The sequence below is a fragment of the Xenopus tropicalis genome, chromosome 3 (genome assembly GCF_000004195.4).
Source record: "Xenopus tropicalis strain Nigerian chromosome 3, UCB_Xtro_10.0, whole genome shotgun sequence".
NCBI classification, from domain to species: domain Eukaryota; kingdom Metazoa; phylum Chordata; class Amphibia; order Anura; family Pipidae; genus Xenopus; species Xenopus tropicalis.
In genome coordinates, this window is record NC_030679.2 from 58,865,628 (window position 1) to 59,009,806 (window position 144,179).

Genomic DNA, 144,179 nt, shown 5'->3' on the forward strand with positions numbered 1-144,179 from the left:
GTATCCCTTAAATGGAATGCAGATCTTTGGTATATTACAAGAAACAAAATTGACATTGAGCAGACATAATGTACACCTAATGCTTGCAATTTACTGCCTTTCTGTTAAGCAATAAAACAATCATGTTTATATCACTTTTGTTGTTTTGTAATGTTTTCTGTTATAAACTTGTTCCTACAAAAAGTTGAAAGCATTACATTTCACTTTCTAAAAATGTACAGTCAACTGTGTGTATTTTATGTATTGGAGCTGATATCATGAAAACTTGTAATTCACTCAACCTGCAGATTTTTGGCTACTCCAATCATTTGTCCCCCAGTCCTGTGTTGGGTTCAAAACAAAAGCGAGTGGTCACTATGGGATTTTCAGAACTGCTAGATAGCTATTTGGGCATTCCCCAATCAGATGTTAGCTATAGAGACCAAAATGTGGCCCAATACATAAATCAATAAGCTACTTACTGTATGGGCCCTTGATGTGCCCTATAACACAGACAAGATGTTCCCTCTAATTTCTTTTCAGCTGTATGTGCACAAAATGTATTTTGTGCAAACTTTTTAAAACTGTGTGCTTAAAAGACTGTAATGCACAGTGCAAAATGATGTGTTTCCAACAAATTGTTTTGTGCACACGACAATTTATTGTAAGCACTGGTCTCATAATTTGTGTACATGAGCATGAGTGCACAGCTTAGAGGGAACAGTGAAGATATTTTCTATAGTCACCCCTTGTCAATATGCAAGGATGTTAAGACAATCTGTGTATTAAAGCTAATAAAAAATGCCCTGGTCCCGCCAGTCCTACACACACTTTCATCTGATTCATTAAGAATTTTACTGTTTTATTATACATTTTTAACAGCAATCTGCTTTCCAAGGTTAAAACCAAGGTTATTGGTCACCACTGGGGTCACTTGACTGTAGCTGTCCACAGCTATATATGTCCACAGCCTCATTGCACTCCTGCCTAAATGTAGTGGTAGCTTTCCCTTTTTGCTATAGTTTATACAGGAGAAGTGGCCAGTTCCATGTTGTAGCTCCACAACTACAGAGAGATGACTCCAGTGATGGCCAGCTTGTACTTGACCCAAAGTTTCTGATGGCAGCCCTGTTTAATCAATCCTTTAATGTTGCTATTACCCCCCCCCCCCTACAAAAAAGAAATGCACTCTGCCTGTTCAGGCAAAACAAATGTCTGCTTCCCGTGATAGCCCCACACCTGCACCACTACCAGGACCAAACTGGCAATCTGTGAATTCTGGCTGCTGTAAGATGCTGTAGGCCAGTGCTATCCAACTGGCAGCCTGTGGTCCCCCTCCATCCTGTGTGTACCATACTCTGCCTGTAGGAAAAATATTTACACCAGCACACCCTTACCTCCTCCAGAGAATTACTACTTGGTGCACAGCCTAGAGAGTCGGCACTCTCCACACAGTCCGGTCAAAATATTTCAGCCAGCACAACAAGTAAAGTGCAAGCAGGGTACCTCCGGGTTCTGCACGCGCATTCCTGTGAGTTCCTGGGTGTGTTTCTCTTGCGTTCCTGCCGTGTTTGACCTTAGCCTGTACCTGACCTTCTCTTGTTTGCTGCCTGTATTGACCTTGCCTGTTCCTGACTATTCTTGCCTGCTGCCTGGACCGACCATTGCCTGACCGACTATTCCATTGGATCCTGACTCTGTACTGCATTGCCCGATCGTTGCTGACCCCGGCCCGTCCTGACTACTCTAAAGTGTTCCCCACCTTCCTGTCATACGATTGGTTCCCGTGCCTGCTCAGAACTCTCTCCTTGGGTCTCTCATAACAAGTCCTGGCGGCATCCGAGTTACGAAGGGCTCCTCCCGACGTGAAAGGCGGCGGTTATAGGCAGAAGCGTGAGCGTGAGCGTGGATTCTGTTCTGAGTTTTGGGATACAGATCGTGACACCTTTGCCCCCCGTGTGTGCCATACTCTGCCTGCCCTATGCCGCTTGTGTGGGCCTGTGTTAACCCGGCGGGGGTTTGTTCTGGGAGTTAGGTGGTCCCTAAGGTGTATAATTATGTGTTGGGTGTTGCTGTGCTATCCACAGGGAAGAAGGAGCCAGATGGATTTAAGACTATGACTTAATATGACTTTCAGCATTGCACTTGCCTCGGTGCAGACTCACCGATTGCATTTTTGTGCTGGAAAAACAAAATATTAGTATAATTATTAATTGTAATACTTTTACCTACCTGCCCCCCCTAGAAAGTTTCTGTGGATATCCATAGCTCTACAGTCTAACACACACACATTTTACAGTGATAACTTACATTTACACTTATGGACACATACACACAAACTTTTTGGGGATCAGGGGGTGTCACACATTTATACCACTCACACATACAAGGTACAGTTGGCAAGTGTATAGATACACACCAAACCAGTTTTATGGTATTTTTCCTTTCATGTTATTTTGCCATTGCAAATAGCATATTGGTTAATTGCACTGTGAAATATCTTTTGCACTTTATTTTGACAATTATAATTCATTTTAGGTGCTTTTGTTGCATTTTTAGCCATTTTATTGCATTTTTAAATGCAATCTGCCCCTATGCTGGCATCAGCCTTTTTTTTTTTTTTTGCTGCACCTGGAACCATTATTAGGATTGTGTCAGAATTGGTGAAGGCGCATGTGGCCGATATCAGGGAAGAAACACATTTGCATTTCAGAGCCAAAGAATAAGGCAGATGCCAGTGTAGGGGCAGATTCTTGGCCTCTGTTTTTCCACAGGCCAAGAATCAGCCCCATGTTGCAGGTTTTACTGCAACAGATGAATACTGAATATGAATATTATGTATATACCAGGTAAAGATTCTACAACTCCTGTTTGGTAGGGTAAAGAGTAAGTTCCTTTTGAAGCATATTTTCAGTGTTTTCCCTGTTTGCAGGTATATGTTATGTTGTTCTTTTTAAAGGGATTCTGTCATGATTAGTTTGGTGAATTTTTTATTTCTAAATTACTCTGTGTATGTTACAAATAATTTATTCTACCATTTTAGTCTTGAAGGCAGCAATCTCAGGTCAATGTGCCTGATTCTGAGCTTTCAAAAAAAGCCAGCACAACAATGATAGAACTGCTTTCAGATAAGCTGTTGTTTCTCCTGCTCAATGTAAATGGAGGAGTCATGAATTGGGTGAGCCAGACTTGGATTTTTAATTATGCTGAGTGCTGTTATCATATCTTTTATCATATCTGGTGGGGCTTGGGAGCATTTTTAGCAATACAGGTGTCAGGGAGCTGCTAACTTTCTACCTTCCCATTGTTCTGCTGATCAGCTGATGGAGCAGGGTGGGATATCACTCCAACTTGCAGTGCAGCAGTAAGGAGTGACTGAAGTTTATTATAGCACAAGTCATATGGCTGAGGGCACCTGGCAAACTAAAAACAAGGCCAGCCCAATGTCACATTTCAAAATTAAATATAAAAAAATCTGTTTGCTCTTTTTTTAAAGGTTGATTTTTATTATTATGTTAATACACAAATCAAGTAAACAAGGCAAACTGGTTTCCAGGTCACAGTGTTTTATAGCGGGTTTAGCAAGGTAATACAGCAAGTTTTGTACAAACTACATAGTGTAGGAGTTGGTACAGAGGAGGATAGTACATTGTTAATAAAATCCTGAATCCAACAATGTTGTCTAGATACATTCAAATTTAGTCTGGTTACCCCTAATTGTGTTGGGTTGAAAACCCCAACAGACTGTTCTTCCACTTTGGCTTCTTCTTCTTAGCGCCCCCCATTTTCTAAACGCTACTCCTCCTACAGTTTTAGGGGTACAACACCCAAACTCTCCACACTTATTCGCCCTATAGCGGAGCAGGTTGCTTGTGCTTTTCTAAGCGATCCGGCCCCCCGTCTTTTTGTGGCGCCGCTCTGAACCCCCCCAATTTTCCCATTGACTTTGACAGGGAAGATTTTCAAACTGCTGCCGCTCTTACAGCTTTGAAGCTACACCCCCTAAACTTGAATAACATAATCATGGGGTCACCCCGAATGAAACAGTGACATTTGTTGGATGACCCCAAAGTAGGAGGGGCCAACAACAGCCAATCAAATTGAACCCATTGACTTTAATGGGGAAATTGAAACTGCTGCCAATCTTACAGCTTTGAGGCTACACTCCCCAAACTTGAATCACATAGTCATGGGCTCAGCCTGAATGAAAATATGATGATTGCTGGATGCCCAAAAGTGGGCGGAGCTGTGAACAGTCAATCAGATTTTACCTATTGATTTGGCGGAAATTTAACCTGCTGCCATTCTCGCAGTAATAACACCAGAGTCCCCAAACATTTTACCCTTGGTCACTAGGGGACTGCAGTTTTAGATTTAAAAAGTGGGCGGAGCCACCAACAGCCAATCAAATTTCACCTATTGATTTTTATTGGTTTGATGCCAGCGTTCCCAAACTTTGCACTGTCAGTCACTGGGTGACTACGCATTCAAGTTTTTAAAAAAAAAAAAAAAAAACCATAAAGTGGGAGGGGCCAACAACAGCCAATCAAATTTTACCCATTGACTTTTATGGGGAAATTGAAACTGATGCCAATCTTACAGCTTTGAGGCGACACTCCCCAAACTTGAATCATACAGTCATGGGTTCAGCCTGAATGAAAATATGATGATTGTTGGATGCCCAAAAGTGGGCGGAGCTGTGAACAGCCAATCAGATTTTACCTATTACTTGCCATTCTCACAGTAATAACATAATCAGATTTTACCTATTGACTTTCAATGGGGAAATTCACCCTGCTGCCATTCTCACAGTAATAACACCAGGGGTAAGAAAAAGTAGGCAGAGCCACAAACAGCCAATCAGATTTCACCTATTGATTTTTATTGGTTTGTTGCCAGGGTTCCCAAACTTTGCATAGTCAGTCACTGGGTGACTACGCATTTAAGGTTTTTTGTATTTTTGTAAGTGGGTGGAGCCACCAACAGCCAATCAGATTGTACCTATTGACTTTAAATGGGGAAATTCAACCTGCTGCCATTCTCACAGTATTAAAGGAACAGTAACACCAAAAAATGAAAGTGTATAAAAATAATTAATATATTATATACTATTGCTCTGCACTGGTAAATGTTGTGTGTTTTCTTCATAAACACTACTACAGTTTATATAAATACCCTGCTGTGTAGCCATTTAAATTGAAAAAAGGAGAAAAGGCACAGGTTACTAAGCAGATAACAGATAATTAGCAGATTCCCATTGTATTCTACACAGTATATCTGGTATCTTCTTATGTAACCTGTGCCTTTTCTCCTTTTTTCAATTTAAATGGCTGCCCCCATGGCTACACAGCAGCTATTTCTATTAACTATAGTAGTCTTTCTGAAGCAAACACACAACTTTTACCAGTGCAGGGCAACAGTACATTATATTTTAATTATTTTAAAACATTTTTATTTTTTAGTGTTACTGTTCCTTTAACACCAGGGTCCCCAAGCTTTTCACAGTTGGTCACTAGAGGACTGCAGTTTTAGTTTTGAAAAAGTGGGCGGGGCCACCAACAGCCAATCCCATTTCTTTCATTGTTTTCAGTGGGGAAATTTTAACTGCTGCCATTCTCACATGTTTAATGTCAGGGTCCCCAAACTTTTCCCAGTTGGTCACTAGGGGGCTGCAGTGTTAGTTGGGCGGAGCCACCAACAGCCAATAAGATTTCACCTATTAAATTGTATTGGTTTGATGCCAGGGTTCCCAAACTTTGCACAGTGAGTCAGTGGGTGACTACGCATTCAAGGTTAGAAAAAGTAGGCGGGGCCTCCATAAGCCAATCACATTTCTTTCGTTGTTTTCAGTGGAGAAAATTTTAACTGCTGCCATTCTCACATGTTTAATGTCAGGGTCCCCAAACTTTCCAAGTTTGGAAAAGTGGGCAGGGCCAACAACAGCCAATCAGATTTCACCTATAGCCTTCATACTGTATGTTTAAATTTAAACTGCTGCCATTCTTTAAATATTAGTACTAAGGTCCCTAAACTTTGCAGAGCTAGTCACCAGGTAACTGTGTTTCAGAGTTGGGTGGAGCCACCAACAGCCAATCAGATTTTAACTATTGATTTTCACTGTTTGTCACTGGGTGACTTCGACTCAAGGTTAGAAAAAGTAGACACACCCACCAACCACCAATCACAATTTACCTATTAACTTTTATTGGTTTAAATTTAAACTGCTGCCATTATTTAACTATTAATCCTAGGGTCCCTAAACTTAGTCACTGGGTAACTGCAGTTCCAGGTTAGAAAAAGTGGGTGGAGCCATCAGATGTCACTCGTTGACTTTCAGTGGGGAAATTTAAATTGCTGCCATTCAGACACTATTAAAACCAAGGTCCCCAAACTTTGCACAGGGGTTTTTTCTATATAATTGTGGTCCAAGGTTAGAAAAAGTAGGCAGAGCCAACAACAGATCAGATTTCATTCAGTGACTTCACATTGTTCAACCCAACACAAAGTTTGTTCTCAAACTTCCCTTTCTAGTTTCTGATGTGTTGCTTTGTTAACCAATTGTTGCTATGACGATGCACTGGGTAGAGTTGCACCCATCCAATGCATTACTGTCTTTTCTAGCATAGAATAGCCGGGACCGGTATTGGTTACAGGCATGGTTAGTAGGGATAATGTCATCTAAGATGCCCCAGAGGCACATTTTTTGATGACTTGATATCAGGGAACTCTAGATCGTTTACCGGAATGTTGGTGTGCTCTTTTGAAAACTGGATTTCAATACGAGATTCTGCTGGAGGAGCACAATTAACTGATGTGTTTTGTGACAGAATCCCTTTAAAACTTTAATAGTTGCTTGGTTACATTGTTTGCAATGATACATTTTGCAGTTTTTGAGCACAAAACTGTGAATGGCCAATTCATCATTCACTGCTGTCTAGTACAGTGATCCCCAACCAGTGGCTCGTGAGTAACATGTTGCTTACTAACCGCTTGGATGTTGCTCCCAGTGGTCTCAAAGCAAGTGTTTATTTTTGAATTTCTGACTTGGAAGCAAGTTTTGGAAACATAAAACAAGCATACTGACAAACAAGGCCTCCTGCAGGCTGTCAGTCCACACAGGGGCTACCAAATTCCAGTCCTCTTTTGGCACATCACAGGAACTTTTTTCATGCTTGTGGTGCTCTGAATCCCTATGTATTTGAATATTTTTCAGGAAAAAAAAAAAAGCTTCGGGACCCCCAGTCTAGTACATCTGATGATGGGGTGTACCCCAAAACATTAAACAGTTTGAACTAAATAAACACACGTTTATCTTACTTGAACCAGACATGTTGTACCAGTATTTATGTTTGTTTCAGTTATCACAACAAAATGACTAACTTTTATGCATCATTAAAGGACATTTGTGACAAGCAAATACACTACTGTGACTGCTTGAGAATAATAGATGGTATAGCTATCTCTTATTTTTTGCTTTACAATAATGCCACTTGTAAAAATGGCGAAGGTGCTTTCAAGTACCCGCCCACATAATTATAGGAAGTTCGTCACCAGACAACGCTACCCGCTTACAAACAGGCGGCAGTAGTGACAAAGGGGAGGGGGTTTTGGCCGGACTGTACCATTTGTACAAGCTTATGGGTGAGGACAAATAATAGCGGGTTGTTTGTTCTTGGAGCTGGGCGACGGCTCGTTCCGGCGAAATCGCTGGTAGTCTTGGCTTTTTGCGGGGTTTCTCTTCAATGTGGGTTTGTAGCTTTCTGCAGTGAGCTGTGCGTGTTCGACTGTGAACTGCCCCGGCCCCTCCCCGGCCGCCTCCCGCTGCAATATGTTCAAGAGGATGGCTGAATTCGGCCCGGACTCAGGAGGGAGAGTGAAGGTGAAGCAAGTAGGGAATGTAGGCTTTGTGTTGGTTTAAGGAGGGCGCTTGGTATGTCGTTGGGTCCGGCTAGTGCTCTGCATAGGGCAGGTGTATTACTGGGGCTGTGTGAGTCTGTACTTGGCTGTTATACCTGAGAATTCATCTTCAGTGGAACTACCTGTGTGCGCTCTCGCCTGGATATCTATGGACGGGCCCATTTCTGGCTGAGCGAGAGGAGCGTTTTAGCGTTGGACGAGCTCAGTGACCAGAAAGGGCACTGCCGTATACTAAGTATTCTTGGTATGATTTGCCCTCCTATAAATATTTACTTGTATGAGGGCACAGCGGGCTACACATATCCCAGAAGTCTTCCTTCCATACCCAGTGCTTCAGTGCCCCCCCATTCTACAGGAGATTAACCGGATGGTAGATGGGGCATTTTGTTAAAGATGAACTACTCCTTTAACCTCATCTCAAGCATTTCTAGAAAGATATTTTATTGTTAGCTCTGATTGAGCAAACTTGCCCTATTTTACTTATCATCCCAATTGTATAAAGAGTAAGCAACTGCGCACTCCCATACATAAACCCAAGTCAGTAAAAGTGGCCACACGTGGCGATTTTTGATCTGGTCGCACGAAAGATCGTCCCAATGGGCCACTAACGTTCAGGGCTGAAACAGCAGATAAGGAGGTAGAAACAATAGGATTTCTACCTCCTTCTGCCGATTCAGCTGTTAAGGCAGATGCCTCTAGAATAAATTTGTGATCTAGCGTCTCTGCTAAGCAATTTGTTTTCATCTTTTAAGGGCGTTACTATTGTGAAGCCAATAGTGTATGGAAATGTGGCCCGTTACTTTGGCAAGAAAAGGGAAGAAGATGGCCATACCCACCAGTGGACAGTTTACGTGAAACCATATCGTAATGAGGTACTAATTCGGTGCAGATATACATGCGCTTATGTATTTGCAATTTAAAAATATGCAGACTACTTATATTACGTATGATTGGGACTAGGAAGGCTTGAGTTTTTTGCTGAAGCAGGGCCTAGAAGTACTTGCAGGTTATAGATTTTTTTTTTTTTTTAGCTGTATTAAGCATTGTAGTCTGCGGCAACCATAGCCAGCAAGATATTAGGCGGATTTACTAAAGCACAATTCACTAATTTTAAAGGAACAGTAACACCAAAAAATGAAAGAGCTTTAAAGTAATAAAAATATAATGCACTGTTGCCCTGCACTGGTAAAACTGGTGTTTGCGCTACAGTAACACTACTATAATTTATATAATAAGCTGCTGTGTAGCCCCGGGGGCAGCCATTCAAGCTGGAAAATAGGAGAAAAGGCACAGGTTACATAGCAGATAACAGATAAGCTCTGTAGAATACAATAGTGTTTTATCTGTTATCTGCTATGTGCCTGTGCCTTTTCTCCTTTGAATGGCTTCCTCCATGGCAACATAGCAGCTTATTTATATAAATTATAGTAGACTTTCTGAAGTAAACACACAACTTTTACCAGTGCAGGGCAGCAGCACATTATATTTTAGTTTTATTACTTTTATACACTTTCATTTTTTGGTGTTACTGTTCCTTTAAGTAAAATGCAAAATTCTTTCTAAGAACTCCAGTAAAATTCAGCAGGTTTTGCACCAGATACTGGAGGCACAGAGATTTGTATTGGTTAGTAAAGGGACACCTAGTTATCTCCAGTGAGACCTATAGACATATAAAAGTTATATAAACTCTGTAAATATTCCCTTTATAAGGAATGTCTAAAGGACAATTGTGGCTTTTGCAGAAGTTTTTATCATTAAGATAAACTCCTTAAGGATCTGTTCTGCCTGCCTGTTCAGTACATCAATATGATGTACAGGTATAGGACCCATTATTCAGAATGCTCGGAACCAAGGGTATTCCGGATAAGGGGTCATTCTGTAATTTGGATCTCTATACCTTAAGTCTAAAAAATCAATAAAACATTTAAATAAACCCAATAGGATTGTTTTGCATCCAATAAGGATTAATTATATCTTAGTTGGGATCAGTTACCAGGTACTGTTTTATTATTAGAGAGAAATAGGAAATCAGTTTTAAAATTCTGAATCATTTGAATAAAAGAGTCTATGGGAGATGGGATTTCCATAATTTGGAGCTTTCTGGATAACAGATCCCATAACTGTATTGCACATTTTTAAAAATTATGAGTGAAGTACACTATATGACCAAAAGTATGTGGGTGCTAAAGTGGAATGTCTTTAGTTGGAACAGCACAGTAAGTATTGAATATGACATTGTGTGTTACTTCCATTATCTCATAACATTATTCAAATAAAGGCTGCTTGGGTTCAGAACAATGGCTAGGTAGATGTAGCTTGTGAATTTAGCAGTTTGAATATTTAATGGACTTTCTGAATATTTAGGACATGTCTGCATATGTGAAGAAAATCCAATTTAAGTTGCATGAAAGCTATGGAAATCCATTAAGAGGTAACTATTAAGCTCTTTTATGTAAATTGCCATATAAAGGCCCTTATGGGTTGTCTCAATGTGCATGTTCTGATTGCTTTACAGTTGTTACCAAGCCACCTTATGAAATTACCGAAACAGGATGGGGTGAATTTGAGATCATCATAAAAATCTTTTTTATTGATCCAAATGAAAGACCAGTAAGTATTTTGTGCATCAGCGTGCATTTTTGAAAACCACTCTAGTTATGTTTAGAAAGAGTGGCAAACTAATTGGAATCATAATAGGTCTCGGGATTCTGAATTTAATAAATGGGTTTTTACTGAATGATGCAAATACATATTCCAGAGGGTACATCAATTCTGTACCACAATTTGCAGTAGTTAGACTTAAGCCTTGTACGTGTGGGAAAATAAGATGATTGTATGAAGTAAGGGAAAGAGGCATTATTTGCGGTGGTCTATTTGAAAACAATGGTAATGTGCTTATTACATTAGTAGATAGATCTGCAATTTTGCTTTTAGTGCTTTCCCCCCAGCATAATCATTTCTGGTTATAGGAAAACTATACCCCCAGAATGAATACTTAACCAACAGATAGTTTATATTATGTTAAGAGACCTGTTAAAGAATCTCACCAAACTGGAATATGTTTATCAGTAAAATTTCCCTTTTACAACCTTTTCCTTGATCCACTATTTAGTGATGGGCTGTGTGCTCCCTCAGAGATCACATGACCAGAAATAATGCAGCTCTAACTGTAACAGGAAGAAATGTGGCAGCAAGAGACAGAACTCTGTCCATTAATTGGCTGATGGGGCCTAGCATGTATGTGTGCCTTGGCTTGTTTGTGTGTACTGTGAATCCTATGATCCCAGGAGGCGGCCCTTAATCCGTAAAATGGCAATTTTCTATTTAGGATTACCCAATAGCACATACTACTAAAAAAAAAAGTGTATTTTATATTATGAAAATGTTTATTTAATATTTTTTTTTAGAGACCTACATTGTTTGGGGGTATAGTTTTCCTTTAATCCCAATATCTGCTTGTATTTTTTAGTCCAATAGTGTTTTCCAAATTTGGTCTGAAAGTTGTATTTGTTTGCTTTCAGGTTACACTCTACCATTTGTTGAAGTTATTTCAGTCTGACACAAATGCAATGTTAGGAAAGAAGACAGTGGTGTCTGAGTTTTATGATGAAATGGTAAGAAAATTGTTGCTAAGTATGTAAAATAAGCCCTTGTTTACAAACTCTGCTGTGGTTTAGATACAGTTCCGCAACACAGCCAAAAAATACTTACTTTCACCAAACTGCTCTAGACCAGACACACATTTTCAGCATATGCCTGATATTTAGCTAATGCTGAGTGTACATGTATATTTCTGGTGTTATGATGATGACTAGATTTTGTTTGCATTGTTCTGCATTCTTTAGCTTTGTCTCCAAGCCACAGCCTATGGTGTTGCAAGAGGTTAAGGGTAGTATATGTGTAGGGTAGTATTAGATCATTAACATAGATGCAAAAGTGTACAAGAGCAGTTACCAGTAGCAGCCAATCAGAATTTACCTTTGTATGGTGTACTGCAAGGTAGAAAATGAAGCCAAGGCATGATTGGTTGATATGTATAACTGCAATGTTGCAGTTTAGCACCTATGTTCTTAAATCAGCTGGGGCTGCAGAGGAGTGTGGCTCACAGTAAGTAGTGAGCAGTAACTATTCAATGATATCTATAGTAAGACGTCAGATCAACTGGATTTGCTGTGTTTTTCTTGAAGTTGTTTCTCTAGTCATCAGATTGCCAAACATTGTGACATTAGCCAGTCAGTTTGCTGTGTAAGAATGGTATGATTTCAGAAAATGGATCATTCGTCTCTGCTAGCAAAGCTTTAATATATTTTTATTTTCCTTTCTAGATATTCCAGGATCCTACAGCTATGATGCAGCAGCTTCTAACAACATCACGGCAGTTAACACTTGGTGCATATAAACATGAAACAGAATGTAAGTATTAGGTTTCCTTTTCAAAAACTAAATGTGTGAAAGGTCTTTTCTTCCATGGCTCAGAAGACTTTTGGATGGCAGGTGTAAAAGTATGTGACACAGCTACAGAAACTGGATTTATCATTGTTCATTTATAGGCATTTTGATACTTTTACTCCTCTAGCCAGGGTATATTCATAATACAGCCAAAAGTAACAGTATTACTAGTCACTGGTTCCAGATTAGAAGCTGGTCTCTAAATAAGAATAGGTTCTTTTGTTGACTACGTAAAGGAAGCAAGCGTTTTTGGGTAAATATTAATCTGACTGTGAAATAGGATTAAGTAGGCCTTACTTCTCAATTCTTAGAGGCTTAGGCACTGGTCACACAGAGCTTTGGCTCCACTTCTTGCAGCCTGCGTGTTGTAATCAAAAAGAAACAGATCCGCTTTCTTTTGCAGCCCGGTATACATGCACTAATAGGCACAGCTTCAGCCTGAGTGCAGGTACACTGAGCGTAGAGCAACCTTTAACACAAAGGAAGGCATTTTCTGGACCCTCTGCTCCATGTACCTGCACTCGGGCAGAATCTATGCCTCTCCCTGCATCTGTGCAGGGCTGTAAAAGAGTGGATCCACTTCTCTCTGCCTGCCTAGAAAAGCCAATGTTCTGTGTGAGCAGGGCCTTAAAGTACAAGTGAACCCAAAATATAATTGTGCCTAATAAAATCTTAATTCTAAGCAACATTGCAATATACATTCATTACAAATTTGCAATTTTTTTGACTTATTTGTAGATATAATTGCTACTAGCAGCAGTGTTTGTCTGTCCTTTTCTATTCTATGCCCTGGTGGCTCTGGCGTTTGAAACAATGTAACACAAACCAGTAGACTAACAGACCTGCCTTGCTAGAGGAGACTGACCTTTGCAACATTGTTTAAAAAGTAACAACCAGGAGTTCCGCAAATGCTGCTTTTTATATTAACACAACTTTTAAAGCACTAAAAATTCAATACATTCACATTGGAAAGATGCTTGAAATCATGATTTCTTTTATTAGGCAAAATTTTTGGAATTGACATGTCCTTTAAGGTAAAATGGTACTTTCAAGGGATCACAGGAAGTTTGTCAAGCATGATAGCCACTGAGTCCTTAAAGGACCAGTAACAAATATTTTACATTAAACACAAATTTATCATACAGAAATATTATCATAAGTAACCTTACCAAGTATTGATGGCTCAGGCAGCAGCTTCTCTTGTGACAAACTTCAGTTGGCTTCCCTCTCCCTCTCCTGTACAATCTCAGCAGCCTACTCGCTCCCACAGAAATCAAAACAGAGCAGGAGCTAAAACAGCATTCCTTGCCCACCCCTCTACCTGAACTGGCATGAGAAAAAGCTATTGATCACCTTCAAAGCATTCGCCTCAATGATCGCTAGAGAATGCAGGAAACTAACTTCCAGAACTATCAGTCGCCATATCACTGTTTTTTACTGTGCCCTATGTATACATGGTAGTGTCATTTATTCATTAACAACTTAGGATATTGCCATTTTTCTATGTTATATGTTAATCAAAGTGTTATAAAGCTAAATTTGCATCTTGAAAATTTAGTGTTACTTTTCCTTTAAATGACTGCTGCCTGGGGAGTATTGTTAATGCTGTTCACTTTAAGGAATGGCTTTTGATCTGTGAACACTGATTAGCTTCTCACTTACTTTCTAGTTTCAGAGTTGGAAGCAAAGACCAAAGAGAAGATGGAAAGTGCAAAGAAGAAAACAAGCTTTGAAATATCTGAACTGAAGGAGAGGTTAAAAGCAAGCCGAGAAACAATAAACTGTTTAAAAAATGAAATTAAGAAACTTGAAGAAGATGATCAGACTAAAGACATTTAACTTTTTTCCCTGTTATGTTTTGTATAGCATTCTCCTGGTACTGTTTTTGGTCCATTTTTTTCTGCAGTTATGTAAAAATGAATTTTTATAAATGTTGTAATTCAGTGTTAGTTTGTTTTTATTGTGTGACCCCACCACACTTATTTATACTTGGCAGTGACCCATTAATTGTATTATTAAATTAAAAAAAAAAGGAATTTTTTCTTCTCCCTCCCTTGCCCTTAAAATAATCAAGTGTCTATGCTGGTAGGTACATAGAAATCCTTCCTAGGCCCGATTTTGAAGAGGGTTGATAAGACACAATGAAAATATGTGGGCTCAAGTGGAGCATGGTGAATTAAATCTGACCATCAAACCTGGTATATGAGAAATAATCAGCCTACTTCATATCAATTGGACAGCACTGCTCTAAGCAGTAAGAGATAGCCTAGAATGAGAAGCAATAATCCAAATTACACTTCTGTGTTAAGATAATCAGGCTCTGTTTGTAGCTATAGAATAGTCTTGAGTTTAACAGCAAATTATTTTGTTAATGTATTTAAATTGTAGACTACAATAACACATTTCTATTAACACAGCTTTGAATATAATCTTACCTCCATATCTTCTGCAGTTTTTGGTGATGCTTTTGTAGTCTGAATACCAGACAATGCATAACCATAGAGCTTAGCAAAACTGGGTTAAGATGACTGTGGTTGTATAGAGACAGCATTCTGAAAGGGACCATGCACCGCCCAATCAACTATGGCAGTGTCTAACATTTTCCATATATAGAGCTATTGTAATAAAATTGTGATGTAATCCATAGAGTTCTTAAGCAGTCTTGAGGCCATAAATCTCTTAGATGGCCACAGCCAGTATGTGGGCCTTGAGTTGGACAACTGCTCTATGATGTCCGACCAACTGGTCTTTAGTTCGTTCAGGATGTTGATCAGAACTGCAGAAACTGAAATAGGGCTGCATCCTCATCTGCTAAAGCACTAGCCAACGCAGTGCATCAGCAGATGAAACTTTCAATCTATGATGCCCACATATGTCCAGATAGTCTTGCCATGTATAAGCTGCTTAACTGACATGCCCACAGCAAATGATCTTCTGTATCCACACCCAGTTAGTAAATCTAACTTTCAAATGTTGAACCCCAAAGCTGAATATATGACTGGCCAAATCTTTTGTTGAGAATTAATTGTTTCAATTCAATATTTTTTAGTAAAATATACTGTGCAACAACTGTAACCAACATGCAGCCTTTTTGAGCAGTGAGGAGCCACACAGGAAGCCCCAAATTATGTAGGCATGCTGGTGCCTACATAATAAAGTTGCTGACTTCCAGTTCAAGAAGATTTGTTCTAATTCTTAGAGGAACAATAACATCAAAAAATTAAAGTGTTTTAAAGTAATTAAAATATAATGTACTGTTGCACTGGTGTTCTTGCTACAGAAAAGCTACTATATAAATAAGCTGCTGTGTAGCCATGGGGGCAGCCATTCAAGCTGGAAAAAGGCACAGGTTACATAGCAGATAACTAGTAGATAAGCCCCATATAATGGGGGTTTATCTGTTATCTGCTAAGTAACCTGTGCCTTTTCTCCTTTGAATGGCTGCCCCCATGGCTACACAGCAGCTAACTTAAATAAACTATAGTAGTATTTCTGAGGCAAACACACCAGTTGTTGCAATGCAGGGCAACAGTACATTATATTGTTATTACTTTTATACACTTTAATTTTTTTGTGTTACTATTCCTTTAATATACATAAGAGCTAGGAAACAATTAGGTGTAATTATGAGTGAAGCAGTTTAAGAAAAACAAAGGGGCAAGAGTTATTTGTACAGCAGCTTAGAGCTGGTTAGGTACCAGAAGATTTTGCTGTATCTGTAATAAAATCAGACACTACAAACTTTAGGCTTTCAATCAACAAAAATGGCCTTCTCTAAGCAAATGAGGATCTAAGAAGATCTAAATGATATCTATAAAAAGATTGGAAATTGTAAGCTGAAAGCTTTTTGCAATCTGTAATATCAAAAAATAGCAGTTATGGGGAACTATAGAAGTCAAGGCAACATCTGTAAGAGCTTGTATGCTGGCCAAAAAGGCAAAACTTCCACATTACTGAATATCTTTGGGCAAATCTTAAACATGTAAAATGGTTCAAGATGATCTTGTAATGAGAAGTGATCTACAACGAAGAACGTGAAATAATGACTCTGGATACAAGAGGCACTTACAAGCCATAGGGGGTGTTTTTCAAAAACTGATTTAGGTTGATGGCAAACAGGGAGACTTGGGGCCCACAGTTAAATTTGCACTACTGTGGGCAATTTCTACTGAAAATGGCTTGCCATTGAATAGCATTCTGATCGCCACAAGGATGAATTTTGCACTTGCAGCGATGTGGCTTAATTGTGGAAAACTGCAAAGAGAGCCATGTTCCTGCATTTAGGCCAGACCGTCACCTGTTTATTTGCAGTCATTTTTGGGATATTTGTTACCTGCGGTAGCGCATAGTGCCATAGTCCTGACTAGGGTGTCCAAATGTTTGCACATGCTACAATTACTATTTTCTTTGTTCCTATGTTTCAAAGTTTGTGAAATAAAATGTAACCATAAGTTACAAAGAGCATATTTGGAAAAGTTAGTGCAGATTCTTGCGTTAGTTGTTTTCACTAACAATTGAATGTTATTTTGCATCCAAATGTATATGTATGTATAAGTATAAAAGCATCTATGCAACCTTAAGTGACTTAGCCCCTTTTAAGTAAAATAAACTTGCTCTATTTTATCAGTCTACCCATAATGCATTGCATGTACCTACCATTCCATGTTGATATAATGGGCATTATTAGCAGTGTAAAATGTGTGAGTTTGCTAATGACGCAAACCTATGTATAACTACTTTGAGCAAGGAAACTAATTTGTAGAATGGAGTGTAGAGAAAAACACAACAAGGGATATTTTGAAAGAACTGCATTTTATTAGAAAAACTGTAAACATAAAAAAAGGGGGGGGGGGAACAAACATAAAAAAAAGACCTATTTACCTGCAGTCATGGCATAAGTTACAAAGTAGGCAAGGCAACAGGTGTTAGTCTTGCATTTGAAAAGCATAAAACAGTTACAAAACATATTAAAAAAAAAAAAAAAAAAAGACCATCAAAAGACAAGAGGCAAAAAATCAAGTGTAAAATCCACTTTTATCTGCTAACTCTACGTCTAGGGCACCAGCCCTTTGTTAACTATTAGGTAGTCTCTATGCACACTATCAGCTTACAGGGGGGCTTTATTTAGTAGTAAATCTTGTTTTTATTCAACCAAAACTTGCCAGCAAGTTGGGAATTCAAAAATAACTACCTGGTTTGGGGGGACTGAGAGAAGGGGTTGGTGAGCAACATGTTGGGGTCAGTCAGTCACACATTCACTCTTTAGAAATGCCAAAGGGTGAGTTTAATGAAAAAAACAAAACAGTATAGAATTTTTTTTATGGTACAGGTATGGTATCATATCCATATAATCTGGAATGCTTGAGACCTGGAGTTTTCTGAATTAGGGGCTTTCCTGAAAGTTGGATTATCATGTTAAAGCTACAAGAAGAATGTTTAATAACCCTAAAAGAACCATTGACACCAATATGGATTTATGCAGCTAAGCAAGGATAATGCACATTACTAAAGAAAAAAAGTAATGTATCTAATAACGTTTATCTAATATAAAACATTTCTTTGTTCTGCGGTCATTATTAATGGCTACTTAATTAATGGCTGAAACAAGTTGCGCAGGCTCGTGCTCTACCCTGAACAGGTTTAAGCTGTCTAACACAGAATCCCATGTCTACATAATAGAAGCAAGAGAATGCAATACAGTATTTCTTTTTACGGAGGACTCAGAGCAGCAGTTCTGTAAGGCTAATGTCCCATGGGGAGTTGCTGCGATTTTTAAAAAGTGAGTTCCAGCGACAAGTCACTCGTTTTGTCTTTACATAGAGAATATAAATCGCCAGTACCTAAACAGAAGATACTACTTCGAATTGCTTATTGCTGCCAAACACTATGAGACCCTTTTACGAGTTATTTTACAAAGAAATCATTGCAATTCAAAACTATTGTAATTGCTGAAAGTAAAACCCACTAAGCAGGAAGTTGCTGAGATTTCCCCATTGCACTGAATGTCATTTCTAATTGTGGGTGGGAAATAGGACACCTGGATTTGTGGGAAACAGAATCGCTCCTTTGTTAAAATCTCTAGTAATCGCTTGTTAGGAAAAGATAAGATAATTGTCGCAGGAACTAGCTTTTTAAAACTCGCAGGGACTAAATCTCCCTGTGGGACATTAGCCTTAGTGCTTATGGCTGTATTTACATACTGTAGACCTTTCTGATAAAGCTTAATTAGTTTTAACCTTTCCTTTTCCTTAAACTGAAATAAGTTAATTTCTACACAAACAAAAGTGTTTAATTTAAAAAGTGGCTGAGAATGTAAAATTAACGTCACTTTTGAGGTTTAAATATAACAAATGCCCCTGGGGAAAAAAAGTTTATTGGATTAAACTAGGCAGATGAATGCTCACCGTTTTTAAAGGTGGCCATACAGATGGCGGTTTTCGATCTTTTCTGCAACCATCGGTCGCATGAAAGATCGTTCCCACCCTCCACAGATGTTCAGGGCTGAATTGTCAGATATGGAGGTAGAAACAATAGGATTTCTATCTCCTTCTGCCAATTCAGCCCTGAAGGTAGATTTTGGTCATGTGGCTTCTATGGCGCCCAATCAAAATCTTTTAATCCGCCCGATTGGCGAGTCGACTGATATCCACAGCATTCTGTGGTATTGGTCGCCCTGTCGAGTCGCCATACACGCACCGAATATCGTACAAAATCATCGGTGCGTGTATGGCCAGCTTTAATTTAAATTCTGATAAAATTTATAAGAATCTGCTTAAAATAAAAACGATTCTAATCAGACTAGATGAAAGATCTATTCAGCCTGTAACAGATTTACTATCATCAGCATTAGGCTGTTGTCCCATGTAGAGATTAAGTCACCCGCAGTAGCAGAGCTCTATAGTGGGTGACTAATCTCTCCAAAATGCCTTTCCACCGGCAACAATACGAATCGCTGTTGGAAAGGCCTATGAGTCACTTCGATTTTCCAAAGTTGCGCTAAGTTTCCCCCTGCAGGCAACTTTAAGCAATATCTGAAAACTGTAGTGATGCGTAGGCCTTTCCACCAGCGATTCGTATTGTTGCCGGTGGAAAAGCATTTTGGAGAGATTAGTCTCCTGCGTTAGCAGAGATCTATTGCGGGCGACTAAACCTCTCCAAGGCACATCAGCATAATGGTGGCCATACAGGTTACATTTATGATCTTTTGGTCACAGGAAAGATCACTCCTATCCTCCACAAACGTTCAGAGCTAAACGGTCAGATATGGAGATAGAAACAATAGAAATTCTACCCCTCTCCGATGATTCAGCTCTAAACACTACCCTTTACTCAGACGCCTTCAATTATTTCTGTCCCACACGATCGAAGAGACTACCAATATCAAAGGCTTTTTGCCATATTGATTGCCTCGTCAATCCACCATACACTGAATATATATCAGTGTGTGTATGGCCATCTTAAAGGATGAACAACTGATCCATTCCTTTGAACAAGCCAGAATGGGTTGATCAATTGTTACAGTAAGCAAACAAGCTACTTATAAGCCAATCATCCAGCTTTAAGCTGAGTAAATATGGGCAGAGAACTTTAGAGAATTTTCAAAGTAGGCGACATATCCAGACAACCTGAATTCTGGTCATAATGTATTTGAAATTGTGCAGGTACTAGTCCAACAACCTGTTGGATTAGGGGCAAAAGAATGCATAGCCATTGGGGACGCCTTAAACTGATCATGAAAAAGGTTGGCCCATAACCCAGGCGTTGAGTTGTGAGTACACCTGTAAGTACTGTTCTAATGAACAGGGGTTTCACATAGCAATTTCTCCCCTAAAATAAAAAACACACTAAGGGGCACATTTACTAATCCACGAACGTCCAAATGCATTTTTTTCGTAATGATCTGTATTTTGCGACTTTTTCGCGAATTTTCGAGCACTCAATACGAAAAAGTCGTAATGGCTATGCAAAAGTCGTGACAATTCACGAAAGTCATAATGGCTATGCAAAAGTCGCGACAATTCACGAAAGTCGTAATGGCTATGCAAAAGTCGTGACAATTCACAAAAGTCATAATGGCTATGCAAAAGTTGCGACAATTCACGAAAGTCATAATGGCTATGCAAAAGTTGCGACAATTCACGAAAGTCATAATGGCTATGCAAAAGTTGCGACAATTCACGAAAGTCATAATGGCTATGCAAAAGTTGCGACAATTCACGAAAGTCATAATGGCTATGCAAAAGTTGCGACAATTCACGAAAGTCATAATGGCTATGCAAAAGTTGCGACAATTCACGAAAGTCATAATGGCTATGAAAAAGTCGCGACGGTGACGAAAAAAACATGAAAAAGTCGCAAAATGTTCGTTTCCAAACTGATTTTTTCCCCATTCGGATTCGTAGATAGTAAATCAGCCCCTAAGCCTTACAATCTGCTAATATTTATAAAAATAAAAAATGTACTAATGTAAACATTGTATAAGACAAAGAACAAAATAGGACATTCAGGCATGCTATAAGACAGATGTGTGTGTGTGTATATATATATATATATATATATATATATATATATATATATATATATATATATATATATATAAGGAGTTTTGGTATATATGGTGCTAAGTATGATACAGTGGTTATCACATATAGCAACCAATCAGCAAGTAGCATTTATTGGTCGCCTATTAAAAAGCAAATATCTCATCTGCTATTGGTTACTGTACCTGGCCAAACATTTATTTTTTTATCAGGGATAGTGCTTTTCTTACATAAGTGCCTTTAATCACTCTACTAATAAATGGCTCAGAATTCTAAAATGATAGAGTCTCAGACAACATTACTTTGGAAATCTAATATATTAATAATATATAATATCAAAAATATTATCTAGAACAGCAGCCATAAAGAGATGATTTGATCTCAATGCTACAATGCTGAAATCTTCTCCAGCCTATAGGAAACCTGCTTTTGGAAGGGGATCTGGGAAATTATTGCATTTACTGTACAAGGTAATTGAGGCTAATGGCACATAGGGCTGTTATGGGACAGTATTTCAGCTGGCAGATAAATGCCTGAAGCCACCCTGAAATATTGGGAGACAGTATAGGCAGTTTTGCCTATGTATTCACTCTTAGAGTTTGCATGGTCCGTCTGTGTATGTGTGTAACGATTGCCATGCAGAGCTCTATAGGGTATTTGACTTGTTTACAATTTAATTGCTGTGGGTTACTAAAACTGGCCATACATTCACCACTAGCATTTAACTGCCAAATAGATGCTCAAAATATGCCATCTACCAGTAGCCATTTTGAATTTAGGAGAAAGAAGAAATTTGCTGCCATTATGACTGTTATCTGCTGTTGTCTGTCTTTTGACAGTGACAACAGAATACACTGGTTTTTAGCACTAAAGTAGTGTTATACAGGACTTAAATGTCAGTCCTCACTCTTTATTCTGCTCCAAAAATAATACTGCCATAAGCACTAAAAAAAAAATATTGCCATATGCACAAGATCTTTGCTTTTGTTTTTGTAGGTGACCATTCAAATCCAACTGCTGATTGGTTGCTATGGCCAACATCACTGGTGATCTTGGCTTACACACTATAATAAATATGCCCCTAAGTATTTAGTTTTAAATTATAGCATATAAAACAGAAAGCACGACATTTCTTGCCAAATTCAGACAATTTCAAAGAGATACCACATTCCATTGTATATTTCTACACGTTATGTTTGAGCATTCATCAATACTGTGGATAAAGCTATAATCACCAACCTAATAACCCTAATTCTTTTCCATGGGGGCTCTAACAGTTCAGTCTGGCTTGTAAAACCAACTCAAGAAGTATCTTCATAGTTTTCAGCAATGTTTTTATTATTCAGAAACATTAACAGCTCAATGAAGGATGAACAGTTAGTTAAACAAGCATTTAAAAAGTTTCATTGCAAACACCCAAAGACTTACCTATAAAAAAATGGCTCACAAGTCACAGCTAGCAAACAAGCTAATTAGAAATAACACTTGCACACTACACTTTACAGGTCACACATCTGGTAATAGGGTACCAAATTAACATTTATATGAAAAATCTTGTGTGTGGAATCTGCCACATGCAGGCAATATTTACACAGGAGACGGATGTAATCATTTTGTTATTATACAACTAGTTTTAAAAAGTTAGTATTCTGACCACAATCAGATGTCATTCTGCCCGCACAGGATTGCTTATAATGGAAAATTAATAAAATGCTGCAAAAAGGAATACAACATTTTTCCTTTATTTCTGTATGCAGAATTGAAGTATGACCATGCATTTAAATGGGATCATTGTGAGCGATGTGAATGCTGGGCCGTATTAGCTACAAGCAATTGGGATCATTTTTACAGACGTTCATTACAAAACAAACTTTTATGTACATTAACAATACAGCTGCCCAGTTAAGCAGTACTGGGAGTATTTAATCTATCAAAATTAGCTGACAGTTAAGGATACATTACTTACCTGGTTATGCAATAGTTTATCTACAATAGCTGTTCATACTACATTTGCAAGGTAACCAGTCTTGAAGGAAAAGGACCATGGCTATTTATTTGTAAAACATATGTTGTACTCTCCCCCTCACATCATATTCATGTACATAAAAAAATCATTAATATAGCAGGCGTGAAATAGTTACGATTCATAAAAGCAGTGAAATTATACTTAATCAACCACAAGGCTGGCTGCAGAAAAACTGTCACAAAACTCTAATATGGTGTGGGGAACGATAAAACAAAATTTTCAATTAAAATTCAGAACTTATAAAGAGTAAAATGTAGTTTTTGGTTACTCTCTCTCCCTGTTGATCAGGGCCCCACCGCCCATTTAACAGATTTACAAAATGAACCATTGTCATTGCTAGATGACCAGACATTCTTACCAGAATGAAGTTGGCAGGAAGAAATCTGAATCAAGTTTTATGTGACACCCAAACTGACAGACAGCAAATCTACATTTAACTTTTATAGGTTTAGAACTTTTATGCAAATCAAATCATTTTTTAACATTGTCATTAAAATTGTTTTTATGATCATTCCCATTAAAGGGTGCCAGAGGCTTATGTACAATCATACACCAACTGAGAACACTAAAATGACTCAAATCTTTGGAGATTAGAACAAGCTTGAGGATGTGAACCATGGCCATATGCATTAACCCATTAAAGAGAAAATAAGACCCTGTTTTAAAGGACAGCTTTAAATCCAGTGATTTACCCTATGTAAAAGAAAAAACATCAGGGTATAACTTGCTGTACTGAACATTCCTTCATTGCATATTTACATTTATAAACTGCTGTGACAGCCTTGGCAGTAATTACAGCTTTTATTAATATTATGAGAATATGCAAAGCCTGGGTTCTGCACATACAGCAACTATGCCCTCATGCTTTACTATTTAAGGGTAAACAAATGAAATGTGCCCAGTTCTTAAAAACAGGGTCAAGTTTTTGTATTAGTCAAACTTTACATTTTAGAAAATAAGCCACAATTTACATTGTCTTTCACAGAAAGAAAATAAGTGTGTGCTAAAAAGGTAAACAGTCACACAAACAGTTCAGAACAAAATTAGCACTGCTTTAAGTATTTTAGAAAAGTTGAGTCAAAATTACTGAGTAGGGAAGACTTGGGGGAAAAACAGTTCTACTTACAGGGTCATAAAATACAGAAACATGAAATGTGAACAAGCAGTAAGTGGAGCATGTCTGCCATGGCTTTACCAGCTAACTAGATCTTTACTATTACAGTTTAGGGACAAGAAATATGCCAAGTCTCCATGAAAACATTCAGAAAAGCAGTGTAATAAAACAGTTAACAATGGAGTTTAACTAAAAACAAAACAAGCAATTGTGAATACAATGCACACCTTAAAAAAAAAAAAAAAGCTGTGCAATTTGTGGTATAAATTTTTTTTTTCTTTGTATTATTTGTAAAAATATTGCTACTGCAAGACTTTCCCTGAGGTGTAAACACCAAATAACTTGAACAGTTTTACACATCAGCCCCGTTTAACAGTTTATTCCAACACTACATCTATTGTAATCAGGATGGTGACATTTACAGACATTATCTGAACATGAACATTTTAACAAGAACAAACTACTATAAAAACAAGAAAGAACTGGACTTTCCATTTGCTTGCACATTATAAATTGCCAAAATGTATTTTATAACCAGTCAAAGTAGCAAAAGCTATTAATGTTTAAGTCACACAGGTTTCATTGAAATAAAACATTTAAGCAATGTAAAAAATAAAAGATCTACTGGTTACCATGTTTGCAGATTTGCTTTATTCACATCTATCTCTGCTCATAATATCCATGAATTCTGAGAAGGTGAATCATAAGAAGCAAAGAGACGGGCAAGCATCCTCCTCTTTATGATGAGAACTTCTGCTCTTTCAAGGCGTTCCTCTTCTTTCAGCTGTAATGTGTTAAAATTTTGTGATGTAGATTTCTGCTACAATTCGCAACCAACAACTTTAATTACAATAATAATGCATTATTGTAACTACAATACTTTGCAGTAAATTCCCACATACAAAAATCTGAATTGTTATGCAATTTACAAATGAATTCATCTAAACACTATACACCTAGCATGGCCAAGTGGCCATTTGACTTGGCTTTATGAAATGCAATAGGTGTAACATACATTTGGTGACCATTTTATCGGTGCCCATTTAGAAAAACAAAAAAAAAAAACACAAATTCCATTTTAAAAGATAATAAGTAACATGCACATTCCCTCACTGCTGGGACTTGACACTGAGAATGAGGCAGGTTCACCTTCCAAGAACTATGGGTTAAAACTCTGAAGTTAATGGGATCATAAACACATTTACTTTTTTGATCACCATACTGTGGCTGCTTTATTTAGTTAATAGGGTAGCCTACCGATTAAACAAAAAAAAATTATGTCCTGCACAGTTCACCCATGCAGTGGACTTGCATCCACTGTGGCCTCCCTCATTTGCTGATGAAGGTTAAATAAAACATATTATTAGATTTTTATTACATTAGCAATTTTTACACTGCTAAGATCATACATGTTTATCTGGGTTCTACTCGAGCCAGACAGAATGACAAACAATTTAGTGAAGCAGGAAAAGTGCCCTAACTGCTTTATTTAAATTTAGCAATCACACCGAGTGACATAAGTGAGCAGCACAAAAAACACTTTGTTTAATTATATAAAGCTTTTGCCGTTTTGCATGGACCTCAACCTGGCCACTATGTTACTATGAAAAAACTGCAACTGTGCTTAGATACCAAACATGTTTTAGATGGAACGGTATATGTCCCTTATAACAACCTTATTTTTGACTATAAGTTTTCTTTAGACCATGCCAATCATTAAATCGGGTCTAAAACTTGATACAAAAATTAAGGTGATTTTTTAAATCCAGTCATTGCATCTTTTGTGTGAACCCATATCGTACACAATTCCTATTGTCTGGGACCTGGCCCATCTTTGCCCACCACAATATGATGAAATTAAATACGGTAAGTAGACCCTCTAAGAAAATTTAGCCTAAATCGATATTTGCATGTTAGCTGCAGCTTTTTAAAACACGGTCTTGCTCATAAACCAGGTTGGGCATAACAGGAAACATATGACTCATATTAAAACATCTCAAAACTTTGAAAAAGTATGACCAGGCATGTTTTACATTTGTCAAATATATACAGAAAAACTAACAATGCAGTAATGAACCAACATTTCCCCCACAACCATTTATTTAAAACATGTATTACAGAGTATATACAGTTTAATTCATAAACTCCAACAAACCAGGTTTTAAACGCACACATGCAGAAAAGAGAATAGAAGGTTATTATCTGATGTAACTTTGTAATTTAACAAATGTTCTATCAGAAAAGTATATTTTATAAAAGACCCTTTACAGCTGTGTATTAAACAGGAAAACATACTCCTATTCCAAACAGGAAGAAGATAACAGAACAGCAATATTGAAATAGCTACAGGCAATTTTATAACCATAAGAGGGGTTTAGGTTTTCCACTAGCAGCTTGAAGTTTATCTTATAGAATAATAATTCAGGAGACTAGCAAGTGTACATTACATTTGATTCAAGTGATTGTAAAAACTCAAGCTTTACCTAATGAAAAAATAATTAGAAGCAATTTTCCATTAATAACACTGTTGGTACTAACTAGTAAAACAATGCAGCAAAAGTTTGAGGGTTGAAAGATATGTAAAGAAGCATGCAAGGTATTGTGGGACATGGAATCTTGGCTAGAGGAGAACTTGACTTATTTGCCTGTGGGCAGTAACCCATGGCAACCAATCAAATTGTTGCATTCATTGTTCTACCTGCTGCTGGCTGAGAAAAGCCAATCACTGATAGGTTGCTTTGGTTTACCACCCATGGGCAAATTTGCCCAGTATTGATAAATTACCCCCAGAGTTAGAACCAATAGTGTAGAAAGGGGCACTCAACTAAAATCATATTTATATATAACTGAAAGTTATTATTACAGAATGCATTGCTTAGAATCACATTTTCAATAGGCAACATTTTTTTTGGGGGGGAGGGGTACATCTCCTTCAACTGCTGTTGCTATGCTTTATAGATAATATGTATCAACATAGTTGATGAGCAGATATAGCTATACTGGAAATGGGAAAAAATATAATTTTATTATGCTTTAATAAAACAAAAACTCAGAAATCTGTACAGAATCTGCAGAGTCCAGTGCAGGAAAAAAATATGATACAAGGCTTGCTTATCTTTTAAGGTTTTTAACCTTGCTGTGAGTTGATCTATTGTGCTCTATATCACTGCTGTATCAAAATAATTATATTTTATACTTGCTTATTAGAAATGGTAAATTGAAACAAGTTTTTGGCATGCATGGAATACCCTTCTCCACCAGAGGTGCCATACAGGTTACCCCGTGTGCATACACAGCTATACACTAGCTCTAAAATAAGCATGTGTGATAGTTATAAAAGTGTATCTGAAACAAAAAAAGGCACTTTACGGAGCCTACTACAAGCACTCAAAAAAAAAAAAAACAGTACTTCTCTGCAATAGTCTAATAAATCTGTTGTTGGTACTATTGCACTCTTGCCACATGTGGCTATTCAATGGATGTTTAAACACTCAGCCAGCCCAAGTATCCAGAGACCTCATTTTATCCCATAATGCCTTATATACATCAGACACAAACAGGACAAACCATAGCCAAATCAAACCAAGAATATCATGCTCAAGGCAAGTAATAAGCAAGGGCTTATGCAGAACATTCTTTTTGCTTATTTTAATCACACAAAAAAATCTAGGATTTGTGTTATTTGTTTTGTTAAACAGGACAAGCAGAAATTGATGCTATCCTCAAATAAAGATTAAAAGTCCTGCTGTAGCTTCCAGTGTTCTCAGTGGGTACTCATCAATAGGTAACAGGCCCTGTGCTGGCTGTACACATTCCAAATTCAAGTACAAATAACCCGGAGAGTACACATGTTCTCAGTAAAACAGTGTAATTTATTGAGACATCACAGCACTGTGAATAAATTACACTGTTCCACTGAGAACATGTGTACTCTCCAGGTTATTCGTACTTGAATTTAGAAATTGAAGCTACTCCATGTTTGGTCCTAGCAAGGGAGGGTGATTTAATCAAACACTAGCATATTCAATTTTTTATGAATGTGATGCATGCTATGCTACCAGGAAAAAAATTGCACCCAGCAAAGTGTCAATGCATACATTCCACCCCCATAATATTTGGCTTTGTTTAGGTAACAGCATGATACAGCAAGAAAACATTCTGCACATCACACATTAATGATTTTACCAGATAAATTTACACTTAGTACAGCTGTAAATATGGATAAAGATTGCACAGAAAATAATCCCAGTGAGTTAACAGTTATTCGGAAATGTGAATGCAACAGTATTTGCCTTTCCCTTTTTCATTGCTGATTCTGACTTTTGAAACAATGTGTACTAGAAAAAGTATTCCTTGAAACAGGACTCAGTTCCCAGGGAATGCATTCCATGCTTTCTTACATGCCGCAATGATTCAACAGTCAGAATGAATGCATATGAAAGTGTATATTAGTTTTATTACAACCCCTTTTAATCTACATAAATTTGCTATTATTACAACAATGTCTCTTTATCTTCCACTTTCCTTTTTAGTGCTACTGTCTCTTTATAAGCATGTTATCTACTTTACAATTACACTATAACAAAATAGGCATGGCAGATTTATTTTGCCATTAACAATGGTAAATTATTAAAAACAAACTGCAGTGGGAATATTTTCAATAACAAGGAAAGTTTGCAGCATTTTCAGACATTTAATATGCATAAAATGTATACAATAACATAGGAAACTCTGCATATTTTTTTATTGACAAAGTGCTATTATTTGTTAGCCCAGATTCAAAAACACAAATGTTATTAGAAAGGGGAAACCAGAATTCAAAAATGTATATAATAAACTCTCCAGAACAAAGTGCTGAAGTTATCCAAAGTAACAAAACATAAAATCATTCTACATAATTTATACCCATAGATATCAAGATCCTAAAGAACCATAGAGGATTTATGGAGCTACTGTTCATTGATACAGAATTCCCTATAGTGTGCTCTTTTAAAAACTGTGTGTGCAGTACAAAATTATATGTTTTCACACAAAATTCTTTGCGCGCACCATAATTTATTGTGTTCACTAGTCTCAAAATGTGTGTGCACGCACGAGTGAACAGCCGAGAGGGAACATTGGTTCTCCCTCTCATTTACTATAACCCATATAAAGTAAATAGGTGGCCAATCACCTCTGCATTAATGTAAGAAGACAACTAAAGTTAATTGGTGCTCGTTTTCTAGAAGCAGCACACTGGACAGAACAAAAACTTTGAAAACATAATGTGAGGCAAAGAGTATGCCCATTTACTATGTAGAATATCCACATTTCCTACCAAGCTTTCTTTACCCCCATTTAACCCTAACAGAAAATAATAAAAAAAAAATATAAGACAAATCTGAAACGTTGCTAATAATAGGACATTAGGACACACAAAAAAGAATGGACTTACCTAGGCAGCAAAAATAAGAAACCCATCAGCTAAATCTTTCTTATCTGTATTTTTCACCACAGACTCCATTAGAATATGCAGTTATTTTTAAGGAAGTGCATTTCTGAAGGTGAATTGGGGTTTATTTTAATTTCAAGGTCCAACATTTTAAAGGCACAGTATACACAATTTTTCAATAGGGCTAGTTCTGAATGTATATTTTGCCTATTGTTTTAATTATGATATCTATGATGTATGTTCAGACTGAAACACATGTAGCAGAACCGATCTAGCCAAAATGTAAATTCTCTCAATGCTTTGTACATTTCTAAAATTCTCCTTCACAAGTCTGTTAATCAAAAAGTGCAAGGTGTCACGACAACTGCAGTCTTGTGAGGGTGATTTACAAATAGTCCTTGTGACATGCACATTACACAAATCATTCATGAAAGAAACTGCTCTTATAAATAACTTAGAGATGTAATAATTTACAAACCATGCTTACTGGTGTCATTAAGAATAAAATATACCCTAATTTAAAATATTAATAACTAGTCAGTAGTCCTGTAACCTGTATGAAAGCACTTTGCCTGTAACAAGGAGGACATTATGCCCTATATAAAGAACTAGAGAGGGTTAAAATTTTGCAAATGTATCAGTTCTGTTATTTTGTATAAATTATACATTTTATAAATATATATTGTATACTATATTATATACCTGTACATCTAAATTCATGGCATCTTTATTAAACTATTGTATAATACAAAAACACAAAACAGATGATTAATTAAAGACAATTACATTTCCAAGAATGTGTGCTGGACAGCATTTAAATAAGAACATATAAACCTCTGGTGAGGAAAAAAAAAAAAAAAAAAGATCAGTGAAAAATACAACCATTTATTTAATCTTAAATGTTTGTTTTTTCTAACCCTTGGAGACAAAAATACCCTCCCTACAGTTATCAGACACATGGGAAACAGTAAACAGTACAGTAGAATAAAAACCAGGAACAACATGTTAGCAATATCACAATTATTATTGGCATACAATTCAAACTGCACAACTGACTTCAAAACAGAATGTATTTGAAATCATCTAGTATTACATGATGTTTATTTAGTGGGTAATAGAGGAGCAAAAGCATTTACTAATGTAGGAAGACTTCTGAAAAGTATAAACTATTTTGTCTTAAAGGATTTTTTTTATACCATTAAACAGATACAAAATCCTAATTCACCACTAGCAGTAGATAAAAGAAAAAAAAAAAACATGGATGCCCGCTATTTTGAATGTATATATTTTATTTCCCCAATATCAAAACTTTGAAATGTAAGTTTACAAAATATTGTGTTATAAAAACATGCATTTTAATGTTTCTTTTTCTAAGTAATCGAAAATTTTAACTTTCAGTAAGTTTAATAAACAAGTTGTCAAAGAAGAAACAAAAAAGGCAAATGAGTAAACAGATCCATACTCCTGTACAAAGTTTGTTTTTTTTTCTTTTTAAACAAGATAAATACAGAAATATAATAAAACAAAACCAAAAACATCACTTACAACACTTCCAAGGTAACAATGCAGCAAAAATGTATTTTTATAATACTTGCCAAAACAAATCAGATAAAATCAAGCTGCAGAACTTGAAACACCAAAACATTTTGGGGTACCATATACCATTAGATTCGGCTTGTGTACCATTCATTTAGAAGGCAAGTCATTTTAAGATGTACATTAATACATAATGCGGATTATGAAAAGATTAGAAAATGGAATTTTATGTTTTACTTAGCATGCCTCTACACACACACACATCAACAGGCCCCAAGAGGTGGCTTATCAGCCTGCATATAAGCTTATATACAGCATGTGTATAAGCCTGCTACGTGGGGCCTTTTTGAAATTATATATAATGTAAAGCTTTTCAGTGAGGTTTTTTTTTTTCTTATCTGTATTCTCTTGACAGACACCTCTGGGGCTCACTCAGAACTGCATATATTGACTGCCACAGCCTTTCGGCCTATAGCAGGGGTGGGCAAACTACGGCCCGCGGGCCACATCCGGCCCCTTGGCCTTTTTAATCCGGCCCGCCGACGACGCCAAGTCTCATCACGCGAGACTTGGTGTCATTGGCGGGCCGGAATTAAACAGACGAAGGGGGCGTAACGCTGGCCTGGCCCTGCCCGCCCGCCCGCCCTGGCCCGGGGGTAAGTAAATGTGGCCCGTGAGCCAAAAAGTTTGCCCACCCCTGGCCTATAGCCTCTTGTCACCTGTATTACTAGACACTGGTTCGGTCAGGAGGGAATCACTTGACATACAGCACTAGCATCAATCACAGGAATTGTTTTAAAGGCACAGTAACACCAAGAAATAAGTGTTTTAAAGTAATTTAAATATAATGTACTGTTGCCCTGAAATGGTAAAGCTAGTGTGTTTGCTTCAGGACACTACTAAAATTTGTATAAATAAGCTGCTGTGTAGCCATAGGGGCAGCCATTTAGTCTGAAAAATGAACAGGTAACATATCAGATAAGCTTTTGTGAATCCCAGTGTACACTACAGAACATATTTGCTATCTTTTATGTAATCTGTGCCTTTTCCTCTTTTTTCAGCTTTGAATGGCTGGTCCCATGGCTACACAGCAGCTCGTTTATATAAAACTATAGCAGTCTTTCTAAAGCAAAACACATAAGGTTTACTAGTGCAGGGCAACAGTACGTTATATTTTATGTACTTAAAAACATTTTCATCTATTGGTGTTACCGTTTCTTTTAACTTAAAGGGATACATTCGTGGGCAGAAAGGGTGTTCTGAGCACTAACAGAAGGCCTTGGCAGTCAAAATGCCAAATTCATGGAAACAAACAAAAATGGAAGCGGAGCACCAGGTTGTCTCAGTAAAAGCACTTCTTTATTAATATCCTTAAAATCATGACAGAGAGCACAGCTTAACGCGTTTCATGGCTACATGCCACTTCTTCAGAAGTTAAAAATGCTATTCATGCCATTGGCCGGATGTGTATTGGGAAAGTGTATTAGGAAAATCTGCTCTGAGGTTATAGTAGACTAAGTAAAGAGAAAGCTGGAAGTGTTAGTTTCACTGATGTTCAGTGATGTAGAGCCATTTCCCAAATAACTTTAGCGCACATTCTCACAGCTGCTACACCTAGTGGGAGAAAATCATTTTTTTTTTTAAAGAGTAATTTAAAAAATAGAATAAAAAAGGCCTTTACTTGGCACATTTTGAAAGGCCATTATTTATAGTTTTTTAACCAGTGTTTACATATTTTAACAAATACTTTACTGACTGAGCTTCCAATTAATTAAGGATGTGTCCCAATTAAACATGTATCATGTCATAAGAATTGCTTTGTATCTCAATTATATTTACATTTCTGTGTGTTAATTATTCCTCATACAGGCTAATTCATTTATAATCTCTGCATTTCATTTGGCACTGTAATATCCTAACTAAAATAGTGCATATAGTATTGGCTACAGTAAATTTACTTAGAATGTTTATACAACATGGGTTTATATGGACCCACCACACTTCAGATTTACACTGTAATTTGGGAGAAATGCACCAGTGCAATCAAAGCTAAATAATAACAGGTTACTAAACCAGGACAAAAGTGCACCATGTTGATAAAGACAGACTGATGCCACACTAGGGCTGATCACGGATTGTGAAACAGCACAGGATGAGAATTAGCCCCAGCTTTCTTCTGTGCCTTCCCCTGGAACCATTGTGCCAGCCTGGCTACAGGCAAATAAAGGCCGTTATGGCTATGTGGTAGTCCCTATGTGGACTGGCAGCCTGCAGGAGGCTCTGTTTGGCGGTATTCCTTGGTTTTCATGCAAACAAAACTTGCCTTCAAGCCAGGAATTTAAAAATATACACCTGTACTGTTGGTCACTGGGAGCGACATCTAAGGGCCATAACAGACGGGGAGATTAGTTATTTTTTTTTAAGTGCAATTTTGCTAAAATAGTAAAATTTAAAAACCAATATGTTTTTTGACAGAAAAATAATACCTATTAAGATGTATTACTGTATTATATTGACCCGGGTATAGATACTATAAATGTTATATAATCTATATGAATGTATTATATTTAAGCAAGGTAAAATTGTACGAATAGGAGTCAATGGGTTAATAATATGGGAAACTTTGGGACCATGGACATAGGAAACTGTGCATAGTCATGTATTGTTTTTAAATTTTACTATTTTAGCAAAATTGCACTTTATATGGTTCACATAACGTTCACATAATATACAATGTTGCACGAGTATTTATAGATGTGGGGGCAATTTTATACACATGTATGCTGTTTAATATCGTTATGGTATATGCTATTAATGGTCACTATGGGGTTAATATGCATATGATGTCACTGGCCCTCCCTGGATTCATGGGAGGAGGCTATTTAAACATGAGTTGCTGTATGTATTTGCACCTTGAAAAAGGTCCCAAAAGGGACCGAAACGTCGGTTGTACATGCAATTATAATACACAAGAGACTTTTTCAAACACAAAGACCCTTGGTACTGGCTGCTTTATTTTGAGATATATATATATATATATATATATATATATTAATTTATTTAATTCCTGGGCACTGATTCACCTAGTATATGGGGGAGGGAATGGTGCACTTAATTGGAGTCTATTAAAATCACCTGAATGGTGTTCTTCTCTTTTCTGCATATATAGGTTTCTAACTATCGCTGTGCAAACGTGGGGAAGCACATAAAATAAATAAATTATTTACAGATTTCTATACTGCATGTACCTAATAACCATTCTACTTTAATGTAACACAGTGTTCATTTTAACATTATGAATCAATGTTCTGGCAGGGAACTTTTTTCTTGCAAAAGCCTTCAAACATAATAATAGTAGTAGAGGGTGTTTGGCTGCATTCTCTTAATTGACGCCTCTGGGGTTCGCTCAGAACTGCACATATAGGTTGCCACAGCCCTCTCCTGAGGTTCGCTCCCTTTAGCCTATAGCCTCGTCACTTGTATTACTGGACACTGGTGCTGTCAGGAGGGAATCACTTGTCTTGCAGCACTAGCATCTATCACAGGAACTGTATTAAGGGCTCAGTACACCAAGAAATTAAATTGGTTTAAAGTACTTAAAATATAATGTACTGTTGCCCTGAATTGGTAAAGCTAGTGTGTTTGCTTCAGAAACACTGCACCTGAAACCATAGTGTTGGCCTGGGCGCAGGCACATGCGGTGGATATCTACCACTTAGTTGGATTCAAAATACACAGCGGCTGAAGTAGACTATAATGTCAATTTTTTTTGTGCACCTTCTGCCATTGGGTCCAGGGGATAACATTGGTAATATTATTCTTACACTTAGTGATTTGTAGCTACCCGCTGAAGAGGAAAAGGAATCCCAGTACTACATTTTCAACTATGGAATAGTTTCAACACCTACCTGGACTGCCATTTTGAAGTCGTCTTGCTGATGTGCTTTTTAAGTAATATTTGTACTCCATTAAGTATAGTTTATTTAAATTCAATGAACTCACTTCCACGTCTTCTTGGTTTTAGAATACTATACTCAACATTTTATATATAAACTCCTTTGGCAAATGTAGGTGTTTTACTTTTATCACTGTGTATTTTGTTAGTCCATCTCTGTACAGCAACATTTGCTACATGTTTGACAGCTAAGACAAGACATACAGGAACAGACGAAACAAGGTTAGTTCTGCATTTAATTAAAAACTCTTTGCCCTTTGTCTTGCAATGTTAAATTTAAATGCATAGTACCTCATGTGTAATGTATGATTTGTTGGGTAAAAGTTAACTATACTAATTTATTTAAAAAACAATAAAACAAAAGTTATATATTGCCCAGTTAGAGAGAAAGAGAGAGAACACTAAGGGGCATATTTATTGTAGTGTATAAGCCATCATCACAAGTAATGTTGCCCATAGCAACAAACCAGATCTTTTTGTTTTCTAATTTGTAGGTGACCATTCAAATCCAATTGCCAATTGGTTGCTATGGGCATGATCACCCATGACGCTGTCTTACACACTACAATAAATATGCCCCTAGGTGTATGTTCAAAGTTTGCAACATCAAATGGGCTGTTCACCTTAAAACTAAAATTTTAGTATGATGTAGAGATTGATATTCTGAGTCAATTTGCATTTGGTCTTCACTTTTTGTTTTAAGTTTTTAAAAAAAAAAATTTTTTTTTAATTTGCAAGTTACCCAATCAACCAGGCAGTGGTTTGAATGAGAAACAAGAATATGAATAGAAGAGGACCGGAAAAGATAGATAAGGAATAAGAAGTAACAATAACAATGAAATTGTAGCCTCAGGGAGCAACAATTTTTGAATGTCGGGGTCAGTGACCCCCATTTAAAAGCTGGAAAGTGTCAGAAGGAGGCAAATTATTCAAAAACTATAAGAAATTAAAAAAGAAAAACAACTGAAAAGTTGCTTAGAATTGATAACATACTAAAAGTTAACTAAGGTGAACTACCCTTTTAATACTTGTGCATTGTAGGTCTCTACCAAACAAGTTATATTTATCAATCAAAATGAAATGTAGAATATACAATCTGGCTCTTGAGTGTAAACATCCTAGATTCTACCATTTTTAGCACTAGAAGTATTAAATGGCTTGTAAATGCAAATATAAAATTCTGCATACTTTCAAATTAAACATTCTGTGACTAACAGAATTGTCTTTGTGGAAGTGGTACATTGGCATGGAAGCTGACTACTCTATTTTCTGTCATTATTTATAAACCTGCACCCAACCTGCCCATCTCTGACGTTACAACAGAGGGCAGGCAGACGAGAGTATATGAGAATATGTCCTGAAGGAAACAGAAAACTGTTCTGGAGTTCTTTTGCTCAGAAAAGACACAAGAAAGGTCATCTGAAGTCTCTGATCTCTTTTTGTAGAAGAGCAACATCAGACCAGTTCTCTGTTTTTCTTAATCTAGATTGTACAAAAAAACCAACCAGCAGCTTGTGCTGTTACAAAACTCATTATACTGGCAATTTATAAATGACTTCATAGCTTTAAAACAAAACAAAAAGAAATAATGTTAATTGCAGAAAGGCTTTGAAAGTTTACATATCCTTTAAAGGGGTTGTTTATCTTTGTACAACATTCACAAATCGAAAAGTTCACGTTAATAGAAAAAAACTTTTCCATACACAGTTAACAAAAAAATGTGCAGCTGAAGAGATATTCACTTCAGAATCATCCCTCTGCTGACACTTTTTTTTTTCAATTTCCTCATATAAAGTCACGCATAATACGTGCAGCAGACTTGACTCCTATTGGTGGAGTCTGTCTATGCCATTGCAAGAAAGATAAAAGTAGGAAGTTCTCAATGTGTCAGGTTCAAAATAGGCCACTCCCATCCCTTCAGAAAACTAATCAGAGCAGTGGTTCTCAACCTTCCTAATGCCACAACCATTTAACACAGTTCCGCATGTTGTGGTGACCCCCAACCATAAAATTATTCCTAAGACCAATGGAAATGTGTTTTCAGACTCCTGTGAAAAGGACGTTGACCCCCAAAGGGGGCCCGACCCACAGAAGGACTGATTTAACAGGTATAAAATGTGTCTTTTACAGTGGCCTTTTTACTTTTTTTAACTTAAAAAACAGCGTTGTTGTTATAATAAGATTTGGACACTGAAGGTGAACAACCCCTTTAATGTATATTGAAAAGTTGCTTAGACATTGCTTTTATTGTATACATTTCATATTCGAGTGTACGTATGATGAAAGGGAACAGTATTAATATGTGACATTTTCAAGCAAGTGCTTATGCAAAAACTCAGGATAACATACTTTTTTCTGTAAACATTTGGCTTACATCTAACTTCCTTTCTTACTCTAAAAAAGGGTGCTTTACACTGAATAATCACTAATACTGTCCAGTGCATGTGTGTAAAATAATGGTACACATGGCATGCTTTGTGACAAGTTACAGAATAAATCAACTGCCACTTGTTTAAAGGTGTAGTTCGACTTTAAATTAACTGTTAGTATGATGTAGAGACTGATATTCTGAGAGAATTTACAACTGGTCTTAATTTCTTTGTTTTGTGGTATTTATATAAGAGCCTGGAACATGCATAGAAGAGGGACTGAATAGAAAGATAAATACGAAAAAGTAACAATTATAATAAAATTGTAAGATCACAGAGCAGTAGTTTTTGGCTGCTGGGGCCAGTGACCTTATTTGAAAGTTGGAAAGATGTAGAAGTGGAAGGGAAATAATTAAGAAACTATAATAAAATAATGAAGACCAATTATACATTTTGCTAAGAATAGGACATTCAAGGACAGTGGTTCTCAACCTTCCTAATGCCGCGACCCTTTAATACAGTTCCTCATGTTGTGGTGACCATAAAATTATACTTAAGACCATTGGAAATGTGTTTTCCGATGGTCTTAGGTGACCCCTTTAAAAGGGTCGTTCGATAAGGCTATTCTAAGCACTCAGACCATATGTATCGTTAGAGTGAACAAAACAAGAAAAATTCTCATTGTGCCTCATAATGTGATGTATATATGCTGAAACTGCTGTAAAATCTTCTCAATAAACTTGCCTGAATTAAAAAAAAAAAAAAAAAGAAGAAAAATTCTCATCATGGCAATTTTCCCACTCAAGAAACTGAAGCAATCAAAATGCTATCACCCCTGTGTGATTGTGACTCCAATGTGACAGCACATTTAAAAGACCAAATACTGAGTCAACTTAGGTATGAAGGTACAAAATGTATGTTTAGCACACCCACCCCACAACAGAAATCAAAGAAATTATCGTGTTCCAATTTAAGACCCATTGTAGGCTCCAGTCCTCAAAAAAGATATTAATGAGCTGGAGAGAGTGCAGAGACGTGCAACTAAACTGGTAAAGGGGTGGAAGATTTAAACTATGAGGTCAGACTGTCGAGGTTGGGGTGGTTTTCTCTGGAAAAAAGGTGCTTGCAAGGAGACATGATTACTCTGTACAAATACATTAGAGGGGATTATAGGCAGATAGGTGATGTTCTTTTTCCCATAAAAACGATCAATGCACCAGAGGTCACCCCTTTAGATTAGAGGAACGGAGCTTCCATTTGAAGCAGCGTAGGTGGTTTTTCACGGTGAGGGCACAGTGAGGTTGGGGAATGCCCTCCTAATGATGTTGTGATGGCAGATTCAGTTAATGTCTTTAAGAGGGGCTTGGATGAGTTCTTGAACAAACATAGTATCCAAGGCTATTGTGATACTAATATCTACAGTTAGTATTAATGTTGGTATGTATAGTTTATGAATGTGGGTGTACAGATATGTAGATATAGGTTTGTGTGTGCTGGGTTTACTTGGAAGGGCTGAACTTGACAGACCTTTTTCAACCCTATGTAACTATGTGTGATTTGTTCAACTGGTTTTTAATCCCCAAGACACCATTTTATTTATTTATATGCAGGGTACATGCAGTAAAGCAACTTCTTTTAAGTTAAAGTACATGCTAAAAGCTGCAGGAGACATTTTTTCCCATGCAGCATTTTTTCAGAGAGGCATCCTCCTGGAGCCTCATACTAACTGCTCAACCTACTGCAATGTACTTGTAGCGATAATGCAAGGATGCTTTTCACAAGACATTTTTCTGCAGTGCACTCATCATAAGTTGTCAACATGTAATTTATCAGTAATAGTTAAGTTACAAATGAATCTATATAAACAGCTAGGGCACTTAATTGTCGTTGCTGAAATACAAAAAATGTAAGTAAATCAAACATAAAGGGGCTCTAACAGTTACTTTAACACTAAACACAGTTACTCTGCTGAACTACAGATCACAGCATACTTTACATATTGTCTTGGGTGCTGCATGCTAGGAGCTGTAGTTCATAAACAATGGTTTTTAAAAAGTGCAAATAAATTCTTGAATGACAATTCTACCTCTCTTATGTAACTCTGGCTTTAAGTTCTTTGTTCTTGCAAACATAACTGGAAGCTTTTAACAGGTTTTACAAAACAATAAAGCATTAGTATTTTCGCCCAATATCACCAAGCCAATAGTACATACCTCTGTATGTAAGAGCAAAAAAATATAACTGGAAGTGCTGGTAACCAGCTTCTAAAAATGTGACCCATAATTACTAACCACTTTTGATTCTTTTGATTCTGTGAAGTGTTGAAAAACGTATGTAGTAAGCACAGAAGGATAATTTAGCTTGCTCCACAAATTCCTATTTACCATTCTTATATATACCCACCTGTTAACGATGACGATACTCTCTCTCTCTGTCCCGTTCCCTGTCTCGGTCCCGCTCTCTATCCCGGTGTCTCTCTCTCTCCCGACTTCTTTCCCGATAATAATCATCATGGCGATCTCTACTACGGGATTTATGCCGCCTGCTCTTTTCTCTTGACCTACTGTGGTCCCTTTCCCTTGAACGCTCACGTCTTCTAAAGGAAATCACTTGATTAATTCCTCCTCAAAATCAATACAGTAACCACAACACAGAAGGACTTTTACCCTCTTTACAAACAAAACAAAAAGTCATCGTGCACAAATGGGGGAAAAAAAAACCAAAACGTCTTCACTAAAGGGATGAGGCTGCTAACACGTGAAAAGTCACAGCAGATCTTCAAGATTAAGTAGACTCTGAGTTGTTATTGGCCATTAACGGCTTTCCTCCTCATGAATGAAATTGGCTCAAACAACCAACTTCTCACTAGATGAAGTTATTTTACAGTCATTTGTGAAGATTTTTCGCTAAGCACTCTTAGGAAGACAGACACTAGGAGAGAAGAAAACCTTTCTTAATGGCCAGTTAGGGTGAGCTGAAATATTTCTGCAATGTTAAAGAATATAAATGTAAGGGTTTTAATTTAAAATACTGAAACCTACATGATAATAGGTTTTTATGATTTAACAATGTACTCACAAAGGGAAAAATATATATGAAAATGATTGTATAGCTACTATATTACTGTGCCAAATCCAGTTAAATAAAAAACAAACACATTACCTAGACCCTGAACCATAAGACTTTGATTCAATCCCATGGAGGCAATCCTGCAAGGAACTTATCAGAACTTTGCAACGATCATCTGCTGAAACTTTAGACTGCTTTATCAAAGAAATTGCGGTGACCAAAGTTTCAATAGCACTTCCATAGTCACCTAAAAATAAACATATATGCATATAAATATTTATAGACAGATATATATGAGCATTCAAAACAAGTATTTTCCTCAATAGATTAGCGATTGTAAGCCAGGGATCCCCAACCTTTTATAACCATGAGCCACATTTAAATGGAAAAAGCTTCGGAAAGCAACACAAGCATGAAAAAGGTTCCTGGGGGTGCTAGTAAGAGCTATAATTGGCTATTTAATTGCCCCTATATTGACTGGAAGCAATTACACTGGGTTTTTATGGACCAAAACTTGCCCCTAACCAGAAATTCAAAAATAAGCACCTGCTTTGAGGGAGCAATATCCAAGAGGTTGAGGAGAAACATGTTGCTCCCAAGCCACTGGTTAGGGATCACTGTTGTAAGCTTTCTATGACAGGGAATTCTTTAGCTCTTGAATCATCTGTTTTCTCATCTATTTAATTTAATCTTTAATTTTACTATATTTTGTACGAATCTCCAAATTAGAAAAAAAAACAAATATACTATTCCTGTTGCCCATCTTGTGCTTTAAGCTTAACTTCAATGGCTGATTGTTTATGGTGCAATTAATATTACATCTTTAACTTATATGATTAACAGCTGACATTTAGAGTTTGTAATTATGTTGCCAAATTTTAGGATTTTGATTCTTGGAGGGGGGCACATAGAGTTTGCGTTAATAGTGAATGATCTCCAAAGGAAAAAAAAAAACTAAATTTTGAAATTTTTTTTTTTTTTGCCGATAAGAGTCAGAAAGCTTCCATTATTATATACAAAGTATATAATATACTGTAGGTATACTCTGTATATACAGAGTATACATGTTAAACTAACCAAAAATAATCATATGTTTACTAATTCATACACCTTTATATTTAAACATTTTTCAAATATGCCAATTCAGCATCATCTCATAAAAACAAATATTAACCAACCAGCACTGGCATCAGAGACTGCTCTTGAAATTGCACTGCTTGAAATTGCTCTGTTTCTATTCATTATTTCTTCAAACTCTGCCTCACTTAAAGGTGCTCGGACAACATCCATATCCCTGAAAAACAACGGGAGTCTTAAGTAACAATGACAGCACTGGATTAGGAGAAGTCAGTTCTAATTAGTATAATGTCTAACCTTCCTGGTGGGCCATAGTCTCCTCTTTCATACGGAGGTGGACGACCATATGGATCAGACGGGGGAGGGCCCCGACTATCTGAAGAAGGCATGCCAGCATTACCGGGTGGGGGAAAGAAGTTTGGATTCACATGTGGAGCTGGTGGTGGTCCACCTGGAGGCGGTCCTGGTAAGTGAGGAGGAGGGCCAAGTGCCATTGGTGGACCTGGAGGACGCGGAGGGAAAGGACCAGGAGGTGGGGGTGGGCCTTGCTGTGGAGGAGGTGGACCAGGAGGCGGGCCATAAACAGGAGGCGGTGGACCAGGTGGGAGTGGGACTATGGGAGGTTGACCATATGGCTGGCCAGGAAACATAACAGGAGGAGGAGGGCGGTCACCACGATTTGGAGGTCCAGGCAAAGGAGGGGGAAGAGGCTGTCCAGGTGGAGGCGGGCCAGGGGGTCCTGGTGGACCTGGAGGGCACATAGGAGGTCTTGGTGGGGTCATCCCTGCTGAAAAACAGTAGTGAAAAATTTTTAACTAGTTGTTCCTAAATGCATTTTAAAATGTTCTTTAAATGACCAGTTTGACGCATTCTGTAAATCCAACAAATACCCCAAAGAGTAAAATTTACTTGCTGGGCTACATGGCTGCATAATTGTTGCTAAAGAGTCTAAACTATAATTTCTTGTCTAAAGGGATAGCTATGCAATGGGCATTATTTGAGGCCAAAGTCCACAAAAGAAATCCTAAGCCATATATTTTGTATTGGGAAAAAAACAAACTGCAAGCGGTTTCTTCACAAAATATTATAAGTCACAAATGTAAATAATTTCATAAATTACCAAATATTTCTTATCATTTCTTGTAATGAGGGGGCCAATTTAAGTAGAACAGTCCCAAATCATAGTTCCCTTAAGAGATGTGGTATTTTCTCTAAAGTGTGCAATTCAGGGTGTCCCCAAATAAGGGGTTGGTCTAATTGTCCCTCTTTTAATGGGGGAACTCTATAGAAAATGTTTACAACATAACAGAAAATTTAATTTTAAGCAAAAGTATGAAATATTGATTACATATTTCAATGGTTTATATTTACTTGTACAGGTATGGGATCAGTTTACCCAGAAAGCTCAGAAATGCAGTAAAGCCATCTTTCCATTATAATCAAATAATTTTCCTTTTCTCTGTAATAACAGTACCTTCTGCTTGATCCTAACTAAGCTGCATGAATCCATATTGGTGGCAAAATGATCCTATTGGGTATAGTTAATCTTCGATTTATCTTCAATTAATCTAGCAGACTAATGGTGGCCATACACAGGGAAATTTAAGATGCTAATTGAGCGTCTTTCAGACCAATTCGGCAGCTTATCTGCCCATGTACGGTGTCTCCGACAGGTCGCCCCAACCAATATCTGACCAAAAATCAGCTAGGCTTGATTTTTCTGTTACACTGCAGAACGCATTTATGAATCGATGCAGTCCTTAAGCAGACACAAAAATCAATCCTGCCTGATCAATATCTGGGCCAAGCTGTTGCATTAAAAGATTCACACGTTTGGCAATTTCACCAAACAAGCAAATATCCCAGTGTATGGCCACCTTTAAAGATATGGAGAAAAAAATTGTGGAAAATTCCTTTATATGAAAATCCCTAGGTCCAATGCTACTGAATGCAGTATGTCTGTCCATTTCTATACAGTACTACTGTTCCAATGTAATAAAAGGGAATTGGAGTCTTGGCTGGAGCAGAGATGGGTTCTGCTTTGTGTGAAGAGTCAGAACCAGTCATGGAGAAAGCAAAAAATACTGCTCCCAATTGTACATGGATGAATAATAAAAAAAAAAAAAACTGTTCTCTTTAAAATTTAGCTAAAGCTTGCACTTCTAAAAAATAATGCATAAGCTGTGTTGGTAGGTTGGACTAACAGTGGGTGTGAAAAAAAAACATGTTTAAACATGTAACGTATATCAGATTCAGCAAAGCAGCTGGTAACTCACTACAGAAGATAGCACTGAAACCAAATGCAAAAAAATACATCCCGACTTGCTTTGATAACGGCACTAAGAGCTATGTGCCATGTTTAGAGAGTTCTAATGGCTCTCTAATGTTTCTCTGTATCCTCCAGACATTTGCACTAAATACTGCATTGCTGTGAATGTATTTCTAAATTTCAGTTGCAGTATACCATAAATATATGTAAACTTTTATTATATAGTGCCACATATGCACTCAATTCTATACAGCAGATAAATGCCTCACTGCCAAAAATGAAAGATGGTACATATAGAAATTACCATTTCCATAAACTGAATTTTAATGCCTGAGATGGCAACTATTAGCAGTTAGAAACATTAGGTACATTTTACCTATACTTGAATAATGCATGTTTAGGGTATATTGTAATATCATAGTTAACAGTCAAATATACAGGCAATAATACATTTTTATAATGTTATTTCTAATCAAATTCAGAGTTCGAAAAGATTTTTTCACAAATTGCCTCAAAACAACTTGATGACTATCAAAAAAAGCAAAAACGAAGCAATGATAAGGAAAGCAAAAAAAAAAAAAAAAAAGGATTAAAGGGAACATATGCCATCCTTTTTGTCATGAGATTTTCCAGTTCAGCATAAACGATATCCAAACTTCCATAAAAATGTGACGTTGAATGAGTGCAACAGAGGAATATTAAGTCAAAGAATGCATCACTTTAAAATAGGAATTGAATAAAAGGGTGCTGCATTACATTATGAGCCTATGGGTGTGGGGGGCGGGAGAACTGGTTCCAAAGAGCACAGTTCCAGCTTTGTGTGTAATACAAAACAAAAGCTTTTTTTTTTTTTTGGAAGTTCAGATAATGTTTATGCTACCTATGCCTATACTTTTCTTTAGCCTTAAATTTAATCTGGTTGCTTGGGTAACTGACACAGATAACATATTAACCCAGATAAGGTTTTTTGTTATTAATATTAATCAGTTATCTTTGTTTTTAAGCCCACTCCACAATTTACAATCTGTCCCTTTAAACCCCTGTCACCAGGGGCGTGTGCGTGTCTCTAGCAACCAGATAGTTTAAAAACCAAACTGAAAAGCTGCAGAACAAAATTTGAAAATGTAAGTCACAAATATAAAAAAAATCTGCAAAATCTGCAAATTGTCTAAAACACAACTGTCTACATCATACTAAAGTTGATTTCGGTCAAAACCTCATTCTCTTATACAACTGCACTTTTCATAATCAGAACTTCGAACATGACTGCAAATTTAAGCAAAGGAGGCTTAAAGTGCCAATGCTATGTAGTGAATGGCTGGTCATAATGTATGTATGTATATATGTATGTATGTATGAGCAAGTACAACATTCTCCTTTACACTTTTTTTTTTACTTCTAACAGTCTAAAATGTAGTATAACATACCAAAATATTTAATTTGTGTGTGTATATTATTAATTTCCTGTGTGAAAAAAAAAAAAAAAAAAAAAAACAGAAAACATGTTGCTTCTCTGAATGTAAACGCCAGTAAATATTTCTGCACTAAAAATCTCTACCTGCAAAAGGTGGTGGAGGCCCTCCAGGTCCAGCAGGCCCAGGGAACCTGTCACCACCAGGACCTGAAGTTGGGAAGCGGCCCCTCCCTCTGCCACCCGGTGGAAATGGTAAACGAGCATTGACGCCAGGGGGACCAGCTTTTCCTTCTCCAGACATTTGGCCAGCCTGTGTAGCTGCAACAATAAAAATACAACAAAAAGTATCTACATCTCTACAAAACCTACTCTGCTTTCTCATTTGCTTTATGGCTAAAAAACTGGCTAATATTCAGTCAGTTTACAAACAACAAGAAGTTACTTTGAATTAAGCTGCACAAAACATACCTACAATCTGCACAAATGCAATAGAAATAATTGAGCCCTGTTTAAGTTGCAACTATCGCTTCTGTGTGGAAAGCAATTTGCATAAATTTCAGAGAAGGGTAGGCAACAATACCCCATCCAATGACAAGTACACTTATAAATACTTATAAAATATGCAGCGTACTTTGATACTATATAAAAGAAAAAATAAACTACCTTGAACAATTTTTTAATACAGGTATGGGACCTGTTATCCAGAATGCTCGGGACCTGGGGTTTTTCAGATAAGGGATCTTTCCGTAAATTGGTTCTCCATAACTTAAGTCTGCTAAAAATCATTTAAATATTGAATAAACCCCAATAAGTTTGTTTTGCTTCCAATAAGGATTAATTATATCTTAGTTGACATCAAGAACAAGGTACTGTTTTATAACTACAGAGAAAAAGGAAATCCTTTTTAAAAATTAGAATTATTTGCTTATAATGGAGTATATGGGAGATGGCCTTTCTGTAATTCGGAACTTTCTGGATAATGGGTTTCTGGATAAGGGATCCCATACCTGTACTGAATTTACAGATTTTAATTTACAAAAGCTTTATTCTGTGTATGTTTATTTCAAAACAAAGTCAATGTCTTTCTTATTGTGACAGTTAAAACAATCTGCAAAAAAAATTGTTTGTGTTATAGAAGCAGAGGTGAAAAACTGCTTTCATAAGAACACAAATGACTTAAGGCGGCCATACATTTCCTCGATCCATCAGGAAAATCAAACCAGCCCAATCTCGGCCCAGATATCGACGCATCAGAGCATTTATCCACATGATCAGGGCAGCAGTGGCCAGCCCTTTATATTAGAGGAACGGAGCCTTCATTTGAAGCAGCATAAGAGGTTTTTCACGGGCAGTGAGGCTGTGGAATGCCCTTCCTAGTGATGTTGTAATGGCAGATTTTGTTTATGCCTTTGAGAGGGGTTTCTTGAACAAGCATAATATCCAAGGCTATTGTGATACTAAAATCTACAGTTAGTATTGATGTTGGTATATATGGTTTATGTATGTGAGTGTATAGATAGGTCTGTGTGTGCTGGGTTTACTTTGAAGGGTTGAACCTGATAGACTCTGGTCTTTTTGCAACCCTATGTAACTATGTATGTATGGCCACCTTTACACTTTAACTGTACCACTGAATCTTTAAATTAACTGCCACCGTTTCTAGATAAAAACCCTCACATTAAAAGGAACAGTTCAGTGTAAAAATTTAACTGGGTAAAATAGATAGACTGCACAAAATAAAAAATATTTGTAGTATATATAGGTAGTTAACCAAGAAATGAAATCTATAAAGGCTGGAGTGAGCACATGTCTAACATAATGGCGAGAACACTACTTCCTGCTTTTAGCTCTCTAAGCCGTTAGCAGTCAGTAACCAGTGACTTAAGGTGGGGGGAAGCCATATGGGACATAACTTATCAGTTAGCCTAAAGTCTAGCCTAGAAAGCTGAAAGCAGGAAGTAAAGTTCTGACTATAATGTTAGACATCTTCCCACTCCAGCCTTTATAGATGACATTTTTGCCAAACCATATTTTTTTTTGCGCAGTCAATTTTACCCAGTTTCATTTTTACACTGAACTGTTCCTTTAAGGAAAATGCTCAATACATAAGTGTTTGGATGCCCCAGTAGATACTGTTGGATAACTTATCAAAATGTGCCAACTATATCAAATCATCTAGACAAAAAAAACCCTTTGCAACTTGTTACAACAGTTAAAATGGATGGCGAAAAATAAAGGTAAGTACAACAGTATGCTAAAAATCAGGTTATTTGGAAAAAGTCCATCTTTCAGCAGGACAACAATCTCAAACACAAGGCCAAAGTTACACTGCAGTGGTTCAAGAACAAAAAAAGTAAATGCCCTACAATGGGCCAGTGACCACCCTAATCTCAACCAAACTGATAATCTGAGGCTATGTCAAAACAGAGGTGCACAAGTGTCAAACTATTGAGGAGCAAACATATTTGTATAATTGGACCTAAAACCCTCGAACTGTGTGCAAAGCTAGCACATACTAAGTCCAAAAGACTTAATATTTGTTTATATACTTATACAATGATATTAATTTTTTTTCCTCTCAAAATTAGTTTTTAAAGGGGAAGGAAAGGCTAAGTCACTTGGGGGTGCTAAAATGTTAAGCTCCCCCAAGTGACTTGAATCGCTTACCTCGTACCCCGGGCTGGTACCCCTGTTAGGAGAAAACCGCACCAGCCCGGGGCACCTGGGGCGATGCGCTTCCTCCTTCGTTTCGCTGCGAGTCAGGCGCATGCACAGTAGAGTGAAAAAGCCGACTTCTCTGTTAAAGTTCGGCTTTTCACTTTACTGCACATGCGCGTGCAGCGAAGAAGGAATTGTAAATTCTCCCACCTACAGTCTTCTAACATTGTTCAAAAAGAAGTACCGTATATACTCGAGTATAAGCCGATCCGAATATAAGCCGAGGTACCTAATTTTACCTAAGAAAACTGGAAAAACTTATTGACTCGAGTATAAGCCTAGGGTGGGAAATGCAGCAGCTACTGCCAAGTTTTAATAATCAAAATAAATACCAATAAAATTACATTAATTGAGGCATCAGTGGGGTATATGTTTTTCAATATTTATTTCAAAGAAAAACAGTAAACTAGCTCTGTCAGCGGAGAAGAGGGTCAACAAAAACAATATAAGTACTACCCCACGCTCGTTGCACATTGGCAAACTGGCAGCAGACCCAGTCCTGGAGGAGATGTAAGGGGAAATAAGTATTGCTAGTGGGAGCCTAGGCCAGGGCACTGGAGGGTCTGGTTGCGGGGGGCCTAATTTGCACACAAAGGAGAGAGGGTGTTAGTCTAGAGGGACCCATTGCACCCGACTCGAGTATAAGCCGAGGGTGACTTTTTTCAGCACATTTTGGGTGCTGAAAAACTAGGCTTATACTGGAGTATATACAGTATGCATGTATTCTGCTGAATTTTTTGTCCGTATATGTGACAATTAGTGTGAAAATTTGTGTTTTCGCCAGTGGAAAAAAAAACATCAGTTAGGCGGGATGTGGTGGAGCAGTCAGTGGGGGGGGGGGGGGGGGGGGGGGGGGGGGAACATTCACCACTGTTCTGGACAAAATAGAACAAATGGAATATTAATATGCTAAAAGTATTTTGAGTTTCCCTAGTAGCTGCCTGACACTGAACAAACCTTTCTTAAAGGTGTTGTTCACCTTTGAATTAACCTTTATTATGACGCAGAAAGTAATATTTTGATGATTTCTGCAACTGGTCTTCATTTTTATTATTTGCGGTTTTTGAACAATTTAGCTTTTTGTTCAGAAGCTCTCCAATTTGAAATTCCAGCAGCTCTCTAGTTGCTAGGATCCAAATTACTCAAGCAACTAGGCATTGATTTGAACGAGAGACTTGAATATGAACAGGAGAAGGCCTGAATACAAATAGAAGCAATAAAAAATAACTTTGTAGCCCCACAGGGCAACAGTTTATGCACTTCCAGGGTCACCTCCATTCAAAAGTGAGAAAGACCAGGCAAATAACTATACCAAATAAAAAATTAAGACTAATTGAAGTGGCAAAGAATTGGCCATTCTATAACATAGTAAAAGTTAACTTGACAGTGAACCACCCCTTTAAGACATCATTTTAACCCTTGCCAAAGACCAATTTTTTTCTCTACTGAAAAAACTGTAATGGGTGAGGCTAAGTCAATAAAGGGCACCAAAAATGGAAAAAAAAAAAAAAAAAAAAAACACACTTTGCAAAGCATGGGCACAATTTCTCGACGGGTACGCACTCCAGACATGGGTGAGGGTGGTTTAAGAAATAGCTTTATTCCCATTTGTCCTGACGTGTTTCGTGTTGAAAAAGACTAAACGTGTCAGGACAAATGTGAATAAAGATATTTCTTTAAACCACCTTCACCCGTGTCTGGAGTGCATACCCATCGAGAAATTGTGTTTGTGACTGCTGGGTCTCCCTTTGCTACGGGTCTGGGGCGCTGCACCCCAACCACCAGATCAGTGGGGTGAGTGTCCATGAAAAACTGTGATTTACATGATAATTTAGAAGAAATAGCCGTGAAAATAATTTTCCATGGGTGAAGGGTCAGGGGCACGGCACCCGGACTAACTTTGTGAAGCGAATGCTAATTGAATGCTAATTGAGACTGGGTGTTTGAAATTTTAAATTAGACTTGATGTGCTGAGTGACTTAGAGCAAATTTTTGTGTTGTTGTGTTTAATTAAAGCATCAGGATGAACAAGGTTTTTTCATAGTGATATAATAAAACCATATAGTGTTAACAAAACATATAAAAAAATTTAGAGTTCAGTGGCCTTCTAAACAGGTGTATAAAGGCAAAAAAATGTGCTACACAAAACAACAGAGGATATAAACAGCAAGTACCTGTAGAGTATAGTTGCTACTATATAACACCCCATTATACCCAGTCTGATCACTACAAAGGAAAATGGATCAAATAGGAATTGTTTCTGCTATACTGAACATGAGCTTTTTTCCCCTCATGGATAACAGTACTGCTTTAAGATTTATAGACGAAAATGAACATACAAAACTTTAAAATACTTTCTAATGCAAAGGTAATCACAGGATGAGAAAAAAATACCACAACTGAGAAGTTGACCATACAATTAGACTTTTAGTATGATGTAGACAATAAAATTTACAGTTGCAAAATGTTAAATATTTGTAAAATTATTTTTTAGAATTTGTTTTACAGCACTCCACCTTTAATAATTTAAAAATATCTAATCTAGGTTGAACTACATATTTTTTCTAAATGCAGAATTACTAGGAGAGTGCCTGAACAAAAATAGAAATGATATAAGTATCCCCATATTTAATATGCTTTTTTGTTGCCAGATTCACTGTGTAGTGTAGTATGAGATTCTAAAATAAAAAAAATAAGGATTGCAGAATTGCTTAGACAGCTTTTATCAGCAACATACTAAAAGTTCATTAACAAGTGTACTTCCCTTTAAATTGAAATGGTACCAGATACCTGAAGGACTTGCTGCAACTACGCCACACCTCCCACAATCTTAGATCAAATGGATCCGATAATCTGACCACCCCCAGAGTTCAACTGAAAACCTTTGGATCCAGAGCTTTCTGTCATGCTGCCCCTACCCTGTGGAACGCCTTGCCAAACGGGATCAAGACAGCTCCAACCTTGGACACGTTTAAATCAAAACTGAAAAGCCACCTGTTTAGCCTGGCATTTATGGCCACATAACTTATCTGAGACAAGCTTATGCGCTTTGGGTCCCACGGGAGAAAAGCGCTTTACAAATGTTTGTTGTTGTTGTACCAAATATAGTTTTGTGCTTAACAAAAATTTTAAGAAGCACATAATGGTACCAGACTTCTTGCGTACGGGTCACTGACAGATTTAGGAACTAACAATATACTACTAACTAAAATCTTGGTAAGTGTTGATATTTTTAATACTGGGAACATTTCAGAACAATTCAAGTAAACTTTACCTGATATACCTAAGATACATTCCCACTGTAAAGTAAATATATATATATATATATATATATATATAATCAAAGATAAATCGGCACTCACCGTTTCACAAGCACTCGCCGGGTGCTAACCAAAAAGGTAAACAGTGGATGTGTAGAAAGCACTCACAGCATATAAAAGTAAAACAAAAAGTTTGTTTGTTTATTAGCTCATCGCATCTACGCGTTTCGATCCTAATAGGATCGTCATCAGGATGACGATCCTATTAGGATCGAAACGCGTAGATGCGATGAGCTAATAAACAAACAAACTTTTTGTTTTACTTTTATATGCTGTGAGTGCTTTCTACACATCCTATATATATATATATATATATATATATATACAGTGGTGTGAAAAACTATTTGCCCCCTTCCTGATTTCTTATTCTTTTGCATGTTTGTCACACAAAATGTTTCTGATCATCAAACACATTTAACTATTAGTCAAAGATAACACAAGTAAACACAAAATGCAGTTTTTAAATGAGGGTTTTTATTATTTAGGGAGAAAAAAAATCCAAACCTACATGGCCCTGTGTGAAAAAGTAATTGCCCCCTGAACCTAATAACTGGTTGGGCCACCCTTAGCAGCAATAACTGCAATCAAGCGTTTGCGATAACTAGCAATGAATCTTTTACAGCGCTCTGGAGGAATTTTGGCCCACTCATCTTTGCAGAATTGTTGTAATTCAGCTTTATTTGAGGGTTTTCTAGCATGAACCGCCTTTTTAAGGTCATGCCACAACATCTCAATAGGATTCAGGTCAGGACTTTGACTAGGCCACTCCAAAGTCTTCATTTTGTTTTTCTTTAGCCATTCAGAGGTGGATTTGCTGGTGTGTTTTGGGTCATTGTCCTGCTGCAGCACCCAAGATCGCTTCAGCTTGAGTTGATGAACAGATGGCCGGACATTCTCCTTCAGGATTTTTTGGTAGACAGTAGAATTCATGGTTCCATCTATCACAGCAAGCCTTCCAGGTCCTGAAGCAGCAAAACAACCCCAGACCATCACACTACCACTACCATATTTTACTGTTGGTATGATGTTCTTTTTCTGAAATGCTGTGTTACTTTTATGCCAGATGTAACGGGACACGCACCTTCCAAAAAGTTCAACTTTTGTCTCGTCGGTCCACAAGGTATTTTCCCAAAAGTCTTGGCAATCATTGAGATGTTTTTTAGCAAAATTGAGACGAGCCTTAATGTTCTTTTTGCTTAAAAGTGGTTTGCGCCTTGGAAATCTACCATGCAGGCCGTTTTTGCCCAGTCTCTTTCTTATGGTGGAGTCTAATTGAGGCAAGTGAGGCCTGCAGTTCTTTAGATGTTGTCCTGGGGTCTTTTGTGGCCTCTCGGATGAGTTGTCTCTGCGCTCTTGGGGTAATTTTGGTCGGCCGGCCACTCCTGGGAAGGTTCACCACTGTTCCATGTTTTTGCCATTTGTGGATAATGGCTCTCACTGTGGTTCGCTGGAGTCCCAAAGCTTTAGAAAGGGCTTTATAACCTTTACCAGACTGATAGATCTCAATTACTTTTGTTCTCATTTGTTCCTGAATTTCTTTGGATCTTGGCATGATGTCTAGCTTTTGAGGTGCTTTTGGTCTACTTCTCTGTGTCAGGTAGCTCCTATTTAAGTGATTTCTTGATTGAAACAGGTGTGGCAGTAATCAGGCCTGGGGGTGACTACAGAAATTGAACTCAGGTGTGATAAACCACAGTTAAGTTATTTTTTAACAAGGGGGGCAATCACTTTTTCACACAGGGTCATGTAGATTTGGAGTTTTTTTTTTCCCTTAATAATGTAAACCTTCATTTAAAAACTGCATTTTGTGTTCAATTATGTTATCTTTGACTAATAGTTAACGGTTTTTGATGAGCAGAAACATTTAAGTGTGACAAACATGCAAAAGAATAAGAAATCAGGAAGGGGGCAAATAGTTTTTCACACCACTGTATATATATATATTTTTTATTTTTTTTTTAATAGAAACTGGATTTTCCAGTGTTCCACTAGTGTTTTCACTACATAAATGGAGATCAACACTGAACAGAGAAATTAATTGAATGTGTTCAATTCTCCTGTGCTCAGCATTGATGTACACTCATAGAAACAGTGCAGATTGGAATAAAATAGCAATTGCCTCACTGTGCAGTTAAATGTATAAAGCTGGCCATACACGCACTGATAATATCGTACAGCAGGAGGCTGCTGATATCGATCGACTCGCCGATCGGGTGGGTTAAAAGATTTTGATCGGGCTGAGCAAAATCTGCCTTCAGAGCTGAATCGGCAGAAGGAGGTAGAAATCCTATTGTTTCTACCTCCATATCTGCCGTTTCAGCCCTGAACGTTAGTGGCCGATTGGAACGATCTTTCGTGAGGACGATGGTCACACGAAAGATCGAAAATCGCCACGTGTGTGGCCAGCTTAAGAATCTACCACATATCAAAAAGCAGGCACCTGTGGGTTTGTACCTTAAGTATTATACTACACTTAATTCTCATGTTACGCTGCAAAACATAAATCATATTTCTATAATGCAGTGTTGGAGTGGATTTCCTACAGGTACGGAGGTCTCCTCCCACAGGTCTAAAACATATAGGCAGGTCTGTGCGTATGAATATGATGTAGACTTAAGACTGGAAAGTTCCAGACTGTAAATGATGTATAATTTCTTTAAAGTGCTGTGAATATGCCACACTATATAAAAATAATCATACATTTAAAAACTAACATAATACTTACTTTTCCTTGACTGCATTTCAAATTGACTAAGGAACTGCTTGTTGCAAGGTGTAACAATCGGCTTCTGGCCATGCATCTCTCTTTTTGGCAAAAGATCCATAAGCTTCTTTGATGAGGATTCAGAACTAACGCATATAAGTGCAAACCTTTAAAACAAAAAAGGATGTATTTTTAATATATTTATATACAGATATCCAATTTATTCATGTTCTTTAATTTCATACTACAGGTATCGGACCCCTTATCCGGAAACCCATTATCCAGAAAGTTCCGAATTACTGAAAGCCCATCTCCCATAGACCCCATTTTAATCAAATAGTTCACATTTTTAAAAATGATTTCCTTTCTCTGTAATAATAAAACAGTACCTTGTACTTGATTCCAACTAAGATATAATGAATCCTTATTAGGGGCAAAACAATGCTATTGGGTTTAATTACTGTTTAAATATTGTTTTTAGCGGACTTTAGGTAGGAGAACCGAACTACGGAAAGACCCCTTATTTGGAAAACCCCAGGTCCCAAGCATTCTGGATATTGTGTCTCATACCTGTACTAACATTCCACAAGAGAAAGCCAAAGTAAACAAAAGCAGCAGAGGGGTTAAGATAATTTAGGGAAATGATCTCCAACCAATGTACCCTGCTGTTTTAAAACACAGAAGATGTGCTTGCAAAACAGGGTAAAACATCTAGCACGTGAAATACCAAGCAACTGAGATATTACATTTGTATACCCAAGCAATTATATTGCACACCAACAAAGGATTAAAGCTACAGTGAAACATCACGGCAAATTGATTTCATGTATCTATATCAGTGCTGTCCAACTTCTGTGGTACCGAGGACCAAAAATTTTCTGGCCTACATGGTGGAGGGCTGATAATGGAAGCCAGTTTTGACCACTACCCTTTTTTTAAACTGCACCCACTTTACACCACACCCATGTAATCACAAGAGCTTTTAAGACCATACCCACATTAATGGTGGTAGCACAGCAAAAACCCAGACTTGTTGGTGCTCACTGTAGGGATATTTCCCTTCATCTGAAAGAATTATATTATGTCTAATTAAGACACGCTCTTATATCCACATGCCCCAGCATATAATTACACACCTTAGGGACCATATAATGATTATTTCCAAATGCTTACAAACTCTCAGAACAAACCACTGCCAGGTTCACCTCCCACAGGCAGTGTATTGCACACACAAGCAACATAGGGCAGGCAAATTATAGCACATATACAGGGAACATAGAGCAAGCAGAGTACTGCCTGTGTGTGCCATACTTTGCCTGTCCTACCCTGCCTGCCCTATACTCACTGTGTGCCATACTCTGCCTGCCCTGTGCTGCCTGTCTGTGCCATGCTCTCTGCCTGCCAGAGAATAAAACAACCTGCCTTGACGGTCTAAGAACTTATCATTAAATGCAATTACCAGCGCAGGTAAAAGAACATTTAGATCTTTGCATTTATTTACAAGTATATTAAAATGTGTCCAAAAAAAACCCTTCTGGTATTACTCACCCCCTATAAACCTTCTTGAAACCTTATCCTGACTCAAGACACTGCTATTAACAATGTAATATGGCTGCTGTTACTTAAAGGCAGAACCTTTGTCAAACTTAACATCCAAACCATTAAACCTAAGTAAAACAATTAGCAGAAAATCCAGAAAAGCATCCAATCTTACCCCTTTGACTGGCCATTGGCCCGATTTTCAAAAAATTTTATTTCCAAAATATCATTAACACCCAAAGAATGAACAGCATCTGTCAAGTCTTCATCAGTTGTCCACTGCACAAAGAAAGGAAAATGATGAGACACATTACACCTACAGAAATAAACCATTCTATGCAAAATCATTTATAGAATAGAAATAAATCATGCATAAAAATGCAGCTACTGTATATGCAGAAATGTCAAAAACCACACAAGATAAAATTTAACAATTGTACTTTTCTCACATTTTCCAAGATAAGAAATAATGATGTTCTATAAAGAATACGGAATTTTTTAAAGTGTGCAGGCAGATTTTGCCCCAAACACTTGAGTTCATATATTAATGTAGTTTATATGAAACTGTCAATCAGATTCAACAAAGATATAGGACACACTGTTGAAGTGTAGATAAAGGCAGATATATGCCTTTCACAGGAATAAAATAAATGCAGACAGCATATTTTTAGTGGTGGTTGTTTTCTTGTGCAGTGGTCAAAACACCTTGTGCAGCATGAAATCAACATAAACTACACAATAGGAGCAGAAAAATGTTATTGTTATGCCTTTACTTACCCATGTTAGATTTCCAATGTAGAGTGCTATTCGTTTACCAGTATAGGTATACACAATATTAGGAACAGATCCTTTCACTACATCATCTCCAACAGAAGTTGCTAGATTATCCATATAGTCGCGGTCCTCAGGAGCATCTCCATTGTTTGCAGATGGTGAGATGACATCCTCATAGAGTTCAATTTGCTCATGTGCACCATATTCTGCTTCCTTTAATACAAACAAAAAATATGAATGTTCATACCTCTTCAAGCAGCTGCCTGTTGCCTGGATCAGGGCCTTAATTATTATTATTAATTTACAAATTTTAACATATTGATGCATTCTCCACTTTATTATACATGTCAATTTTTAAAGAATACATTGTTCACCTAATGATTCTTTCAAAGGCAAATCAATTACTGGTTTTAGATAAATATGTATGGACTAGGAATGCACTTACAAGCAAAGATGTTTTGCTGTGTTGTTCAGATAAACACAACAATTCTTAATGGAACATTTGGTTTTTTGCCTGAAAAAAAGGACATTGGCAATGCGAGTGATCTCCATAATTTGCACCTTTGGATATTTGTGACTATAGCAATGGGGACAAAAACATAAAATCCCCCCTCAACAACTAAAGTGTAAAGGAAACTTTGTTGTATAATAATCGGCACATGCATGGTGGGAGACACAGCAACCAATATCAGTAAATGCCTTAAGATATTGGTTGCCTTGTCAATCGCGCAGGACTGAAAATTTTGATTGGGTGCCTTATCATCGGAACTTTAAAGGGACAGTAACACCAAAAAATGAAAGTGTATAAAAGTAATTACTATATAATGTAATGCTGTTCAATCAGCCATTAACCGTTCAGGGCTGAAACAGCAAATAAGGCTGCCGATTCAGCCCTGAAGGCAGATTTTGCTCAGGCGCCTTCTATGGCGCTCGATCAAAATCTTTTAACCTGGCCGATCGGCGCGTCGACCAATATCAGCAGCCTCCTGCGATATCGGTCGACTCGCTGACTTACCATACACGCACCGAATATCGTACAAAACGAGGTTTCGTACGATATTATCGGTGCATGTATGGCCAGCTTTAGAGGCTACCAGATTAGCCATTTACTGCCCATATTTGGCACCCCCAGAAACCTTTTTATGCTTGTGTTGCTCCCTGACATTTTACATTTGAATGTGGCTCACGGGTAAAAAAGGTTGGGGACCCCTGTTCTACAGCATTTAAAATATTTTCTGATGCTTTGACAGTCACAAGAGGCAGTTCCATGTGTAACACAGTTCTGTATATGCCTCTGCACTAACACCCCAACATTGCAAAAATCCAAGGAGGTTTGGAAGTCTACAAAGATAAGAAAACAACAGCTACATTATTTCTGACAGCTTATTTTACAAGCATCTGAATATTGTTTCAGTCCTCAACCAAAAAAAAGGGGAACACATTTTAATTTAAGAAATTGATATTTGATTATTTCCTCCACCAGCCCCCCCCCCCTGTATAACAAGAATCTTTCAATACCTTGCTGCTCTAAAAAAGAAACAAATGTTGATTTTATCCCTGTGGTACAGAAAATGTGTTTTAATGAATAATATAGAACATAACTAGGGTAAATTTCCATGAAAAATAAAAGCATTAGATCTAATATAAATAGTAATGGATTTGCCAATACTTTTTTGTGCTTTAAATAGTCAATTAGCTGAAATTCACTTCTAATTTAAATATGGAGAAAGTCTGACGTATATCAGCAATGGGGCCACTACTGCCTATACCAGATATTGACATCCTGCATTCATTTGCTAATCTAGAGATGGTGTATTTATAGCTGAAGGATATTAAAGATACCAGTATAAACCTGTTATTAAAGGTTGAACAAACCACATTTTCAGTTTTTTTTCCCTTCAACCATTGGCATTTAATTTTTTATCCATTATGTGAAACTGCAACTGTATAGTTCTACATTTACAAGTAAATGATTGCTGTGCTGTCTCTCTCAATTCAAGACAGATAGGAAAAGTACACCGTTTTATGATATTAGAAAAGTGTACATTTTTCTATAAAGAATAGTTTGGAAAATGACAGCAGATGCATTTTATTACATTATGTATGGTACCTATTTTCTTGTACCCCCCAAAATAAAGACAGTGGTACCTAGCAGCTGCCGGCGAGATGCTCCAGGGCCCCATGTATGTTACAGCCTATTATATTCTCTATTTCGACCAATGGATAAGTAGATTTATTTGGGGGGGGGGGGGGAAGCAATTATGATAACAGTTGTGAAGGTTTTTCATTAGTCTTTCCAAACAACCCTAGTAGCTTAGAACAATTTTTTAAAATAGAGTGGTATTTGAAGGGGTGAACAATTGTTGTAGTCCGTAAAAGCTCGTCTTCCCACAGTCTCTAAGAAAAAGAAAATCCCAACAACTACTGTTTTAGTCTAGAGCCCCCGTAACCCACACATAACTAATCCAGCAGGGCTCTGGGCAATGGCACTAGACTGAAGTTCCGTGGAACTCAAGGCCCCGGCACACGCGGCCTACACAAAGAAAGTGCAGAAGGCTGTGTGGCCGGGTTCGGCTTGCCCGCCTCTGTACAAATTTTGCGAATCTCCAGGGTAAAAGAAATGCTTTAAAGACTTGATAGCATACATAGGCCTACAAATAATAACAAAACAAACAGGCGCTTCTTTTATCTGCGAGAAGTCGGGAGGCGGCCCAAGCACACACAGACGACTCGCACCAGCATGACAACCACTTGCTGCACCCATATTTCCCACTCGCGATACCTGATTAAATTCCTCGCCCACATCTGCGTAGATATCGATATGATCCACTCCGTCCGCCATCTTCCGCCTGGAGCGGCAGCGCTAGGCAGTCACGGAGGCGGTGCGAGCTGGGAGGAGTGGGTCGGGAGGGGGAAGGCGGGAACGGGCGCGTCACTTCCTCTACTGGATACTGAACCAGCTAGTTGCGCGCGTTTTTTTTCACATAGTATAATTTGTATTGTACAAACTCGTTGGAACGCGAACAATGAGCAGCAGCATTAGAAAGATATGGCTGAAGGTGAATAGAAACTTGCCCCAAGTCAAATTCATATTCTCGTCAGAACACCGTGTTATGAAGATATATGAAAAACATTTTTTAAAGGTTTTTATTATTTTCTTTACAAACAGAAACATAAAACCAGCACAATAGCATATACAATAATTAGTGCTATGACCATGGAGAAAGTATACAGTAGCAGGGTCAGCTAGATACAGTCGGTGTGGCCTAAGTAGTTTGGATAAGGCCTGTGATTTGGGGGAGACCTTTGGTGTAAAAGTCTCAGGGTTATACTGTGGGACTCGCTTCTGGTTGAGCTTCTTACAGTTTTTGAGAGGATTGTCTAGTTCAAAAGGTCTCTCTAGAAATCCAGTTGCATCTAAGTGATGCCATAACCTTGCTTTGGTGTCATAATCCCACTGACATAATTGTGCCCACTTCTGATGTCATCATGCCCATGTCAAACATCACTGCCCCGCCCCCTTTGTTGAGGTTTAGCCTCTGACAAAGGTGGCAACCTTAGTAGGCATTGTCTGTATAGACGCCATATTCTCTAGAATTTGCTAGGGCAACCCCTGGCAAGGTATGTTAGTTTAATAAGTGGGAGTCTAGTGTTAACAAGTTGTTTCCATTGCTGGAGGTCAGGGGGGTGGGGGCTCATCCATTTCATTGCCAACTTTAAAACAAATGGACAGATACAGCAAATGGTGTCTATACAGACAATGCCTACTAAGGTTGCCACCTTTGTCAGAGGCTAAACTGCAACAAAGGGGGTGGGGCAGTGATGTTGGACATGGGCATGATGACATCAGAAGTGGGCAAAATTATGTCAGTGGGATTATGACACCAAAGCAAGGTTATGGCATCACTTAGATGCAATTGGATTTCTAGAAAGACCTTTTGAACTAGACAGCCCTCTCAAAAACTGTTCAAAACCACATGGAAGGCAACCCTAACTATATTCTGCCCAATGAGTAAATTCAATCCTAATAATAAAATACTAATTCATTTATTTGTTTGTTTCTGTAATAATAAATTAAAAGAGAAGAAAAGGTAAAAACTAAGTAAGCTTTATCAGGTAGGTCTATGTAAATACAGCCATAAGCACTCACGGAAACGCTGCACTGAGTCCTCTATAAAAAGATACAGGATTTCTTGTCTCTTTGATTTCCTGTGCCACAGACACGCAGCTCTCTCCTCTCTCCCCTCTCCTGCTCCCCCCTCCCTCAAGAATGCTAAGAACTCCCTCCCCCCCTTAGGAATGTGTGATCTGAGCCAATCAGCAGAAAGCTTCCTCATAGTCTTACACACTGCATATGTACACCGGTCTTGGTCTTGGTGCAGGAGCGAGGCATTATGGGAATCTTCTTTGTTTAAATTTAAAATGCTGCTATTCTTATACTATCCGTACAAGTGTCCCCTTGTACAGTTAAAAACCGTGGGATTAATATTCAAGATTAGAAAAAGTGAAAGGAGCCACCAACAGCCAATCAGATGTGTCCGAATGTGTTTTTTCGTAATGATCGTTATTTTTGCAACAATTTTTTTTGCAACAAATTCGTATGGTCACGTCGAGTACGAAAGTTTCGGATTCATTCAAGCTTCGGTATCGTGACTTTCCTTGGGCCATGTTGGAGCTGCAGAGTGCCATTGAGTCCTATGGGAGGCTTCCAAAATCATGCACAGAAGGATTAAAGTCGGAAAGGTTTTCCCGCCGTTTACAATCGTTCAATACGAAAAAGTCGACAATGGCGGCGGAAAATTCTCGATCTTCAGAAATTATCGTATCCAATCCGAATTTTTCCCATTCGGGATTTGAACTCGTGTTTTAATGAATCGGCCCCACAGTGTGTTGTAAATTTCTGGGGCTACATGAAAATGCTTGGGGTCACTGCGATATATATGCTAGGGTCACTGTGCCTTAAATGGCTGCAGTCACGCTGTTTCATGAAATGTTGTACCATTCTGTGTCATTAGTCCACACAATGTCATAAAATATTGGGCACTTTGTGTCATGAAATGTTTGGACTACTTTGGTCTTAAGTTTCTGGAATAAAAGTTTTATTAATTGCTGGGGCCACAACTAGAGATGTTAGAACCACAGTGTCCTATATATGCTAGGCCATTGTCACGTGTATTGCTGGGCTATGGTGTCATAAAATTCTAGGTTCACCATGTATTATATTGCTAGGGCCACTATATCATGAAACAGGGGCCACTCTGTCATGGGTTGTTGGGGCTACTGTGTTATGATATGATGGGGTCACTGTGTCATGAAATAATGGGATTATATCATCAGTCTAATGTTCCATATAAAAAATATATTTATATATTTAAAGTATAGGTGCAATAGTGGTTTGATGGGCTAGTTCCTTATCACTGTGGGAGGCGTTTACATTCTTGGCTCCTTAATTTTTGATATGCAGGGTTGGTTCTTATGTTACAAGTTGTATTATTTGCTCTGGTTGTGCTGCCTGCGGTGCTTTTTGGTTTGGTTTCCCTGAAAAAATGTTTTAGGTTGGTTAAGAACAAGGAGGAGTCTAATGCAGGTTGGCGAGTGCAGGTTAGGCAAATAAATGTCATCATATATAAGAAAGAATCAAGAGTATAGCAAGGCCTCTAAAATTATGTTATCAGCATAACCCTTGACCCTCTTTGTCCGCCTACCTTTTTTAAAATATGAAAAAGAAAAATAGAATATAAGGACACATAACCATATATGTTATACTCTCAGTGCTGTCCAACTGGTGGCCCGTGTGGCCCCCCCACCTGTCTGGCTGATAGCATACCTTTGTGTAAGCTTTAAATGGTATCAGTATCAGTACTGGCCCCCTGCATGGTTCTCACCTCAGATTCTGTATTGTTTAAAAATGTAATCCCCTGTGTTGTTCACACCTTTTAATCCCTGCATTGTTCACCCTTTGCATTGTTCACACCTCAGGCTCAGACTGTAATCACCCACATTGTTCACCTCTTCACACCTCAGACAGCAGTAAAAACCCACAAATAAACCCTGCACACTATAAAAAGAACATATACTAAGATGGTACTGCAATGTCAGATGGGAAAAGTTTTTTAATATATAGTTATTATGCAGACTGTAGGAGCAGTGTCACTGTATGCTGCCTGTGTGTGCCATATTCTGCCTGCCTTATGCTCTCTGTGTGTGACATACACACAGGCAGCATAGGACAGGCAGGGTAGGGCAGACAGAGTATGGCACACACAGGCAGCATAGGACAGGCAGAGTATGGCACACACAGGCAGCATAGGGCAGGCACAATATGACACACAGGCACCATAGGGCAGGCAGAGTATGGCACACAGAGTATGGCACACACAGGTAGGTTAGGGCAGGCAGAGTATGGCACACACAGGGAGGGTAGGGCAGGCAGAGTATGGCACACATAGGCAGGGTAGGGCAGGCAGAGTATGGCAGGTTTTTGCTGTACTGCCATCATTAATATGGGTATGGTAATGCAATAACATGGGTGTTGCTTCAAGTGGGTGTGGTTAAAAAAGGGGAGTGGTCAACTGGCTTCCATTATGGCCCTCCACCACGTAGTCCAGAAAAATTCCGGCCCTCAGTACCACAGAAGTTGGACAGCACTGCTCTAGACCCCTGTCAACCCAGTGCTTGATCTGTGAGCATCTGAGTGAAGGGAAACTGACCCTTTTGTAATGAAGCTTCTTCTGTTTCATGTACAGTAGGATCAACTGTAATCCTCTAAACCAGCTCAACCCTACCCTCTAAATAAAGCCATTCACCAGATAGTATAAATTAGCTTTTAGTTCTATGTGGTGTGGAGAGCACTGTATAATTATCTGTAATATGTGTGTTTTTCATATAATAATAATAATAGCTTATACATGTTTTTATATGGCATTATTTTGGTATTACTGTTGGATTCATTTTTTACTGCGTGTATTTACATTGTTGTGCACTAGGGGTCAGACATAAACTGTTCTGAAACTACTGCTCTGTGTCCATCATTTGTGCTTTATTAAAAAAAACCAAAAGAATTGTTATGCACATGCTGTGGCACAATTTTCAGTGCCACAACATGGATGTTCATACCAGGAGCTCCCTTACTAGCGTTTGGGGTGGGCATTGTTTGGTAAGGGTGAAGGAAACAATTTTTTTATCGATAGTTGGCCTTTAAAAACATAGAATTTGCAGGACCACCTTTCCTTAAACCATCTCGCCTTCTTTATCAAGAATCCTCAAGGAATACACCCAATTTAGTAAAATTTATATATATAGTGTGCTAACACAGTTTAATTAGACAATTTATAAAAGAGATCAAAGTTAAAGACAAAAATCTTTACCTAAAACAGGTGTTGAGCTGGGTGTATATACCCCAGGTCCCTCACCAAATATTTCAAATGCTAGTATACATGCAGTGAAGATCACATAAATATACACACACTCACTGATGCCACAATTTGGTTCGGGTGCTTGGAGCCCCGAACCCGTAGCCCAAGGGAGCAAACTCAAATCTCTGAAGAAAGCAGCTCGCAAAGCACCATGGTCAGCCAGAAAATGGATAAAACTCGAACTTTATTTACATTCTTAAAAACCCAGAACGCCTGAAGCGTTTCGTATGTACCCGCACTTAATCATAGGCATGCATTCTGAGACAGTAACATGCTATATAAAGCCTATCAATTAATGACATCACATTTTTTTTTTCCTTCTTCTCTTTATGTGTATAAAAATGAAACAGAACGAAATAAAGAAAGATAGACTAACATGACATATACAATTCTCTGGCAACATCACTTTGAGGGAACATAACAATTAATATTAAATATAGAACATATGTGGTTGGCGTATGTAAATATCCATTTTACTTCCCTCTGCAAAAGTTTTGTCCACCTCGTTCATCTGGAAACACCCTGTCAATTACCTGAATCTGCAGCAAAGCAACATTGCAACAGTTGATAAAGTGCCTAGAAACTGGACTGTTACTTTTTTTTGCAACAATATGTGCAATATGTTCCCGCATCCTATGTTTAAGTGGACGGATAGTACAGCCCACATACTGAAGGGAACAATTCATACAAGTCAACAAATAAACCACATGGTGTGTGTTGCAATTAGCATAAAAGCGCATATCAAAAGAACACTTGGTCACAGTGCTTTCAAAAGTAATGAAATGCTTGACATATGTGCATGTAATACATCTTCGCACACCACAATGATATGTCCCCTTAATATCAAGCCATGTTGCTTTAGCTTTCACTGATTTCAGAACTGTTGGAGAGAAATAATTGCCCAAAGTGGGGGCTCTACGTGAAACAAATTTACAACCATCTGCTACCACAGGGGCTAACTGGGGGTCATTGAGGAGAACTGGTAACAAATTTTGAATGATCTTTTTGATTCTATAAAATTGCCTACTATATGTAGTCACAAAGATGGGAACATCTTTTTTGCCCTCCATCATAAAGGGTCCCCCCCGAACTCCACTGGCCATTTCCCCGGATCTTTTATGCAACAGAAGCTGCCTGTCCATATTAAGCGTTCTCTCAAAGGCTGGTAAAAGGTGTTTCATAGTGTAACTCTGATTTAGAAAACGACCCCTTATCTGACAGGATTGCTTAAAGAAACTGGCCTCAGTACTGCAATTCCTCCTTAATCGACAAAACTGTCCTAAGGGAATCCCTTTGAACAAATGTCCTGGATGACAAGAGTCCGCCCTCAAAAGGGAATTCCCTGCACAAGGCTTCCTATAGACATCAGTTTCAACAGACCCGCCGTGACACCTTAATTCAAGGTCCAAAAAAGTGATCCGGGTTTTACCATACTCGCTTGTGAATTTTAAATTTAAATCATTCATATTCAAAAATTCCACAAATTGTGAAAAAGCAAATTCAGTGCCCCTCCATACAAAAAGGAGGTCAACCTCCTACAGTATATAACACCACGTGCTGTAATAAAGGTGCCTCACCACCAAAGATGCGGGATTCCTCCCACCAACCCATGTACAGGTTGGCATAGGTGGACAACTGGCTTCCAGCTGGTATGCTCTTTAGATAACTACTAGTGTAATCCTACCATTAAATATAGCACCAGAAAAGCCAAAATATTATTAGAAGAAAAAAAATTCAAACATAAGCAGCATTTCTGAAGTCATGCAAAGTTTCTTCCTGCAGGCAACTTTGCTCGACTTCGGAAAATCGAAGCGATGCAAAGGCCTTTCCAGTTGCAATTAATACTATTGCCGGTGGAAAGGCAGTTCAGAGCGGTTAGATAGATCTCTCGTGGCATGGGACATCAGCCTTAGCTTTGTTCATCCCAATTTATACTAGAATTGATGTTTATCTAGACCAGGGGTGTGTTAATCACATAAGGGGGCCAAAATTTAAAACATAGGCTAAATGTGCGGCCAAATTTTTTATTAAGATACTGTACGGTCAGGCACGGTCACAGTGCAGTCAGGCGATTGGTGCTGCACAGTCACCAGGGGCCACATAAAATAGCCAGATGGGCCGCATTCGGCTTGTGGGCCTTGTGTTTGACACGTGACCTAGACTGAACAAATGGCTGGCAGACTGGCTGCTAATTAAACTTGTACTTAATAAATTGCATGTTTTCTAAAGCATTAATTGCTGTTCAGGAATACTAGAGGAAGTGGGGAATTTTTTAATGAGGTCTCATGTTCTTCTTGGTAAAGGAAATAAAATCACCCCTTGATTGTTTAAACTCACATACTTATAATCACAAAGGGATACAAAAAATGCACCAGCTGATAAATAGTCTAAGGTGGCACCACGTTAAGTTTAAACTTGCATGCAATGAATGCAATATGAATGGCAATTAGTGTCTATTTGTGTCATTTGGAAGTTGTAATGCATGCAATTTCATATGTATTTGTATTAGAAGGGCACAATTTTTGGAGGGCAATGTTAACAGCATTAGCATCCAATTTGCTTGATGTGTGTCAATAGTGCCTATTAACAAAGCTCACTAGTGGAACCTTGGAACTCCTACCACATCCAAGCTAGTGGTAATTAAACATTTTATAAATAAATGTTAATAATAATAATAATAATCTTGTAGATTGTAAGCTCTTTTGGGCAGGGCCCTCTTCACCTCTTGTATCGGTTATTGATTGCTTTATATGTTACTCTGTATGTCCAATGTATGTAACCCACTTATTGTACAGCGCTGCAGAATATGTTGGCGCTTTATAAATAAATGTTAATGTAATGTAAAATGTACTTGTATCTATTCATGCACTTCCATTGAAAGGATAATTGGATGTGAGCTTCCCTCCCTCCAGGACATCTATAGGAAGCGGTGCCTGAGGAAAGCGGAGAGGATCATCAAAGGCTATCACCCCCCCCCATTTCTTCGGAAGTTGCCCGAATTTAGTAGCTATCCCCTGTTCTCCCATCCCCCCTGAATTTCGGGCATGCATGTGAAGTAAGCATTTGGTGACGTCATTTGATGCACATGCACAGGTAGAAATTTTTGACTTCAGCTGCGATTTTGCATATACGCGTGCTGTCACTTTCAGAAGTGTGTGTGACACGCATGATGTCACTTCCGTGTTTTGCCAAAAAATTTCGGCAGTGTGCTGACGCACACCGCATTTCCCCCCGGGTAGCAGTGTTGGCATGTTGACAGTTCTGGCAATGTATGAAAATCACTATTGGTTCGATGTTTTATTTTGTCAAAACTTGCACATTGTGCCAAAACTTAGCATACATATGCTATAAAAGGGCTTTAAAATATAGATGAGATCTGAAGATAAGCCTTGGCAATAATTTACCAAAATGTACACAAACTTTCTCCTATACGCTTAGCAATCATATAGGTAATTAAGTATCTCAAAAATCCACTTATTTTTCAGAGTGCCAGATCATCTAAATACCATGGTGATGCTGTTTATTGTAGATAAACTAAAAATCATTATTAATGTTCATAAACAAATATCTAGCAATCCTTATGTGCAGACTTTTCAATTAAATTGTCATTGGAGTACTAAAGCCTAACTAACGAAGAATGCTACAAATGTTGCCCATTATGTTTGGGGCTCCTGTACTAGCCCCAGGCACCCACAGCCCTTTAGCAGGGGAGATCTGTGCCCCCAAAGGTGCCCCCAGCAGCCCCCCATCTTCTTTTCTGCTGATTTCCTGCACATGCTATGTGCTGCTGTCACTTACTGAGCTTAGGGGCCGATGCAGAATATACTATATATACATACCTTCCAACATTTTATTGAGAGAAAGAGGGACAAAAATATGTGACGCGAGTAGTACGGCAAAAATGTTTTGGCCACGCCTGCTTTGTGACCATGCCCCCACATGCCACACCCACTTTACATGCCCCAGATGTGCCAGTATAATCACTAAATAAAAAGAATAAAGGACATATTAACTTCAAACGTGCCAGTATGACTACATTAAATTGATAAAGGCATATTAACCCCAGACATGCCAGTAAAATTACTAAATGAAACTGATAAAGGGCATATCAACTTCAGACATGCCAACAGTTCTGTGCATTTTCCAAAGTTATAAACAGGGCCAATTCCAGTGGTACATAAATCTATGTTATTTCCTTCCATTATTAATCAGTTGAAAGAAAACAATATTAACGTACCACTAGAATTTCTAGCCATATTAACAAGGCCAGCCTAAGGTTCCCAAACTTATAAGGGCCCCTTTTAAATGTCTGCTAGATTTTATGAACAGATCAGCGATACCTCTGTCTTTTCCTGCATGCTATGCTCTGCCAGAAATTCCCAGGAGTGAGAGATATATGTTAGGGGTGGAAAGGTGAAACTGCCCAGCACACTCTTCTGCCTGATAAAAGACAGAGCGCACCCTCAGCCCCTGACCTGGGTGAGCAAGACCAAGGAGAGGAATGCGAGCCAAGATTTAAGGGGAGCAGAGCAGGCTCAGCAATCAATTAAATGGCAATGCTGAGAAGCAGGACATCTAACAATGAATCCGGGACAGCAAGAAGTGCTATAAATATCGGGACTGTCCCGCTGAAAGCGGGACGGTTGGGAGGTATGAATATAGGGTATATACTGTATGTCACTATATAAGGCTAATTGGTAATTAATACAGGTAATTACTACATGGCAGCACAGAAACCAGTGCAATTAGCATCAGAAATTAACAATCAAACCGGTAACTTCACTCTCTATGACAGGTTAGCCTCATTTTCTGCTTGATAATTAGAGACAACCTGAACATTGCTGTTATTGTGATGCTGAAACTTTAGGTTGGTGCAGCAAGTTTTTACACATATTCATTTTTAGGTTTTAGTTCTCCTTTAATCAGTCTTCAATTGCTACATAACTCTGCAGCCTCTGTTAGAAATCTTAATAAACATTACAATAAATTATCTCCTGATGCTACAAATTGTGACCACTTTTTCAGTGTCTATTGTATGCCACTTACACCAAATCACACTTATTTGGATTTACTCCATTCAAACTGGCTGCTAGTTTTTTATATATTCATACTCCCACAGAACTCACTGTTCAAAAGTATTAACTCTTCAGGCCTGGAAAACATTGCAAAAGAGCAAACTGTAGGGAGCACCACATGCACTTAGAATGTGCAAAAACTGACAGGTTGTGCTTTCTTCTTAGACTTATGACCATGCCAGAATATAACAGTAAAGTCATAGCACTCACCACTTCTTTGTTGTGCAATTAGGGCCACCATCAGTTAACTTTGGGGGCCCATACAAGTTATTTATATGGGCCTCCCATGAACACAAGTGGGCAGTGCTAACATTTTCTTTTTTTTTTTTTCAAATAACTTTTTATTAATTTTCAGGTTTTTGGGGGTACAGAAAGAAAAGGAGGGTTAGGGTAAAGGTAAGTATTACAGTTTAAAGACATATAGATAACATGACATAACACAGTGATTTTGCATTCTCATGATATTACTGTTATTGCAATTGGATTTAGAGACAATTTTTCACAGTAAATAGTATATTACTCAGACATAAAAAAGATGTTTCTTATATAACACTGTATATCTCTACTATATTTTGATTTTCTTTGGAGTTGCAACTCATAGATTGGAATAACATACGTTCTTTAACTGTTTTCTATGTATTCAGTCCATAATCTCCAATTTTGAAAATGTTTCAGTATATTTCCGTGTCTGTACGCAATAGATTCTTCCATGTTTTTAGACTCTTCAAGTAGGTGCGACCATTCAGCTATTGTCGGTGGTTCTGTATCCTTCCATTTTCTTGGAATAATTGCTTTAGCTATAGTAATAATATACTTAATCAAAGGATTGGAGATTATGTCCTTTTTTTTTGAATCATACAATAAGAGAATTGATATAGAGTTAAGTTCTAATTCTTTTGGGAAGATTTTTTCAATAATCTTTTGAATAGAATCCCAGTATTGTTCTAGTTTTTTACATTTGTACCATAGATGTTCGTAAGTCCCTATTTCTGAGTTGCATCTCCAGCATATATCAGTTTCGTCAAACATTTTTTTTAATTTAACTGGGGTCATATACCACCTGGATAGTAGTTTGTAATTAAATTCTTGTATCTTAGTTGATGTGAATATTCTAGAGTTATTATGACATATTTTTTCCCAATTTTCTGCTGTTAAGTTAATGTTGAGGTCTTTTTCCCATTTTTCCGCAAATGGTGGTTTAATATCGTGTTTGGCTATCAGTTTTTTATAGAAAAATGATAAAGATCTCGGAAGATGGGTATTCTTACTAATCAGATTCTCAAACCAGGTAAGTTCTCTTTCTAATTTTGTTATTTGCAATGTCTGAATATATTCTTTTATTTGTTCATATAAATATATTGAGAGGTTAGATTTTTCTTCAGTTATAAAATGTATTTTTTCCATTGGTAACATTTGATTTTTTTCCAAAAAATCCTTTATTCTAATAGTTTTTTTTTTATTTGTTGTCCATAATCTGAGTAACTCATTTTCTATACCTGTTTTAAACTCCAAATTGTTTAATGCAGTGCTAACATTTTCACCATGCCCCTTGGATGTGTAATATAAAAAGCTGATGTTACTCTGTAATAAGCAGTTCATAAGAGTTCCAATTAGTAACGTGCTAATTTAAGGTCAATTCACTGGAGGCCAATGGAGTTTTTCCTAAATTTAAACCCTACACTTTTTTCTGCCCTTGTTCTTGCTGTCATTTCTTTATATGGATCTGAGTTTCTGAATAAGTTACATAAACTGCGTAAATTTAGGAGCCCGACGATCTTGCTGCGGGGCACAATAACTAGTCAGTAGTAGTTCATAAAAACAGTAAAAATAATTTGTGTGCTAATAAGTCTGTATTTTAACTGGGGTTTATACGTACCGTATATACTCGAGTATAAGCTCAGTTTTCCAGCCCAAAAAATGTGCTAAAAAAGGAACCCTCGGCTTATACTCGAGTATATATGGTAATTGTGTCCCACGAAGCAAAGACTCTTCGCCTGTTTCTCTCCATATCAAGGCTGCAGCCTTGCGGGGGGGGGGGGGGGTGCGCTCGGTGCACGCAGGCACGGGGGGGGGTCAAGTAATCTGGCGCTGCCAGGAAGCAACATGTTGGTGGAACATCTTTACATTCAGAATTGTCCTGTTACTTATCAAGCTGTTTTGGAGAATGCACATGTGCGCTCTGCTCAATCAAGCATTAACCTCCTCTTACATGGATGAAAGTTCAGAAATATATACAATTACAACGAGGAACATTTTAGGCAAACTATTCTCACCCCCATCCACTGGACAATATTTACCTAGAGCTTCTGACAAATGTAAATCGCCGGTGGGATGGCATACTTGGCGATGCGATTTCAGTGAAATCGTGGAAGTTTCCTCTCAAGGCCACGTATGCCATCCCACCGCCGATTTACATTTTTGTTGGTGGGATGGCATTTCGGGGAGATTAGTCGTGGGCGAACAGGGAGATTTGTCGCGGGCGACTAATCTCCCCGTGTGCCAGAGCCCTAAAGGTGCCCATACACACACTGATATTATCATACATTTGTCGTGGCGTGACTAATCTCCCCATCAGCCTAAGGCTGATGCCACACGTGGCGTTTTTACGCTGCGTTTTTTTTCAGCCTAAAAACGCCGCACAAGCCACACATGGCGTTTTTCAGCCTAGTACTGGTGACGTAAGCAAATCCCGTTGCCATGGTGCTAATAGTGTGAAATAGCAAAAAACGCAGCGTATTTCCGCTAGGTCTGGCAGCTGCCTTTGCGTATACATAGGAATAGCTTGCTTTGCAAGTACTGGCGTATTTCAGCCTACGCTTGAAAAATCCATGCTAAGGCGTTTTCTAGCGTATTTACGCTTTGTGTGGTTTGCCTCGAGTCTTTTCAAGTTATTGATATGGATGATGATTTCAGGCGTTTTTCAGCCGCCGAAAATACGCAGCGTAAAAACGCTACGTGTGGCATCAGCCTAAGAAGCAGTGACTTGCAAAGCTACATTTGAAGCTTTCTGTGATACATTTCATATTGTGTTATGCTTCTCAAGACCCTGTATTTTTGACTTACAATAAAGCAGCCATTTCTGCTAACCACCTAATATCAGAGTCTAGTTATTTAAAATAAGGTTCTGGTAGGTAAAATTACCAACAGATCTTTATTCTTCTCTGTGTATATCTTATTTGACTGTAAGTCAGGGTGAGTATAGCTTTGGAAAACTGCCCAGGCAGTAACTATGGGAGTGGCTGAAATAAATTAAAAATAGCAATAGTTTCCAGTGGAAATAAACATTTGTTGTAGAAGTTCAGACTGGAAACGTTTATTAATCAGAAACTTTGGTACTGTGGTGATGTGGATGACATTTCAAATATAAATACATTGTGAAATCTATATCTGTGTCTCCAAATAATTATATCTACATATAGCCCTGCATAAATGTCAGAGAGAGAACAAGACTGACCAAATTTCCTGACACTACTTTAGCTTTAGAAGCTGCTGGCTGTTTTGCAGGTTAAAAATAATTTATATAATGTAAACAATAAGGCTAGTGCCACATGGGAAAGATTCTCGGTCTGCATTTAAACACAGGCTGAGTATCCGCCCATACACTTAAGAAAATCTGATTGTTGTGGCTGCACCCAGAGCCATTGCTTTGGACCAGGTGCAACCACACTAAGCAGAATTTGGCAACTGAAAACTGAGCAATACATGCATTTCAGTCTGTTTAAGCAAACAATGTTTACAGCATAACTAGGGAGGTAATACATAAGCTGTATTAACAGAGGCATAGAAGTTTATTCTTTCACTTTACAGAGTGCTCATAAGGCCTCCATCTAGAACATACCATTCAGTTTTGGTCTCAGACGGGACATTATTGAGTTAGAGAGAGTCCAGAGAAGGGCAACTAAGCTGGTAAAGGGTATGGAAAGTCTCAGTTATGAAGAAAGACTGGCCAAGTTAGGAATGTTTACACTGGAGAAGAGGCGCTTAAGGGGTGATATATATGATATAAATGTATTTATAAATACATAAGGGAATCATATAATAATCTCTCTAAAGCTATTTACCAGTAAGTCCTTCCAACTGACAGAAGGCAACCATCCCTGATTTGAAAGGAGGTTCCATCTAAATACAGTGGCTTGCAAAAGTATTCGGCCCCCTTGAACTTTTCCACATTTTGTCACATTACAGCCACAAACATGCATCAATTTTATTGGAATTCCACGTGAAAGACCAATACAAAGTGGTGTACACGTGAGGAGTGGAACGAAAATCATACATGATTCCAAACATTTTTTACAAATAAATAACTACAAAGTGGGGTGTGCGTAATTATTCAGCCCCCTGAGTCAATACTTTGTAGAACCACCTTTTGCTGCAATTACAGCTGCCAGTCATTTAGGGTATGTCTCTACCAGCTTTGCACATCTAGAGACTGAAATCCTTACCCATTCTTCTTTGCAAAACAGCTCCAGCTCAGTCAGATTAGATGGACAGCGTTTGTGAACAGCAGTTTTCAGATCTTGCCACAGATTCTCGATTGGATTTAGATCTGGACTTTGACTAGGCCATTCTAACTCATGGATATGTTTTGTTTTAAACCATTCCATTGTTGCCCTGGCTTTATGTTTAGGGTTGTTGTCCTGCTGGAAGGTGAACCTCCGCCCCAGTCTCAAGTCTTTTGCAGACTCCAAGAGGTTTTCTTCTAAGATTGCCCTGTATTTGGCTCCATCCATCTTCCCATCAACTCAGACCAGCTTCCCTGTCCCTGCTGAAGAGAAGCACCCCCAGAGCATGATGCTGCCATCACCATATTTGACAGTGGGGATGGTGTGTTCAGAGTGATGTGCAGTGTTAGTTTTCCTCCACACATAGCGTTTTGCATTTTGGCCAAAAAGTTCCATTTTGGTCTCATCTGACCAGAGCACCTTCTTCCACATGTTTGCTGTGTCCCCCACATGGCTTGTGGCAAACTGCAAACGGGACTTCTTATGGTTTTCTGTTAACAATGACTTTCTTCTTGCCACTCTTCCATAAAGGCCAACTTTGTGCAGTGCACGACTAATAGTTGTCCTATGGACAGATTCCCCCACCTGAGCTGTAGATCTCTGCAGCTCGTCCAGAGTCACCATGGGCCTCTTGGCTGCATTTCTGATCAGCGCTCTCCTTGTTCGGCCTGTGAGTTTAGGTGGACGGCCTTGTCTTGGTAGGTTTGCAGTTGTGCCATACTCCTTCCATTTCTGAATGATCGCTTGAACAGTGCTCCGTGGGATGTTCAAGGAATGTTCTTTTTGTAGCCTAAACCTGCTTTAAATTTCTCAATAACTTTATCCCTGACCTGTCTGGTGTGTTCTTTGGACTTCATGGTGTTGTTGCTCCCAATATTCTCTTAGACAACCTCTGAGGCCGTCACAGAGCAGCTGTATTTGTACTGACATTAGATTACACACAGGTGCACTCTATTTAGTCATTAGCACTCATCAGGCAATGTCTATGGGCAACTGACACACCCCACTTTGCAGTTATTTATTTGTAAAAAATGTTTGGAATCATGTATTTCGTTCCACTTCTCACGTGTACACCACTTTGTATTGGTCTTTCACTTGGCATTCCAATAAAATTGATTCATGTTTGTGGCTGTAATGTGACAAAATGTGGAAAAGTTCAAGGGGGCCGAATACTTTTGCAAGCCACTGTATTTGGAAAGGGTTTTTTACTGTGAAATTTTGGAATTCCCTCCCTGAATCAGTCATACTGGCAGAAACATTATATAGCTTCAAGAAGGGGTTGGGTGGCTTTTTAGCAAGTGAGAAGTGAAATACCGGGTTACTGGAGACAGCTCTTACTACAAGCTGATCCAGGGACTGGTCCGAATCTTGCCAAATTTTTTCCTCCTCTGAGGCAAATTAGAGGGGTTTCAGATGTTTTTTTTTGCCTCCCTCTGGATCAACTAGCAGTTAGAGCTGCCTCAGGGATTCTAGCCACCTGAGGAGGCCAAATTGATGCCGCCCCCTCTCTGCACTAGAAGAGCCAAAAATCCTATTTAAAAAACTGAATATCGGCTCTTTAACTTTACCAGGAGTGGCTTTATGCCTCTCCTCGTAACTTGCCAGGCGCTGCTGCCTGAGGTAGGTTTCTCATCTTGCCTCATGGCAGCAGCACTCCTGATTAAGATTGAACTTGAAGGACGTGTGCCTTTTTTCAATCTAAATTACTATGTTACATTTCTAAGCAAAATAGACTTTAGTTGCCTCGCGAGGCAATTTCGTCGATTTGCCGAAATCGCCTGCGCAGTGTGTGCCATCCCACCGGCAACTTACATTTTCGCCCGGTGGGATGGTAGTTCGGGGAGATTAATCACCCGTGACAAGAGAGATTTGTCGCGGGCGACTAATCTCCCCGTGTGCCAGAGCCCTTAGAGCAGTGCTGTCCAACCCCCTCTGTGTGGCCCCCCACCTGTCTGGCTGCTTTGATGGTTTACCTTTGTGTAAGCTTTTAATGGTATCAGTACTGAGATTAACTGGCCCTCTGCATGGTTCACACCTCAAATTCAGGCTGTAAACCCCTGTATTGTTTAAACATGTAATCCCCTGTGTTGTTTACACTTTTTAATCCCTACATTGTTCACTCTCTGCATTGTTCACACCTCAGGTTTAGACAGTAAACCCTGCATTGTTCACCTGTTCACACCTCAGACAGATTGTAGGAGCAGAAGAAACCCACAAATAAACCCTGCACACTGTAAAAAACATATACTGAGGTGGCACTGCAATTAAAAAGTTTTTTAATATATAGTTATTGTGCAGACTGTAGGAGCAGTGCCAGCATTGTGTCTTTGTATGCTGCCTGTGTGTGCCACATTCTGCCTGCCCTATGCTGCCTCCCCGATATGACATCCCACTGGCGAAAATGTAAATTGCCGTTGGGATGGTATATGCAGCGGCGCGATCCGCATCGCCGCGTATGGTTGTGTTGACCATTTTCCATCGACAGGTTTGCTTTTGTAAGTAATTGTTACTTGAAGTTCCTAACCCTGACTGTTTTTCCCACCTGATTGTTTTTCCAACCTGACTGTCCCTTCTCAGCCTGTCAGTTATAGCTTCTAATGCTAATGGACTCCTGGTGCACAAATATGGCAGCCTCCTTATAGAGGAACATAGGGGATCAGATAGGTATTGTAAAAGCTTTGGGCAAATACATTTAAGGCAAAATTATAAAGCTCATGCAAAGACAATGTTATGATATATTTAAAAACAGATACATTTCTGGTGTCAGTATCTCATTAAACCCACTGTATATTATATAAAGGATTATTACTTTTTTAAAGGGACAGTAACACCAAAAAATGAAAGAGTATAAAAGTAATTACTATATAATGTAAAGCTGCCCTGTACTGGTACAACTGGTGTGTTTTCCTTAGAAAGACTACTATAGTTTATATAAACAAAGCTTCTGTGTAGCCATGGGGGCAGCCATTTACAGAAGAAAAGGCACAGGTTACTTAGCAGATAACAGATAAAACCCCATTATATTCTACAAAGCTTATCTGTTATCTGCTATGTGCCTGTGCCTTTTCTCCTTTTTCTCAGCTTCAATGGCTGCCCCCGTGTTGACACAGCAGCTTATTTATATAAACCATAGTAGCATTTCTGTTGCAAACTTACCAGTTTTACCAGCGCAGGGCAACTGTACATTATATTTTAATTACTTTAAAACACTTTCATTTTTTGGTGTTACTGTTCCTTTGTGTTTTCTGTGTGCAAACTCTTATTCTATTTAAAATTAATGTCAGGGAGATTAGCCACCCTCAACAGCGAAGATTTATCACGGGCGACTATTTCCCTGTGTGCCACTGCCCTAAGGAGCTAGTTTCCACCCCCCCATGCATAAAAATCTTCACAGGGGCCCAGTGTGCACAGCAAAGCTTCCCCTGCCATGCCGCGGCCTCTGGTCACACCAAGGTAGGAGTAGATGGTAGAAAACTGTTGGGACCGAATGGAACCATTGGAAATTGTTATCTTCCCAAGTAATAACCAACAACAACCCATATGATGGCAGTTCAGAGAACCCTAGAACCATATTTAAACTGTACCTTCAATGATCTCACAGCATGAAATTCTTACTCTAAAAAGACCACAGTCACATGGACTTCTAAACCAATCCCCCCCAACTGACCATACTTTCCACCCTAACTAACTAGTTAACCCCCAAATCTCTCTTTACTCAATCTATGTTACTCTCACTACCTTCTTACATATTGCCTTTTCAGTTCCACTTTATCTACCTGCTGTAGTCATCCAAGTGATCTCGACCCGTTACTTGTATATCTATTTTTAAAGGAGAAGGAATGCCTAAGTCACTAAGTCACTTTCTCACAGTAGGTGGGAAAAAAAGGTAGAAAATGAATGTTTGAATATGGTTTTTAAGAGTATCTTATAATTTGTTGTGCACATGGAGGTAGGAGACCTAGGCTTGCCATATCATAATGAATTTATGTTGTTTTCCTGTGCGTGAGGCGGTAATTTCCTCCATTAAGGAATATATCATTTACGCTAGCCATCTATTCTTCAAAGGCTGGGGCGTTGGTATCCCTCCAATGTCATGGTATTAGGATTCTTGGTGCCAGTAATAACTGGAGGAGGAAACTGTGTTTAAATAAGTGGACTATCAGTATGGTAGAGTAATATTACCTGGGGGTAATGAAGATCTGGCATCCCAGGATCTCCTGACATGTTGACTGCACTTTATTCCAAAAACTATGTAGGACTGAACAAGACAACAAAATATGCGAAACAGACCCTGTGCCCTTAAGGCATTTCCAACATTTAGGGGCTGATTCACTAAAGATTGTTAAGGCTTAAAGGAGAAAGAAAGGTAAAAACTAAGTAAGCTTTATCAGAAATGTCTAAGTAAATACAGCCATAAGCACTCACAGAAACGCTGCACTGACTTCTCTGTCAGATTTCTTGTGTCTGTAATTCATGTGCCAAAGACACTCAGCTTTCTGCTCTCTGCTCTCTCCTGCTCCCCCATCCCTCAAAAATGCTAAGAACTCACTCCCCCACCTTAGGAATGTGGATCTGAGCCAATCAGCAGGAAGCTTCATCATAGTCTTACTAACTGAGCATGTACACCTGGCTTGCTTTTGGTGCAGGAGTGAGGCATTATGGGAACTTTCTTTACACAGCTCAGCGTTTTTTCTTCCTGTTTGGCTTCTGATCATCTGAATGGGAGAAATATGGGGAGACTTAAGGGCACTATTGAGACAATTGAAGGTATGCCTGCAGCTTGAGATGAACTCTTTATTAGCATTTCCTTCTCCTTTAATGCATAGTTTTATGCGTTAAAAAGTGTTCGATAATTAAGTACCGATTCATCAAAGTCATTTTGCATGTTTTACTACTCTTATTGCATGCACAAAAATCCTGACTATCGCAAAGCGTTATTTCCATCGCATTGAGCTAATTATCGAATAGAAATAATACTAACACATAATTCACAGACATATTTGAAGCGTTAAAAGCATAAAATGTGGCGATAATTACTGCGAAACTTAACGCCTCCCAGGAGTAAGCGTTACTAAACAAAATTGCAGCTGGTGATTGTCTGTGGTGACAAGATGGAGTTTGCAGTCGGATTTTTTCAAGTATGTGATTGCCCTAGAGTGATGCATCCTCCAGTTATCAGGGAAATGGTAATTTTCAGAATGGTAGTTTTCAGAAAGTAATGGTTACGTGTGTAATAGCGTGCGCTAATATCGGGTGCTACGAAATAACGAATAAATATATTGCATGCTTTAAAATAATGCTTAAAAATATGTTGCCAGATAAATAACGACAATTACATCGCTTCTTAATTCAGATAAGTGTCCTTTTAGTGAATCGATCTATAATTCTCAAAATATAAGAAGTGAAGTAACGCATGCTATAAATATAACTCGTTTTTTCGGCCTTTAGTGAATCGGCCCCTTAGTGTCTGGGGTTCAATGCATTCTAAACAACTTGGTGTCGGTGTCCTGTACCATATAGAATTTTGTAAGAATTCTTCTGATACTTGTTGCTTATAGAGCATTTCACTATTAATCTGAGAATCTCTCCCATTCTTCTTCTTGCAGGTTTAGTTGGAGTTCATCTTCCCAGAAGCAGACAAAGTAAGGTAAGTCTGAATAATTTTTTTGTATTATCATCTTATAGAGTAGTGAAATCAAATAGTTTGGGAAGGCTTTCATATCACAAAGACTTTCAGTCAGTTAGTAGTCAGTTTGTTTGTAAATAATGTTGTATTTGATGGTATCTCTAACGGTCGTGTTTGTCCCATAAGCAGCTTCTAAATTTAAACTGGCACTTACTTGTGTCTCCAGGAATTAACAAATGTTGGTTCAAATATAGAGACGACTTTTAAAAAATGTAGTGGATGTGACAAACATTTTTGTTGCTTTACCATAAATCCAGTGCGAATCAGATTTCTTTGCAGAAGGCACTGGTGAATCTGTACAATCTTCCCTTTTGAGAGCCTGAAATAATTTTTGGTATAGTCATAGAGATATTATTAAAAAAAGGTCACAGGCGGAAAGAGTGTGTCTTTTAACATTCTTAGATCAGGTACCTGACAAACAACATTTTTGAGATTAACCTTTTAATGGAGAGCAGAAGCAAACATAGGCTATTAGACTAGAAAAACAAGCCAAACAATCTAGTGGAAACTAGGTCAACATTCTCTTTTTAAAAGATCATAAACATGAAAAAATGAATATGTTTTAAAGAATCTAAAGTATAAGGTGACGTTTAGCAAGTGCAAGAGCACTCTCTTTTGCAAAGCACTTGCACACCCCTGCCCAGGGCCGCCATCAGAACCTTTGTAAAATTAAAGTGGCCATACACTGTAAGATCCACTCGTCAAAGAGCTGATGCAGTCCCCAATCTGATGGAAAAATCAAACCTGCCAAATCGAGATCTAGCCGATTTTAGCCAGATTTTGTTTGGGAGGAGCAAGCTTTAAACAAAATACAATGGACATGACTGGAAATAACACTCTGTGTGAGTAACAGAGCATTTCAAATACTGTTTTTATTGCAAACAATGAGAACCGCCACAAGTAAAACACTTTGGTCACATACAAGGTGGTTAAGGGCCCTGCCAGATGGGGCACTTTATTTCCCTTTGGAAATCTCTTCTCCCCCAGGCAATAAAGTGCCTAGCAATACATCCACCACTAGATTCACTTGAATCATAGCATGCAAAACACTTAACATGTGATGATACCAGGTAAGGATGAAAATTCCTTTTATTACATTTTTGTGTGATTTCCTGGGATTGCTGTATGTAAAGTGTTTTACATGTGGTGATTCCAAAGGGCGTGAACTGATGCAATTTTTGGGTGTTTTGTGGCCCACGGGAAAGGATATTTCCCAGCGCCCCATTTGTCAGGCAGTAGAGTTGATAGTACTGGATCTTATCATTATTGTGGTGAATTCCTTGTCTGAGGGGTAAATTGAAGCAACTTACCACACATCACTTTACCTTGGTACAAAGCTTCTTCATACCAGTAGTTACTGCCTGAAAAATTACATTATTCATGATATTATAATTTACAGTATTGTAACTGTGGTATATTATAGATCGCATTCACTTACCTAGACACAGTGAGTCATGCAATTTCCAGCACAATCGACATGTTTTCTTCCCGCAATACTTGTGTTTCTCCCACAATTCTGGCACTGGTGTGGTGCAAACGGGAGATTCTTTTGCCACAATTGCCAGGCGTCATTTCCAGGGTTCACTGTTCGAGTGATGTGTGTGCCATAGCCTTTTGGTGCAAGTGTATTCTGCCTTAATGAAGGGTACTGAGGGAACCCTGAATCTACCATCTAGTCAGGAGATGGCAGCATCTTCAGGTTTTCACTGTGTCAATAGGTGAAGCAGCACCTGATTCAAAACAGAAAGCAAGAAGGACTGAGTGGCGCTGAGTACGACGATACAGAAGTGCAAGGAGCGCATTTCGACAAAAGTAACTTTAATAAAAGTGGTTTTACTTGCAACTTTAATATACAGTTTTTATGGAACACAACGTCAGTAAAAAAAAGTGTCTGTGAAAATATGTTGGAACCATGTTGTATAAGTTATTAAGTCTACTGACTCTCACAAAAATATATTTAGAAAAGTAAATAATTATTACAAAATCTTTAAAGGTTCAACTTTTTGTTAGGGCTTCATACTTTTGATAATGCTGTCACTGATAATCAAGATACACAAGATCACAAAAAAAAATAACTTTTTTTGATGACCTTCATGGTTTTTTGTCCCCCTTTTGGTGAGGGTCTGGGGCTGGTGCACCTGGACCACACTACAAGTTTAGTGAGTTATTGTTTACAGTATTTGTTTTATACTGTGGTACCGTGCTTTACGTCAGTTTTGGACTGGGATTCAAATTGGTATTTTAAACAGACCAAGACCCAAACAGCCCCCCAGAGGCCCACTAAATAGTGACAATCTATGGCAGGGGTCGGGAACCTTTTTGGCTGAGTGAGCCATAAACACCACATATTTTAAAATGTAATTCCGTGAGAGCCATACAATGGCCGACGGGAGCTAGGCCAAAGCCGAGGCCTCGATTTGCGGCTGCCTGTGGAGGACGATGCGGCTTCAGGCCCGTTCGCCTGCGGATGCTGGGGGGCAAGGTAGGGTGGGTGTCATCTTTAGCTGTTCAATATGGCTTGTTAGTGGTATTACTAGAGGGCAACGTAGCCCAGTGCACAGCTGGCTTCTCTTTGTAGCCCCAACAGAGACATATTGGCCACCTTTTATTTTCAATTCAAGCGTGAACTGTCACAGGTTTCTGCTCCAATGTCCCTCTCAGTTCCCTGGGCCCTGGTTCAAGTGCAACCCAGTAAGGATGCCGGATGCGGAGGAGGGAGTGGCCTATGCTCGGCGGATAGAAGACGTATTCTAAGGCTTAGAACACGTCTTCTATCCGCCAAGCGCAGGTCACGCCCCCCATTATTTTTTTTTATTAAAGATTTGGCAGCGAGCCAGATGCAGCCATCAAAAGAGCCACATCTGGCTTCCGAGCCATAGGTTCCCTACCCCTGATCTATGGCATGTTTCAGCAGCCTGGCAGAAGCCACAGGGCCTGATTTATGCTCCAATATATTTTTTTCTGTCAGGGTTGCTTACCCCAGAAACCAAAGAACACACTTACTGTGCTAATACTCTTTTGGTATCATTCTTTATTTTTATTGCTCTTCATTTTTACTGCATCTTTCCTCTTCTATTCCTCATCTGTTTTGATTTCAACAGCACTCACAGCTGCACAGGAAAGCTGCAGAACAGAATAATTTGACAAATTTAAAAATAACACACAAAAAAAGATGCAAGTTGCCTTGCAATTCTATTGTCTACACCAGGGGTAGGGAACCTATGGCTCGGGAGCCAGATGTGGCTCTTTTGATGGCTGCATCTGGCTCACTGCCAAATCTTTAATAAAAAAAATAACGGGGGGTGTGGCCTGCGCTCGGCGGATAGAAGACATGTTCTAAGCCTTAGAACACGTCTTCTATCCGCCGAGCACAGGCCATGCCCTCCTCCGCATCGCATCCGGCATCCTTGGCACCCACCCTACCTTGCCCCTGCGCTCGGCGGATAGAAGACACGTTCTAAGCCTTAGAACACGTCTTCTATCCGCCAAGCGCAGGCCACTCCCTCCTCTGCATCACATCCGCATGCAGCATCCTTGGGACCCACCCTACCTTGCCCCGCAGCATCCGCGGCCAAACATATTGTATGGCTCTCATGGAATTACATTTTAAAATATGTGGTGTTTATGCCTCTCTCAGCCAAAAAGGTTCCAGGACCCCTGGTTTACGTGCTACTAAAACATGTAGGTGTTGATGTCATTTTAATAGAGATGGGCTGACCCAGAACCAAATTACCTAGTTTCAAATTAGGCCACTGCACTTTTATTGTGTGAATGAATCACTTTATTTTTTATGATGATGAACATGGTTATCAGTATTACATATTTCATTTAACTGATATTAATCTGTACTGCTTGAATGATTATGCTGAACATGGTCATCATGGTATTTAGCCATACCCGTTTGCCCAACCTGCCCGCTGTTTACAAGCAACAAAATTATCTTGCTACAATAGCAGGCTGGGCGCCTGAGGCACTGCCATTGTTGTAAAGAGCGTCTGCAACTATTCTAAACTTTGTAGGATGACGTGAGTGTTGACTTTTGTCTCTCGTACACTTCTTTGCAGTTAACCCAACCCATTCAATGAACCAGATGACTTCAATTGGGAGACTGTGACCGCTGATGCAAATAGAAAACTCCCAGCAGGCGGCGGCAAAGTGCCGGGTTGCGCTATGTGCGGGACTCAAGGAGGGGTAATAGCCGCTGCCCCAGTGCAGTGTTTGTGGTGAAGTAGGAAGGGCAGCCCGGGGGTGGGAGAAGAGCACACGTAGGTGAGAGAAAGTTTCGGTGTCGGTAAGATGAGAAGATAAAAAGCCATGTGCACTTCCTGGTGATTACTGAGTGTTTCCAGGACAGCGGGACAGTAACGAGGATGAACTGGGTAATGTTGGGAGCTGGGACTAACGTTTGCTCTTTGGGGACTTGCTGTTTACACTTCTCTTTCTCTAACTGGTCTTTTCTCTAGCATGTCATGGCAATACTTGGGCTTTGTTGTTACTATAGGAAACGTCTGCTGAAACAACGCTGGACCTTTTCATTAAATTAGTGAAGGCTTACTCCCAACAGGAAACATAGGGCCATGGCATGATACTGCTCCATGTATACTGTATGTGTGTAAATCCAACAAGGGGGACATGTAATTATAGCCAGTTAATTGCAAACATTTGCTTTCATATGAAGACGAGAAGAATGAATTGTAACAAAGACAGCGTGTTTTTTACCCCATAAACTTTTTTTTTGTTTGTAGCATAAGTGACATGTTTGTGCACAAACCATGTATGACAAGGGGACCCTAGGGGTTCAGGTGTGATTCTGCTGTACCCCAATTCTGTGTAGCGGCGCAAGTGAATGTATTGTTACTGCAATTTAGAAATATCACTCTTAGTAAATAAGCACTACTATATTTATTTAACCGACGGATCACTTTACTGGTAGTTTTTATATTCAAGGGAACAGAAGTAAGCTAAAGTTGCCAATATATGGGACAATATGTCTGCATACTTTCCGATTGGCAGTCTATTGGCCCATGTATGGAACCCAGCAGATGACCTACCTGGGCAGAATCTGGCAAGGGGTTGACCAAACAGGGACCTTTATTGAACGTGATGTAATATTTTTATGATTAATATATTTGATTGTGTGTGCTTTTGTACAGTTTTTGTCTACTTTTGTTTGTCTGCGACTTTTATTTTTAGTTCTGACATTATATATATTGTATTCCCACACAATAGGTTCATTTTATCAGGAGCCAGTTAGCTTGCCTGTTTGGAAACCAACATGCATACAGGTGGGACATACAACTCCTGGCAGTTGGTTGCCAAGCTGGAATCAAATTCAGGACCCTTACACAATAAGGCAGAAGTGCTAACCAATGAGTTAACTGTGCTGCCCACAAAAGTTTCAGTGATTTTAAAGGTACAGTAGAATTTAGGGGACCAGAAAAAAATTGTGTAAAATCATTATGGATGGTGGGGCCAAAAAAAAAAACGAGTGAACTAAAATCAGGGTTTGCAAAACCTACTCTTTTATAGCAGTTTATGGGGTGACACCAAATTCCCCTAAATTGCCCCACAATGGCAGCAGCCTGACAACAGTCATGTAAATACTTGTCATCAAACTTTTTGGTAAAAAATATTTTATACACAATATGACACCATATTAAAATAGATACAACATCATTACCTATATAATAAGCAAAATGAGAAAAAAAATCAAGACCCCTAATATTCTAACTTTTCTTTTACCCAGCAGGTTGTGATATGCTGTTTCCTTCTGGGAGTTACCCCTGTTTTGTGTACTCTGGATTTTAACTATCATAACAATAAAGCCGTGGAAAACTATTTGAAGGATATTAATAATAACTACTCATCAATAACTTATCTTCACAGTATTGGGAGCTCAGTGGCAGGTAAGTGGAACAGAATATTTGTTGCTATAGTATATTATGTTATTATCTTGCGGAAAAGCATGTTGTCAAGTCCAAGGGCTTAGAGCGGGACCAGTCTGATGATGAAGTTGCCTCATCGAACAAATTACACTGCAGCAGAATCCTGTACCTCGGAAGCAGAGGGGAGTTTGTTTTTATGCAGGCCCCAGGTATCTAAGGGCTGATGTACATACAAGCCTCAGTGCTACTGACATCCCCAGAATAATTGAGATGCCCCCATTAGATTTAATTTGTTATATGTATTGGACAGAGAAAGGTGATTTTAGACATTTTATTATTTTTAATAGTCTAGACGTGATCTCTTTAAAACACAGACTTGACTATTCCAGAATGTGATCAATCAAATACTCAATGCACACCTACTAACCACAAAAAGGCAGCAAATGGTATGTTTAACATATAATGCTCTTTATATGGAAAATATTCACAAAACAGTAAATACAGTTACAATGCATAATATACATACCACCAGTTGGACAAAATGTAATATACAGAAAAAGCAGACACTTGTGGATTGAGAAAACCAACGTTTCGGAACACAGTCCTTTGTCAAGGGGATTCTGTTTCTGCTTTAGCAATTGTGGTGGGCCCTCCAAAACTATTTGTTTGAATTGTATTCCAGAATGTGATGTAATGACTCGTAGAACCTTCTGACTGCCCAGTGTTTTCTATGTGCAATGGTTTTTATGTGGAATATTTTCAAACTTCTCTATCCATGAAGGCTATCTGTGTGTATATATATATATATATATGTGTGTGTAGTTCTTTTATATAACAATTACAGAGGACAAATTTCATGTGCAAATGTATTTTAATTATTAGGCAATAAATCTAAAATATATGTAACTGTGGCTGTAATCATTTGGATGCCAACTTTCAGTTTGCCATGGCTTAGAATTTTATGTGAAATTAGGATAACTTTTTGATGTAGGATTCAATATTAGAAGGAACTATTTAAAGGGCACCTATCACCCCCATAGCAATGGAATGGGCTATTTTTTTTTTTTTTTAAATATTGTTTCCCCCAACCAGAGTGTGGGTTCCATTACCCCACACCTCTGGTGGGACAAACAATATTGGGGTGATAGGTGCACTTTAAGCTTTTGTAAGCATTCAAACAGTTCTGTGTCTGAAAACAAGCCACTATTCTAGATACAGTTGCTAGAAACTTAAGCTGTCTCACAGTATTTATTATTTAAATGGTAGAACAAAAGCAGTCAATTTTATGTATCTTAAGTCATTTGACATAATGTTCATATAGTAGCAGTCTTATCTGATACAAGATGAGTAGCTTTCTTCCTGATTCAAATTAGTTAAATAGTAAAGAAAGGCATGACATGATATGAATGGCAATAGTCACTTACACAAAGACACTATTTTTGGAATGCTGTAGTGAATATTGTCTTGTGACACAAAGAAAATCATGAAAAGGCAGGACTGGAGTTTAAATATAGTAAGTGACAGATTTCAAGTTTTTGCATCAGTTTAAGTTTATTGTGGCAAAAATCTCATATTCAGGTTTTCTAATCTTCTAGATTTAATAAACCCCAAAAAACTCAAACTTAAATTAAAAATTCTGCATCTAAATGTAGGATTTCACATAAAAATTACTGGGAGACAGGGGCTTATTTATAGGGCCTGGGAAGTGACATCAGTTCCTATAGAAGTGATGTCACATACAGAGTAAGTAAAGTCACACGCAGCATGCCTTTACTAGATACCTTTACATAGTATAACTTTTTTCAGTCCAATGTCTGGTGTGTCTGCGTTGACTTGGGTTCAGACACACGGAGCAGATTTAGACACCAAAATGCACAAGTGCACACTTTTGTGCCTTCACTCCGTGTGTCTGCATCTAGGCCAAAGCAGTGTCTCTGGCTGCAGACACACCAGAAAGTGCTCTTATCTGCAGGCGGATTCCCAGTGCAGTCTTGCTCTAAGGTAAACAATGCTGCCTTGAAGATTAGCTACCATTTGAAACTTCCTAAGGGCTCTGGCAAACGGGGAGATTAGTCGCCTGCGACAAAACTTTCTGTTCGCGGGCGACTAATCTCCCTGAGTTGCCATCAGTTGCCATCCGGTAACTCGCCGGTGGGATGGCACACACGGCGGCGTGATTTTGGCAAATCGCCGAAAATGCCTCGCGAGGCAACTTCGGCAATTTGCCGAAATTGCCTGCGCAGCGTGTGCCATCCCACCGGCGACTTACATTTTCGCCGGTGGGATGGCAATTCGGGGAGATTTGTCACGGGCGACTAATTGCCCCGTGTGCGAGAGCCCTTATAATGAGGAATCATTCCTGGCCCCAACATTTGAACAGGGAAACCCTTGGCTCAGCCATTTTTATTAAAATAGATCTTGCATTAAAAATAGCCTATATTTAAACTTTAAAAGATTATGGAACATTTAGATGAGGAGAAAATGTACCGTTTAGTAAATATGTCCCATATTTACTAAAGGGTACATTTTCTTCTCATCTAAATTTGTTTTAAGATTGCACCAATACATCAGGCATACTTTCAAGGTGACACTGAATTTTAAAAAAAATTATCAGATGCCAGGTAGTAGGACGCAAGGTGTAAGCCATTGATGTATGTGGGATATTAGCATCTAGGATATGAAGTAGATTTTAAAAATCAAAAGTGGCTGCTATATCTCTATGCTTATAGTTTGCCTGCATGGACCTGGCAAAAAACCTTTGGCAACAGTTTGTGCCTTGTTACATTGGGTTTACATTTGTTTTTTTATAAGTTGATGACATCATGGCAGCAATTCACTTTTGGCAAAAATGCACCAAAGTTTAACTATTGCCCTTTAGTATATATGCCCCATAACATGTCTTTGCTGTTTCCTATTTATTTATATTTTATATTCATTCGTATTCAAACTGAAAAGCTCCAGTGTTAGGGATAATAAAAGCTTTGTGTTTAATGAATAGGAGGTGACAGCGTTGGTTTTAGAAACTTCTGAAACACACTGGTGAAGAATATGACCCATGTCTATAAATGGAGTATTTCGTTTTTTATAAATATGGTATTTGTTACTTTTAAAAGTTGATCAAAAGAAACTGTTCAAACTGTTTTTGGCTACTTTATATAGGGTCTCAGAGGTGCTTTGTCCAGAATCTGATACTTGGAATATGAAAACAGTAATTTTATCTTTATTTTTAGTAATGTTGGCAGTGGTTGGGGAGGGGGACATGAGAGAGTGGGTGAATGAGAGAAATTAATATTTAATTAAATTAAAAATGTGCCCTAAGGCAACAGAGGGCCTTACTAGTGTATATTTTCATGATTATATGAGCTTCCATACTGCTTGCCCTGACAAGCTGATTGAAATGGAAAAATGTTTGCTTTGATTTAATTAACAATATCAGACATAGGAATAACCTTGTTTTCTTTTTATTTATGAACATGGCTTTCAGTTACTTGTAATGCAATGTTTTTATCATTTCTTTGAAACTTAAAAGAGCTATATAGCTAAAGTTAAACAATGTTATAAGAACACAAGTGAGGTACTTAAAACACTGTTTTAATTCAGCATAAAGGCATGGTTTGCAAATCGTTTTAGATTCAATGCTAGTATTATTTCAGCATTTTGGCAAGCTAAACACATATTACAGAGCTGTTTTTGTTTGGGCGCCAGGCAATTTTTAAGTCTTTAAGTTTGTGATTGATTCATCAACCATTATGGGGCTATAATGAGATTAGGAAAAAGTCAGAATATTACATAGTCTGAAAAGGGGAAAGTTTCCTTTGAATATGTTTCCTCTTAAGGCAACTTCAGGAAACTTCTGCAAATCGCAGCAAATCATATGCCAATCCCACCGGCGATTTACATTCTTGCTGGTGGGATGGCATTGCAGGGAGATTAGTCGCCCGCAGCAACAAAGATTTGTTGCGGGCGTCTAATCTCCCCGGTGTGAAGACACACAGAGCAGCTACTTTTTCACTGCTACTAAACACCAGAAAATACCCTGCCATAGACAATACTGAGATATGCCTCTGCTAAAACACAAGTAGAGACAATTATCAGTAAATGATCAGCATTGTCTATTTTAATAGCCACTAGTAGCTCAGAGTGTCTTCACCCTAAAAAAACAAAACACTTTCTACATCACATTCATCCTTTTTATTTTTATTGAAGAATAAAGTTATTTCTATTTATGATGATTCATCATAGAAGTTCCTAAATGGCACTGGCTCCTCTGCTCTTAGCCTGCACTTTTTTTGCAGGCTGAGAGATGTGGATCCACTCCCTTCCCCAGCTCCATTGATGTGCACTTAAATGTACAGCTTCCGCTTGCGTGCATGCACACGCAGCAGAGAAGAGGTTGACCCAAAAATGCGACTCCAGGCATTTTTGAGCGGAAGCTATATTTAACTGTAGATCAACAGAGCTGTGGAAGGAGTGGATCCACTTTTCTCAGTATGCAAAAAAAAGTGCAGGCTGAGAGCAGTGAAGCCAATGTGCCATGTACCTTCAGCCTCATGGTCAACAAAATTAGTTTACTAATTACAGTAACCCTTATCCAGAAACTCTTTATCCAGAAAGCTCAGAATTATGGGAAGGCCAACTATTTTAAGCAAATTATTTAAATGTTCTAAATTGATTTCCTTTATCTTTGCAATAATACTGATACTTGAAGATAACTAAGCTGCATGAATCCACACTGGTAGCAAAACAATCCTATTGGGTTAATTTATGTTCAAATTATTTCTAGCAGACTAACTAAAAGTCAACATATCAGATACTTTGTGGTATAAAATATTTAATCTGGTGAACAAAGCTTCTAGAGCGTCCAGAACGCGTGAAGCTATTTATAAATTACTCACAAGATGGCACTATACCCCGGCCAGATTGCATAAAATGTACCCAAATAGTCCGGAGGTCTGCTGGAGATGTAACTCTGCAGAAGGTACCCACCTACACATATGGCTCACATGCCCGGTACTCAAATCCTTTTGGTCGGGGTAATTAATACTATCAACAATATTACCTTTATGTCACTCAAGATAGAAATTCCCTCTCTCATTTTACTATACACAATACCGGAAAAAAATATTACACTGTCAGATCCTTTAACTCTCCATCTATTACAAACGGCAAAAGCCTTAATACCTAAGAAATGGAAGACTACTTCCCCTCCGTCCTTTTCTGAATGGGTAGTAAATGTTGAAGAAATACGTAAAATGGAAGAACTTACATTTATACTACAGAATAAAAGTTCATACTATTGGAATATATGGTCCCCTAGGGTTAATTTTATTAGAACCAACTGAAAGTAACAGTAAGAAAACTCACTGTACTCTAGCCAGCGTTCACTGTTATAAAGTTGAATTATAATACTCTTAGTATTGTAAAACTTCATTGTAATCTCATCATGTTTGATAGCAGTGACTTGCTGCCGGTTTTGCTGTATAAATATGTAATTGAAAAGACCTTACTTTCTTTTGATACACCCTTCCCCATCCCCACCCTCTCTTTATTCTGTACCCCTTCCTTTCAGTGAAAAATAGAAAATAAAGAATTGAAAAAAAAAAAAAAAATTATTTCTAGCAGACTGTACTGGTATAGTATCTATTATCCAGAATGCCAGGAAACTGGAGTTTTATAGTAAAGTAATCTTTCCATAATTTGGATCACCATACTTTAAGGCTTCTAAAAATATCCATTTAAGATGAATTCTGTTTTTTTAAATGAAAGTTCAGCTCTTCTAGCACAGAGAGAGAAATTGCTGTATCCCCCCCTCCCCGGACTCGCTCCAACACGAAAGAATTAAGCACAGGGTGAGTAACAAGGGCAGTATGGGCCTGCTGCTTCAGAAGGCATCAGCTCCTGAAATACCTCTGTGGCAGACTATACTGGATCAACAAAGGCACTTATGAAATATAATTTAGTGAGACATACTATAAAACCAAGTACTTTATTAACACATAATTATGGTACACAACCGTGTGCGTTTCGTGCTTCTATTGTACTTAGTCATAAGTACAAAATATGTAAGGCTATTTATTAGTGTCTTATTAAAGTACTTGGTCTTATTACATGTAACAACATGAGATTTTATGAGTGGCAGCTCAATTTGATTGTTAGGGCTATCTCCTTCACTGCTGGTCTGGGGCATGTGCACCTGGCCCCTATGTTACACTCAGTAAGCAAATACAAAATAAACAAATACAGAAGAGCAAAAGAAAAATACTGGCACAACATAGTGCCAAATTGTACCAGTATTTTCCGTTTGCTCAAATGCTGGCATGTGTGCTGATCTCTCCTAACTACTGAGCAATGGGAAGAATAAGGAGGAGACGACTGGGTGTACAGATGAGTAACTTTCAAAACAAATGCAGAAGCTATGCCCTGGGGTTTTTATCACACAATATATAACTGTGGTGGATCTATTTTAAACACTTAATTGTCACATGATGTTTGGTCCTATTCTCAACACATTTCTGTAATAAAATGTCAGATGTAGACTCTGTAATATATAACTTTTTTACTGGTAATTTAATATGTATAATAAAAAACCTGCAGAACTGAAAAATCTAACTCTTTGCAGAGCATCACCTTAGCATAGTAAAGATTCTGCTGTGGAAAAAGGAACCTATTGATTTGTGTCTCAGTTTAAAAGAAATTGGTTAGTTCAGGCTTGGTTGGCTAAGGTTTGGTGGCTAAAGGAAATTTACCGCTCTCTTGCCTTCGGGTGGAGAAATGCTGCTAGTTATGCAATTTATCACTGGGAAAAGGCAAAATTAGTATAAAATGCAGCATTTTGCATAAAAAAAATAAATGTTTTGAGCACTAATTATAATGATAGACAGAACTATGTCTCCCCTACTGTTCTCTGCACTCATTGTTTAGCTTGAAAGGCACATCACATGTTGCAGGCCTAGCCTCTACCTAGCCTCTACCTAGCCATCACTACTTTAATTAAAAACATTTTGCAATTTGAAATACTGGGGTTATGCTGACTGAATCTTTTTGGTTTGTTAGGGGGTATATTGCTCCTTTAGGATAATGCCCCACTTCATACAACTTTGGAAAACAAAGTTAAATCAGCTTTGTTCCTGTCCCCTCTTTCTTCTGAAGTGGGGGGCACTTCTAGCCCCTGGGTTTGTGGAGCGATTTTGCTGCTTCTGAGATGGCTGAGAGAAGCGTATCCACTTCCATACACTGCTCTGTATACCTGCACTGAAAACTATAGCTTCTGTCTCAGTGTAGGCCCACGAAGCTGAGTGTAGGTCAGTACACGGGGCAGCATATGGAAGTGGATCTGCTTCTCTCAGCCTGATGGAAAAATTCAGGCTGAGAGAAGTGGACAAACCACTCCTTGTGCCCAAGGCCTAAAGGTTAGCAGAAATCCGGGGACATATTTGTTCCCTTCCCCATAAACCACTTCCTATTCTTCATATAAACCATTGGTGATCTGTAGAAATCACTGAGCAGCTCTTCCAGTTTTATTAAAGGGATACTACCATGATTTTTATGGTGTACTTTTTATTTCTAAATTACACTGTTTACGTAGCAAATAATTCACTCTACTATTTAAAATGTTATTCTTGTAATATTGATGTGTAGACAGATAGCTCAGTGCATTGTGCCTGAGTCTGAGATTTCAGAAGGAGCCAGCGCTACACAAAAGAACTGCTTTCAGATAACCTAATATTTCTCTTACTCCCATGTAACTAGAGGAGTCCCAAAACGGACTTGTTTTTTTACCATTGAATGCTATTCTGATATCTACTGAGGGCTGATTTCTTCTGCGTCCCTCCATGTCAGTACACATGGGTAGCATCTCCCCTCCCACACAGGAGGTAGGACCTATAACAAAGCCAATTAAAATGAATCCTGCCCTATAAGACCACCTGACTTCCTCCTCACCACCGTTATTTTTTGTCCTACCGGACAGGTAGGTAGGATCTCCCTCCTCACTTTTTTTTTTTTTTTTTTTTTCATCTTAGATCAGTGGAAGGGCTTACCAGGCTAGGTGCTGTTCCTGGAAAAGTAACTTGCTCTTCTCGGTGAACATTGGCAGAATGCGACAGCCCTCTTCCCTTTCTTGTTAAGTCAGGGTAAGGCTTTTGTGGGGTGTCTGGTAGTTCTCCCTATAGTTGTACTTATGGGCGCTACCCCCCTGGTTCTGGTAGGTCACTGAGGGTGACATGTGGGTGATCCTTAGATTGCTCGTGTCACTAGGGATTCAGGGGCTTTTTTCTGGCAGTGTGTCTGTCAGTTTCCTGCTTTCCAAGATGGCGTCGATGTAATCTTGCGTTGTTTGCAGGCGGCCATCTTGGAATTGGGCAAAGGCTTCATTGCATGCATGAGTCCGTGCCCTGGTAAGTTTTTTCCTTTTGGATTGTTTTTTCACTTAGGTCGATTTTTGTTTCCCCTTTTTTGACATGAATCCCTCAGCCTCAAACTCTTCTGCCTTACAAGTTTGGTAAGTCCCTCCAGATTAATTTTTTTTCTTCGGTGTAGACACAGAGGGATGTTTCCCGGGTAATGGAGAAGAATTTACCTGATGCCCCAAATACGCAAAATGTTCAAATTGATGCCTATTGGGAAGAAATGCAGGTGTGGGCATACCCATGGTCCTAGCCTTGTGCTGAAATAGCCCCCTGCGCTACTCCCAACTACGCACAGTATTCAAACTGATGCCTATTTGGTAGGCTACAGGTGTGGGTTTTTTCCACATTTTTACCTGTAAGCTAACTTAGCCTCCATTTTTCCTGTGTTTTTTGTGAGGCTTTAAGGACTCCTGCCCTGTGAAATGATTTAAGGGCCATGGGTATGGATATAGGCTAGTGTCAGCTTAGCCTGAATCCGTTGAGTATGATTCCTCGGTTTCCACTATGTGTCTAAAATGCTCTGTGCACTGGGAAACCTGCATACTAATTAGCAATTATATCCCTCAGCTGAAAGCTGTCAGGGTTCTTGCTGGAGGTCCCATCCTGCAGACAGTCTCTTCTGGTAAGGTGCACTTCTTTTACTTATAATTTCTTATGTTTTATTGTGAGCCTGAGGCCTCTGTGCAGACACAGTGGGTAATTGTGCTCTTTATTACACCAGGTGCTTCTATAGCTGTTTGGTGTTGCACTACTGCAGAAGTATTGTTTCTTCTTCCTCTCTCATATTGTGTGCTCACAATTAGCAGCCATTTCCCAGGTTTCACTGGAGTTTGCATTCTGCTGACTAGCTATGCTGCTGGGTAGGTGCTTGTGTTTATCTGGGGCACCTTGCTTACTTTTGCTAGTTTTTTATCCCAAGCTTAAGTCCTCTGTGCAGACACAGCAGGTATTTGTGCTCCTGTTTTTACCAGGCACTTCCAGCAATGATTGGGGGTTTGCTCAGCTTTAGCAGTATTGTTCCCCCTTTCTCTCTCTCTGATATTACTGTATGTGCGTGCTCCCTATAAGCAACCTACTCGGGTTTCTAACAGGGATTTGCTTTTCCACCAAGCCAGTGCTATCTGGTAAGGAGCTGTTTGCTTATGGGTCACTTGACATTTAAGTTTTATTGTGAGCCTCCTCGGTGGCAGACACAGGTGATTGCCTTTTATTTCACATTGTTTTCTCTTAGAGATTTCTTTCTCTTTGGTGGCTCAGGTTGAGCCTAGTTATAGTTCAACCTCTTCCACTGATGGTTGGTGGCTGCCTGGTTCCCATCCTCCTTATGGCCCTTGGCCCGCTTGTCTGCTGGCGTGTGGCTTGGCCCGCTTGTCTGCTGGCGTGTGGCTTGGCCCGCTTGTCTGCTGGCGTGTGGCTTGGCCCGCTTGTCTGCTGGCGTGTGGCTTGGCCCGCTTGTCTGCTGGCGTGTGGCTTGGCCCGCTTGTCTGCTGGCGTGTGGCTTGGCCCGCTTGTCTGCTGGCGTGTGGCGTGGCCCGCTTGTCTGCTGGCGTGTGGCGTGGCCCACTTGTCTGCTGGCGTGTGGCCTGGCCCTTGGCCCGCTTGTCTGCTGGTGTGGCGTGGCCCTTGGCCCGCTTGTCTGCTGGCGTGGCCCTTGGCCCGCTTGTCTGCTGGCGTGGCCCTTGGCCCGCTTGTCTGCTGGCGTGGCCCTTGGCCCGCTTGTCTGCTGGCGTGGCCCTTGGCCCGCTTGTCTGTTGGCGTGTGGCGTGGCCCTTGGCCCGCTTGTCTGCTGGCGTGTGGCGTGGCCCTTGGCCCGCTTGTCTGCTGGCCCGCGTGTTTGCTGGTGTTTGTTGTGAACCTTAGCCTGTGTGTCCGCTGGTGTCTGTCTTGGCTTGCGGGTCTGCTGTGCGTGGCCGCTGGCTCTGAGTGGTCGTTGGGGTCTTGGTTCATGTGGCCATTGTTTTTTGGCTTATGGGACGCTGGTTCTTGCCATTGCCCTTGGCCCTTATGTTGCCCTACAGATTTGTGTGGTCACGGGCCCTTGTTTTGGCCTTTGACTCCTGCACCCAGGGGTTTTGGTTGGCCCTTTTGCTTGCTTAGGGATTGGCTTATGTGTTAGCTGGTCTCAGGATAGCCTTTGGTGCTGATGTCCGCTTTTGTTGGTGTGGCCCTTGGTGCATGTGGATTCTGGGTTTTGCCTTAGTTATAGCCTGGTGTTGTCTTTTGGGCCATGGACATGCTTGAGGGTCTGCCCTATGGCCTAGATAAGGCTAGGGTTATTGCCTCCCAGGACCTCTGACCTTGGTTTCAGTGCTTGCTTGCTTTCTTTATCCAAAGGTTGGCATGTTTGCAGCGGGAGTGCTCATGCTTGGATTCACATTTGCTATTTGGCAATGTTTGGTTGTTTGGGTGCTATGGCTTGTGTGCTATCGGCCTTCCCTCTGGGATTTTGTCTTCGTGGTGGTTGCATTGGCACACCAGGTGTACATTCAGGCCGGCTAGTTTGTGCAACATTGCCTTGGTGTGCATTGCCTGGCATGTATTTTGACTTTAGGATATAGATTGGTGTGCAGACTGTTATTTGTCTTAGCATCAGCAGTTGCTTGCACAGTGCTTATACCAGTGTTGCTGGTTAATTAGCTTCTTATGTTCCCCAGTTTGGTTGGGCTTAGTGGACTTTGAGGGCTGCAGTATCTCTGTATTTGTGGACATCTGCATCAGTGCCTTGTTGGTTCTTCTTTTGAAGATGATTGCCCAAGCTTTTTTGAGCTGCTACCATTGAGCTGTGGAGTAGATGCTTGCAGGTGACAAGCTTTATTTTCTAGTGCCACTGTTTGGGGCTTAGGGTCAGTTTCTTAGCCTCAGCACTAGTGGGTTATATATCCTAGTTGTTGCCAGTTCTGGTGTGGTTTCTCTGGCCTGCTAGCTGTGCTAAGTTAGTTATACTATTGAGCTGGTTAGGCCAGGATTATGGTTGTGTATGCAGTGAGCGTCTGGGTATTGTGAAAGGCCCTCTGTTCTGTGAAAGAACTCTTGTTGCAGGGAATGGTCATTTTTTGCCTTGGCTTGCTTGTCTCTCATATTATATGCAGTAGTAGGAAAATTTGAGTTTTGGTTGTCAGCCACTTACTTATACCTTGGGGCATTGTTGTTCTTTTTGGTTGTTCAGCATTCTTATCTCATTTTCAGGGTTTCATCAGTGTCCCTGTTTCCTTTACGGGATGTTGGCCTTGTTTTGGCCTTTCTTGCTCTTGTTTGGTTTTGTACCTTTTGTTTCCCACCCCTTACTGTTTTGTGGGGCATGGCTTGGTAGATCCCATGTGTACTGACATGGAGGGACGCAGAAGAAAAGGAGAATTTCACTTACCTTCTTGACGTAAATTCTATTTCTTCTAGTCCCGACATGTCAGTACAGGTTTCCCATCCCAATTTTGCTTCCTGTACTGCTATGGCAAATGTATAACAGTGGTGAGGAGGAAGTCAGGTGGTCTTATAGGGCAGGATTCATTTTAATTGGCTTTTTTATAGGTCCTACCTCCTGTGTGGGAGGGGCGATGCTACCCATGTGTACTGACATGTCGGGACTAGAAGAAATAGAATTTACGTCAAGAAGGTAAGTGAAATTCTCCTTATCTAGCTCCCTTCCCATTGTTCTGCTGATCGGCTGCTGGGATGGGGGTGATATCACTCCAACTTGCAGCTTAGTAAAGTGTGACTGAACTTTATCAGAGCACATGGCTGTGGCACCCTGGGAAATGAAAAATATGGCTAGCCCCATGTGAAATTTCAAAATAAAATATAAAAAAATCTGTTTGCGTTTTTCAAAAACAGATTTCAATGCAGGATTCTGCTGGAGAAGCTCTGTTAACTGATGTGTTTTTCCATGACAGTACTCCATTAGGTATAGCTTCTATCATTCTCAGATAATCCAAAGGCTTTGGCTATCTGAAGAAGCTGTAGTTGAACACCAGTTTGGGGCCCACAGTTTGATTCATGGAAGCACAAAGTTGAGAGGTTGGGTTGAACCTAGAACACTTAATGTCATTAAATTGGGATAGGGCACAGGCCCACAGCTCTGTACAGGTATTCATGAAATACACAATATTTTATAGGTATGGGACCTGTTATCCAGAATGCTCAGGACCTAGGTCTTAGATCCCAGATAAGAAGAAAGAGAAAAAGTTTTTTTTTTCATTTGAATTATTTGATTAAAAATGGTGTCTATGGGAGATGGCCTTCCCATAATTCAGAGCTTTCAGATCCAGATATTGGATCCCATACCTGTACACACTTTCTCCTTTGATATTTCATCCTTTCTGTCTTTCCTTCTATTTTCTTTTGTGTTTTACTCCTAATTTTGTTTACTTTACCTTTGTATTTTTCACTTTAATCCAGCATCTCTGATCTTCTGTTGCTCTACATTTCATCAATCTTCCCATTCATAAAAAAATAAATTCTTTAACTCCTGTGGTCACCCACCTTCTTTCAGCCTGCTCTACTCTCATCCATTTACCCTAATATTACCTATGCGCAGAGGGAAGGTCTTTAAAAAGTCATAACGCATGTCCCAGTCAAATTTGCAGTTAGGCAGATTAGTTTGACGGGGTTAGGACAAGTAGGCAGGGATGTTTCCTGGTGTCAGTTTTTCTTCAGGGAGCCTGAAACCTGTCCCCAGGAAATGGGGTAGGATAAGAACCTTAAGATAATCAGTCAACACATTTTATTAAACTTCAGTTTCATGGAAAGTGACAGAAACAATCTACACATTATAAATTGTGTTTTTCATGCAAAGGGAACCTTTTAGCTGTAACTTGTAGCCGTTCTCTTTACTTTCACACGGCTGTATAAGTTACCTGTTAATCACTAGGAGATGCAAATAGAGGCTCTTTTTTCACATTCATCGTTGCTGATATTAATCTGACCTGTACCTGCATGTACAAAAGTGAGCTTTGTACAGTAACCCACTTCTGAGCTACACAGTTAAGCTTTCAAACCTGATTATAACACCATGCACTTCTCCCTTTGCCCTCTGGGTATATACCATATTATATTACTTTATATAATTGAGTGGAAATATTTAATGAAAGTTTTAGTTTTTTGTTTAAGGATGAGGTAAAAGAATGTTGTATCAGGACAAATACTTAAGTCAAACTGTTATTGAGCCATGTATTTAAGACTCAAGGTTGTCAGGTAACACCAAAAAATGGAAATGTTTGAAAAGCTTTAAAGGATAAAACTGTTGGATAGGCCAGTTTGATTGTAGCTACATTTTATTTGTAATGAAGGCAGTATCCGGACATTCTTAACAGAACTGTCTCTAAGCTGATACTAAATCTATTGTAACAAAACATGTCGTATTTAACTGTGAAACACTCTTATCAGTAGTTAGCTCTGTTAACTCTAAAAACAGAACAGGCAAAGAGGCCCAGTTGACCAACACGCCCAACACACCGATGAGGTCCCTTGTCACAAGTTCGCGGACTCATCAAAAAAGTTTTTCAACAGCAAGAGGAAAACATTCTTATACAACAGGAGTGGGCAAACTTTTTGGCTCAGGGGCCACATTAACTAACGGACGGGCCGGTCCGGGCCGGGACAGCGTTACGCCCGGGGCTGCCATCAAAAATTATGGGGCCTCTCAGCTCCCCCCCCCCCAGCAACCCGCTGCTTCCTCCGTCCCGTCCTTCTGTTCCCCAGTGCATTCTTTTATATGGTTGCGCCCCGTGCGTGCTGACACTGTGCGCACGCACGGGGCACAACCAATCGGGGCCCGTCATTCTTTTAAGGGGGCCGGAGACGGCGGGCCGGATTGAAAAGGCTGACTGGCCGAATGTGGCCCGCGGGCCGTAGTTTGCCCACCCCTGTTATACAATGTATTTCAAAACCCCTCTAATGTTAAATGATATGAAGAAGATGGAGTAAAGAAACAGGATGGTTTCTTTTTCCTACCACAAAGTTGTTACAGATTATGTTTACTTGGGATTGATGAACTAATGATTGTTTTGGAACTGCAGATTCTGGTAATAATACATGACAACTGGTATTTCTTCCTCCAACAATTGATAATGAAGCATATTGATTTGTAATAGGTGAGTTAAATTTTACTGATAACCCTGATGCTGGTTTGTGCTGCAAAGAAATTAGATTTGATGAATATCAATAATGGTCAAATACACTTGAAAGAATTTAAAAATTACTAGCCATAGTCATCTATGGGATGCAAAATTATAAATATTGAATTAGAATGATACATTTATTATAAACATTTGATAAACACCATAGGTGAGATATCTGCAGCAGAAATTTGTTTAAACTGAGAAAGCATACCAATAAACCTGCTCTAAAAATACACCTATTTTTTAGAAAACAAATAATGAAATAGCCAGTGCATGTTCCCCTTGCTTGCTTTATTTTCATCTTGATTGTTTAAATGCATTCTTTGCCACATATTTTCAAGATTTATCAAATGTTGCTTATCAGAGTTAAAAAAGAATAAAATTCAAGCCTATACAGGTTTGGGATGTGTTACTTGGAAACCCGTTAGCCAGAAAGTTCCGAATTACGGAAAGGCCATCTCCCATTGACTCCCATTGACATTATATGAAAATATTTCAAATTTTTAAAAATGATTTCCTTTTTCTCTGTAATTATAAAACAATACTTTCTACTTGATCCCAGCTAAGATACAATTAATCCTTATTGGATGCAGAACGCTCCTATTGGGTTTATTTCATTTTCAAATTATTTTTTAGTAGACTTAGGGGCACATTTACTAATCCACGAACGTCCGAAAAGCGTCCGAATGCGTTTTTTTCGTAATGATCGGTATTTTGCGATTTTTTCGTAAATTGTCGTGACTTTTTCGTAGCCATTATGACTTGCTCATAAATTGTTGCGACTTTTTCGTAGCCGTCGCGCCGAGTACTAAAGTTTCGGATTCATTCAAGCTTTAGTATCGTGACTTTCCTTGGGCCAGGTTGGAGCTGCCTCCTATGGGAGGCTTCCAAAATCATGCAAAGTCGCAAAGGTTTGCCCGCTGTTTACGAGCGCTCAATACGAAAAAGTTGCGACAATATACGAGCAAGTCGTAACGGCTATGAAAAAGTCGCGACAATTTATGAGCAAGTCGTAATGGCTACGAAAAAGTTGCGACAATTTACGAGCAAGTTGTAATGGCTACGAAAAAGTCGCGACAATTTACAAAAAAGTTGTGATGGCGACGAAAAAAACGCAAAAATACGAAAAAGTCACAAAATGTTCGTTTCCAATCCGATTTTTTCCCATTCGGGATTTGGATTCATGGATTAGTAAATCAGCCCCTTAAGGTATGGAGATCCAAATTACAGAAAGATCCCTTATGTATACAAGGGGACTTGATACGAAAGAAAAAGTGTTTTTATTGGAAAAATTCCAACGTTTCGAGCACAACCAGTGCTCTTCCTCAGGGACAAACCTGAGGAAGAGCACTGGTTGTGCTTGAAACGTTAGAATTTTTTCAATAAAAACACTTTTTCTTTTATATCAATTCCCTGTGTGTGCGGCACTCTTTCTATTATATTTTTGTTTTTGACCTGCACCAAGTGCATTTGGACTTTTATAGGGTGTGCTCCTCCCTGTGTACTATATATATATATATATATATATATATATATATATATATATACACATACATACTTTAATGCAGCTCTTTTATATTGTATTTAAATAAAAAAAACTTTTATGAGAAAAAGAGGCTATAAAAACTGGTTTATTCTGTTTTCTTCTGCAACAGTAAAGATAGGTGCAATGGAGATTGTTTCAGAGTTTAATGCCCTGACTGCATTAACCCTGAAAGCCTCCTGCATAGGGAGCCCTCCATCCCAGTACTGGGCTTTGGAGAGACAAAGCTGAGTACCAGAGCCCAACACTTTTTTTATAACCAAAGTGGCACAAGTGAGCAAAGTCTAACAAATAAGCAGGTGGCAAAGTTTGTAGTTTAATGTGGCTTGGGAGGGAGAACTACCATAAACAGACCCTGCAATCTGGCCCCCCCCCCCCCCCCACGACTGTATGGTAGTTATGCCACTGTTCTGGATATTAGGAGGTTTATGTTGCCCAGGAGCTGTAATCCTGCCCTTGATGGCTGCTGAGTGAGAGGACTGGGGCTTCCCCAGTGCGACTGTGCACTCATTTTCTTACCTTGGAAAAATACATACCTGTATGTTATTAAAGCATTATATCGTAGGGTATTTTTACTTGACTTTGAACCTCAGCATACCTGAACATAATAGAACATATATCAAAGGGTGAAATCTTTCATCTAAACACAACGGTTAAGCTACTATATTGTTTTAAAAAGTTAGATTTAATATGGTGAGATTTTTTAGTTTTGAAGTTATTGTGATTTCTTCTTACATGTAGCATGAGAAAACACATAATATGCTTTCCCATAGCAAACACTTTGCATGGATCAGTTAGCCAATATAAAAAAGCTGGTTATTGAGTATAAAGTGTTTATATGTGAAAAGAGGGCTGTACTCTTTTATCTGTCTGTTTTACTTCTTTGCTGTAGGCGTGCCAATATGGCTGAGGAGAGTGCAGGGGCTGTTTCCTGGCCTGTGGGCCTGGAAACAGGGAAGAAAGGAAGTTGGAAGAAAGAAGGAAATGCCATGCCCTAGGTCTCTGCAACTGAAATGGACTGCAGAGGCATGCAGCTATTTGTGCAGAGCGAATGCAGTGCATGATGCACAATTTTTTTTTAGACAAATGTTCTGCACCTATTGAACCCTAGAGCTACTACCTTGTCCTGAGGTGGTAGTATCTCCAGGGTTCCGCTGTGTCATTTTGCACAGCAGCACTTAATTTGGAACAGGCAGCAGGGGGAAGGCAGCGGCTGCAAGCATAACTATACAGAAGTACAAGGAGAGCATTTTGACATAATTAGCTTTAATAAATGTTGTTTTAAAGTAGAAGGAAAGGTAAAAACTTAGTAAGCTTTATCAGAAAGGTCTATGTAAATACAGCCATAAGCACTCACAGAAAAGCTGCTTTTAAATAAAATACTTTATTCCTAGGGCCAGCTCTCTCCTCTCTCCCTTCTCCTGCACCCCTCCCATAAGAATTCACTCCCCCCTCCAATCAGAATGTGTGATCTTAGCTACCAAGGGCTAGAGTTACAGCAGGAAGCTATGAAGACCAAGCTAAAATGGCATCTGCTATCGTAAACTAAACAGGGGGGGGTGCTTTTAGAGCTCTTTACTCCGGTATAGTAAAGAATAAATATAGTGTTCTAGGTGGCACTAATGTGGCTAATCTATTGGTAGTAAAATGCCAAAATGACTTTCCTTCTCTTTTAAAGGGGAAGGAAAGGCTAAGTCACTTGGGGGTGCTAAAATGTTAAGCACCCCCAAGTGACTTGAATCGCTTACCTCGTACCCCGGGCTGGTGCCCCTGTTAGGAGAAAACCGCACCAGCCCGGGGCACCTGGGGCGATGCACTTCCTCCTTCCGCCTTTGTTTTGCTGCGACTCCGAGTCTGGCACATGTGCAGTAGAGTGAAAAAGGCGACTTCTCTGTTAAAGTTCAGCTTTTCACTCTACTGCGCATGCGCGCGCAGCAAAGAAGGAAGGAGGAAGCGATCGCTGCTACCACGGGCTGGTGCTGTTCTCTCCATACAGGGGCACCAGCCCGGGGTAGAAGGTAAGCGATTCAAGTCACTTGGGGGTGCCTAACATTTTGGCACCCCCAAGTGACTTAGCTTTTCCTTCTCCTTTAAGCACAACTGACTGCAAAGAAGTTAGCACAAACACAACTTGGTAAGGAGCATGGTAAGAACAACCAGACGGGCAGCCCACATCAGGGCCCTGTCCTTAATTCCATGCCTTAAGGACAGGACCAGTTGGGTATCCTGTCCCTGCCCATTTGGTGTTGAATTTCTCATCCAGCACTTAATGCATAAGTGCATTGAAGAGGGTGGCATAAGTGCTTGGTCAATGAGTACTAAGGGGTGTACTGTGGCGCCCCTTAGTGCTCCTGCACTTGTGTTCTAGGGGAACAAAAATAATCCCTAATGTCTTTCCACTAACACATACACAAGTAAATAAATGGATCTATAAAAAATACAGTTAAAGGTTAAAAGTTGACTTTGATGTGACATGTCAGTTGTAGTAGCTGTAGGCAGATAAATATAACATCCATCTAGTGTTTTTGTTTTGAATACAAGTCCACTCCTGCAAGTGTACTTGCCTCAGGCATATGCCTTAAGCGTAAACCGGTGGGCCCTGCACCCCCCAGTCCGACCCGGAGTGTAGTGCCACTGCTTTTTTATAGAACCTCTGTAAAGCAATGTGGAATGGCTCAATACAAATAATGGAATATAATAATTAGACATTAATATGCTTGGCATATGTGACAGGCTGAGCAGAAAATGTGGAAAAGTGGGATTTCCTGGTGCATAACAAAAGCTGCAGAAGTTGGCTTGCCAGTAAAAGAGTGAATTTACTCTTACTGGATAATAATATTGCTGCAGGAAAATGTATCAAGAGTCGGTGACCCCTCCTTACATGACATGGGAAGGTCAAAAAATTAAACTTTAAAGTTCAATAGTTAGATATAAGGTAAAAATATAAAATAAAAAGCTGTTGCAAAAAAGTTGATATTATTGGTGAACAACCCCTTTAAAGAAGTGTATAGTTCATTTTGTACTGCCTACTACAAATTAGCAAAGACCTGATTGTTTGCTATTGGCAACAGCACTTCTGCAGTTTAGCACTTATGTTTGTAAAGCAGCTCTTATGATTGTCTAAATCGAACCTGGTTTCTACCAGTCGGGACCTTGTATAGAGAGGACACTGTGAACTAGATTGAACTTAGATATATATATTAGGTAACTGTTGTGTATGTACCTGAATGGAAAAGGTGTGACTTTGCACTGCATAAAAAGTAAAATATAGGCACAGACTGGTTTGTGAAGAACATAGAATCTCTGAGGGGGCTGATATACAAAACATAGGTGTTGGCAGTAGCAAGTAATAAGCAATTCATTTTAAATATCTTACCACAAATATGAAAATGAAAGCAAACTCCTGACTGGCTGCTATTGGCAACTGCACTTTTTGCAGTTACAGCTATATGCATAGAACAGCCCCCCTGTCTGTAAAGCTATTTGGTATATCTACAAACTTGCTGAAGTCAATTACTCTATAAGTTGTATGAACTTTGGATATATTTACGCCAAGTTCGAGCATGTAAAATACCCCATAATAGGGTTGCCACCTGTCTGATTTTGACCCAGACAGCCCAGTTTTTGGAGGGACTGTCCAGGTCAAAACTGACTGCCCTGTTTTCCAAATAAGGAAATCTGGAAAGGACTCTCCTTGATTGACATGGTGATCATCCAATCGCCAGTCGCCTCATCATAGCCCTTCCCCTGATGTCACAAGTCCGACCTTATGATGTCACAGACCACCCCCTGTCCTCTTTCCATGTAAACTAAAGGTGACAACCCTACCCCATAATAATTACAGGGAAAACATACCCTGTGTCCATGTAGAAGAGTTTAGTTTCCACACACACTAGCCTTATACACAGTTACTTTATTTAATCTATAAGGAGTAATATCTTAGTGAATCGCAGACACCTACATCAATTAATTCAAATATATGTTCAGTCTACTTGTACCTATCTAACAATAGAAAACCTAAGGAAAGGATCGGTATATTACAATATTCCACCTCCCAATGGCCATGTATTAAAATACCACTTAAAGGAGATGGAAAGGTAAAAACTAATTAGAAAAGTCTATGTAAATACACCAATAGACGCTCACTGTAATTATGCTCTGAGTCCTCTGTGAAAAGAAACACCACATTTATTTCCTTCTGTTTGTACACATGAGCTTCTGTGTCAGACTTCCTTCTCTCAGCAAAATCCTTTAGGGCATGGCAGGATCCTGCACAGCTTCCTCCTCTCTCCCCTCTCTTCTCTTCTCTCCCATCTCCTCTAACTTCTCCTTCCTCCCCTCAGCAGTGAGAGAAATGCAGCAGGAGAGATACAAGCAGGGAAGTGACATCAGACCAAGCTAAAATGAGGTTAAAAGATGGTTAGAAGTGCAATGTTTTATATAGTAAACTGACTGCCCTAGAGTAAAGTTTTAGCATCTCTACAGTAGTAATGATATAAGTGAAGGAATTGACATTAGACCAAGCTAAAATGGTAGCTGCTATCTTAAAGGAGAACTTAACCCTAAAGATATAGTATACTGACTGCACTAGCTTAAAATTTTAGCATCTTTACAGTAGTAATGATATAGGTGAGGAGAGATACAAGCAGGGAAGTGACATTAGACCAAGCTAAAATTGCTGCTGCTATCTCAAAGGAGAACTAAACCCTAAAAATAAATATGGCTAGAAATGCCATATTTTATATAGTAAACTGACTGCGCTACCTTAAGGTTTCAGCATCTGTACAGTAGTAATGATATAGGTCTTTACAGTTTTCACAGGAGCACATGCTCATTTTGCTCTGGGCAGCTAGTGAGAAGCTAAACTTAGGGGTTGTCTCAAATTATCAAACAGAAAATGAGGATGCTAACTGCACTGGTTTTAGAGCTGCCATATGATGTGAATCTAAATGAATTACTAATCAGCCTTATACTGTTACAATATATTGTAAATATATAGAATATAAATGTCGGCCCCTAAGCTCAGTAAGTGACAGCAGCACAGAGCATGTGCAGTGAATCAGCAGAAAAAAAGATGAGAAGCTACAAGATCATCTTTGGAGGCCCAAAACATAATGTACAACATTTCTAGCCTATTTCTTAAGTTGAGCTTTAGTTTTCCTTTAAACAAACAAAGAGCTTCAAGGGCTGTTCACTCAGGTATGGTAAAGCAGTCTACTGAATAAATATAGTGTTCAAGCTTGCAATATTGTGACTAATCTATTGGCAAAATGCCTTAGTAGCTTTCCTTCTCCTTTAAAGGGGATTCAAACCCAAATAATACATTTGTGTAAACTTATTCAAAGTGGTCATCTGAGCATTTTTGCAGTTTCATTCATTTTCTATTTAAGTGGTGTCTTCTTTATACTGTTAGTCAGACTTCAGCTCAACAGCTTTTTGAGGGCCCAGAGAGCCAGCACTCTCTATGCACATCCTGGGTTCAGTTACTTGGGTTGCTGACTTTCAATTGACTTAAGAGCCTGATATTAGCATTCTAAAAATGCAAGTATCTCAAAAACCAATAAATGTAAAATGCAAACATGTTCAGAAGAGCACCATGAGTAAGTTTGCTTCAATTTAGTTTTTGGGTTTAGCTCACCTTTAAATACAGAATTGGTAATAGAATTAGCTTTTGGAACAGGGCCAATGTAAAAAATATACCCAGTATTCTGTCATGCTGCATTTATTAATTCTTTGCCAGAATATGTATACAATTTAATGTTTTGGCGTTGCTGTTGCTTTAAAGCTATAACTTGACCAATAAATGAGATACAAGCTGCATTTAGGTGTGATTAGTTCTCCTCAAAGCCTTTAAACTAAGATCTGTGAGGGTGCAGAAAAGTATTGGGAAAAAAACAAGTCCTGCTGCATGCCAGGCGTTCAGGCCCGGATTTGTGGAGAGGCAACAAAGGCCCGGGCCTAGGGTGGCACAAATTTAGGGGTGGCATGCCATCCTGCCGCAACAAAAACTTTGCTTCCATACGGAGCAATTAAGTTCTCGCTTTCGCGCATGCACTGGGGGGGGGGGGGGGCTAGGGCTCGAATGAGGGGGGGGCTAGGGCTCGAATGAGGGGCGGCCTCGGGGTGCCCGGATTTGAAATCAGGCGCTGCAGACGTTATCTAACTTTATTGTCTGTCTTCTATTGCTTTATCCAAAGCACAGAGTACACATACAGTATTTGCTTTTAAAGGAGAACTATACCCCCAGAATGCATACTTAACCGACAGATAGTTTATATTATGTTAAGAGACCTGTTAAAGAATCTCACTGAACTGGAATATGTATGGAATATGCCCTTTTACATCCACCATTTAGTGATGGGTTGGGTGCTTCCTCAGAGATCACATGACCAGAAATAATGCGAAATAATGTGTGACAAAAGGCAGAACTCTGTCCATTCATTGGCTGATGTGGCCTAGCATGTAAGTGTGCCTTGGTTTGTTCACCTATAGACTTTCATTAGTTTAAATTTAAACTGCTGCCATTCTTTAAATATTAATACTAAGGTCCTCAAACTTTGCAGAGTTAGTCACCAGGTAACTGCGTTTCAAGGTTAGAAACAGTGGGCGGAGCAACCAACAACCAGATTCTACCTGTTGACTTACAATGGGGAAATTCAACCAGAATAAATACCTAACCAACAGATAGTTTATATTATGTTAAGAGACCTGTTAAGGAATCTCACCAAACTGGAAAATGTATATCAGTAAATATTATCCTTTACATCTTGTTCCTTGATCTACCATTTAGTGATGGACTGTGTGCTCCCTCAGAGATCACATGACCAGAAATAATGCAGCTCTGACTGTAACAAAAAGAAGTGTGGAAGCGAAAGACAGAACTCTGTCCATTAATTGGCTGATAGAACCTAGCATGTATGTGTGCCTTGGCTTGTTGTGTGCGCTGTGAGTCCCATTTTACTGGTAGTTCTGCTGGGGCCTAAGCTTTCAAGAAAGGAACATTTTGGGAGCAGAGGAAAAGTGTACTTCCCCAGTCTAACCTGCACCTAACCCAAACCCACAATGGTTGCCCAAATTTTACCCCTACCCATCTAACCTAAACAATAATCCCGCGGGTCCGGGGGGTTGTGGGTCAACCTGCACATCACATCAGAGTTAAAAATGTCAATAAATCTGTACATAATTGGTATAGGCATGCTTGGAAATTACAGGGCTTTTCATATATTCAGTATATTCTTGCATAAAATAAAATATATTTTTATTCTTACAGCTTTGAGGCCACACTCACTAAACTTGAATCACAAAGTCATGGGCTCAGCCTGAATGAAAATGTGATATTTGTTGGATGCCCAAAAGTGGGTGGCGCTACGAACAGCCATTCAGATTTTTGACCTTTTGACTTGCTGCCATTCTCACAGTAATAACGCTGGGGTCCCCAGAGTTAGGCACCAGGTAACCGTGGTTTATGGTTAGAAAACCAACAGCCAATCAGATTTTACCTATTGACTTTCAATGGGGAAATTCAACCTGCTGCCATTCTCACAGTATTAATACCCAAACCTTTCACAGGAGACTGCATTTTTCAGTTTGAAAAAGTGGATGGAGCCACCAACAGCCAATCAGATTTCATCTATTACATTTTTTTTGGTTGAAATTTAAAATGCTGCCATTCTTATACTATTTATGCCAGGGTCCCAAAAGTTAGCCACTGGGTGACAATAATTCAATGGGTGAAAAAAGTGGGTGGAGCTACAGACAGCCTATCGGATTTATTTCATTGATTTTAATGGGGAAAAGTTAACTGCTGCCATTCTCACACGTTTATTGCCAGTGTCCCCAAACTTTTCATAGTTTATCACTGGGGGACTCAGGTTAAAGGTTAGGAAAAGTGGGTAGAGCCACCCACAGCCAATCCATTTCCACCCATTAAATTTCATTGGTTTATATTTAAACTGATGCCATTATTTAAGTATTAAATGCAGGGTTGTTAAACTTTGCAAAGTTAGTCACTGGGTAATTGCAGTTCAAAAAAGTTAGAAAAAGTGGACAGAGCCACCAACAGCCAATCACATTTCACCTATTTACTTAATGGTAAATGTAAAATGCTGTCAGTCCCACAATTTTTATGCCTGAGTCCCCAAACTTTGCAAAGTTTGTCAGTGGGGTACTGCAGTTCAAAAATAGGAAAAGTGGGTTGGGTTACTAAGAGATTTAATCTATTGAATTTCATAAGTTTAAATTTAAAATGCTGCCATTCTCAAACTATGTATGCCAGGGTGCCCACTGTTTGTCACTGGGTAACTTCGACTCAAGGTTAGAAAAAGTGGGCACACCCACCAATCACAATTCACCTATTGACTTATATTGGTTTAATTTAAACTGCTGCCATTCTTTAACTATTAATCCTAGGGTCCCTAAACTTTGTAGAGTTAGTCACTGGGTAACTGCAGTTCCAGGTTAGAAAAAGCAATTGAAAAGCAATTGAAAAACCAATCGCCAATCAGATGTCACTTGTTGACTTTCAGTGGGGAAATTTAAATTGCTGCCATTCAGACACTATTAAAACCAGGGTCCCCAAACTTTGCACAATGGTTTTTACTATATAATTGTGATCTAAAGTTAGAAAAACTGGGTGGAACAACAGTTCAGATTTCATTCAGTGAGTTCAGTTTTTTAAACCAACCTGTTTTGTTCTCAAATTTACCTTTCTAGTTTTTTGTTATTTATTTTTCATAAATTTAACATCTTTTAATGCTTATATTTTTTTTAATTTTCTTCAAGGTAACCAACTTTGGGTTTTGGTCATAGGATTATATCCTTCCCAGCATATGATTGGCATTCCGGAAATGAAGTATGTTGCAAACATGCATGGTAATGAGGTATGTATTATTTAGCTCATTAATAAGTTGCCAGCGCCGGATTTCTGATCCAGGCGCACTGAGGCCACCCCCATTCTGCGCCCCCCTCCCCGTGCATGCGCGTTTGCGAAACCCCCCCGCGAGTGCACACAGGTGCACTTTTAAACTCATACGGAGCAGTGGGGAGAAGTCCCCATAAAGGAGAACTAAAACATGACTAAAGACGTAGGCTAGAAATGTTGTAAATTATGTTTTGTGCTTCGGTACCACAGAAGCACAAAACATAACAGAAGTGTCCAGTATGGTCACCCCCTGTGACAACTTTAAAGGACTGGATTTCCACCGATCCTTTGGTCTCCCTTCCCCGACGTGCTGCAGGTAAGTTTTTATTTACGCGCGCTGCGGGTAGGTGTGTGAAGGCCATTGCTATGGGTAGGTGTGTGAAGGCCACTGCTGCACCCCCAAATCCAACCTTATGACTACTATAGAGATGTTTAACCTTTAGGCTGGTTCAGTAAGTTCATTATGTAATATATGGCGTGTCTAGACATTTTCATTTTTAGGGTTTAGTTTCCCTTAATGAGTTGCTGCAGGCCCAGACCTTTACGGATACATCCTCAAACCTTTTCTGCTTATGTGTACTGGCAGTTTGGTCTTTGCTATCACACAGATGCTGTTTGATGATATAGAAACTTGGGGGCAGATATATCAAAACTTGAGTTGGTGTTTTTCTCACACAAACCTCCCCGTTTTGCAAGGTCTGTGACCTACCTCTTACAAGCGACAGGAACATGAGGTTATGGACAGGCTTGTAAATGTATGCTCTACTAAACCATTTGTTATAAAAGCAAAAAAAATGAAAACCAACTGAAAAATGCTGGTAAAAAAATTTGTTACTTTTGCTTTGCACGGTTGGGAAGCCAGCTTCGATAATGAATGTATTCATCTGTGAATATGTGATGCAATAGTGAAAAACCCAGGATCTAGAGCAGCCCAAAATGCAACTGAGCACCGGAAGCCGTTATTCTCTGTTGGGCTTCCTGTTTCTTTTTGGGATGTTCTTGCTTTAAAAATGAAATGATTTATGCAAAACTTATTCCATGTCCTGGTAATAGCACTGCTGCATTACTACATTTTTTTATAGGTGGAGCACATGTTGTCTTCCCCTTTTATAGAATAGAAAATAATCAGAAAATACCACTTAACGTAAGGGAGAGATATGCGCCTAAGTTAAATTTAAATACCTTTTATAGAATAGATCAGTGACATATACTGACCATTTACTAAACTGCTAAAAATTACTTTAACCTAAGATAAGGAAACAGCTTCCCCTCCCAAATGTAAATTAAGACACTACTGGGCTGTCTAAAACTTTAGGGGACTGCCTGAAGAAAGGGTAACTACCCCTACAGAATCTATTTTTAGTTTCAATGTTTTGAAATAATATATCAGAGAACTAAACTTTAGGGTAGTATATATTCAGTAAAAGACACTCTGATTACATTTGCAACTCTGTGTACATAGCAAAGCAATACATGCTTCTCAAAATAATTTTATAAATTCAAGGTTCACTACATATCAAGTTATAGTTGTGTAAAAATGAAATGGGATAATGAGCCAAATATATGATGATAGCATGTTGTTGTTATTTGTTGATTACTACAGATAGATTAATACAGGCTTCACTATGTGTTATGTGTGTTATCACACATTATCAATCATTGTCTTTCAGGTGGTTGGAAGAGAATTAATGCTTCACCTAATAGAATACTTGGTGACAAGTTATAAAACTGATGTTGTGATTTCACAATTGATAAACAATACTAGGATCCATATCATGCCTTCCATGAATCCAGATGGCTTTGAGGCATCAGCTGTAGATTGTTACGGCATAGTTGGCAGGTAAGAATATCTCTGGAAAGAGGGGTCATAGAGCAGGTACTGAGGCCAACAAACGCCTGACTAAAATCCTGCACCTGCATTTTAGACACAGGTTCCGGGGGGGGGTGGAACATATGTGGAGGTTTCCCTGTGCAAAGCCCTCTTGTTTAAAAAAGGTGTTACTTCTCCTTTAAACATAATGACTAGCCTACAATGGTATTTAATAGCCAAGACCATTTATTCTTTTGGTCATTTCAGATATCAAATCCCTTAAGTCTATGCACAGTTATAGGATCCCTTATCCAGAAACCCATTATCTGGAAAGTTTAGAATTAGAGAGAGGCCATCTTGGATTCAGCAGAGTAGATAAGGGTGGAGCTGCAGTCAATTGTCTTATACCACAATTACTGTGCTGAATGAACTTTTTTTTCTTCTGCTTATTTTTTAAGACTGAATAAAAATGGCTATGACTTGAACAGAAACTTTCCTGATGCATTTAATTTAAATCCTGATCCCATCCAGCCAGAGACCAAGGCAGTGATGGACTGGATTAAAAGTGAAACATTCGTCCTGTCTGCCAACTTTCATGGTGGAGCTGTAGTGGCTAGTTATCCATATGATAATGGAAATGCAGGTACGTGTGCACAAGGTAATGGGATTCTTTAATGTACGTGGTTTTTTTTTTGTTGTTTTTTTTTTTTTTTTTTTTTTTAAAACAAATCCATTAATACCACTGCCCACAGAATCCTGTACTGAAATCCATTTTTCAAGAGAGCAAACAGATTTTGTTTTTATATTTCATTATAATATTTGACATGAGTCTTGTGTCTTGTGCTCTGCACTGAAGTTGGGGTAATGTCACCCCCCAGCATCCTGTCAACAGAAAAATAGGTAGGTAACAGCAGTTGCCTTACACCTTCAGATGCTTGAGATTATAGCACCTCCATGTTCCTATGCTGCTGCCTCTGCTCTGCTTAGTGCTAATAGCACTACTGGTGGAGAAACCTACCTGTATTTTAGTATGTGGTGAAATGGGCAAAACTGCAAATACTGCCCTTTTGGGTGATGGCACACAGTGAGATTTGTTGCCCATTGGAATTTGCACTACCCACAGACATTGTCATTGGGTATCTCCAGCACTACAACATATTAATCACGTAAATGCCAACAATTGCCTATTTCTGCATTTTCTAGGACTCAAAATAAAGAAGTCTCTTAAGGTGGCCATACATGTTGCGATCTGTTTGTTTGGCGAGGTTGCCAAACTAGCTGCTTTGCTCCCATATCTGGCTAATGTAATCAAATTAAAGTGGCAGGCATAGGCTGCAGGCTGACCACAATCCCTCTTTGTGAGCATACAAGTTGCCATACATGGTATGACCAAATTCATCTCTGCCATGTGCCATTACCCTAAAACTGAGGATTTCTTAAACTAAAATCAATCTCAGATAAAATGTAGTAAGCGTAGATAATTATTTCTATCTGTGGAAAGGTTTCCCTATTCATGTTGTTTTGAGTATACTTTTTCAGCCACATACAATAAAAATTATCAGGTGCTCTAGTACATAAATACAAAATACACTTTGGTGGCCAGGGGCCTTAATGGTCCCAGGTTCCCCATATATATTTATAAAAAATGCAGTTCCTTACCTGCGATTCCCCCTTCCACTAGCCCCTTCTACTGATTGCACAAATCTTTAGGCATATGCCACCCTGTACCCCCTACCTTGTTTCACCAGTAAACTTTTTTATATGTTTCGCAAATTTGCATGGGATTTGCAAAAAGATCACATTCTCTTAATGGACAATATTTTCATCTTTTTAGAGAACAATGGAATAACTCCAGACGAAGATGTCTTCAAGTATCTTGCAACATTGTATGCAACCAAACACGCCAACATGTATCAAGGCATTCAGTGTCCAGGCATGAATAGTTTTCCTGCTGGCATTACCAATGGTTATCAGTGGTACCCAGTTAGAGGTTGGTGGTTTTATAGATATGTTGTTTATATTGTGTTATTCTAAAGACAGATGTGGCTGTGCACTGGACGATGTCAGTAGATACAGTAGATGTTCTACTGTAACTGTATAGGCCAAATAATGGCAAACAAAGCTGTTAGTATATTATAAAAAAAACCTTATTAATTACTCTTTAAAGGCAACTTTTAATGTAACTTTTAGTATGATGTATACAATTTACAACTGGCCTTTTTTTTGTTGTAGTTTTTGAATTATTCAGTTTGGAACATTAGCAGCTATCCACTTGCTTGGATCCAATTTGCTCTTGCAACCAGGCAGTGGATTTTCAAAATAAATAGGAGAGGAGCTGAATATAACAATAAGACAAATAATTAAAAATATATATAAAAAATTAAACTTCCATGGAGACTAAATGATAGTTTATTGCTTAAAGAAGAACATAAGCTCCAAATCGAACAAGCTATTCAACAATATTTTACACACAATGCAACAAAAGATAGCAACCCCCAAATAGTCTGGCTAGCACATAAAGCAGTCCTTAGGGGCGAACTAATAACATTAGCCAAAACACTTAAAAAAACCAGAAGAGAAACCAAAACACAACTAGAAACAAAATTAAAGACACTAGAACAACAACTACAACAAAAACACAAATGAAAACATAGCCGCCAAGACAGCATACAGACTCAAGATGCTTAAGCACTTATTTTACACTAAGGGAAATAAAGCCGATAAACTGTTAGCTGCTCAGCTTAAGGAAAAACAAGCACAAGCAAGAATACAATATATATCGACACCTCAAGGAAAAATTACAGATCCCAAACAAATCGCTAACGAATTTGCTAACTACTATTCCACGCTATACAATTTAGCCTCAAGGAAAAAAAGTCAGTCATCAAAAATCTAAAAGTAGGGAAAGCCCCAGGCCCAGATGTATTTACCAATAACTATTATAAAATCTTCTCATGACAGCTACATCCACACCTACTCACACTCTTTAAAAACATTATGGATACCGGTGTAGTCAACCCAGGATATCTACAGGCACACATAGTCACCATCCCTAAACCAGGAAAATCAACAGATAGGTGCACAAACTTTCGGCCAATAACACTCCTAAACACAGACTTAAAAATATATTCAAAATGATTAGCCGATAGATTGAATAAAGTACTCCCATCTTTACTGAATACAGACCAAGTCGCTTTGTACTACATAGGCAAGGATCAGACAATACCTGCATATTCCACAACATGCTCCATACTTTAAAACAAGCCAAAAACCCAGCACTTTTGCTATTATTAGATGCAGAGAAGGCAAGAAACACTGAAACACTTTCAAATTGGTAATAAATTTCTCAAAGCAATAACACCTCTATACTCCCAACCAACAGCCAAAGTGCAAACATCAGGGGCCCTATCAGACGCCTTCTCGCTCACAAACGGCACTAGGCAGGGATGCCCACTTTCACCCCTAATTTTTGCAATGATGGTAGAACCTCTAGCCCACATGATCAGGGATAACCCTGACATCACAGGCCTAGACACCCTATCAGCACAGCACAAGATAGGACTCTTTGCAGATGACATAATATTAACACTCACCAACCCAACAATAACTCTCCCCAACCTCCTCAAAACCCTAGAGGAATTTCAAAAAACATCATGGTACAAAATCAATGACACCAAAACAAAAGCGCTTCCCATAAATATCCCCAGACACACCCTACATCAACTTAAAGATAATTTTAAGTTTGAATGGAAAGAATCTTACCTATCTAGGCATAAAACTTCCCAAAGATCCCAAGGCTATATATCGACTAAATTATCAGCCATTGCTGAAAATGGTAGGAACAGAATGTGCTAGATGGAAAAAGGTACCCATATCCTGGCTGGGCAGAATTATATCAATTAAAATGAACATCCTTCCTTATACGTCTTTAGGACCCTCCATGTAGCACTACCTTCTCAATATCTAGCAGCTTTACAACACACTATTAATAAATATATACGGCAAAACAATACTCTCAGGATTACAAAACCTGCAAAAGGGAATCCATGATGGAATACTTATGCAGTAAAGCATGGAATGGAAAAGGGCTTTAATTGTCAGTGGATTATGGTAGCCTGCTTCTAGGAAGTCATCCTTTATTTGACATCCCATAATGACTGGGATTCATACAAAGAAATTACTTCCTTCCGCTAAGGTTGGATTATAAAGTGCATCTCTTCATTGTTATTTAGCATAAATGATGAACTGAGGAATGAGTTACTGGAAAATGATCAGTTCCAAAAACAAGTTCCTATAACATGATATATGCTTTATTTTAGGTGGGATGCAGGATTATAATTACGTCTATGGCCAGTGTTATGAAATTACAATTGAGCTGTCATGTTGCAAATATCCAGATGAATCAACGCTGTCCCAGTTTTGGAGTGATAATAAAGTTTCTCTGATTGAGTATATTAAGCAAATACATATGGGTATGTAGAAATCGTGTCTTAATCATTGTTTCCCAATGGAAAGGGAATTCCTTTCACTATAACCCTATAACCAGATGTTGGTGGACTACAACTCCCAGATTTTAATCAAGACACAAAGCATTCTGAGAATTGTAGTCAACCAACATCTGAACTTGAGAGCACAGCAAACATATTCATTACATCAGTCATCAGTACTTACAGAATAGGTCACAAAAATTGGATACAGACTTCAGGGCACAGTTAAAAAACAAGACATTGGAGAAACTTCTCAAAAAGCACACTTGTCCACCCCTGCATGTAAAGGATCCAAACATTGGGATTTTACTATCACTATTATTATTATTTGGGTTTTTCATTCATTTTTTCCTTCTCTGATGATAATGGTTACGGCAGAAAGGATGCACATCTGATTTGTATCATTGCAATAAGATCTTTTGAGTTTCAATTGGACTAACAGATCCAATAGCTCATTCAGTGTTTGTGGTACCATACTGGAAATAGAGAGAGGCCTGAGCTGGAAATTATACTTCAGTGGTAACAAATCATTTTATCTCAATGTCATCACAGGAATCAAAGGACGGGTGTTTGACCTGGAAGGAAATCCTATTCCTAATGCAATTGTGGAAGTCAAGGACAGAAAACACATTCAGCCTTATACAACCAATAGTATTGGTGAATATTACCATCTTCTCACACCAGGAAGCTACACATTTAATGTAAGTATTTGTGTCTAACTTTGTACTAATTATATTTTATGTAAGAAAAGGCAATTTATAGGGTTGATTCACTAAAGGTCGATAAGCGTTATCGCATGCTTTTTTGCGTTAAAATTGACGCAAAAAAAAACCCGTGCGATTTGCTGAAGTATTATCGAATGGGTTAAGTTGCATATCGCGTGCGTTAAATAGCGCATTGCGTTAAATACCACATTGCGTTAATTAGGGTGCGTTGCGTCAAATACCGCACGAAAATAGTCTTTGCGACTTAAATAATGCAAACAGCATTGCGTCTAAATTAACGCAAGTATCCTTTTAGTGAATCGTGCATAAAGACGCAAAAAATAAGATGCAATAAAATTTTTAATGCATGCTATAAATAGCGCTTGTTTTATCACACTTTAGTGAATCAACCCTTATGGGTCTTATTTTTATTTAGAAAAAATGTTATTCTTTCTTTAAACAGGGGTCTAACACGTGGCCATTTTTAATTAAATTCTAATCAATAACTCTAAAGTTGTTACAGTGCGCAGTTTGTACATCTACCAACATTCATTAATCATGTCACCTCCTCTGCAATCTGGGGTTATGAACTCTATGCCAAAGGATTTCAAACCTCATGGACTGTGCTGTTGCTATTGCTGTGGAAAATATTGAAATGTTTGAAGGCACAGACTGTTTCAAACCTTTTTTTTATATTGTTCACGTTTAATATTTCTTTAATAAAACTATTGGGTCTTCACTACATATTGTAGCCCATTGGGGCATTCTATATAATACATGGCCTTAATGGTAGTGCACTTAATAACTCCTTAGCCACATATGATTATGGTTACTACTTGCTAAAACATAGCTATTAACATCTAGCGTTCAAGGACTAAATAAGTGATACTAGATCTATACCTTTAATAATGAACTCTGCTAACCTCACGTTTTTGTCAAACAATAAATAGCATATAATATCTGTAAGACTCTGTTCATGTCTTAAAGCAGGGCCGGAACTAGGGGTAGGTAGAAGAGGCAGCTGCCTAGGGCGCAACGATTGAGGGGCGCCAGGCAGGAGCCTCTCCTGCCTACCCCTAGTGCTACTTTGTCATTGCCTCCACTGCTTGTCATTAGCGGCGGAGGCAATGACCGATCTAATCGCCCCGCCCGCGGGGAGGTGGGCGGAGTTGGCCGACCGGGTTGCCTAGGGCGCACGGTCGGCTTGGCCCGCCCCTGTCTTAAAGACTAAATGTGGCCATATACTTGGGCCTTTCTGACCGATTCAGCAGCTTATTGTGCTCACCATGTATGGGGCCCTCCAACAGATCGACCTCACTAATATATTTCGCGAAATTAGCCAATGTCAATTGGACAGGTTTGATTTTCTGTGGGATCTAGGACCGCATCGGCATGGTGGGCTGTATCCCTGGGATTGTGATCTAACCGGGCCAAACAATTGACTCAACGCAATATCACCCAACTTAGGTGGGCACACTGGGGAGGTCGCCACACAAGCAGATCTTTTAATGCAGGGGTGGGCAAACTACGGTCCGCGGGCCACATCCGGCCCGTCATCCCTTTCAATCCGGCCCGCCGTCTCCGGCCCCCTTAAAAGAATGACGGGCCCTGATTGGTTGCGCCCCGTGCGTGCGCACAGCATCAGCACGCACGGGGCGCAACCATATAAAAGAATGCACTGGGGAGCCGGGGAACAGAAGGACGGGACGGAGGAAGCAGCGGGTCGCTGGGGGGGGGAGCTGAGAGGCCCCATAATTTTTGATGGCAGCCCTGGGTGTAACGCTGTCCCGGCCCGGTCCGGCCCGTCTATTAGTTAATGTGGCCCCTGAGCCAAAGAGTTTGCCCACCCCTGTTATAATGTATGGCCAGCTTTATACAAACTTTTTGGATCCAGAGTTGCCAAAAAGGTCCCCCCATGCCATTCTGGTGTTTGCATGAAACTTAAATGGACAGTATACACCCCTTTTCACCTTGAGCTCAATGAATAGGGCTTGTGCACAACATGGTTTCTGCCTAATTGTTTTATTTAAGAAATATCTATGGTTTCTGTTATTTCTGCCTCTAAACAAGAATATGAAACCAGTTTAGTTTAGTACTTCCTGTCACTTCCTGATACCACAGAGCAATGGAGATGCTGGTAAAACAAATTATAAGTCCACTGAAAAGCCCCTGATCCCCTGATGAGCTGCTCAATGCCCTGTTTATAAAGGGGGGGAGGACGTTCAGTAAAAAAATAATCTTTCAAGTTAGTGCTTTTAAATAGCAAAAAATAGGAGAGAAATTAAAGAATATGCAGCATGCATTTTAACACAATTCTTATTTATTGTGCTGATTTTTAGAAAAAGTGTTTTAAAGGTGCATAGTATCCCTTTAAGATTTGTGTTGATTTTTTGTAAATGTGTTATGCAAAGTTTTTTTTGCATAATTCTGAAATTTAGTTTTAAAATAATGTCAGAGCTTACAGGTTAATTAAGCTCATAAATCCTCATCTTTAGGGCCGTGGTAGATGGGGAGATTAGTCGCCCGCGACAAATCTCCCTCGTTGCGAGCGACTAATCTCCCCGATATGCCATCCCACCGGCCGATGGGATGGCATATGCATCGCGAAAGTTTCCTCTCAAGGAAACTTCCGCAATTTCTGGAAATCGCGGCGCTGCATTATGCCATTTTGTATAATTCCATTTAATTTTTTCCTAAAAATCACAAGGGGATTCTGTTGTAGTATCCTTTATGCATTCTTACATGTATTGTTCAGTAAATTTATCAGTAAATGATCAGTATTGTCAGTTTTTGTACCCATTACTATTAGCTCTGTGTGTCTTCATGCTAATACTTCAAATGCTTGTACAGTTAGACCTTTTGTTTCTTTTATCCTGCATCTATTCCTTCAAATCTTGCATCACTAGTTTTACCTATGTCTCTATCAGTTCCCTTTGATTTGGCATAAAAGTTGACTTCTTTTTCAACTCAACACTGCCAACTTGGACTCAAAATTGCTCACATTATTCTAATTTTTTTAGAAAATACTTTTTTGTGTCCTAAATGAAAAGAGCTGATTCCATTAGCAGGTGCACAGGATAACCCTTTCTTTGGTATTTTTACACAGTCATCACCTCAATATGTCCTGCTTGCATGAAAAAAACTAATCTCCCCATGTGTCACTGCCCTTAAGAATATCTATAGTTTTTCTTGTTTGTAAAAACAAGTAATAAGTGGTCTCAGCTTCGAAAAGGCTACAATAGGAGTCATCAGTGGAAAGCCCTTTGCATCGCTTCCTTTTCCAAAGTTGTGCAAAGTTGCCTGCCTTCAGATTACTGAAGTGATGTGAATGGCTTTCCACAGGTCACTCCTATTGTTCCCGGTGGAAAGCCTCTTTGGAGTGGTTTGTCGCCTGCAATAACGAAGATCTATCACAGGCAACTCAACTGCTCCATGGATTCTTACCCTAAGTTTAGTGCTTATACCGCTGACTTTGCCTTTATGGTTAGAATACAATTCTAATGATACCGTTATTGGAAAGGGTACAGAATACAAAGCCACTCTTGTCATTGATGCACTGCTAAGCATGCTGTGGGAAAATTGCTGCCATTAAGTAATTTGCCTTTAGATGGCATCTGTTTTGATCAGCTCTTAATAAAAGGCTTCTAGTTGCTCTTGGTGGCAGCTGCAGGCCGCTTTTGCAATTTATGGTTAGTGTTAAGGGACAGGATTTCTACCTGCAGACTGCCTCTATCTGCTTTCCCTTTCCAGCCATCCTGGTGATTCTCTTTTCATATTAAGGACACTAGTTCTGAATAGTGCAGGCTTTTATAAATACACTTCCCAGCATTCTAGGAAATATTTGGCACCCAGTAGCAGAAATGTAACCGGAATGCCCTGCCCCCCTGTCCATGTTTGGCCAACTGGATGTGGTGCATTTCCCTGTATGCAATAAAAAAAGGCACAAGCTTTGCCCCAGGTGCAGTAAGCCATAGTAACCAATGAGATGTCTGCTTTTAAACAGAAAACTGATTAGTTGCTACAAGTGATTTTTCATACTTTGCTCCTTTCATTACATGAATGCCAATAGGGGGATAAAATCTACATCAGGTTCTTTCTCATGTAAAATAACCAAAATAATTGTATAATTTCCAACTATTTTATACAGAGTAAGAATTTCCAGGTACCTTTCCTATAGAGCAAGTTGCAAGGTCACACACAAATAAATTTTTTTTTTTCTTATTCATTGTTTTCTTTTGATCTTTTAGATATCAGCAGCAGGGGTATCATTACTACAGACTGTCGATATCACAAACAATAAGAATCTTTATGCAACAAAATATGACTTTTCCATAAATGTGTCAGCGTCAAGTGCAAATAGCCATCTGCAAGTTTACACTTTGCTCTCCATCCTAAGTACCATACTGGTATTATTATGTACTTGATTGTCCTGAGAAATGTACTGATCCAAAACTGCCTCAAAGCTCTGCCCTTGGTGAATGAAGAGATGCTGCCAATAAATTTGCTTTAAAAAAATTATCTGTGTGTGCGTGTATAAAATGTATAGTGCATTAAAGATATATGTGTGAGAGTATCTAAATAAAGTACATGCAGGGTAATTTCATGCATTAGTTACAGCTACCATGCTAGGGGCTTTTTAGATATATGGGTGCAAGCAGGGTACCTTTCCTCACATCAGACCAAAGAAATTGATTGAATTTTTGCACATTGCTTTGGGAACTGCTTATACTACAGTACACTGTTTTTAGGAATACGTTAAAGGAAATATATTGAGTGAGAAACAAGAATATGCTACGAAAAGTACTGTTTTAGGTTAATTTATTGAAATATTCCCCCAAAACTCTACTTGCCTCACTCATCTTTTCCTTCTGCTTCCTTTCCTAGGCTGTGCGGGGGGTGGGGGGGTGGCAGCTCTCAGTACACTGGAACCAATCAGCAGCTAGCCTGACCTGATAAAGAATTAAAACCTGTCTGTGCTTGTGTGACTGTTGGGCTGTTATTAGCTATCCCCCTCCTACTGTGCTTCTGGCAGGGGTCTGTGTAGTCAAGTGGCAGTCACAGAAGGGGTTAATAATTATTAGATGTACTGTATGTGTGTAAATTAGTCATACCACAATGCTTGAAGGGCAAATATACCCCCCCTCACCTTTTTCCATTGTAAGTGATGGATTAGGGGACTATAAAACCCTGTGCTTTCCAAAAAGTTTTGGTACCCCCATTATGGAAAACAGTGGGACTTTGATTCCCTGAATACTTCACAGTGGAACAAGGTGAGAGTAGTACCGTATTTTCCGGTGTATAAGACGACTGGGTGTATAAGACGACCCCCAACTTTTCCAGTTAAAATATAGTGTTTGGAATATACTCGCTGTATAAGACTACCCCTCTTCCAACGCACACCAAAGGCCAGGCGACTGGCTGGTTGTTGTATACAACTGCTTTGATTGGTTAGAGTGGTCACACAGGACAAGGCCCCCTAAAACATTAGTAGCCAGGGCCCCCTAAAACATTGGTAACCAGGGCCCCCTAAAACATTGGTAACCAGGGCCAAACCTCGGTTTTACCCAGATTTTTCAATGTTTCCTTCCAATTCTACCCAAATTTTGTCCCAGTTTTCCAAAAAATACCTGTTTGTCCTCTGTGACTGTGATTTTTGGGTCATTTAAGGACACTGTTTCAGGCTTCCCTGCGGCTCCCCCACCAGCGACCTCCTTCGTCTGCGTCTTCCTTATTGCAGCTTGCTTCCTCATATGTCCAGCCAGGGCCAGGGCCGCCGTCATTGGTGGCCAGTGGAGAATTTGATTGGTTGCGCCCCGTGCGTGCGTGCGTACGTACACACGGGGCACAACCAATCAAATTCTCCGCTGGCCACCAATGACGGCGGCCCTGGCCGGACATATGAGGAAGCAAGCTGCAGTACCCGGCGTATAAGACGACCCCCTACTTTGGCACAGATATTTTGGGGTAATAAAGTCGTCTAATACGCTGGAAAATACGGTAATTTGAATACTTTTTAATACGATCATTTACATTCCATTTCAGTTGCCTCGCGAGGCATTTTCGGCGATTTGCCGAAATCGCCTGCGCAGCATGTGCCATCCCACCGGTGATTTACATTTTTGCCGGTGGGATGGTAGTTCAGGGAGATTAGTCGGGGTCGTGGGCGACTAATCTCCCCGTGTGCCAGAGCCTTAAGACAGGTTGAAAAATGGTTGATGTTAAACATTTGTGGTTTCTTTTTCTCTATAGAAAAAAAAGTCTTAACGTTTTTCTTACTAGGAAAGAAAATTAGTATAGGTATTTTCTATTACTCACCAAATTTTCCAGATTTAAAAAATGGGTGAAAAATATTTTAAGCAAGTGACTTTCATACAACACTAGTTATATAGGTGTTCCATAAAAGGATGTAAATAAGATCTTAATTTTCTGGAAAAACCCTTATTGCTTCCATCACAATAATGTCTAAGCTTCTGATTGGCTGGTTATGACAATGAAATTTCCCTGCTAACATTTCATTCCCTTATGTAACAACCCCCATTTAAAAGTATCGAAGCTGCAGCCTTGTAGGGAAAGTACAGAGTTTACCATAAAAGTTAAATATTTGTACATAGAATACAGTATTTATACATTGTTGTTTCATACTGCAGAAATCCTCATGATGCTGCACTATACTATAGGTGTAAATAATGGCATTTACTGGGCAATGTTTCAGACTGTGGAAATGTTTTTTTTATTGATCTTTGTGTCTGCTCAAAATTTCCCTGATTGTTATTCTACTCTTTAGTTATATGTTAATAAACTGTTCTTAAAGTCATTTAAAGCTTTTTATTCTGCTATTAAATGTACCACTGGAATTCAACCAGACTCCAGCTCCCTCCTTTTATACAGTGTCACGGCTGCAGTGTCAAAATTGCACCATGTTGTAAATTATGTCCACACAAATAGCACATTCTGAAGGGAAGTTTATAACTTAAAGAGATAGCTTCCATGTGCTCACATCTGCTCTGCACCAATATCAATGCCATAATCAACACAGCTATGGGTACACATTCCCTACAGCAAAACCAATGCCACTCTCACTTTTTGCCACCTTTAGACTAATGATGCTCTAAACAAAGCCATTTCTGTGAGTGCTTCCATAGCAGCACTGACTGGCACTGCAATAGCCACACAGGACCAGCGACCGTAGCTACTCCTATTTTGGCATCTCCTATGTGTGCCCTTGACAACTGTAAGCACAGAGAAGCACACAGGTGGAAAAGTGTGCCCACAGCTGTCACTTACATAGATAATAACAGATTATGTAAAATGTACTAAAATTGATAATTGAGCTCCATGACCTGTATACAAACAACTTGTGTGTGGCCTTGTGGTCTGATATGCTCATGGCACTACTCCCATGTTTCTGCTACTTTTTGAAAGCCAATAGCATGTTGTAACACTTTCCATGCTGCATTTGTCTGACATCTGCAACAAGTGATGTCCCATTGACTCGCTAGGAACCTGTGAAAACTGAATGAGAAACAGTGGTACTTTGATACTTTTCTGTAAGCTCCATAGATCTACAATATGAGGCAAGGATAAGGTTAATGTCTAATTTTCATTATAGAAAGTATTATGAGATGGCTATGACTAAATAGTAAACATTTATCTCTCCCTGAGCTCTTGTTTTGTAATTATTTGTCCAACCTAAGCTAATCTGACCTTTGCATTTGTCAGTATGATTAAATCTTGCCTTACAAGCCTGAGAAACCGCTTTGCTATGTGGATTTCCACTGGTAATAGTCTTCTTGCATAGTTTTATTTGTAAGACTCATTCATCAGACCAGACTTTTCAGCCAGAGATCCTGGGTTTGTATAGGTTTCTAAAACCTCTCTGCACACAGACTCTTGTTATTGACAAACACAACTCCCATATGTGCCAGGGACTCCCATGTCACCTCCAGGAGGATTATGAGAAGCTCCATGGGCACACAGAAGAGGCAGCTGCTGCTTCTGGGAAATAGCAACAAGTGCATGCTATGGTACCCAAGGTACACACGCTGAAGGTCCTGCCAAGATAGCAATGGTGAGCTGGAATTCTTTTCTGGTGATCCTGAACAACTGTATTTTAAAATAATCTAGTACATCTGAGTGTAGAGTCTTTCCACTGTGCACCCAATTAAGGGCTCTTACACACAGACCTCTTGCAGTGTGTTTTTTTGTGTTCCACTATACCGGAACACAAGTTAATGAAGCCCATTCTTCCCTAGGTTGCCTATACCCATGGCACCATGCTGAACTGCACAAAAGTGACATGCAACATGCACCATCTCACCCACAATTTGCGGTGCAGTGCTGTAGGTACAGACAACCTTATGGGCTCTGAACAAACAACTTTTAAAATTGCCACTCCTCTATGCTTTACTGAAAGTAAATACGGATTGTGCTGCACATAATTTTTGCCTATTGTTTTAATCACAAAAAAATGTATGGTTTTGTCTATACAACCCCTTCCTTTCCCTTTGTTGTGACTGTTTTGTTACCAGGAGTTTATTAAGCAGGGGTATTATCTATGCACTGTATAACAGCATGGAGTGATTTTGGCCAGTTCTTCCAGGCAGAATGCAGGTTGTTTAGGCTGGGAAAACAATGCCTGTGCAACTCATTTTTCAGTTGTGCCACAGATTCTTGGCAGGACTGAGATCAGGGCTTTGACTGGACATTAATGCTTTTGTCCTTGAGCCACTCCAGTGTTAAGCTGGCCAAGATGTAGAGATCCGCTGGCCAACATGTAGAGATCCGCTGGCCAAATCAGAGCCGATTGCTGGCCAAAAGACCTACTATTGGATCATACTGAAGGAGCAAGAGTCCCGTTGGATGACTACTGCATGAAGTCCTCTGACTGGGATTTTCAAACCTGCCAGATAAATATTTGTACAATCTGGCAGATATCAGTCATGCAGGCAGTCTGGAGTGCCCCATACATGGGCCGAGAACTTGCCGACATGGTCTAGAGGGGCCATTTTTATTTTGGCCTTGTGCTTGGGATCATTGTTCTAGGGAAAGTTGAACCCTTGCCCAAGCTGCCTCTAGCAGCATTTCTGTGTATTTTGTGAAAAACAACAAGATGCTTAGTCCCCGTGCTCTGGGTTACCCTGACCCTACCTCTATGCAACAGGTTTCCTGGACAGAAAAACCTCTTCTATGTTGGTTCCTATCTCTACTCATTGGGATTAGCTGTGGTGCATTATCCAAAAGCTGCAACTCATTGGCAGGGACCGTCCTGTACCCCAGTCCTGCTTTTGCTTTCTAGCTCTGACTCTTTGTTGCACTACTGTGAAGAAGAGGTAGATGGGAGCAGTGATGAAGATATTTGAACAGAACATGGAAAGCTGTAGAGTGTTGAAAGAAAAACTAACAGAATCGACAGGATGTAATCAACATTCCCTGAGTAGGCAATTTCAAATTGTCCATAAAGTATGTGTGGGAAGAAAGAGCTGGGAAACTTTTGGACTAAAAGCTACTGACATGCAAATCCTCCACGTGTTTACTTACAGGCTATAGAAATAATATGTACAAATCGCACATCTGCAGCGAACTAAAAATGTTTAATTCCAGAAATGAGCAGCAAAGCATGACAGCAGTTTCAGAAGTAAGAAATAAACCAGCTCAACAACATTTGCAGGTTTGTCTGTGTTTTAATTTCTAGGAATCGCTTAGCTTGTACCACTTACGACACACCCATTGCTTATTACCACAGTTGAGTGTTTTAGACTTCATGCATGAGAATAAGGCTGAAACATCAAGACTTAATTGCTATCCCTATACTAGTGCTCCCACTTGAACTGAAGCTCTAAGTGCCCTATGTGACAGGTAGGGTCAGGTGCATACATAGAAGAGGGGGGGGGGGTTATTACTTAAGGATAATGAATTACCTGCAGAAGGAAGGTCCCGGTAACATTTGCACTCAGTGCCAGATATTTAACATTTTGTGTGCTCTCTCTTCAGGGGCAATACTTCAGGGGGACTTGAAAATACTTGTTTCTCTTTTGGACAACCTGAGCTAAACACATTTAAAGGACATGTAAACTGAAAGGGGAGCCAAAATGTTAGTCTCCCCCCATTGAAATAGGTTGCTAAGTTATTTCCCCAGGCTGGTTCTCCTGTTGGGAAAGAACCACACCAACCTGTGGAAAAAAACTGAGCGCTGCACCTCCATTCTACTTACCTTTCTACCATCCCAGGTGTCTCCTTTGCAAATTCCTGTTCGCACATGTGCAGTAGAGTATACCTGCGGAAATATATAATACTGAGCATAACACCAAGCAAGTAAGGTAAAGAGATGACGGCACGGCGCTCAGAACGCTTTTTTGCACAGACCCTTTAGGGCTAAGCTAGGTTGGAGACTGTGAGAGAATAGCCAGCTTGTGTGGTAGACAGATCTGCCAAGGTCCCCAATGTGATCAAACTACTAACTGGGGCAACTGGGATATCGGGAGAAGATCCGCTCGCTTGGCGACCTCGCCAAGTGAGCGGATCTTAATGTGTATGGCCACCTTAAGAGATGTAGCACAGGCTATTGCTTTTAGCAGCACACCGATGTTATGCTTAACTAAATGAGGGTAAGCTTCTCTAAATAAATGTGTGTTTAGAGATCTTTTGAAGGCATTGGGAGAAAGTCATACAGAACGTGGGAGAGAATTCCAGAAAGGGGGGCAGCTCATGCAAAATCTTGAATGCGAGTGTTTGAGGAGGTAATGAGAGAGGAGCTGAGAAGCAGGTCAGTAGTGGAGCGTAACAAGCATTACCCTCATTTTTTGTGTAGTTTCACAGACATACAACAAACCACAAAGGCATTTCAACAGATATATCGCGTAAGAGGATTCACACAAAGTATTGTTTAATCTCATAGGTTTGCCCGAATGCAGGAGGTAAAAAGAACTTCCCTTTATAACTAAGTTGCACTGAGTACAGTGTAAGCAAGGGTATGTCCCAAATTTGGGGTTGCATAAAAAACGGTGTGGCCTCCTTAGGGGACCCCCAATATCTGCCTTGACAAGATCAGATTCAGAAAATGTTTACCCCTCTTATAAGCAATTAGGGAAGAAATTTGAAAAGATGATATACCTCAGGGGTGGGCAAATGTTTAGGCTCAGGGGCCACATTGACTTTTAAAATTTGACAGAAGGGCCAGGCCAGCACCGTCTCTGCTCATCAGGTTTTGCATCGCTGCGCTTACATCCAGTCTTGATGCCAATTCTCGCGTGAGGAGACTTGCAGAGTTGGGATTTTCTGAAAGACAGAAAATTGCGGACTGCAGTCGGTTAGGAAAAGCGAGGCACAATTCCTCGGCAGGCCGTAGTTTGCCAACCCCTGATATACCTGCATGTGGTAGGCAGGACTGTAATAAATGCCAATGCTTGTGAATGATCCATGACACTTATCTTTTCCTTCCAACCCCCTCCTCCTCTCTAACCTAATCCTCCCCCCCTCAAATGTCATCTTCTCCCTCTCTTTCCTTCCTTTATCTTTCATAATATTATGTTTCATACTTACCGTAATCTGTAAACAGTACATGTTCATTCAGCAAACAGAACATAATGTACCTCCTGATACAAACATATACAATTTATGCAACAGATATGACTATTATAAAATTGTCAAACTTTTAAATAAAAAGTTGAAAAAAAAATAGCATTAAAAATATCCTTCAGTGCAACAGAAGTTAGATTTGACTGTAAGCTAAAGCTGCCCATACCAATCCCAATAATATTGTTATAACCCTGTTTATGAAAGAAATACTTTGATTTACTACTCCATTATTTTATCAAAACTCTGGCTTCTCCATACATGGTAAACACACATTCCCACGTACAGTCACATATACTTTCCCATAGCTGCTCTATTCCAGGGAGGAGGAACTATACATCTGTATTAAACAATAACACAAAAGAATGTATCTAAATCATTTTATTAGGTTCATTTAAGGGTTACAATATTTTAGTATCTACTGCGCACTGCACTTTTACACAAGAGTTGCTAAGAAATGGGAGCCAATCTGGACTGAGTTTGTGTAGAAACCAAACCATTTCACCTATTAGTTTCCTAAAATGCTCATTAAGACAGCAGCTAAATATTCTGAATAAGGCATCTCTCTGTTTATCAGGTAATTAATGGAAACCGCACAGTTCATGTTAAGGATATTATTAGTTATTTCCCTTTAAGGCAATTGCTAGAGGATTTCCATCTTGCAGTACAAACAGGTATGGTGGTGTACGGAGTAAATCACTGTTTCTCTGCCAATAATATCTAAAATATAAGTAGTCTCCTGTGCAATTCAGGTGCAGATAAGCATTGGGCCACACTGGCACTGTACTAATCTGCATGGAGAAGGCTGAGCCCGGGTGCTAGAGATGGCTTTTATACAGAAAAGAGGACTGCAGCTATAGGGACTCCGCCAAGTGGCTTGGAATGCAGTGCTGTACTAACTGTTTGGATCTGCATCACTATCAGACATATGCAGATATAATTAGGCTAATATCCAACAGAGTCACCTGTGATAGAGCTCTTTCACTGCGAACGACTAACCCTCTCCAAAATACCTTTCCACCAGCAACAGTAGGAATCGGCGATGGAAAGGCCTACACATGCTTCAGCTTTCTGAAGTTGCGCAAAATTGCCTGCAGGAGGAAACTTGGCACAGCTTCAGAAAGGCAAAACAATGCATAGGCCTCTCCACTGATGATACCTATTGTTGCTGGTGGAAAGGCATTTCGGAGCAGTTAGTCGCCTGCAGTAACAGAGATCTATCATAGGTAACTAACTCGGTCTGTGGGACATTAGCCTTAAGGTCCCCATACACGGGCTGATTCTAGCTGCCGATATCGGCCCCTTAGACCGTTTCGGCAGATAATCGGCCGGTGTATGGGCACTTCCAATGGGACTGCCCGACATCTGGCCTGAAATTGGGCAGGTTTAAAAATCTAGTCGGATCGGGGGTCACATCGGCTCGTTGATGTGGTCCCCAAACCGACTGCCCCCAATATAATTCGATCGTTTTGCCCCAGGACCAAACAATCGAATTAGCCTACATGTTCCCCAATATCACCCACCCCGTAGATGGGGATATCGGGTGAAGATCCGCTCGCTTGCCGATCTCGCCAATCTTCACGTGTATGGGGACCTTTAAGGGTAACTATCAGATGTTTACTGATTATTTCCCTTTACACTGTTTGTTAATGTTTAACAAGTTTATCTATTTTTACCAGTTTGAACCAATGTGCTGTTAGCAGATCACTGAACCCAGCCCTCTTGCCATTCACACTGGCCTCCTCTATATAAACAATTTACATTTTAGCAGGCTGTCTGCAGTCACTTCTTACAACAGTCACAAGACTCCATTAAAGAAGGCAAATACCAGAGACCAAGTTGCTTGCCTATCCCATGCCTCACTGCCTTCTCAAGGAAGGAAAAAGGTCATTTTTTCTATCTTTACAACATGTTATTGGGTTTATCTTAAGTGAAGACTTGACAGCCAGCATGTTAAGTTGAGGTTAACAAACCAATGCTAATAACTAAAGGTGAAAATTACCTACAGATCATATTGGGGTGTCTAATATAAATGTTTTGCTTGCTAACAGAGCAGGCATTTTCTCATACTCACCTGAAGAAGTTAAAATATCCTTGGCAAACCTAGAGAGAATCTTGGGAAGTGACACATGGCTGTTGGAATTCCTGGGTAAAAGGGGACACATCTTTTGAGGCATTACCTTCAGATGTGACTTAGAACCAAGAAGTGGCATAAGAAACACTTGCTTCATCGTGTTAATTCCTTTAAGGAAAGAGGCACTCTGAGCGACTCCATGGATTTTGCTACCTGAGCATTTTCATTTGTGTGTATAAAACACACAAAACCACTCTATGTGCCACTGCCCTAAGGGTAAGGTGCTACAGAACAACAATTCAATATACAACAAAGCAAAATCACTAAAGAGTGTGTGCACCATCAATGCACTGAAATAGCACAATATCTGTCTGCACTGAGATGGAATTCTAGAAATAAATACTAAAACACTTAATAAATACATGTTACAGGATTAAATTAGGAATCATATACACTGTATATGTTCAAATGAATATACAAGGTACAGCACAAAGGCTTATTTTATGGAGAGTTTCAGAATACAAGGCACTCAAATTAAGTAGATTTAGGGCCCTTACACACAGGGGATTGAGACGTAGGTTTTTGCACACCTAAGCACATAAGCCAACACCTTCCATGTTATTCTGCCTGTTTGTGCTCATCAGCATCCAGATTTGTGTTTAACCAAAGTCACATGATGCATTCGTGTGGGATTCAAACACATTCAGAATATATTGTAATAGAGAAATGCACGGTGATCTCCCACAATCCTCAGAATGGCATTAAATAAAGCATATACAGTAAACTAGAGGGGGGTTAAGCAGGCATTTCAATAGAACACAAAGCGCCATGTGTAAGGGCCCATCAATTGATTGCAGCTTTAATATCAAATCTAGAATATCATTTAAATAATGCAGGTAAAACACAAACAAAATTCTGAATTTCTGAACATTAAGACTTGCCCATAGGCCTATATATTAGCGATGCATTACACCATCAGATCATAGAAAAGTGACATCCCCACAGCCACTAGGAGAAGACACAGACACAAGTTCACCTATAACAAACAATATGCTGTAGATATACCTATTCAACTGTTATTCAAATCTGTTTCTCTATGGTTTTAGAATTATTAGCCTTTTTATACTTCTTACTATCTAGTTGTCAGGGTCAACGACACCAACAACCAAAAAAAAACCCTGTACTGATAGTGAGGCTTCAATTTTAATCTAATTATTTTATTGTCAATTTTTTTTTTTTACTTATATCCTTATTTAGGCCTTTATGGCTTTAGCACATAAGTACAAGCAAGCAATACACTTTTGTGCCAAAGTCATGGATACAGCAGCTGTGTAAATTTGAACATACACTGACAGGTTTAAGCTGCCGATCTGGGTTCATCAGACCATTTAGGCAGCTTCTGCCCATGTATGGGGACCCCAGGTGAACCTCCCCAACAGACATCTGCCCTAAAATTGTCCAGGTGTCAATCAGGCAGGTTTGAGTATCCTATTGGATCAGAAACCACATCAGTAGTCCTAGCTCCAACAGCACCTATAGCCATTGTTGGCCCTAGGGCCAAATGATCAAATCAGGCTGATATCACCCACCTTAGGTGGGCATATCAGAACGAATCGTTCTCTTGGTCACCTCACCAAACGAGTGGATATTAACGTGTGTGGCCACCTTATGAGCAACAGAACCAAGACAAACAGAAATAACCAAAATTGAGGTTGCTAACAATCATATTATTTACCAATATGCAAAAAAAAATAAAATACACTCTATATGTATGAATAACTTAGAGACTAATTTATGATCTTATCATAAGGGCTTGTTATTAACATTCTATTCCTTCATATGTTAAGTGAACTATAACTCTCTTTGAAGAGAGAACTGCAGTGTTCTAATGTTAAAGCTGAAAGGGATCCTGGTGATGCAAGATCAAAAATGCCTGAAAAAAGGGTATGAATGTAAAATAATTTTGCCAGATGCAAAATTTGCTAGGAGTCCATTCAATTTGTTTAGTTGTGGTAGCAAAGTCATAACATGAAATCTAATAAAACTAAATAGGATTAAGGGATAATAGCATCTGTGGTGCTGTCATATATATCAAAATATATGCTACTTAATGAAATAACAAATATACATTAATTAAGTGCAGGGGGAAAAGCAAGGATTTTTTTTTTGCAAAAAATACTACTGTTTTCCTCATATGTAGTGAAGGCTTTGTTAGCCCACACCTGCAGTGTAGGAAACAATTTTTTAGGTTATATGTCTCTCTTAAAGGGATTGTAAAGGAAAAAAAAAAAATAACCCATTTTCTGCTTTACTACTTCAAGTTCAAAATCAGTAAATTAGGACTGATTTTGTAAATTAAGTATAATGCAAATAGGCTAATGGAGGCAGAGAAAATAGGCTACTATATTTTTGCCTTTACAACCCTTTTAATTCTTGGGTAGTGACAGTACTATGGAAGGAGAGCTGAATTAATCATGTTTTCTTGTACAAGCCTTGGGGTACTGGATCTGCTATTTGGAAAACAAGACCTGGGGTTTTCTGGATAATAGGCCTTTCTGCAATTTTGATCTGCATTCCTTACGTAATTCAGAACTTTCTGGATAGGGTATCATACACCAGTGCCCCATGTTCTGAGCCAAAGGAAGCATGAATGCCAAAGGAGGGCTTGGACACAAAGTCTAAATATTATGCAGGAAAATTTCTAAAAGAAAAAAAAAAATGTAGCACTAATACAACAATTCAACGGGATTGAATAATTGTGTTGAAGGTTACAAATTAATAAAACCCATATAGCTTTAGCAAACAATCTCTTGAACCTTTGCTGTAATTTGACAGACGGGCTGTGACAGACGGGGAGATTAGTCGCCGCACGACAAATCTCCCTGAAATGCCATCCCAACAGCTAGAATGTAAAGCGCCAGTGGGATGGCATACGCTGCGATTTGCATAAATCACCAAAATTGCCTTAAGAGGAAACTGCAGTGATTTTGGTGCCGAATATGCCATCCCACCGGCGATTTACATTCCAGGCAGTGGGATGGCATATTGGGGAGATTAGTCGCCTGCGACAAGGGAGATTTGTCACTTGGCGACTAATCTCCCCGTCTGTCACAGCCCTAAGGGATGGAATGAAAACCTTAACAGAAAAAGTAACACTAACATGCTTTAAGTAAAAAAAATCTATTCTACCCTGCTCCAATAATTGCCATATCCTTCCCAGCGTTTATTATTTTAAATGCTTTATTAGAAAATAAACTGTTGTATCCGGTCATTTCAAATACGGCGATCCAGAAGATGCAGAAACCACTATGCGACAATCAATCCTAGCCTTCCTTCTGTATAGGAAGGAGTCGGGCTAGGAGAAGATGTTGATCGTCGAATAGTGGATTCTGCATCTTCTGGATCGCCGTATTTTAATTGACCGGATGCAACGGTTTTACAAGGTATTTTCTAATAAAGCATTTAAAATAATAAATGCTGGGAAGGATAGGGCAATTATTGGAGCAGGGTAGAATACATTTTTTACTTAAAAAATTTTAGAGTTACTTTTTCTTTAAATACGCATGTATTCACTGTATCACTGCAGAAAAGCAGCAATTTTTTGCAGAATGTAATCAGCAGCACTATCCTGCCACCTAAGAATGCTACAAGATATTCTGCAACAACTCAACTGCAAGACATTTCATATCCCTATGTTACACAATATGGGCTTAAAAGCTACTAGTGGCCTGACTAACACAGTGTATTTAAACTTCATGTGAGGGAAGTGACAAAGACGCAACTAGATTTATACTATTATATCTAATATAAAAGGTTACTAATTTGTATATCTAGTACAGCAAAGCAAAGAGAAAGTACAGACATGTGGCTCTCAGACACAAGGCATTTGCTCTATATAAAACAATTACAGTACTTATTGTACAATGTGCTGATGACAATGGACAAATGATTGTATTATTCAGGTATCAATGGGAAACATGTGTCTCAAAAAAGAAATCAATGCAACTAAAGATGGCCATACAAAGAGCATTCCACAAAAGTGTTTACCAAAGATAGTGACTGCCCCATTTGCAAATGGCACTGGGAGATAGTAGATCTGTTCTACAATGCTCTGAATAAGGCTTTATTTAATTAAAAATACATTAAAAGGCTCAGCTAAATGAAAATTCACTGTTGCACCAAATGACACTGACAAAACTATTACAGGTTGGTTTTGACCTTAGAACACTCCAGTGTGTAATTTCAAGCAGAAAACCATCTGTACTAGTAGTGTCAGGATGTACCCACTTGGGAGTCAGTTGAAGCTCACCACAGAATAAATCACCCACTTTATTTATTCCTATGGGATTTTCATAAGTGTATTTATTAAATTGTAAATAAATATGTTTCTAAGTGACCCATAGGGAATGAATTGAAGTGGGTGAGGTTTTCTGTGGTAGGAATGCTACCAAATTTTCAGTGCAAATAAAAAATAATGGGATAGCTGAATCTTCAGAAAGTAAGAAATATATAGTATGTTTTTATACAGGAGTGAACACTGTAACTGAAAATCCTTAAAACATTTCCATTTCATGTTATGACGGAACACATATCTGTCCTTAAAATTCCTCAAAATTATTTTACCCCAAAACATAGCCTAGAATGCTGCAGCTCTGAGCTGATGTTAAGCACTCCTAATGTCTGTCTAGTCAGCTAATACATATGCCAAATAAGGTGTCTAAAGATCTGTAAATAATGAAAATCTGCATTTATAAATATATGGAGGAAAACAATTCTAAATAAAGCAAATTGCATTTCATTAGAACTCTGAATAGAATCTACTTGCACTACACAGCTCATACCCTCAGCTTCCATATTTAGATGGAAACTACAGTCTTTGTAAATGGGAAAATAGTGCACACTCCACTACATTAGGTCCTTGGTGACTAAGTTGATAGAGTATTTTTGGACTGATGGCACTTTCCTTCAATTCTTGATGCAGTTGGTACCATGTGAAAAATTATATAAATATGCATGTAGACATTTTTCTTAAATTATTAATAAGTCTTCATATAGTGCTTTAATTATTCTAAGTACAAGATTTTCAAAATTTCACAAGTTCTTTTAGGATGTTAGGATGTTTTAGCTAAAGTATGTTAGCACGATCATCTGGATTGGCTCTCTGCACACAGGGCAAGGTTTGTTCCTCTTCTTGAGCTTTTTTGCACAAGTATAGCATGCCATCAGATGACCTGTTCTCCCATGAACAATACAGCCATTCTTGGGGCGAGTCTGACATATGACACATGGCTCAACGCTGGTAAGTGGGAGACTAGGCTCCATGCTTTCATCCCTTGTATCTTCCTTGGTCGCCTCCTGACTGCAGGAAGCAATGCTGCCAGATGTAGAAGGCTGAGAGCAATCCTCAGTTTCCTGGGATTCAGAAATCTGTATGCTTTCAGCTTCTTTTTTATCAATATTCGTGTCTTGAGAGCTTGTTAGTTTACTTTTCTTACAATCGGGGACATCAAAGCCTTCATCTTCCTCTGTCTCCATTCTTTTTCTCTTTGATGGGTGAAGCTCTTTTTTGCTTTCTTCAGGAAGCCAGTCTTTACGGAGAGCCCAGCATCGATGACAATGACTTGGAAGAGGGGGATTTATCTCTTCACACTCTGAGCACTTCCAATAATCCTGAAAATCAGTTTATGAAAAACAGCAAAGTAAGATAAACAATAAAATGATAAGTAAAAAAGGGGAAGTATCATTACATTCATATTTAAATGCCAACTAACACCATAATGTAACTTTGCCTATGTAGCAATTACTTATGCTATATAGGTAAAGTTGCATTATGCTACAGAAGTCCTATGGTGCAAAGATACTGCCCTTCAAATATTTCTCTCTGCAACCTTGCCAATCCTTTGTTTCAGACAGCCCTCTGGTCTACGGACCAGCACATACATTGCCTCTACTGAACTGCTATAGGTTGTCAGTAGAACATGCATTTCTGGCACTCCTTGCATAAGTGGGAAATGGGAGCCACCTAGGACATATGGCATTAGCCAGGCACAGGGAGACAGGTTCAGGGGTCAGTAACCTTTATGCCAAAAGCTGTTGTCAGTGGTCTCAATGGTATAAAAACCTGAGCTACAGGAAAACCTAGCCTAGAGCTTTAGCTACTCTTAATAAAAAAAAAAACCTCAGTGTTGTCCATATACAATAAAAACTGATTATGGAGAAAAACATTACCTTTATTTTTATTCAGTTACAATGCAGCTGCAGAGATCTTTCTCTGGCGAAATCTTTTTCAAACTGACAGGGGGTGGGACGGTTATTGAGCTGTCAGGATCAGTCAGTCACTTTCTTTGATGGACAGCTCAGCCCCACCCACCACCCTGTCAGTCACCATGGACACAACTTGCACTACAAGCCCAGCACTGTGATAAAATGGGAACAGTGAGGGGGTTACAAACGCAATAGCATTAACATACGCTATTTAATGAACACATACATATCTATGTGTGTATGTATATATATATATTATATATATATATATATATATATATATATATATATATATATATATATACATAGATATACATACACATACACACACACATACATTATATATATATTATATGATACTTCCCCTTTAATTCAACAAACTAATTTAACAACAAATAATCTGAATCTACATGATTTAATGTGTTTTTTTTTTTTTTTTTTACAAAACACATTTTATATAATAATAATAATTTACCCAGTATATTAAATATAAGATCAATGGACAGCACCACGACGTATCGAATCCACTCCTGGGGTATGTGTGCTAAACGGCAATTCACAATCCCAATTAACAGTAGGGTCCTGGATTTGTTGCAAAATGCTTGTTATTAGCTATACTTGCCTTTGGAAAGAAAGCATTTCTCCACTAGTGAAGAAACTACATGTTTAATCTGTTGTCTAAACAAATCTATGATCTGCCCCTGAAAAGGCCCTAAATATACTATGCTTCCTAGAAATGAGCAAACTAAATGAACATTATATGTTAATCCATTTATGGCATTTTCTTCCATGTTCTTTAAGGGTCCAATAAGGCAAAAGGAATGGGCCATGCCTCAAAGTCAGAAAATGCACATTAGATAAATGAAGTTAAGAAAGAAATACATACATTTAATTGGCTTATGTTTTTTTCATGAGTAGTAGAAATAAATAAATATACACTTACAGCTTCTGAAATCTCAGTATCAACATCAAAAGCGTTAGTCTCGCTATCTTCAGCCTCGTATATAGTCACCTGATATACCTATGTGGTTAAAAGAAAAAAAATACGTAAGTCTTATTAAATCTAAGCAGGATTTCTTCAATAATGCCTTATTAATCCATATATCAATTTTACTGTGACCTAACAAAACATTCTTGTAGTGGGCTTCACAGACTCCTCTGGAATATCACTTTAATATTATCCATCCTGCAAATATACTGTAATTACACATAACACATAAACCCCAAAATATTTCCCCTCCAGTTGCACTGTGCAGAGTTAACAGACCTTCCCCTGGTAATAAAGCCTAAATAGGAACATAAGGGAAGAGCGTGTCAAGGCCTACCCCAGCATTGGGAGATATATCCAGAAGAAGCTCTAACTGGTAAACTTGTACTTTTAGGATTCTGAGGTTCTGTACAGAGTCCAAAGCCCTTGTAGAAAATGTACTGTCTAAATACATTTTTGCAATCACTACCAAGTAAAGGGAGTGTGGTGGATATCTGCTTCCTACATAATATGGAAGTCTGAAAAACTGCCTGTAGAATCAAATGAAAGCTATGCAAAACAGCAGAAATATTCAAAAATGAAATTATTAGTGCATCAAAGAGGACAAACAATACACAGATGTTTCTGGAACTGTGCTGTCATCTAGTGGCAAACCTTTGAATTAAATGTACAATAAAATAACAACATACGCAAAGATAAGTTCTCTGCATCATCTAGGACAGTGCTGTCTAACTGACAGCCCGTGGGCCGCATGCCCCCCACCTGACTGGCGGCTTTGATGGCTTACCTTTGTGTAAGCATTAAATGGTATCAGTACTGAGATTAACTGGCCCCCTGCACTGTTCACGCCTCAGATTTAGGCTGTAATTCCCCTGCATTGTTAAACATGTAATCCCCTGTACTGTTCACACCTTTTAATCTCTGCATTGTTCTACCACTGCATTGTTTACACCTCAGACAGACTGTAGGATCAGTGCCAGCATTGTGTCACTGTATGTACTGCGTATGTACTGCCTGGCCTGACCTATGATGCCTGTGTGTATGGCACACACAGGCAGCTAAGGGCAGACAGAGTATTGCACACACAGTTGGGGTAGGGCAGGCAGAGTATGGCACATACAGATAGGCAGGCCCGGATTTGTGGAAAGGCCACAAAGGCCCGGGCCTAGGGCGGCACAAGTTTAGGGGCGGCATGCTGCCCCGCCGCAACAGAATTTTTAAATTTGTCTCCCATACGGAGCAGACGGGACCTCTCCCCACTGCTCCGTATAGGAGTTTAAATGCGCGAATGCGCATTGATTGCGCATGCGCACTCAGGGGGAGAGGGCGCCGCGCGATTGCGCATGCGCACTCACGGGGGCGGACTCGGGGCGCCGCCAAGTGAAATCCGGCCCTGCAGATAGGGTAGGGCACATACAGACAGGGTAGGGCACACACAGGCAGCATAGGGCAGGCAGAGTACTGCCTGTGTGTGCCATACTCTGCCTGCCCCTTGCTGCCTGTGGTAGGTGAACCTGGCAGGGGTTTTGTTTGCAGTTGGAAATAGCCATTAAATGGTCCCTAAGGTGTGTAATTATGTGATGTTGTTGCTGTGCTATACATAGGGGAGGAAGAGGCATATGGATTTAAGGGTGTGTCTTAATATTACATAATATAATTCTTTAACATATGAATGATGGTTGATATCCCCGTAGTGAGCACCAAGCATTTGGGTTTCTGCTGCACTACTACCATTAATGTAGGCATGGTCTTAAAAGCTCTTGTGATAACATGGGTGTGGTTTGAAGTGGGTGCAGCTTAAAAAAGGGGAGAGGTCATTAATGGCTTCCATTAGCGGCCCTCCACTATGTATGCTATAGAAATTCCGTTCCTCTGCACCACAGAAGTAGGACAGCACTGATCTGGGAAGAAAGGCTAAAATGTTTGTAGTCTTTTGGTGTTAGTGCCAATACAGATTACAGCCCTTCCTCCGAAGTTTGCATATAGCAGTAGGTATGATTTTGGCCAGTCAACCCCTCATCCTAAAATATTGGACTTAAATGCCACATTGTAAAACACAGTTGGTTTGGGAAACATCTCCATGCAGTAGGTAAGGTGCAAGGATTGACATTCAGGGACACCATGAGCTACACCAGTTGTCAAGGAAAGAACAAAAAGTCATCACATAAAGGACACAAGAAATCTAGTACTTTTATGTATATATAAGTGTAGTAGATTTTACAGTCCCTGGCACTAAACAGCACTAAAGCAGTGTAAATATTGACTCGGCAGGGATAGTGCAGTGAAAAATGATTTTCTAACACAATGAAACATGTTCCTACCTCATCATTGATTTCATCCTCCTCCTCCTCCTCTGAAATACAATGTTCATCTCCACTAGGACTATAATCATCCGAATACACAGATTCTACTTCAAATTCAACGCTAAATTGATCTGAATCAGAATCTTGCTCAGAATTGTCATCGACAGTGTGTTTTTCTGGATCCTAGAATAAAAGAAAATATAAAATGTCACACACACAAAGATGCAAGCTATGGCACACCTAAGTTCTAAGAACTCGAGGGGCTAAAAGTGTTAAATCTCAACAAGTCAAGGTCAGGTTGTAGGCTATATTTCTTCAATACCAAGCAGGTATAATGCTTGTTACAGATCATAAATAGAAAGGACAAAATGTTACTCCTGCGATGTTACAGAGTTTCAAGCAGGCACACAGTGTAAACATGTCAGTAAATGTTAATAAGCAAAAGACATGCATAAGAAACCAATTTACACTTTCTAAAATAGTAAATTCATGCATTTTTCATTAGCTTAGTCCAAGACTACAGCACAGCGTGGCCCTATCTGATATATCTATTTTGGATGAGACACTAGTTCCAGTATTAATCTGCTGGGATATCCACTGTAGGTACACAAGTAGCAGACAACATACCTGATGTACCTTGGAGGCTCACAGCATTTGACTGAATTGCAAAGTATCATTTTCACAGCTCATCCAACAACTGGCCAGTACTACCCACTGTTGGCACTGTGCATAGAATACTCTGCACTTCCTCAGCAACTAGACAATATTTTTGAAGAGAAACTGCCTGCAACTTGAAACTTGCACTTCACTTGTAAGTGCAAATAGTTCTGCAGAGCACTGGATTTAAAGTTAACAGTCTTTTCTAAAGGGTTTCCTTCCCTGGCAAATGTATATCAGGGGAGATATTGCAAAGGCTTTATTCTTTTTGCTTTTGAACCAGCAGCCTTACTTACTGGGTTAGAGGAAGTGTCTGTCGATTCGCTGCTATTTCTATCACACCGTAAGCCACTTATCACCCACCACGAAAGGCTTTCATCAAAGGTTAAAGAAATACTGTCTGACTTATGTCGCTTTCTTTGTTGCTCTGCAGGATGATCAACTGAAGATATTTCTTCTACACAAACTGAAAACAATACAGAATTATCTATGTATGTTAAGGGGAATTTTTCTTTGATACAGGAAACACATGCAAGAGAAGGAAACAGGACCTGACCCCATGGATCTACCTGTTTCATTGTTGCTTTTCCTCTGGGATGAGTTGCATGGTTTTGAGTCATAAGCTGGTGCTATTACTTTCTCAGGTAGCTCCTGAAGTAATTCCTAAATTAAAATAAAGAAACAACAGCATCTAAGTATTTTGCTAGAAACATTCACGCACATGAAGAAGTGATAACCTTTATTACAAAATTAAAAATGACTGAGAAAATCTGCAATCCTAGAATCAAACTGTTCAAGCCATTACTAAAATGTAACTTTTTAAAATGGGTATAAAAGAGCAGTTTCCATCTAGACATACTGCGGTACAGAGGGGTTAGCAGATGCCATCTCTTATTCTTCCACTCCAAATAATTGCAGAAACACCTCAAGTATGGTTGTAGCCAATATGAAACTACACTTGCGCCGTGTCTAGAATCACTTTGCAGGAGAAGATTAACATCACAAAATGGTACCTACAAACACTGCTTTTCTTAATAGGTAATTATAAAGGGACAGCACTGGGGGAAGTAAGCTGGACTCCTGAGCCATATGGTAGTTTGTGATCACTAATTGCTGGTGCAAATCAAAAGGAATGAAAAGCAATCCAGGGCAGGTGGGTAGCATTTTAATTAGTAGCAATCAAAATGCTGTTTGTTTCCCAGTACTTAAGGTATGTGGTGTATTATCTCAGAGCTGGGCCATTTCGACTGGGTGCCCTAGGCGAGCACGGTGCGCAGATGCCGTGCAGGGAGGGAGCGCTGGGAAATCAAATGTGGGGTAAGAGATCCCGGAATAGAGGTGGCAATAGAGGTACCTACCTAGCTCCCCCTCACAGCTACGCCCTAGGCAGGTGTCTCTTCTGCCTACCCCTAGTTCCGGCCCTATATTAGCTTATGGAAAGGTGTTAAGGTCCAGTGCCATAGCAAATTAAAGTAGTGTTATCATATTTTGGCTACAAGATACCAGGGAAAGATATTTTCCCTTTAAGGGAAACATAATTGTAAAGTAGAACACAAATTCAGTTTAAGAACACTAACTAAGATTCAGTTTACACCTTAATAACAACTTCTCACTATCAAAACAAGCTGTTCAAACAAAAATAAGTTGAAATTAATTTAAAAATGCTATTCCAAAGTCTTTCAGAGAATGGTTAGCTTTGAGTTTTGAATTATTTAGAAAGAATTTCATACCTTCTGACTTTTCTGCTTGTCTGGAAAACTGCACACATGATTTCCATAAACATCTTCAGATGACTCTAGATTACAAAATTTTAAGACGTTACTGCTGTAGTAACTTGTAGTTGAGTCATTAAAGAGAATATATTTTGTTTATATTACACATTGGGCCTTTACATTGGCTGTAGGTTGGCAGTCAAGCACATATTTTGTGCCTGCTGGGTTAATGTCCAGGTGTATGGCATAACAAAGAAGGAGCAGAAAAGTTACAAGGGAGTAGTTCTAATGGCTAACTTGACTGTCACGGTTGCTGTAATGGAAGGCTTAGAAAGCAGGCATAAAACAAAGGTAAGCCTAACACTGTTAATTTCCTAATGTTCCTTAAATTTTTTAATAAGGGCATTACTTTTATCTTTATTCATTTATTTTTATGTACTTAAATATCTTGTTTTGTATGTTCAGTAAATCCTTGCAACAAGGTGAACCCAGGCAACACTAATGACCTTCCAGGAACTCACCCATTATCTAGACCTCCAATCAAACCAGAACCTGAGTAAAACCCAATGGCTTATAGTGTCTACAAGCATCTAATATTACACCAGGAGAAAGAAAATCAGGTAAAGATGCCATCCCACCAGCGATTTACAATCTAGCCAGTGGGGTGGCATTTTGGGGAGATTAGTCGCCAGTGACAAGAGAGATTAGTCACGCAGCAACTAATCTCCCTGTCTATCACAGCCCTTAAGGTAAACAATGATCATAAATAATCCTCATAATTACAGTTAGGTGTATGGAGAACACCCAAGTGTTTAAATGCAAAAAATATTTTGCGCACAACATAAGAAATGCCTTCTACATTTACTAACTATTAAGGCAGAAAATAAACCCTGCTTATAGGAACAGTAACACCAAAAAAATGAGTGTTTTAAAGCAATTAAATTATAATGTACTCTTGCCCTGCACTGGTAAAAGTTGTGTGTTTGCTACAAAAAGACTGATATTTTTATAAAAATAAGCTAAATAACTAAAATAGCAGTTGCCTTACTGAGTTCCCCTTTTCATGTTTGTTTCAGTAGTAAAGCTGCTATAATCATAGAAGTCACACGTCTGCTATACTAAGGATACATGAGGTATCCTAACCTGAGGCATTAATGTTTACTTTAGTGTGTTGAGCTAAAGGCAAGTCAAGAATCTGGGAAAATTATCTACCAGTATAACAACTCAAAACACATTTCAATAACTTACCTTTTACAGCTGCTGAAACCAGATTCCTAGATATCATTGCATATAGTCTCCTGAAATAAATAAAAAAAAACAAGCATTACAAAAATCAAGCATTTTACAATTACATGTATGGATTGAGGATAAAAAACAAAACAAAAACAACTTACCAATGGAAACTGCCCTAACAGCTAATATAAACATTTCCTTTTCATACTACTAGAAATTAACATTAAACTGTACAGTTGTCAAAATGCTTTATATTACCTTGGCTCTTTTACAGAAAATTCCTGTACACCAAATAGTTCTCCAAGAGGATCATTGGAACAGTGGACAATATGCTGCTGCTTCTCGTCATACAACTGCTTGGCCATTATGTACTGACCAAGATGGTATATAACCTATAGCGTAAGTATGAAGACAATGCAATGAACTATAAAATTTAACAGTAACATCATGTAAACCTTTTATCACATCTTTATAATGATGTAATGTATGTGAAAGGTATTTATTAAGTCCTCACCTCTTTCATTGTAAAGGTTTCTTTTTGGGCACCTGCAGATTTTAACAAAGATAACAACAGTGGTGTGGGCTTAACCTAAAAGAATAAAAAAAAAAAGATATGTTACACATTGTGC

The 144,179-nt window shown here is 39.0% G+C and overlaps 4 protein-coding genes across 17 annotated transcripts in view; 2 read left to right on the plus strand and 2 right to left on the minus strand.

Moving 5' to 3' along the window:
• The first annotated feature begins 7,625 nt into the window (after window positions 1–7,625).
• On the plus strand, window positions 7,626–14,276 carry yeats4 (YEATS domain containing 4). The gene is made up of 7 exons (NM_001004981.1): window positions 7,626–7,858; window positions 8,649–8,768; window positions 10,261–10,327; window positions 10,412–10,506; window positions 11,418–11,510; window positions 12,222–12,309; window positions 14,015–14,276. The coding sequence occupies exons 1-7, from the start codon at window positions 7,808–7,810 to the stop codon at window positions 14,182–14,184; spliced, it is 684 nt and encodes a 227-aa protein (NP_001004981.1). The 5' UTR covers window positions 7,626–7,807; the 3' UTR covers window positions 14,185–14,276.
• Window positions 14,277–22,202: 7,926 nt separating this feature from the next.
• On the minus strand, window positions 22,203–59,161 carry cpsf6 (cleavage and polyadenylation specific factor 6). Of its 8 annotated transcripts, none has more exons than XM_012958981.3 (10): window positions 58,983–59,161; window positions 56,204–56,413; window positions 55,602–55,705; window positions 53,909–54,054; window positions 45,290–45,463; window positions 41,760–42,249; window positions 41,564–41,679; window positions 40,479–40,632; window positions 39,720–39,912; window positions 22,203–24,809 (listed from the first exon to the last, which is right to left on the minus strand). In XM_012958981.3, exons 1-9 carry the CDS (start codon window positions 59,040–59,042, stop codon window positions 39,723–39,725), a joined length of 1,644 nt encoding a protein of 547 aa, XP_012814435.1. In that variant the 5' UTR covers window positions 59,043–59,161; the 3' UTR covers window positions 22,203–24,809; window positions 39,720–39,722.
• A 23,865-nt stretch (window positions 59,162–83,026) lies between these two features.
• cpm (carboxypeptidase M) lies at window positions 83,027–121,266 on the plus strand. Of its 6 annotated transcripts, none has more exons than XM_012958933.3 (10): window positions 83,027–83,257; window positions 84,108–84,291; window positions 84,625–84,784; window positions 109,609–109,706; window positions 111,418–111,587; window positions 112,016–112,200; window positions 113,392–113,547; window positions 115,877–116,029; window positions 116,597–116,745; window positions 120,996–121,266. In XM_012958933.3, exons 2-10 carry the CDS (start codon window positions 84,154–84,156, stop codon window positions 121,170–121,172), a joined length of 1,386 nt encoding a protein of 461 aa, XP_012814387.2. In that variant the 5' UTR covers window positions 83,027–83,257; window positions 84,108–84,153; the 3' UTR covers window positions 121,173–121,266.
• A 12,909-nt stretch (window positions 121,267–134,175) lies between these two features.
• Window positions 134,176–144,179, minus strand: part of mdm2 (MDM2 proto-oncogene) — an 11,969-nt gene continuing 1,965 nt past the window's right edge. For both annotated transcript variants that reach the window (NM_001244760.1, NM_203912.2), the window contains 9 exon segments: window positions 134,176–136,063; window positions 137,601–137,678; window positions 139,967–140,131; window positions 140,902–141,071; window positions 141,175–141,268; window positions 142,336–142,400; window positions 143,566–143,615; window positions 143,809–143,942; window positions 144,065–144,139. In NM_001244760.1, coding sequence (NP_001231689.1) covers window positions 135,515–136,063; window positions 137,601–137,678; window positions 139,967–140,131; window positions 140,902–141,071; window positions 141,175–141,268; window positions 142,336–142,400; window positions 143,566–143,615; window positions 143,809–143,942; window positions 144,065–144,139 — 1,380 coding nt within the window. In that variant the 3' untranslated portion in view covers window positions 134,176–135,514.

Excerpts from the sequence above, each read along its gene's own strand:
- cpsf6 (XM_012958980.3), bottom strand. The coding sequence starts at position 59,042 with ATGGCGGACGGAGTGGATCATATCGATATCTACGCAGATGTGGGCGAG. Across the intron at positions 56,414-58,982 it reads TGGGCGAGGAATTTAATCAG|GAAGCAGAATATGGTGCACA; the intron begins GTATCGCGAGTG and ends TTTGTATTAAAG. Across the intron at positions 55,706-56,203 it reads ACATTGGAAATCTAACATGG|TGGACAACTGATGAAGACTT; the intron begins GTAAGTAAAGGC and ends TTCTTTGTGCAG.
- yeats4 (NM_001004981.1), top strand. The coding sequence starts at position 7,808 with ATGTTCAAGAGGATGGCTGAATTCGGCCCGGACTCAGGAGGGAGAGTG. Across the intron at positions 7,859-8,648 it reads ACTCAGGAGGGAGAGTGAAG|GGCGTTACTATTGTGAAGCC; the intron begins GTGAAGCAAGTA and ends TCATCTTTTAAG. Across the intron at positions 10,328-10,411 it reads CTATGGAAATCCATTAAGAG|TTGTTACCAAGCCACCTTAT; the intron begins GTAACTATTAAG and ends ATTGCTTTACAG.
- cpm (XM_012958933.3), top strand. The coding sequence starts at position 84,154 with ATGCATACAGGTGGGACATACAACTCCTGGCAGTTGGTTGCCAAGCTG. Across the intron at positions 113,548-115,876 it reads TCAGTGGTACCCAGTTAGAG|GTGGGATGCAGGATTATAAT; the intron begins GTTGGTGGTTTT and ends GCTTTATTTTAG. Across the intron at positions 116,030-116,596 it reads TATTAAGCAAATACATATGG|GAATCAAAGGACGGGTGTTT; the intron begins GTATGTAGAAAT and ends ATGTCATCACAG.